At 35.8% G+C, this 144,179-nt stretch overlaps 1 protein-coding gene across 1 annotated transcript; it reads left to right on the top strand.

Moving 5' to 3' along the window:
- The first annotated feature begins 13,354 nt into the window (after nt 1-13,354).
- On the top strand, nt 13,355-92,814 carry LOC142098464 (olfactory receptor 1G1-like). Its single transcript, XM_075181309.1, has 4 exons — nt 13,355-13,483; nt 14,197-14,283; nt 84,736-84,787; nt 92,036-92,814. Exons 1-4 carry the CDS (start codon nt 13,355-13,357, stop codon nt 92,812-92,814), a joined length of 1,047 nt encoding a protein of 348 aa, XP_075037410.1.
- Nucleotides 92,815-144,179: the final 51,365 nt, after the last annotated feature.

Raw genomic sequence — 144,179 nt, forward strand, 5'->3', positions numbered from 1 at the left:
CCTTTATCAGTTGGAGTACCACAAGGCTCAGTCCTAAGTCCTCAGCTATTCTCTATCTACACCACTTCTCTTGGAAAACTAAAAAGCTCCTTTGGATTACAGTACCATCTTTATGTGGATGATACACAAATTTATCTCTTCTCTCCTGATCTTTCATATGTGTTTGCTCGATATTACTGACTGTCTTTCTGCCATTTCATCTTGGATCTCTTCTCGCCAACTCAAACTGTCAAAAACTGAATTACTAATATTCCCACCCAAAAACAGAAGCTGCCTGCCTGACATTTAATTTCTGTTGATAACATGACCATAAACCCCACCCCACAAGCTCGCTGCCTCAATGTAATCCTTGACTCACAACTATCATTTATTCCCCACATCTACTCTATAACTAAATCATGTTCCATACATCTAAAGAACATTTCCAGATTACGCACATATCTCACACAAGACACTGCAAAAACCTTAATTCATACACTCATCATCTCCCACATCGACTATTGCAATTCCCTCCTCACTGGTCTTCCCAAAGTCAGACTTGAACCTCTACAATCTATTTTTCATGCAGCAGCTAGATTGAGTTTCATTGCAAGCCGTTCTTCCTCTGCTGTGTCACTCTGTCAGTCTCTACATTGGTTGCTTGTATTCAACAAATCCAATATAAAATTCTTCTACTAGCATAGAAGGTCGTCAACAAAATTGCACCGACATACATCTCCTCATTTTTCTCAAAATATCTCCCAACTTGACACCTCGGTTCTGCACAAGATCTGCGTCTCCCTTCCACTCTCATCAGATCCTCCATGTGTTATAGGACTTTTTTCGGGCTGCACTCACTTTGTGGAATTCCCTCCCTCGCACAGTAAGACTTTCCTCTAGTCTTAAAACCTTCAAGCGTTCTCTGAAAACCCACCTCTTCAGGCAAGCTTATGATATTCCTCAACCACCATTCTAGCTGGTCCAGTGTGCAATATGATGTAGCATATGCCCTTGTGTTTCAAACTCCCATTGTCCCAAAGATTGTAAGCTTGCCAGCAGGGTTCTCTTACCTCTCTGTCTGTGTGTACTATCCAGTATTGTTTTATTCACGATTGTAAACCGCTATGGAATTTGCTAGTGCTATATAAATAAATGTTGTTGATGATGATGATGATGATGAAGTATTAGATACAATTTTGTACTCACTGCATTCAGACACTCATCTCACTGGTAGTTACAAGGGAAAATAAAGGGGCAGCAAAATTGTAATATTTCCTTGTGCATCTATGTCAGTCATGTGCAAATCAAAATTAATTTGTATGTACAGAATGATAACTCAGCTTTTTATAACATGTATATTTATGAAAACAATGTTAAAGGTTAGGACAAATCCAATTTCTAATGTTTTCATAAAAAGTCTTTATTTAGCAAAATATAATCAGTGTTTTATTGTTTTTATTTTTCTATGTAAAATAATTACAGTGGAGGAGCTGGAAATTTTGGAAGTACAGCTATGAGCATGTAGGATTCAAAATGACTAATTAGGCCATAGTCACTGATAACACCTTGGGTAACACCAACTCAATGGCAAAATCTGTAACCACAAATATAGTAATATTTAGTGTTTCTTTGCAGAATAACCTGAATCTGACATGGAAAACAAGACGTACTTTACTGAATTCCACTTGTTACCATTTTCTGAAAAATCTGATTATGCAGCATTAACTACCTGTGTGTTTTTCTTCCTATATATGTTTGGAGTGCTCATCAATTCTACTATAATTGCAGTGATATATATTGATTATCAGTTACACACCCCCATGTATCTATTTCTCTGTAACCTGGCCTTAGTAGATATCTGTTATACAACCACTACTGTCCCTAAACTGCTGTACATGTTTTTGTCTGAAGATAATACTGTATCCTTCATACAATGTTACACCCAAATGTTCTTTTATATTTTGGTTAGCCTCACAGAAGATACTCTAATATTTATTATGGCATATGACCGATATGTTGCTATTTGTAATCCTTTACACTATCACTATATCTTAAATTGGAAAAACTGTATTTTATTTGCATCTGGCACTTGGTTATCAGGATCCCTAAATTCAATTGTGATTATAGTTCCAGTTTTAAACATGTCCTTCTGTCATTCAAACACTGTACACCATTTTTTCTGTGACACTAAAGCTCTGATTCACATTGCATGTGCTGGCACTGAAGAGGTTTATATTGTCCTATATTTGGAATTGTTATTATATGGATTTCTCATAGTTGTGCTCACTTTGACATCCTATATAAAAATTATTAGGGTTATCTTGCAGATAAAATCTAAGGATGGAAGAAAGAAAGCCTTCTCCACCTGCTCATCCCACCTCACCATTTTGACTATATATTATACCACAGGTTTATTTGTGTACATGATACCACCATCAAAATATTCCAATGTCCTAGAACAGGTATTTACTGTACTGTATGCAGTTGTCACACCCATGATAAACCCTTTAATCTACAGTCTAAGGAACAAAGATGTGAAAAGATCTCTGCAGAGATTACTGTGTGTAAGACCAAGTTTTAACAAAAAGTTGGGGTTATAGGGCCTGATTCATTAAGGATCTTAACTTAAAAAACTTCTTATTTCACTCTCCTGGACAAAACCATGTTACAATGCAAGGGGTGCAAATGTGTATTCTGTTTTGCACATAAGTTAAATACTGACTGACTACAGTTCCCACCTACAGAAAGAAAGAGGTGATGATCTAGCATCCAGAAGACTAAGAGAAGACACACATTCTTAATCAGACAACTAGAATACAACAGGGACCTGTCTCATGAACTGTCAAGTGGGCAGGTAAGTTGAGTTGCCCACCTGTAACTTGAAATACATCTAACATTTAGCATCACACCTAAAAAGTCTAAGCCCAGTGAAAATATGAAAAGGACTCACAACTTCTCACTAAACATCTAGTACATGTTAAGAGGGATCTTAAACATTCTCAAAGAATATGTACCTTAACCTCATACCTCAAAGGACATAGAGACTGCTAATCATATTAAGCCAGAGACTGCAATGGCGAACTCATTGAAAACATTGTTTTTACAGACTCAATTTTCTTACAGATAAAGATTTTAAGCAAATAACATATCAACAATTTAAGGTACATACTCTCTTTATATACTAGAAAAGGCCTCTGTGGTCTGAAAGCTAGCAAATATAATAATAATTATTTTTGGTTAGCCAATAAAGGTATCACTCCTATAATACTTCTGTCTTGTTTGACACGAAAGTATTTAACATCACATATATACTAGAAGGGTAAAATACGAATTTAACTGAATTCAAGATATGACTAATACAGAGAGCACATATACATGCAAGGTACTTAGAGTTAAACTTAAATCACATTTCAGGCTAAGGACCACTCACTGCAAATACACTATTCTCCCTTGTACATATTATACTTTATTACATCATAATGTGTATGAATATGTTAATGCTACTTTTGCATAACTAACTCTGTAAACACACACTTTTCACTTGCCTTTAATTTAATTTTAATGCTACATAAGAGTGTGATCGATGGTAAAAATATCTCCTCATTTTCTCATTTTTTGAGGAGCACCCTGACTACACATAATATTTGCACTAATTTGCTCAGTGCAAGTAAGTACAATAGAGTAGATCTCAATATCAGGAAACTTTGATATATGTATAAACATTCCAAGATATCATGGTTATTATATTTACACCAGCACTAGATCAGAGACAAGCACAGGATTTCACAGGTACAAAATCACATAAAATAAGTAATAGATATGGGATCATATGGATTTCAGGAGATGAAGAATAATCACAAAATGTGCTCCACATCAACAGACACCTTCACAAAAATCAGCTCCAGTAAGGGAAAAGAAAAGACTGAGGTATGTTGACATGTTTAAGTCTGCTCCCTTAAACTATTTATGTAATGGCTTTATAGGTTTTTGCATAAGATTTGCTAAAAGAAGGGGTCAGGGAACTTTTTTAACTTTTACCCCCAAATATATTTAGATACGCTGACGTTACCCCTTTGATTTGAAAGGATGGTAATCATATATTATTAACTATTGGAATTTCAAATTTATTGAATCTATTCAAAATTTCTTTGAAAGCTTCAACTGCAAAACTTCAGGTTTCGGAGAAATGATGTTGCTTCATTTTTGATACGAGAGCATCAATATTGGGGCATTTTGATGTCAGAGCAATTTGGATACAGTCTTCAGCGTCCAATCGATTTCTCTGCTTTGTTTTTATGTTCGTTAGAGTGGAAAATCATTGTTCGCAAAGGTAGGTTGTTGCAAAAGGCAGCAACTTTTTGACTGCCTCTTCATGTACAATTTTGAATGCCTTTGCAGCTGCTGACATCCAAAAATATGACAGATCTGCTTTGTTTTCAAATGTAATACATGCTTCATTATTGCATCGAAGCTCAAGAAGTGCCTCTGCCAACCTTTGAGGCTCTTCTGGTACAACAGCAATTTCCCATTTACAGGGGTCTGCAATCCAACTGACAGCATGTGAATCGGCAGCATTGCCCCCAGGAATTTAAATTTTACCACATTTGGAGTAATTTACCCCTGTTCCCTGACCACTGGCCTAAAGTATATTATATGCTTTTAATGTAGGATATGCTTTCAGTGTATCTTTCACACACGTATTCTGTTTATGTGTAGGAGTTTAGCATAGGCACGGCAGGTGTGTTAAGGGTTACCACCCCAGGTCATAGCCCCCCCCTGACGACCCACTCCTGTAGGAGGGGAAAGGCGCCACTGTCGTTAACAGAGGAGACCACTTCTAAAATATTGTCAGCTCATGGGCCCGATCCAAAATGAAAGAGTGCATCCCTACCACCTGCCCCAGGAACGCATATTACCATGCTTAAAGAAATACTCTGAAATTGCAGCCCCCATGTTTTTAACTAGTACGCTTGTTGATACCCAATAGTTCTCTGCATGTAACTATATCCAAATTCTGTGTGGCTTTGAAAATAAGTCTAAAATTCAACATGCATTGTCTTGAACACTTTACTACCCCGGTAGCTTCATACACGGAGCACTGCTTAATCACATGCACCCAGTGGTGCCATGCATACCCCGCCTGTATCTGTATCATCATACCCTACATGTATCCGTATCCAATCATCATATCTGTATCCGTATCTTGTCTCTGCATATGTATCTGTATCTGTACCTATCTGTGTCAATGCCAAAATATTCACTTAACAGTAAAATAGAAAAATTAAATAAAAATCCTGTCCCCACAGATGCAGATAGAACAGAAGATACAGACTTTGTGTAATATAAAACTGAGTGATGTTGCCCTTTCACATTGCAGTTAAAACAAGTTTGTTCCACCGTGTTAGTAGTGCAATCCACCTACACAGCCCTGCTCACAAATAAAATTAATATGCCATAGTGTCCTTGACAATTCCTGAGAATATTCGGCCAGTGTAGCTAAAGAAAATCTTAGATTGGACGAATAGCACCGTGGCGCCTTAGGTGATATATCGAATTACACTATCTTTAATAAAGGATAACCTGTTACCTCGTGGACCATTGAACACCTAGCAAATATATTAAATCTCACTGAGAATTACTGTAAGGGTGTCCTTGATAATTCCTGAGAATATTCGACCAGTGTAGCTGAAGAAAAACTTAGGGAATGTATTACAAAGATAATCTTCCTTCTTTATCAACACAGATGACACAAACTGGTCCTGTCTTTCTCCAGTTCATTGAGGTGTTGCTCCAGTAATTGGCCCTCAGTGTGTGAAATCATTTCACCGGTCACTCACTTAAACAGAATGTCCTGAGAGTAACATAGTTCAAGTGTAGATCTGTATCCACAACAGATGGATACCTGATCACCCTCAAAATGTCCCTCAAATTAACAATGACCCTGGTTGGCACACTAAGCCCGTATGGCCCCTGCTGGTAGAGTATTACAGAATAGTGTACTACCTATGTACATGCAAGAAAAATCGCACATATACCTAATAAGTGAACCAGGAGGAGTCTGGGGTGGCGCTACCCACAATCAACTGAATGCTTTAGGTATAATTATCATGTGATAACTGCTATACCCAGGAAGAGCCTGTGTACTTAATAAGTGTGCACACACCGTGTCAACTGAGAGAATAGAGGGAACTTGCTAAGGGCACACTCCACACCAAACCTGCAAGCTATGTCACATAACTGGCAGCTCCTCCATAACATCAAGTGTACTCACTGCCCTTCCATATAGCAGATCCCATCCGTATGAACTACATCTGTTAACAGGACAAAATGAAGTGTAATAAAATGTGCATGCATATACTGATATACTTACAGTACACAGAGATGTGCCAGTAAAAAAAATATATCTCACAATTATATTATGGACAGTCAAACCTTTAACCATCACATAATATTCCATATAAGTTCAGCAGATATTCTGCTACACAACTTGCAAATCCACTCACAAAGGCATTAATGAGCAGTCTATTGATACAATCCCTAATGGGCACGTCTCTACATGTTATATAAGCAATTGGCTTGTGTAAACTGATATATGGTAATGAGAATAGTATAGGTTACACATCAGGGGCCCTAACACTGCAGACACCAAGCAGAAGTAAAGAATTATAAGAAATGTACACCTGTGGTAGGGGGGGACTGTTGGCAGAAAAACTGCGATGGGCCCTGCATGTTGAAGCTGTGGGCAGACACCCCTCTCCCCGCATGCAGGTAGTGGGTGCACTTATAACCGTGGGCATTGCTGCCAGTGAGGGGGGACACAACCTTATTCAATATTTGCAAATCAGTAACCCAATTTAAATAAAATAGGTGGGGACAGCATGTAAGGATCATACCAAAGTAGAGCTATAAGGCAGCACCTTAAACGCACAGGTCAGTGAAATTAAACCCCTTTTTTATATTAAGTTGACATTTGAAGTAAATGCATAAGACGGTTCACATGCCCCCTTATTACCATGAGCTATGTGTTTGCCTAGATGGACAAATAAGATGTGGCAAGTAGTAAAAAGCAAGCACATGTGCAACAGAAACTTCTGTGTATACTGCATATGTCTGTGACCTGCATTATCATAAGTGGCTAAAGAAGAGCTGGGGGAAAGGGAATCCTTGCAACATGATGAGTGCAGAGATTGATATCACATCAAATCTTAATTAACCTGAAAATTACCACACATGTATTCTATAACCACTGACCCACATACCATCGAGTGGCTGGCAGTGGGAAGTGAAAAAGCACAGAGAACAATGATGGAGACTAGAATAGGTGTTATCAAGATTAGCTGCAGGCAAAACCCTCTTGGAATACAATGGCTATCATAACTATTACAGCCATAATAGTACACTTAGCTCTGTGTCTCCTGCAGGTCAACATGCTAAACTCAAGAGGAAAAGTACAATCTAGTGTGGAAACTCTAGGGGAGGGGAGGCTGAATTGAAAGGGGTTTAGAAAGTACGGTTATGTGGAACTGAACAGGAAGGAAAAAACAGTAAAGTACAGGAGAGTTATAGAATAGGTAAAGGGAAAGAACTAGACAAAAGGAGAAAGTCCCAGGATGGGAAATACAATGAAAAATGCAGCAGAGTACAGCAGAGGGCATGTACTCCTCCACCAATGTCCAGAACTGAGGAGACTGCTTAATTATCTGCCAATCCAACTTATAGGCCCTTTCTACCTCTGCCCTATGACACCACATGGGCGTACTCCCATAGTTAACTATTAAATCACAGAGAATAATCCAGTTTGGAGATACAGCCTCAGCTTTTAAATAGCCTTCATGCTTAGTTCATCCCTCAGTTCTTATTTCATTACATCCACACTTTCTCAAAAACTACAATATTACAACAAACCCAATACCAAACTTTTCCTAAAAACATGTACAATGTAAAAAAATGCAGCCAAGTACTGGAAGGACCCATGCCATCTCATTTTCAGCCTGTTAAGGATAAAATCTGGTTTATTACAAAAGAAAGTTGACAAATGTGACCCTATCTGTGACCCTTGGCTCACATTTGCCTCCCCCACTTCAGCCTCTCTGTAATTGTTGTTCATTGTTGTCCATACAGACCCTCCACATGTTCTAGAACTTAATCTGGACCCTTCATATTAGTCTATAGGAGCTTATTGATAGTCCTACTTTCATTTATCTCTCCATCCTTCTGCCCTTTCCTTTCTTTCTCCATTTTCCTCATCAAACTTTCAATTAAGTTCAAAAATTATAAGGACAAACAGATCATTTCTTCCACTTTAGCTTGATTACTTGTTGTGTATTGCATTGCTGCTATCTTGTTGAACATGTCCTACTTATTTATTATGTTTGTACAGGTTGACATTCTAAACTAAAAGTTTAAGAAAAAGATAATACAAGTTTTCTTGCTATAAATCTAAAAACTTTATAATGAAAACACAAGGGCAATATTCTGCCCCTGTGTGATGTAATTCTGCAATTTTGTTCTTCTCCCTATAGAAACCTGTTAATTATTTATACACTATATAGGAATCCACACCCTATAAGTATGATTCATTTCTTTTCTGTTTTCTGTTTCATGCTGATTTAGAGGGGATTTGTGACACTTCTACCGATATCCAATATACAATACAATGTTACTCTAAGTCATCTATGTTTTTATGGGGTGGGATTTTTTATAAAATTATGTATAATTACTGTAACCTTCAATTAGATCATTGGACACAAAATTGTTTTCTGCTTTTTTCTAGATTAAATCACATTGCTTTATCTATAACCTTTAAAATACCACTACACATTAAATACATATTTCTTTATATTAAAGAGGACGCATTTGATAAAACATGTTTGTTAATGATGCAGGTGGTTATAAAAACTATAATTTTACATAAGATTCTGATTGACGGTAAATATAATTCCTCATTTTCTATGTTTTTTGAGGAGCACTGTAGGACTGTACTTGAAGTCTGAAAACTCTGATTAAACATCATTTTTGTTTGCACTAATCTGCTTAGGACAAGTAGATACAATATAGAAGATTTCATTATCAGGAAACTTTTACATATGGGTAAACATTCTAAGATTTTGTGCTGAATACATTTATACCAGTACTATATCAGGGACATGCACAGGATTTCACACGTGCAAAATCACATAAAAGAGGTAATAGATATGGGATCATACGGATTTCAGGAAATAAGAAATGATCATAAAATGTGCTCCACGTCAACATACAAAAAAACTCTACTAAGGGAAATAAAAAGACTGAGGTATATTTAATGAAAAAAGTGTTTATTTTTAAAGAAGACACCACATAAAAACATACAAAATGTATTTTCATCCAAGTAAATTCACTAAACCACTAATAAAGTATAAATGCCTGATACAGCATACATTTAGACATATACTGTGTTTGTGATATTTCACAAACAGTGTGACAATAGCAAAGTGTGTTTTTGCAAACATTTTCCCATATAATCCTAAAATAAAATGACGTGTTCAACTATAGATAGAAAAAAAGTTTCCTTGATTTCCAAAATAAGTTTTAATGCTCATGTATTATTTACAATGCTGCACTCATTGCATTCAGACACTCATCTCACTGGTAGTTACAAGGGAAACTAAAGGGGCAGCAAAATAGTAATATTTTTTTGTGCATCTATGTCAGCCATGTGCAAAGCAAAATTAATTTCTATGTACAGAATGATAACTCAGCTGTTTATAACATATACATTTATGAAAACAATGTTAAAGATTAGGACAAATGCACTTTCAAGTGTTTTCATAAAAAGTCATTATTTAGCAAAATATAATCAGTGTTTTATTGTTTTTATGTTTCCATGCAAACTAATTACAGTGGAAGAGCTGGAAATTTTGGAAGTACGCATATAAGCATTCAGGATTCATAATTACTAATTAGGCCATAGTCAATGAAAATACTTTGGGTAACACCAACTCAATGACTGAAACTGTGATCCCAAATATAGTAATATTTAATGTTTGTTTGCAGAATAACCTGAATCTGACATGGAAAACAAGACGTACTTTACTGAATTTCACTTGTTACCATTTTCTGCAAAATCTGATTATGCAGCATTAACTACCTGTGTGTTTTTATTCCTATATATATTTGGAGTGCTCATCAATTCTTTTATAATTACAGTGATATATATTGATGATCAGTTACACACCCCCATGTATCTATTTCTCTGTAACCTGGCCTTAGTAGATATCTGTTTTACAACCACTACTGTCCCTAAACTGCTGTACATGTTACTATCTGGAGATAATACAGTATCCTTCATACAATGTTTCACCCAGATGTTTTTTTATCTTCTAGTTGGATGCACAGAGGATGTTCTAATATTCATTATGGCATATGACCGATATGTTGCTATATGTAATCCTTTACACTATCACTATATCTTAAATAGGAAAAACTGTCTCTTATTAGCATCTGGCACTTGGATATCAGGATGCTTAAATTCAATTGTGATTACAGTGTCAGTGTTAAACATGTCCTTCTGTCATTCAAACACTATACAACACTTTTTCTGTGACACTAAAGCTCTGATTCATATTGCCTGTACTGGCACTGAAGAGGTTTATATTGTCCTATATTTGGAAATATTGCTCTATGGATTTCTTATAGTTGTGTTCACGCTGACATCCTATATAAAAATTATCAGGGTCATCTTGCTGATAAAATCTAAGGATGGAAGAAAGAAAGCCTTCTCCACCTGTTCATCCCACCTCACCATTGTCATTATATATTATACTACAGCTTTATCTGTGTACATGATTCCACCATCAGAATATCCCAATGTCCTAGAACAGGACTTAACTGTACTGTATTCAGTTGTCACACCCTTGATGAACCCTCTAATCTACAGTCTAAGGAACAAAGATGTAAAAAGATCTCTGCAGAGATTACTGTGTGCAAGTTTTAACAAGAATTTGGGGTTATAGTGCATTTAAAACTTAAGCAGCCAATTGCAATTTTATCACTTTGACTGTGTATCGTTTGTGCTTTGTCTATCATCTGGTTATACATAAATCTTCATCATCATCAACATTTATTTATAGAGTGCTGTGACTGGATCACTTATAAGGTATAAATTTATTTAAAGAAAATAGCGCAGGGCGCTTATTTATATAATTGCCAATGTACTTATTTTCAATATTGTGTATATTTTGATATTGGAAATCCTTATTTTTGAAATCAGAGTAGAAAATTAGTTTTTTCTGTTTTAACATTGCTAAAGGACATGTCATATTTCTTATGTAGATATCTGATACAATGAGCCTTTGTTTAGAAAGTCTTTTGTGTGTTGTGATGTGGGGAAAATACTTGTTTGAGGTTTGTACCTTTCCTTTGAAATGTGTATTCTGCAACTGGTGGAAGAAAGGTTATCCTAAATTCAAGTTAATTAGACCTTTTGAATTGCTAGTAGACTTCCTGGCTCTGAAATAAGATGCAGGAAATCATGTAAATATTGTTAGCTTTGCAATGCATGTAAATCTATGTTTCTGTAAACACATGACATTCTGATTCTAAAAAAAAGCTCAGACTTCAAGGGGGCTGGCTTACCCTTTGAGGCTGTGCCCAAACTGTATAAAAAGCACTGGCTTGAATTGAAAAAGTGTTCTTCTTGTTTCATCTGACCTGATCATTGGTACCTTTAATCAGTGAAGAGCAAATAAACATCAGTTGCTTCAAAGACCTACTTGAAAACATCTTGCATGCTGAAAATCCTGTGACCTACAGATTAGACCCACAATCTAATCTGTTCCCGGCTGTTTCTGAGGTTTGGACCTAGCTTTTCTGGTACCACCAATCTGCCTGCTACCCTGCAGCTCTGGTCAGTGTGATAGGCCAGGGGAGATCCATCTACAGCAACCCTAATCCATAGTAAGAGGTCAGGAGTACCAACCAAGGTACACCAACATGGGGCTACCCCAGCAGTGACAGTGACCTAGAAGACACTCGGTACTGGATACCTGTTAAGGAGTCCAGTGGTGGCAGCATTGGAAGTCCCTCCTATTGCGGCAAGAGGACGCACTTGGGATAACGTACGGAAACCGTGGCAAAGTAAGCCCAGCCGGTTCCCAGCAGCAACAGGCAGGGTGGCATAGGTGGTTCATCCTGTCATAAGCGTAATCAATTCTGAGTATATTTGTCATTAACATAATTTTGTGCCCCATTGGATCTTACAGTATAAATTTCTTAATGTACACACACACACACACACACAGTTTCTCTCTTAGCAGCCTATCACTTTGTTCTTTGACTCGCTCCTGTAAATAAATAAAGTTCCACAATTAAGGTATCAAAATTCAGCAAAGTATAAAGGACCTTTTAAAATGTAACTTTTCCAAGGGGTGTCATGTCCTTTCAGGGGTTACTGTTTGAGAGATATGGAGCTGAAATGTGGCATGTAAACTCACCAGGAGCAGAAAAAATACAAAAATATAAAATTTGGGGCAGTTTAATTCCTTACTTCTCATTGTGAATTTTAACAAATATTTTCATGATTTTGTGGAAACCATAACTTAGTGTACAGATCTTTTTAAGACAAGCATTTTGTTTTGTTATAATGTTAATATTTAATATTCAGTTTCTAATGACTGTGCCAAGTTAAGGTATCACACTGATGAAAATGATATTATAATTACCAAAAAGAAAAATACATCATTGCAGGTCATGGAAATGTATATAGCAAGGAAAGGAAAGGTTTTGCTTGGAACAATATTAATACATTAGTGATTCAGTGATTTGTATGATTATTTAAATGTATACCACATGGAACCAGGCAGGAGAGCTGGTCAGTGGATGATGGTTGTAGCTTCTGACCCTGGCCATTCGGAAAAGACAGCTTGCAGTCACCCCCAAACATTGCCAATCAATCAGAGACCAGCTCCAGCCATGAATGGCTCAAGCTCTCAGAGCTGCAGTTCAAAAGGTGACTCTGTTTACAAAGAATTGGAGTTGCTGATAGAGCCTCAGCACAGCATAAAGAACGGAAAATGAAACTATAAGTATGGTAAGAACTTATTGATAGATAAGGATACTAAACATTAGAGCAGAAATGAAAGAAAGATAAGAAGTGGTATAGAGGATTGTGCTTCTAATGCAACAATAGACAGTGTCTAGTAGTCAGGGACAGAGATCTTAAGAGACAAATTAATGTAAACTAGAAAAATATATATTTTATAATGGAGAAAAAGGGATATAATTTAGAGTGATTAATACGATATAACTTAGGAGCTAGTGAGAGCAGCAGATAGTTGAGAGCAGTGCAGGAGCATAGTGAGAGAAACCTACAGTTGCCACCTACAGAAAGAAAGAGGTGATGACCTCTAGCATCCAGATGACTCAGAGAAGACTTATAGAGGTGAAAATTTGGACCCCAGGAAACTTCATTCTTGATCAGACAATTGAATACAACAGGGACCTCTCTCATGATCTGGCACGTGGGCAGGTAAGTTGAGTTGCCCACCTTTAACTTGAAAGACATATAACATTTTGCATAACACCTATTAAGTCTTTGCCCAGTGAAAATGTGAAAATGACTCACAACTTCTCACAAAACATCTAGTACATGTAAAGAGGGCTCTTAAACATTGAGATTCTCAATGAATGTTTACCTTAACCTCATACTTCAAAGACTAATCTTATTAAGTCAGAGTCATTAAAAACATTGTTTTTATAGACTCAAGTTACTTATACATAAAGATTTTATACAAATAACATATTAACAATTTAAGGTACATACTTTCTCTATATACTAGAAGGGTAAAATACTAATTGAACTGAAGTCTAGATATGGCTAATACAGAGTGCCCATATACATGCAAAGTACTTAGAGTTAAACTTAAATCACATTTCAGGCTGAGGACCACTCACTGGAAATACAATATTCTCCCTGTATATATGATACTTTATTACATTATATTGTGTATGAATTTTTTGAGGAGCACTCTGACTACACATAATATTTGCACTAATTTGCTTAGTGCAAGTAAGTACAATAGAGTAGATCTCAATATCAGGAAACTTTGATATATGTATAAACATTTCAAGATATCATGGTTATTATGTTTATACCAGCACTAGATCAGAGACAAGCACAGGATTTCACAGGTACAAAATCACATAAAATAAGTAATAGATATGGGATCATATGGATTTCAGGAGATGAAGAATAATCACAAAATGGGTTCCACATCAACAGATACCTTCACAAAAATCATCTCCAGTAAGGGAAATGAAAAGACTGAGGTATGTTCAGGATAGTTTATTTTTAAGTAAGAGTCCACATAAAACATACAAAATGTTTTTTATCCAAGTAAGTTTATAAGTTAATAAAGTATAAATGCTTGATGCAGCATACATGTAGAAATATACTGTTTTGTTCAATTTTGCCAAAAGTGTGACAATAACAACGTCTGTCTTTCCATTTTCCCATAAAATCCTAAAACAAAACCTGTTCAACTATGGTAGAAAAAAGTTTTACTGCTTTCCAAAATAAATTTTAATGCTCATATATTATCTTTGTAGTCGTTACATTCAGACATTCATCTTAATGGTAGTTACAAAGGAAAATAAAGGGGCAGCACAATAGTAATATATCCTTGTGCATCGCTGTGAGTTATGTGCAAAGCAAAATTAATTTGTATGTACGGAATGAAAACTCAGCTGTTTATAACATGTATATTTATGACAACAAAGTTAAAGATTGTTAAAGATTAGGACAAGTTCACTTTCAAGTAAGTTGTGTTTCCAGATATTGTGTTTATTGAGCATAGAGGTAATAATAATTAGTGTTTTATTTTTTTTATTTTTCCATGTAAAGTAATGGAAGTGGAGGAGCAGGAAGTGTTGGACATAAGGGCATGAGCATACAGGATTCACAATTACTCATTTAGGCCTGATAACACCTTGGGTGTCACCAACTATGTAACCCTGACACAGTGACTACTAATATAATAATATTTAATGTTTGTTTCCAGAATAACCTGAATCTTATATGAAAAACAAGACTTATTGCCATTTTCTGCAAAACCTGAATATTCATCATTAACTACCATTGTGTTTTTCTTCCTATATATGTTTGGAGTACTTGTCAATTCTATAATAACTGCAGTGATATATAGTGATGATCAGTTACACACCCCCATGTATCTATTTCTCTGTAACCTGGCCTTAGTAGATATCTGTTATACAACCACTACTGTCCTTAAACCGCTGTACATGTTATTATCTGGAGATATTACTGTATCCTTCATACAATGCTTCACCGAGATTTCTTTTATGTTTTGGTTAGCTGCATAGAAGATACTCTAATATTTATTATGGCATATGACAGATATGTTGCTATATGTAATCCTTTACACTATCACTATATCTTAGATAGAAAAAACTGTATTTTATTTGCATCTGGCACTAAATTCAATTGTAATTACAGTTCCAGTATTAAACATGACCTTCTCTCAGTCAAACACTATACACCACTTTCTCTGTAATGCTAAAGTTTTTATTCATATTGCCTGTGATGGCACTGAAGAGGTTTATATTGTCCTATATCTTGTATTATTGGTATATGGATTTCTCATATTTGTGTTCAGTTTGACTTATAAAAATTATCAGGGTCATCTTCTAGATAAAATCTAAGGATGGAAGAAAAAAACCTTCTCTACCTGCTCATCCCACCTCACCATTGTGATTATTTATTATACCATAGGTTTATTTGTGTACGTGATACCATCATCAGAATATTCCAATATCCTAGAACAGATCTTTACTGTACTGTATGCAGTTATCACACCCATGATAAACCCTCTAATCTACAGTCTATGAAAAACAGATGTGAAAAGATCTCTGCAGAGATGACTTGGTATAAGACTAAGCTTTAATAAATGTTGAGGTTATAGTGCATTTAAAACTTAAGGTGCCAATTGCAATTTACTTTAAGTGTGTATTGATTGTGCTTTGCCTATCATCTGGTTATCCATCAATCCTTTTTTTAATGTAACTAAATAAAGTTTCACAGTTAAAGTATCAATACTCAGCAAAGTTTAAGGGACCCTCTAAAATGTTAATTTTCCAAGGGGTCTCTTGCTCTTTCAAGGTTTTACTTTTCATCTTTCAGAGAAAAATTGAATTCGGCAAATAACTCTTTGGAAACAAAAAGATATAAAAATATAATGTGAAATATTTAGCATTTTCCCTATTTCTTATTGAGTATTTTTTAACACAAATTGTTATGATTTTGTGGAAAACGTGCTAAATGTACAGATCATTTTAAAATATGCATTTTGTTGTGTTTCTAATTACTGTCCCTTATTGATGTATCACTGTTTGAAAATAATGTTATAAGCAGCAAAAATAATATTACATTGTTGCAGGTCACAGAACTGTATAAAACAGGGAAAATAAAAGTTTTTCTCTGAAAAATGTTAATACATTTGTGACTCCGTGAATTGTATTATTATTTATGTTTATTGTATGGAACTAAGCAGGTAAGCTGGTCAGTGGCTGGTGCCTGTGGCTTCCGACCCTGCTCACATGGAAGAGTCAGCTTCCAGCCACCCCCCAAATACAATCAAAGACCAGATCCAGCCATAAATGATTCAAGCTCTCAGAATGACAGTTCAACTGTTCACTCTGCTCACAAAGCCTCGGACAAAGAATAGCGAATGAAACAATAAGTATTTTTGATCGATAGGGGTACTAAACATGAGAGTAGAAAGGAGAGAAAGATAAGAAGTGGAAGAGGGGAAGATTAGGTTAGAAGATGTGTTTCTAATGCAAAGATAGACAGTTTCTAGTAGTAGTAGGAGACAGGGATCTTAAGAGACAAATTAGTGTAAACTAGAAAAATATATATTTTAAAATGCCAAGAAAAAGGATATCATTTAGATAATAGGGGGTGATTAAGAAGATAAAATTTAGGAGTTTGTCAGAGTAGCAGATAGTTGAGAGCAGTGTAGGGGCATAGTGAAAGAAGCTTACAGCTACCACCTACAGGGAGAGAGAGGTGATGACCTTTAGCTTCCAGAAGACTCACAGAAGACATACAGAGTTGACATTTTGGACCCCAGGGGGTAAGGCATCGCACCGATTTGCTGACGATTTCCGGCGACTTGCAGATATATCTCTTTCATACATTTACACCCAGGACTCTTTATTCTTGACCAGACAATTGGAACACAACATAGACCTGTAGATTGTACAGCTTGCGAGCAGGACCTTCTCACCTCTTTGTCTGTTTTACCCAGTTTGTTTATTATTTTATTATGTTTGTCACCAATTGTAAAGCACTACAGAATATGTTGGCGCTATATAAATAAATGATGATGATGATGATAGACCTGTCTCAAATCTAGCAAGCTAGACAGTTTAGTTGAGCTGTCCACTTGTAACATGATATACATCTAACATTTTACAGAACATCTAACAAGTCCTAGCCAGGGAAAAATGACTCACAACTTCTCAATAAACATCTAGTACTTATTCAGGAGAAACTTAATCATTGAGATTCACAAAGAATGTTTACCATAGTCTTATACCTCATAGGGCAGAGAGACTGATAAACGTATTAATCCTGGGTCTGTAATTGTTAAATTATAGAAAATTTAGCTTTCACAGACCCAAATAGCTTATAGATAAAGATTTTATGCAAATAAGGTATTAACAATTTAAGGAACACACTGGGTTTATATACTAGAAAGGCAAAATATAAACTGAACTGAAGACCAGATATTGTTGATACAGAGTGCACGTATCCATTGAAGATAATTAGAGCTAAATTCACATTTCATGCTAAGGACTGCTTACTGTAAATACTCTATTGTCCCTTGTTTATATGATATTTTATTACATTCTCACTTGTCTATTAATACATTCACAATGAGGATGACTTGTGTATTGCGATTTTGCTATTAATATCTTAGCCAGTAAACACATTTTTCATGTCTTATCTATTAATACTCAGCATTATATTAACACTGTGTACTACTATAGTGATTTCAGCTTATTATGTTAAACTAAAATTATATACGTGAAAAAACAATGCAACTTTAATAAGAGAATAAAGTAACATATAAAATTAATCTAACAAAACTAAATGTGAAAAGCCTTAGACCCACAGATTTATTTTTTCTTATTGAGTCAAACAATGTCCGATTTGTTTAAATACACTAATTGACTATGATATAGACAGTATAAAAAACAGCATAATACGCAATACTGACTGGGGTGGTGTTAAACTCCTGAGGAAACAATGTCTGATTTGTTTACATACACTAATTAACTATGATACAGCATTATACGTAATGCTGACTGGGGTGGTGTTAAACTCCTGAGGAAACAATTGGCTGATTTGTTGAGACTAAAGTCATTGGGATTCTGGAGGTACATTGTGACAGTTGCGGTGGAAACTAAATAGTTGATGTAGGTAGAGTGTGCTATGTGTCACCCATTAGAGACTTTATGTTGATTCTTTTCATCTACCTCTGTGAGTCTCCAAAAACCAGTTTATCGTTTTTTTATTTTAAAGGGCACTTCACCATATGTGCTTTTCATTAATTGTAGGTAACAATATATTAAAATCCTACATCTGAAGTGCTGATTGATTTCTACTAGGGTGCCTATTAACACACAAAATATGGAAAGATGACATTTCATTGATCTCACACCTAAACAAAAATGTGAGTGGCTCATTTATAATTTCTCAAACCAGTTGTCTCTAATCTACAGCGAACATTATATACCTACTCTCACTCTATTTATGGGATTACCACTTCAGCGCTGGATTACACTTTTGTGCATTTTAATAAGAAAGTGGGGACTTTCTTTATTTTATGGCTTGTACCTATGAATTTATCCCTATTGGACTTTGCATAAAAATCACACATTTCTTGGAATATTTAATTGTTTATTTGTCATGAATTTTATCGAATGCCTTTGAATTTGTGAATATATGCTTTTTCATTGACTGTATTATTTAGAATTTTATATATGCTTACCATCAGAATACTCCAATGTCAAGATAGACCCTTAAATCTACTGTCTACTGAAAGATTAGGGGGAAAGTTCACTGAGAAAATTGGTGGTAAAACTAAAATTTGAAAATAGTTGGAGTTAGAGTGCTTTTATAGCTATGGATATTGAGGTCCTTATTTGAAATGTCACACGGACTGCCATCACCTTGAAGCCTTTTGAATGTGCTGTACTGCAACATATAAAATCACTAGTTGCAATTCGGTAGGCCCTGACTCACTCATCCCCACTGATGAGATGTTTGCACAATTTTGTTCAATCAAATTCACCACAACCATCAGAATTTAAACCATGTATATTTATCAACACTCAGTAGAGAAAGTTAATAGTCTCTTTGCCTTAGTCATGTTTTATACATTGTATTTACCCCAACAGTCCTCACTCACACATATGCACATTAATAGAGGTGATGCTCTGGTAGCAGAACTGAAGCTACACTTCTACAAGTGTCACAGGAGTTAAGGATTTCATACAGGAGCACACTAGAAGGTTTTAAAGCATGCTGAGCAGAGAGTAAGGCAGGAGTAGCTGATGCAAGTAACCAGGCCGAGCAATTGCAGGACTGGGTACTCACTGCAGTAACAGAAATAAAGAATTACATACAGGAGCACAAGGACTGGAGGTATAACGATACAGGATTAACAGAAGTTGAGATTTGCATATAGAAGCACATTAGCTATACTTGGAAATATGGTAAGCAGGACTTAAGGCTGGAGTAACTGTTGGAAGTAACTAGGTTGGGCAATAGCAGGAGTAAAGACACACTGTGGTCACATGAGGTTAGAAATTACATACAGGAACATCAGAGCATTAGACAACAACATTCAGATTTGAGTGTTTAATCCCATTGGAGTGAGGAATTTTTCACCCTTGCATGAATTAAGTGTTGTCACTTTGCTCAGTCACCGCATGGTTCACAAAGATTGACAAACACGTGTTCTCCCTTCTTTTCTCTGTTTGGAGACTTGTGAAATTGAGAAGCTTGGACACACTAATTAGAAATTAGAAATAAGGACATTCTGTCCACACAAGACAAAACAAGTGTCCTGAACATTCTTCAAACATTATGTTCTTGGACACTTTCAAAATTGTTGCTTAATTAAAAATTATATTGTCTACTTATTTCAAACCATCAATAATGTTGTCACCGTCTGAGCTCATCTAATGAAATATTTGAAGTCTTTGTGAAATACTGTACATTCTACATTCATCTGTTTTAAGTTCTGAATATATCCCTGTCAGTGTTAGTTATTTTATGATGCATTAATACATGGTTCTATTACTATAACACATCATATAGTATGGTTACCATTTAGTATGTTTGGTATAAGCACAGTTTCTTCTATTATTTATGCATTTAATTTAGTACACCCATCGAAAAATTCACAAATAACTATATAATGGCGCAGTTAAGTGCACAAAAGTTGCATGAATATTTTTGAAAAAAATGTAAATTTTAAGTTAATGAATGGGGCATACTTAAAGTGGTAGTAGACTTTGTTTTATTATTTTTACACTTCCCATCATGTACATCACCAGCAGACCAATAATGCCACAAAAGTAAATGCATCTCCATTTTCCAGGGAATTTCAGGCCAATCATTGCAACATTAAAGTCAAAATTTAAAGCAGGGCAGGTGTACAACCCCTCCAATTAGATTACATGTGACATTACTTTAACTTGAAACTGTAAACATGAGACATTGTTTAATTCTCAAAACACACTATTTTGTATTTTTTATTATAAATAATATTTATACAGTCTTGAATATTAAAATGATAAAATAAAAATGAAACTACAACAATATTTGCTTCAAAACAGACAAAAAGGTGACAAAACTGACAGTATCTGCATAATAGAAAGTTTAATGTATGTAAACATTTTGTATGATTTTCACTAAATCCATGCTTTTGCAAGAACTGCAACATTACAATAAATACATTACAATTCCTAAAAAATTGAAAATGTAGACGTAATAAAAATGTTGTTGCTATAATACTAAAAATGTTATAATCAAATCCCAAGGGCAGAGCTATGGGTGATGTAATTCCATAATTTTCATCTTCTCCCAATAGTAACATGTTAATTATTTGCACACTATAAGTATGATTCATCCACTGACTTGTGTTGTTTTATGCTGATCTGAAGGTGAGTTGTGCTAATTCTACCAATTTGCACTGTACAATCCAATGTTACTGTTGTCTATAGCTGTGATGATGGGGTATTGTTTTAGAACATTTTGTGTATTTCCCTTTGAAACTGAAATGAGCATATAGAATACATCATTATCCTTTTTTATTTTTTAAGGTTAAGCGAAACTTTAAATCTGCAGTCTTTATAAAGCCACCACACATGGAATGCCAATTATCCTATATAAAAGGGCCAAAAATAACATATAAAAAGTGTTTACAAATGTTTCAGGTACTTATAAAACCTTTCATAGAAGATAAGAATGTGAAATAATTTCATGCTGAATGCATTGATATAATTATGACATAAGGGATAAGCACAGGATTTTAAAAGAGGGAAACTCATTAAATAGGTAAAATATATAGTAGATATTTGTCTAATGCAATATTATTTGTGAATAGAGATGTACCCCTTCTTTATGCCATTTCTTTATTCCACTGATCTTAGATGAATATGAATTTTAATGTATATCTGTAAATAATCAAATTTTATTTGAAAACAAAATCTTGGTCTGATTCCTTGTACTGAACAAAAGATCATAAGAAATAATTCAGCTTTTTTAATTGTTTTAGCACTTTTTGGAGTGCATGTCTTGTCTGAGCCAGACATCTGTAATCCCCCTTTGTCAAGCACACATTAAAAAATAAAATGTATAAAAAATCAGCTAATAGGGGAAAAAATGTGTTTAGTTACAAATGTTTTCATTTTTTATTCTTGTCCTCACTTACACAATAAGGGGCAGCACAGTGGCCTAGTGGTTAGCACTTCTGCCTCACAGCGCTGGGGTCATGAGTTCAATTCCCGACCATGGCCTTATCTGTGTGGAGTTTGTATGTTCTCCCTGTGTTTGCGTGGGTTTCCTCCGGGTGCTCCGGTTTCCTCCCACACTCCAAAAACATACTGGTAGGTTAATTGGCTTCTATCAAAATTGACCCTAATCTCTCCCTCTCTGTCTGTCCTCCTCTCTGTCTGTCTGTCTGTCTGTCTGTGTGTGAGTGTGTGTCTATATTAGGGAATTTAGACTGTAAGCTCCAATGGGGCAGGGACTCTGATGTGAATGTGTTCTCTGTTCAGCGCTGCGGATTTAGTGGCGCTATATAAATAAATGATGATGATGATGATGATGAATAAGGCAAGTGGACAGGACGCTGACTGCCAAAAGATCAGCACACAAATTTGTGCTCCTGTGCACGTTTTGATCATTTTATTATTTGGCTGAATGCTGTTCTACATGAACTGCAAAAAGGAGACACATGGATTTTTAGGAGATGAAAATTTAATTTAAAAGGTGCTCTAAGATGAGCCAACACACGCTTAACAAATGTTTACTAGAAAATTGTTTATTTGTTTGTGAAGAAACCACATAGAAACTTACATAATGTATTATTGTAAGATCACTAAACCACGAATAAAGTATGACTATTTTTAAAAGTATGAATTTAAAAATATGATGCATTTGTGAGGTTTCACTAAAAAGTATGATAGAAAAAGATGTTGCCTATAACAACCAATCAGATTCTACTTCTAATTTATTAAGTACATTCTACAGAATAACAGCTATATTCTGATCGGTTGCTATAGGCAACATCTCCACTTTCTCAAACCCGCAGCTTGATAAATTTACCCCGAGAGTAAGTGTTTACCATTGTTGCTTATATTTTCCATACATTTCCAAAATAAAATGATGCATATTCAACTATATTTCCCTTAGCTTCCAAAGTAACTTTTAATATTCATATATTAGTTTAATCTCTCTACTCATTGGATTTAGACCTTCGCCTCAGTGCTAGTTAATTATAAGGGACATAAGGGAGCAGTGTTTCCTTGTGAAATTACATTTACATATTTGCATATATGTGAATCAAGTGTAAATCAGCATTGACTGGTTTATACAGAATGATAAATAAGCTGCATATGTAAAGAATATTTATAAAAAATATTAAAGATTATTCTAAGCACCATATTAATGTCAACAGCATTTAAAGACACTTTATTTGACACATATCTAAAACAGTCCGTGTTTGATAAAATAATTTGCCCCTTTTAAACACATTTAGGCAGCACAAGATGTGAATAAGACAGATAATCAATACAATAAAAATTAAAATAGGTGTGCAGCCCCTCCCAAACAACTTAACCAACCTTAGTGCTGTTTGAAGGGGAGAAGCACTTTTTTTAAACATTTAATTATTTGTTCAGTTATCTGCTTTACAGGGCCAACGTGACTGATACATTTAAGTATATAATACACTCCAGCCCATAAGGCAGATAAAGAGGTGTGTTTGTGCCATTTGCTTAGTGTTCTAAGTTGCATGGATCTAAAGATCGCAGTGTAAATTACATCCAAATCTACATCAGACCCTGAGTATGTTCATTCTTCCACTGAGTTTACACTTATGTGAATTCAGAAATATGACAATATTTAACAGTTATATTCAACAAAACCTATATTTCGTTTTCCATATTTTTTATGATTTGTTTTAACATGATCACCTAAAGTCTATGAGGCTACAAGTGATGGAAGGCAAAACATTTGCAATTTTAAACTATCCCTGTCTTAAGTAATCACTTATTTTTTCACATAATATAATGGAGGAGGAAGTGATAGAAATAAAAGCATGAGCATGTGGGATTCACAATCATTAAGTTAGTCTATAGTCAATGATAATGCCTTGGGCAGCACCAACTCAAAATACAGCCCTGACACAGCGACCACTACTAAAGTAATATTAATGATTCTTTACAGAATATCAAAAAGTTGAAAAATCGGCTGCCAGTTCAGATACATAGACTCTGCCTTTTGATAAGGAACAATGAATCAAAATCAGGTGATATCGTTAAAGAAAAAATCATATAAAACTATATATTAAAAAATATTTTTCGTTTATATTGATTTGGGCGACTGAACACGAAGATAAATGTCCTTTTTGAAAAAAATATAAATAATTAGGCTTAGAAACATGCATATCTCTGATATAATCTTACAGGATTTTCTGGTATGTATTAAAGATTTGGTATATAATATTCCTAAAGGAGAAATCCTGGAATATGAAAAGAACAAAGTGAATAATGGAAAGCAGAGTTATGAACTTATATTAATGCTTAATATTGAGCAAATATGAGTTCTGAATTAGAGAAATTAAACATTATTTAAATACATAGAATTGGATTTTTATATTTTTTTTAAATGGTATTTGTATTTATATATGTTTTCTTATCTTTGACCTTCATTTATAAAATGGTATTCAACAGTGTTGAGCTGCAATTTAAACCTATATAGCTATTAGCTATTACATTATGCTGTGGGCAGAGAAGAAATACCAAGAAAGGTTAAATTTTCATGCAATGACCCTATATGTGGTCTTATACTAAGATGAATCACGATAGTTTAAGCCTAACGGTTCAACTAATACCACTTTCATACTGCCGCCTGGCAATATCCCGGGATATTGCCGGGGCACAGGGCAGTATAGATAAGAAGATTCCCGGGTCGGGCGGGTTCATACTGCACCTGCCCAACCCGGGTTTTACAAAAAAAAAGTGTAAAAAAAATGATTTTAATTAATAAAAAATACATAACAAATGTTTACTTTACTTATTTTCAGCCAGCGGTGTCTCCGGTGCGTTGCCGGCTGTCAGGGGAACCTCTGGGTACTAAAATTACGTCATTTCTAATGGACTAGAAATTACGTCATTTTAGTACTCAGAGGTCCCCCTGACAGCCGGCAACGCCCCGGAAACACCGCTGGCTGAAAATAAGTAAAGTAAACATTTGTTATGTATTTTTTATTAATTAAAATCATTTTTTTTTACATTGATATTTTTTTTTTTCCAGTATGAATGGTGAGACCCAGGAATTACCCCTCGCAAAATCCCGGGTCTAAGTACCGGGATTTTAGACCCGGGATTTTGGGGTTGGACTATTCATACTGCACCAAGAACCGGGTTTTTCAGCGTACCCCTGCAAAAACCCGGGTTTTTGGTGCAGTATGAATGGGGTATGAGGAGAGAGACAGACTTTTTGTTCTTAATAAGCTCCTATATCAGATATTAAAGACCGTTCTTACAGTGATAAACGGGATTGATGTTTGATTTTGTTGCTTTGTAAACTTTCATTTTAAGGGGTACGTTGGTCACTTAACATGATTAGAGACACCTTCCACTCTTCATTACTACATATGTTTCATTTATCTTTGCTATCAGGAAGGCACACCACAGAAATATGCTAGACAACAACTAAGTGGATAAACCTTCATTCCGGAATTGAATCTAGAGGATCTTAGCCAAGGGTATATCCTATTGGATTTTAGTTCCTAATTTTACATATTGATACTTTGTTATATTTTTGCGTGTTATGCTATTGACTGGTTAATGTTTTTCTATGTAGACACAGTGCATATAAAATTGAATCTCTGAGCTACCGTTTATTATATAATTGTGCTATGCTATCTTTTATCCTTTATAGTTGCATTTGTTTTATGATCACAATTTAATATTTTGTATTCTAAAAAATAATTTGTGATTTCAAAGCCAATTTTATGTTTTTTGGGGGGTTAAGCCATTTATAGAATTTTCATTTATCTATACAACAAATATTGGTTTCTAATGAAGAACCAGAATACGATATGGAGAACCAGACTCACATTAAAGAATTCCACGTGTTGTCATTCCCTGCAAAATCTAATTACACACCTTTAACTATCAGTGCATTTTTCTTCCTATATATATTTGGAGTACTCACCAATTCTATTATAATAACAGTGATATATATTGATGAGCAGTTACACACCCCCATGTATCTATTTCTTTGTAACCTGGCCTTAGTAGATATCTGTTATACAACCACTATTGTCCCTAAACTGCTTTACATGTTACTATCTGGAGATAATACAGTATCCTTCATACAATGCTTCACCCAGATGTACTTTTATGCTTTGGCTGGCTGCACGGAGAATGTTCTAATATTCATTATGGCATATGACCGATATGTTGCTATATGTAATCCTTTACACTATCACTATATCTTAAATAGGAAAAACTGTCTGTTATCTGCATCTGGAACTTGGATATCAGGATGTTTAAATTCATTTGTGATTACAATCCCAGTGTTAAACATGTCCTTCTGTCATTCAAACACCATACACCACTTTTTCTGTAATACTAAAGCTCTGATTCACATTGCCTGTACTGGCACTGAAGTGGTTTATATTGTCCTATATCTGGAATTATTGCTATATGGATTTCTCATGGTTGTGTTCAGTTTGACATCTTATATAAAAATTATCAAGGTCATCTTGCAGATAAAATCTAAGGACGGAAGAAAAAAAACCTTCTCCACCTGCTCATCCCACCTCACCATGGTCATTATTTACTATATGACAGGGATGTCTGCATACATGATGCCACCAACAGAATACTACAATGTCCTAGAACAGGTCTTTACTGCAGTGTACTCAGCTGTTACACCCGTGATCAACCCTTTAATCTACAGTCTACGGAACAAAGATGTGAAAAGGGCTCTGCTGAGAATACTGGGGGTAAAACTGAGACGTAATAAATAATTGGAACAATGAACGTTGTGACTTTTATTTCATATGCCACATTTACTCTCCAATCCTTGAAGCTCATATAAATCTAAAACATTGTTTATATTGCAATGCAGAATGGGCTGGATTGCTGCATTTAATAGTCATTAATAGGGAGCAATGCTCATAATACCTTTCCAGAAATTTGCTGGATATAGCATCACACTGTTCTTTGTATTGTCAAAACAATATTATCTTGCATATAACTGGACTGAAGAGTAAAAGTAACGCTGGAATGAAAGTTTGTTGCTCCCCTAATGCTGCCTAAAGCAAAAGATGCATTTGTAATGTATATAAGGAGAATAAGTGGTGACATGAAGAGGAGAGCAGTCATCTTTATTCTTTTCCTATGTTCAATGAAATACACTAGTGTTGCAAAACAAAATTAAACTTATAATTTTATTATTTTAAAACAGAAAATCTTTGTCTGTCCAGTTTATCATTACAATGTCTCTTACTGCTTGCGGGCCAGTGCAGGGTTCTTCTGCGCATGGCTGAGTCGGCATGCTGACTATGTGCACTGGAGATGGAAAATTTTCATTTTGCCAGATTTAGGGCTCATCTCCCTTTCAAAAAGGTCCCCTCAATCTGTCATTCCTGTCCTCCGTCATTACACCACCCTTACCACAGTTAGTCGTTCCCTTTCTACCACAACCTCACAAGTGGACAGGTCACTACCTATAACAAGATCAGCACATGCATATCTGGAAATACTGTCTACTACAATGAGCATTTTGATATAATTGACTCTATATTCTTCTATCCCCACTCAGGGATAAACCCCTCTCTGGCTACTCCCTGATTTAATATGTTATCATATACTCACACAGTCAAAAAATCTGTCACCTCTATTTTGTCAGGCAATCCAATACTAACTACCTTTAGCAGTCACAAACTGCAGTTTGCGCACTCGTAAGTTGAAAATGATTACAGTATGGAGTTACACACGACAGGGATGTGCAGAGTCACCGAATACACACAAAACAGAGTCTGTTGAACAGACTCTCTGGCTTCACATTTTACTCTTTAGTAGCTCACTTTATCAGTGGATTTATTTGATAAACCATATTTACACTGCAGTTATGATTTAGGCCCTACTGCCCACAATTATGTGATGGGTTAACCCTATAAATACCTGTAAGTTCTCTATGCTCACAACACCCACCCTCTTTGGAACTGAGTGCATCCTGGAGAAACAGGTGCTTGTATCATAAAATTTAATAAAATAAGGTGCTCGGACTCTAGTCAAATGTACCTTACAATGTCTAAGGTATTGTTCCTCACTCCTTGTATAAGGTTGTCAGTCTGTGGAAGTGAGATTAATATTTAAGTCTAAAAAATAACTTTTAGTGTCAAAATCAGTGACAGAATATTTTCTTTGTCTGAATCACAAACTTTTTTTTGTGCATTTGTACTGATGGACAGCAAATATGACACAACTGTTGTGTTATTCTATTTTAACATAGAGAAATTGTGCAGAGAAAAAAAGAAGACATTGCTCACAACTGTGAAAAATGTACATCCATATTAAATAAAATATTTTATGCATTTTTCAAGAATTACATGTATCTGCATATCAATATGGTAACATCTATGGTGATTTAAAAGTTTGAGTTTGATCCTAGAAAACAATTGGAACAGGTCATTACAAGCTAAATGTGGGCTGGTTCCAGGAATAAAAAAAAACAAAATGAAAATGGCAATGGCACTAGAGTCCCAAAATAAAGGGAAAAAAAACAGAAGTAAAAAAGTTCAACAGTCCAAAAATCTATAATGTGTTGTAAGTTCTCAATAATAAGTCACAATTATTTCTTTCTGTGGTAGTCGTGATTGCAATTGCTACAATTCCGACAATTGCAATCGCGACAAAAAAATGCGGATTATAACACCGATATGCAGGAAATCCAGACTTACCCTTAAAAACACACACAGCATCACCGACACGCCTGCCATACATTCCGAGTGCTGAAAATCCCAGCAGATGCAAATGACGTCAATTAAAATGGCGAGAGTGAGATTTCCGTTTTTAAAGCGGCAATGCCAGGACCCACTGCCTCTATAATCTAATGTAAGGTTTAAGGTTAGGGTTAGGGTTAGGATTAGTGTAAGGGTTAGGGCAAGGGTTACATTTAGAATTAGGATAAAGGGTTCTACATTATAGAGGCTTCCTATGCATATCTCCAATGATATGGATAGGAAGAGAAAACAAAAAGAAATCCTCTCATATGTTTTTAAACTGTAAGAACATTTTAATATATTACACTTACAGTATAACAACTTGCATCTTAAACTTCAAAAATGAAAATGAGAAATTAAGTTGTTGAAAACACCCAGGTTTTATTTTTTTAAAGTATTTTATATTGATTTATATTTGAGCTGTGTGATTGCAACTCGGAGATTAGATAGGCTGCTAGTGACACTTAGGAGCTCTCTGTGTCTGGTTGTTTATTATTACAAGGTACCAGGAATGAACCTTGAATTGTGTCCACATGTGAAAATAAGATTTCATTTGCCGGACCAGATGACATGAGATTAAATAGATGGAGAGAGCTCATTTTCATGACATTCCCTGTTAAGAGCAGCATGGTGGCAGCATGGTGGCTTAGTGGTTAGCATTTCTGTCTAACAGCACTGGGGTCATGAGTTCGATTCCTGACCATTGCCTTATTTGTGTAGAGTATGTATGTTCTCCCCGTGTTTGTGTGGGTTTCCAATGGGTTCTCCAGTTTCCTCCCACATCACACAAAAAAACACACTCTTTTCTCTTAGCAAAAACTTTTTTTGTTTTTTGTTTTCAGAGTATATTGATACTGAGATGACATAATTTACTTTCAGTAGAGTGACTTTTGCAATAATCAGATGCATTTAATTTGGGTTGATATAATAGGGGGTGTCCCCTTGGCGCACAAGGTGATGGAAGAAATCAGTTCTGTGTTGTAATCCTTAATATTTATTACTTCATCATCAAATAAATATAGTAGCAATATGCAAAATCAATATAGGTTGCAACCTTTAAAATATGATGAACAGAGTGATTGAACATATTCAAGAGCACATTATTGAAGAACTGATATGTAATATCCATAAAATATTAATAGTAAACAATTCATGGCTCACATAGATACATAAATCAACCTCTTATCTGTATATATGCCACAGAAACAGATAGATAATGAGAATTAAAAACTTGCATACAGAGTCCAATGAATAAGCGAATTAGGCAATGGCAGATGCTTAACCATACAGTAATCAGTCTCTAAACATTTAATTTGGGTATATACATTTAAAAATGCACAAATACCCATATAATGACAAAGCTAAATGCAGAAAAGTTACATGAAATACACTTCTGATATCCACCCACTTTCATTATTAAAGTCATACATGAGGCTTGAATAAACAGTATTTTAGAATAAAAAGCAAAGTTGAAATGAATGAAGGTGGAACACCTAAAGTGGTTGTGGGCTAGACTTTATCGGATATGTTTACACTTTCTACCATGTGCATTACCAGCCAGACCCACAATCCTACAAAATAAGCATAGCCCCATTTTCTCGGGGCAACTCCTGTCAATCACCATCAAAACAATTGGCCAGAAATGAAAGGGTAGGTGTACAATCCCTCCAATTAAATTACATATACCACTAAGTGAACGTCTAAAAATTAAATAATGTTTTATGTTTTAAGTTTAAAGTATACTATTTTGTGTTTTGTAATTTTGTATATGTAATTTTATTAAGCATCATCCAAATAAGGGAATGAAAATTGGGTTAGATTTTAATGTTTTTTTATTAATATAATTGATACAAACTTGAATATTGTTAATAAACATTAGAATGAATAAATAAAAAATAAACTACAATAATTCTGTATAAAAAGTACACACAAAAAGGTGGAAAAGAGGACTGTAAGTACCTATAAAATATTTTAAAGTATTTATTTCTTTCAGTATTTATCTAAATCCACACTTTTTCATAAAACTATAATGTTATAATAAAACTAAAACAATACATTTTCTAATAAATGAAAAATATAAATGCAATAACAAACATAATTAAAATATTTTGCTGCTATTTATTTATATTTTATAATCAAAACTCAAGGGCAGAGTATATGGGTGATGTAATTACTTCATGTTCTTCTACTCCCAATAGTAACATGCTAATTAGTTACACATTGTATGGGGATCCATACACTATAAGTATGAATCTTATGTGAGTTGAGATCATTCTACTAATTTGTAATATATTATGCATCATTTCTGTTACTGATCTATGATTGTCATGGTCTGGTATATTTTTGAACAGTGAGTGCATTTTTGTAAAACTACAATGAGTCCATATAAAGCATCATTATCATTTTCAGCCATGTCTATTCTTTGAGGTAAAGTAAACCATTTTATTTGCATCCTTTATAAGACCACAGCTATGAAATACATGTTACACTGGTAAACAAAGATTTTATTATATACAAATCAGGAGGTATTATAGATGTATTTTCTACATGGATTTCAAAAATAGTTTCTACACGGGTGATATAGTTATATAAAAAAAATATTAAAAGATATATTAAAACATATTTTTTGTTAAAATGTAATTAGGTTTATTGAACAAGGAGATAACAGTCCTTTCCGATAAATGAATAATCATTGAGCTAAGAAGCATGCAGATCACTGATATAATCTAAGGATTTTCTGGTATAAATTAAAGATTTGGTAAATAATAATCCTAAAGGAGAATTCCTGCTATATGAAAAGAAGGAAGAACAAAACTTTATGAATAAAAATGAATAATAGAAAACAGAGTTATGAGCCTCTATTAAGACTTAATATTGAGCAATGTGAGTTCTGAATTAGGGAATTAAAACATGTTATAAATATATAGAATTTGATTTGTATGTTTTTTTTTTAATGATATATGTATCTGTGTATGTTTTCTTATCTTTTACCTTCATTAATGAAATGGAATTCAATAATATTGAGCTGCAATTTAAACCTAGATAGCTATTAGCTAATACATTATCCTGTGGGCAGAGAAGGAATCCCAAGGAAGACTATATGTTCAAGCAATGACCATGTTTATGGTCATCTTTGGTAAGGTCTTATACTAAGATGAAACACGTCAGTTTAAGCCTAAGGGTTTTACTAAGGAGAGAGACAGACTTTGGTTCTTAATGAGCTCCTACATAAATACATCCGACATAAAGAGCCATTCCTACAGTGATGAAAGGAATTGATGTTGGTGCTTTGCAAATTTTCATTATAAGTGGTAAATTGATCACTTAACAGGATTAAAGGCACTTTTCAGTCTTCATTACTACGTATGTTTTATTTACCCTTGCTGTCTGGAGGGCACACCACAGAAATATGGAATACAACAGCTAATTAAATCTAGAGGATCACAGCAAATGGTATATATTACTGGATTTTAGTTCCTAATTTTGCAGACTAATAGTTTTTACATATTTTTACATGCTATACTATTAACTGGTTAATGTGTTTATATGTAGACATAGTGTATACAAAATATTGCCTTTGAGCTACTGTTTATTATGTAATTGTGTTATGTTATCATTTATAGATGAATTAGTCAATGCCAACGCCAATTTTATGTTTTTTGGGGTTAAGCCATTTATAGAATTTTCATTTCTCTAAACATCAAATATTCTATTTAATGAATAGCCAGAATATGACATGGAGAACCAGACTCACATTAAAGAATTCCACGTGTTGTCATTTCCTGATATATCTGATTACGCATCATTAACTACGAGTTTGTTTTTTGTCCTATATATATTTGGAATGCTCACCAATTCTCTTATAATGACAGTGATATATATTGATGATCAGTTACACACCCCCATGTATATATTTCTCTGTAACCTGGCCTTAGTAGATATCTGTTATACATCCTCTACTGTCCCTAAACTGCTGTACATGTTATTATCTGGGGATAATACAGCATCCTTCATACAATGCTTCACCCAGATGTATTTTTATGTGATGGTTGGCTCCACAGAGAATGTTCTAATATTCATTATGGCATATGACCGATATGTTGCTATATGTAATCCTTTACACTATCACTATATCTTAAATAGGAAAAAATGTATCTTATTTGTATCTGGCACTTGGATATCAGGATGCTTAAATTCATTTGTCATTACAATTCCAGTGTTAAACATGTCCTTCTGTCATTCAAATACCATACACCAGTTTTTCTGTGAAACTAAAGCTCTGATTCACATTGCCTGTGCTGACACTGAAGCAGTTTATATTGTCCTATATTTGGAATTATTGCTCTATGGATTTCTCATGGTTGTGTTCAGTTTGACATCGTATATAAACATTATCAGGGTCATCTTGCAGATAAAATCTAAGGAGGGAAGAAAAAAAGCCTTCTCCACCTGCTCATCCCACCTCACCATGGTCCTTATTTACTATATGACAGGTGTGTCTGTGTACATGATGCCACAAACAGAATACTACAATGTCCTAGATCAGGTCTTTACTGCAGTGTACTCGGTTGTTACACCCATGATCAACCCTTTAATCTACAGTCTACGGAATAAAGATGTGAAAAGGGCTCTGTTGAGAATTCCGGGGGTAAAACTAAGAATTAATAAATAATTGTAATAGAGTGCACTAAAAGGTATGATGTTGTGGCCTTTATTTCATATGCCACATTAGCCCTCCGCTTTTTGAAGCTCATATAAATATAAAATATTGCTGGATATTGGAGTGCAGAATGGGGCTGCATTATTGTTTTTTGTGGCCATTAAAAGGGAGCAATGCACATAATACTTTCGAGACTTTTGCTGGATATAGCATTCCACTGTCCTTGGTATTGTCCGAACAATATTATCTTGCATATAAGTGGTCTGAAGATTAAAACTAAAGCTGCATTGAAAGTTTGTTGCTCCTCTATTATTATTATTATTACCAAATTGTTTATATAGTGCCACTAATTCCACAGCACTGTACAGAGAATGCATTCACATCAGTCCCTGCCCCATTGGGGCTTACAGTCTAAATTCCCTAACACATACACACACACACACACACACACACACACACACAGAGAAACAGACAGAGTAGGGTCAATTTTTTTAGCAGCCAATTAACCTACCAGTATGTTTTTGGAGTGTGGGAGGAAACTGGAGCACCTGGAGGAAACCCATGCAAACACGGGGAGAACATACATACATACATACATACATACATACATACATACAAACATACATACTACTCACAGATAAGGCCATGGCCGGGAATTGACCTCATGACCCCAGTGCTGTTAGGCAGAAGTGCTAACCAGCCACCGTGCTCCTAAAAGCAAAAGATGCATTTGTAATATATATAATGAGAATATGAGGAGAGAAGTCATCTGTATTCTCTTCCTATGTGCAATGAAATACACTAGTGCTGTAAAACAAAATTGAACTTATAATTTTAATCTTTAAAAGATAAAATCTTTGTCCATCCAAATTATCACTAAAATGTTGCTGAATGCTTTCCAGGCCAGAGCAGGGTTCCTCTGTGCAAGGATGAGTCGGCATGTTGGCTCATGTATGTGCACTGGAGATGGACAATTTGATTTTGCCAAATTTAGGGCTTATCTCACTTTCAAAAATAGACCCCTCAGCCTGTCACTACCATTCCTCTCCTCCGTCATTACACCACCCTTACCACAGTTAGTTGTTCCCTTTCTACCACAACCTCACAAGTGGACAGGTCACTACCTACAACAAGATCAGCACATGCATATCTGGAAAGACTGTGTAACAATGAACATTTTGATGATATGATTGACTATGTGTTGTTCTATCCCCAGTGAGTGCATCCTGGAGAAACAGGTGCTAGAACTATACAATTTAACAAAATAAGGTGCTCAGACTCTCATCATCATCATCATTTATTTATATAGTGCCAGCAGCTCTGTAGCGCTTTACAATTGGGAACAATAATAATAATTCTTGGTAATACATACAGACAGAGAGGTAAGAGGGCCCTGCTCGCAAGCTTACAATCTATGGGACAATGGTTTGATACACAAGAGTAAGTGCGACATCGTATTGAATATTTGTCCAGCTACAATGCAAAGGTTACAAAGTATTTAGTGGGCTGTATGCTCAGTCACACAACTATGTTGGTGAGAGGGTTGTTGTCTTGTGTTAGCTGTGTAGAGGGTGGTAATAGGGTAACCTAGGGAGATTAAGAGGGTGGTAGAGGAATATTATAAGCTTGCCTGAATAAGTGGGTTTTCAGAGAATGCTTGAAGGATTGAAGCCTAGAGGAAAGTCTTGTGGTGCGAGAAAGAGAATTCCACAAAGTGAGTGTAGCCCGAAAAAAGTCCTGTAACCGAGAATGGGAGGAAGTGATGAGAGTGGAAGAGAGACGCAGATCTTGTGCAGACTCTAGTCAAATGTACTTTAAAATGTCTAAGGGGTTTTTTCCTATCTCCTTGTATAATGTTGTCAGACTGTAGAAGGCAGCATATCATTTTTTATCCATGGCTCTGTTTAAATTAAATGTTGCCTTTCCACAAGATAGAATATTATAGCAGATGTTAAGACCCTAGAAAATGCATGTAATATAAAGTTTGTGGGAGGGTGATTTGGAATGAGGAATGTTTAGTTAGGTCATGGGGCCCATAGTCCAGTTTAGTAATTGAATCTAAAAAATAACTTTTAAGTTTAGTGTCAAAATCAGTGACAGAATATTTTTCTTTGTTTGTTTGTATCAAACTTTCCTTTGTGTATTTTTAAATACTGATGGACAGCAAATATGACACAGCTGTTGTGTTATTCTATTCTAACTAAAAGAAATCATGCAGAGAAAAGAAAAGAAGACAATACTCACAAATATGCAAAAATGTACATCCGTCTTCATGCACTAATTGTTTTTGCAAAAAGTGCAGTTTTACATGAATTACATGTATCTGCATATCAGTATTGAAACAACCAGGGCTGCCAAGAGGAATTCAGTGCCCTGGTACAACAACTTCATGGGGCCCCCCTTATAGTTGAGCATGGAAAAAAAGCAGCGCAAAAGTACTACTGATTATGTTCATACAATTGGGGGCATGGCTATACATCATTGGGCGTGGCTAGTAGGTGAGAAGCGCTAGGCCACGCTCCTACAGAATAAAGACCTGCATTGTTGTGTACACTATAGGCACAAGGGTGCAGTGCCCGCTCGCCGGAGCGTGACATATGTCCCAGCACTCCTGACTTTCAGGACCTCTGACACCATAGTATAGTAGTGTAGTATATAAAGAATGCAGTGTGTACAGTCTTGGCCTGCCACTTACATTGGGCAGAACAGTCACCAAAAATTGGGATTGTCCCACTAGAATCACAACATTTCACAGACTGTCCTGCTCTCTCCTTCCTGTTATTATCCCTTTCACCACCTGTGGCTGCAGGTTTCTTTGGTTGCTGCTTGTCTGGATCCTGGAATGTAGGGGACTCTTTTTGGAAAAGAAAAATGGGTACATTTAAAAAATTCCAACCAGTCCCGGCGTTAAATCAATAGCACCCACGGTTAATAATTAGGCCTTCCTCCAGCCCCAACATTAAAATAATAGTATTCCCATTTAATAAATAAACCTATTTCCCTCCTTCCAAACAGCCCCAGCAATAAATTAATAGTATTTACATTAATATACCTATTTCCCACAAACTGCCATTAAATAATTCATAGTCACATTTAATAAAGAGTCCTCATTCTCCCCAAATTCACCCCCACATTCAATAGCCCCCAAACCATCCCATCTTAAATGAATAGTCCCCACTATTACATTGAGCCATCATCAACCCACAAACACATTTTCACCCATTAATTAGCCACTACCTACCTCACACTACATTGCCACAAGCCCCCTGAGTCATCACACACATTACTGTGCCCCTTCATTGCTCCCCCCTCTCCTTCATCACTGTGCCATGCTGTTCCTACCCTTCATCACTGTGCCATCCTGCCCCCCTCTCCTTCATCACTGTGCTATCCTGCCCTCCCTTCATCACACTGTGCCATCCTGCCCCCTCTCTCCTTCATCACTGTGCTGTGCTGCTCCCCCTCTCCTTCATCACTGTGACATGCTCCCCCCCACTCCTTCATCACTGTGACATGCTGCTCCCCCCTCTCCTTCATCACTGTGACATGCTGCTCCCCCCTCTCCTTCATCACTGTGACATGCTGCTCCCCCCTCTCCTTCATCACACTGTGCCTTTCAGCTTTCCTCCGTTCCTTTACTTACCTTACTTTACTTAAGTGTTTCGGTCACATTGGCTCTGGAAGGCAGATACATCGAACAATATATAAATGTAAACCCCTCTATAAGAACTTACCTGCTCCACACTCCCGATCGCTTGTTTTTTTCCTGCAAGACGCTGCAATCATGTGACTCTGGGTAGGGAGTTTGTAACTCACCGCGCTATATAAGATCCACTCTGACACACTAATTGTGTGCAAAAAAAAATGCAAAGATTGATTCTCATAAGATAACAAAATAAAATAAAAAATACTTTTAGCAGGGCAGCTTTTGTACCAAGCTGCATTTAAATTGTACATACACATTTATAAATGAAAATGCACATTAGTTACATAAAATAAAAATAGTTCTGTTATCCTATCATTTTCATGATTAATTTAAGCCATATATGAGTCTGTAATAGGCAGCATTTTAGAAAAAATGTAGAGCTTAATGTTGAGAGTTAAAATTAATGAAGGGGCACACATAAAGTGGTAATTGCCTAGACTTATTTTATAGTTTTCATCATCATCATCATCAATTTATATAGTACCACTAATTCCGCAGCGCTATATAGAAAACTCACTCACATCATGTACATCATTTCTATCATGTGCATTTCCAGACCCACAATCCCACAAAATAAGCACATCCCATATCCTGGGGGCATTCTTGTGAATCACCATCAAAACAATAGGTCATAATTTAAAGCGGAGTAGGTGTACATGTAACATTACTTGATCTTTGAAACTGACAAATTAAGACATAATTTAATACATACTATTTTATAGTTTATATTTTGCTAAATATATTTTTATTAAGTATTATGCAATTAAATAAAGGAATGTGAATTGGATTACAGAATATTTGGGGAGCAAAGGAAAGGTTACAAAATAAATTGTAATCTTTATTACTAAAAAAAATTATGCAATCTTGAATATTGTTGAATAGACATTTGAATGAATGAATATATAAATAATAAACTACAATATCACTGCATAAATAGCACAGACATATAAAAAAGTATAAATATATTTTGCAGTATTTTTAATAAATATTCTCAAAAATTGCAATGTTACAATAAATCAAATGCAATAAATTTTCTATAGAAATGAAAGTTATAAATAAAAAAAAGAAACATAATTAAAATGTTTTTATGCTCTCGGACTAAAAAAATGTTATAATCAAGCCCCAAGGGCCGTAATCTTCCACTTCTCCCTATAGTAACATGATAATTATTTAAACATTGTATAAAGATCCACACACTATAAGTAACGTTCTCTACTCCTTATCTGTGCTGCTTATGCCAATTCAAAGGTGAGTTGTGATCATTCTACTAATTTACAATATGCAATACATTGTTAGTGTAATTTACCTATGATTGTGATGGTGTGGTACATTTTAGAAAAGTTGGTTAATATTGTTTTTTAAACTGCAATGAGCCCATTAAATATACCATATTCTGTTAGTCAGGCTTTTTTTTTTTTTTTAAGGTAAAGTGAACATTTTACCTGTAACCTTTATAAGACCACTATACATGAAAGAGACAGATTATGTTATAGAAAGGAGTCACTATGCACATTTAAAAATTTATTTGCAAATATTTCAGGTTGCTAAAAAGACTATCATGTAGATTGTCTTTGTGTGGCAAGAACATTTTCAATCTTTTCTAAGCTTTTTTTTAGGAGCAATTTCAAAGCCTAACCTGAAGTCTGTAAAGTCTGATTACACAGAATATTTTTTTGAACTAAAATGCATAGATGGCATAGATGACTAAGCAATAAAAGATGGTATTTCAGGCAGAATGCATCTAAACCATTATGAGATGATTTCACAGGAGGAAAAAAAAATATATCCACAAACAATCATAACGGAGAGATGAAGATTGATACCTAAAAATGCTCTAAACTGAGCTGACACACACTTAACAAAAAAAATCAGCTCTGTTACTGGAAATAAAAATATATGTTCTTTGAATTATTTTTTTTATATGTTTGGTAAGAAGGCACAAAAAACTTTTGAAATGTATAGTGATAGACGCAAGAACACTAAACTACTAATAACATACAAATGTATGATACAGCATGAATTTCAGCATATGGTGTATTTGTGATATGCCACTAACAGAATGATGATAACATAATGTGTAATTATGGCTAAATGTATATGTTTACCAATGTTGCTTATTTTCCCATATATGCTTAAAATAAACTAGTTTTTCAACTATAACAATTTAAACAAAGTTTAGATCCACATTCAGCGCTGGAATACCAATTGCAGCAGATAACGGTTCCTAATACAGCTGCACACAAGCTGTAGATTAGTTAAATAGATACTGATATTAAGGCAGCGGCTGATGTGGTTCAGACGTTATTTCAATCTTCACCTCTCCACATAATTGTAAATAAAATATAAAAAGGAAAGAAAGACATGCTTGTGTAATACGTAAAACACAATTTAATAACACATATTAAAAATCCATTGAACCGGGATTCAATTGCCCGTACCAGAAGGTGAACGGGTCACAAGCTCAATGAATTTACAATTATGTGGAGAGGTGAACATTGAAATAACGTCTGAACCACATCAGCCGCTGCTAATTCTAACACGGGAATCAGCTGTATTGCGGAGGACTGACATAGAACTCTTTGGGAAAAACTGCAGTATATCATCTGATACAAGTAACTGCTACGTGAACATCGTCTACTACTTGACTGTAAGTTTATTTCTTATAGTCTGCAACCTGAAAAGTTTCAATTTGAGTGTGAAGAATACAACTACCGTTTGAAAGTCAGTGATTGCTTAAATGCTCAGTCAAGTCTCCTGCATTATTTTTGATCCCTTACTGTTCTTTATATGAATGGAATAGATTATTGTCTGTAGGATAACAGTTTAAAATATCTCTCTCTCTGTATTTTGGATTCATAGAAAACCCAGTAGCGCTGCAACGACTCCCTTAATATTAGTATCTAGTTTTTCAACTATGATAAAAATCTAATTATTTCATTAGATTCGAAAGTAAATTTTAATAATTGAGTATACGTTTAATCACTGTACTCATTGGATTCACAGATTCATTTTTAAGACATAAAGGAGGATGCACAATATTAATATTTACTTTTGAACCAGCATCTCGCCATCTGTTAGTGATATAAAAATTAGCATAAATTGTTTTATACATAATGATAAGTCAGCTGTTTATAGAAAGTATGATTATGAAACAAAATGTTAAATAGTATTAGTAAGTTCACCTTCAACTCTGCTGTGTTTCCAGATACTTTCGTTATTTGGCATATATGTAAATTAGTCAGTGTTTTATAAAGAAATTAGCTCCTTTTCACACCGAGAATAGTAAGTAGTGTGTGTTTTTTTTAACCCCTCATTAAATTGTCAGGAATTATCAACATAGTCTCAATAATGGACATTGGAGTATCTCATGTCATTCTAAATACTTTTATGCACTGACTTTATACTTAAGTTTACTATGAATTCAATAAAACAGCAATATTAAACAATTATATTAAAAAATATTTTTGACACAGCAGTGAGGAACAGTAATGGATATCATATTTATGCTAAGTTTTGTAAAATTTTTATGATTGTTAACATACTCACAAATTGGGTCATTAAGGAGAACAAAGCATAAAAAAGGAGTAACTTTGCACATTGGCAAAACCGCATTGCATTGGAGGGGGAGGTAAATTAAAAATGTGGGGACAGATTTATAGTTGGGATAGGGCATGTCCTAGATCATCTTTAAATTTCAGTGCAAAAATAAAGCTATCAAGTATTTGTGTGCTAGATGAAAAACAGACAGTATTTTCCTTATGTGCAAAATAATTAACTAATTTGCACCCCTTGCATTGTGACATGATTTGTCCCGGAGAACATTTACTACTTTTTTTGCCTTACTTTCCTTAATGACTCAGGCCCCTGAAATCAATGAGGAGATAAGCAGGGACTGGCTGGGCTGGGGGGCCTCTGCCCTCCCCCGTCCGGTCGCATAGTGAGCTACTTAGTGCTGGGTCACTGGGCCACATGCATTTTGTTTTCTTTACAAAGTTCCTAATAGGATGCTGAGTAAAGTCTTGCCCCCTGGACTAAAATTTGCCAGCCCTCTTGGGGAGATTAGTCACAGAAGTAAAATGAAGAGGCATATACAATTTTACATTGTCTTTGTCTCAATGACTTATTTTTCTGTGTAAAATAATGGGGAAGTAGGTGTTAGAAATAACGGCACGAGCATGCAGGATTCACAATTACTAATTTTGACTATAATCACTGATAATGTCTTGTACAGCACTAACTGAAAATACAGCCGGGACACAGTGGTCACTAAAATAGCAATAAAAATGTTTCTTTAAAGTATACCAGAAATGCAAAACTTCTCATTCAGGCTATTCATTTGTCACACCTATGATAAACTCTTTAAACTACAGTCTACAGAATAACTGTGTGAAACAAAAAAAGTCTATGAAAAATATATATTAGTGTATATGAAATATTAATATGGAAAAAGCAGGTATCAGTTAGGAGTTATATCCACTACCCTCTAATAGTGAGCACAAAAATCAAAACCAAAACTTTATAAAAAAAATACTATATAAACTATATAGTACTATATATAAAATATATTTAAAAAACTTTCTTCTCTCTCTATTTCTCATTTGGATTAGGTTTTTTTTAAGCACAGAGCAAACCATAATTTCCTAAAAATTAATAATCAGTGTGCTAAATAAAATGCATGTCTAATATAATATTAGGATTTTCTGATATTTATTAAATATTTTGTATACAGTTATCCTAAAGGACAATTCCTTCAATATGAAAAGAAGGAAGAACAATTAATTTAAGCAAATAATATAAAGCAGAGCTGTGAGCCTGTATTTGGCTTTACTGTTGACTATTGTGAGTTCTGATTACCAGTAATTACCCACTCATTAAACATTATTTAAAAAGGTTTATGTTGAATTCAAAAAAATGATTTTCGTATATTTTTTGAAAAATGGTATTTGTATTTGACTTTCATTAATAAAATGGTGCACAATAATGTGGAACTACATTTTCAACATCTATAGTTGTTATCTAATTAATTATCCCGTAAGCAGAGAAGGAATGCCGGCAGGGCTTTATATTCAAGCAATGATCCTATATGTGGATATCTTTGCTAAAGTATTATATTAAGAAGAAACATATCAGGGTAAGCTTCAGAGTTCGAATAAGGTGGAGAAACAGACTTTTAGTTCTTCACAAGCTCCTACTGAATGCCATCAGAAATAAAGAGTCGTGTATACTGTAATGAAAAGGATCTTTGTTTGTGCACTACGTTTTTTCTTCATAATTAGTAAGTTGACCACTTAACACAACTAGAGACACTTTTCAGACTTCATTACTACACATCACATTTATCTTTGTTTGCAGTCTGGAGGTCACACCACAGAAATACAAAAGACAAACTAATAAGCAAATGAGCTTCCCATTTGAAATTGAATCTAGTGGATCTCAGCCAATAGTATGGGACTTTAGTTCCTAATTTGGTAGACATATCCTTTTACATATTATATTATATTTTCACATATTAATGTGTTTCTATTTAGACAAAGTGCATAAAATATATAATCTCTGAGCTAAAGTTTTAATATTATTGCATTGTTATTCTTTTTAGTTTTTAGTCAAAGTTTTATAATCTGAGTTTTACTATTTTTTACTCCAATAAATACTGTAATTCCAAAGCCATGTTTTGTTTATATAGCACTGTCACTTGCTTTTGTTTTATTTTTTTTATTTTTTTGTTCTTTAAAGAATAATCATAATCTGACATGGAGGACCAGTCTTATTTTAAGGAATTCCACTTGTTATCATTTTCGGCAAAATCAGATTACACATCATTAACTACCTGTATGATTTTCATCCTATATATGTTTGGAGTCCTTATCAATGCTGTTATAATATCAATGATATATATTGATGATCAGTTACACACCCCCATGTATCTATTTCTCTGTAATCTGGCCTTAGTAGACATCTGTCATACAACCACTATTGTCCCTAAACTGCTGTATATGTTATTATCTGGAGATAACACAGTTTCCTTCATACAATACTTCACCCAGATGTACTTTTATTTTTTGGCTAGTTTTATAAAGGATATTCTAATATTCGTCATGGCACATGACCGATATGTTCCTGTTTATAATCCTTTATACTATCACAATACCTTAAATAGCAGAAACTGTCTATTACTGGCCTCTGGAACTTGGATATCAGGATGCTTAAAGTCAGCTGTGATTATAGTTCCAGTGTTACCTATGTCCTTCTGTCATTCAAATATTCTGCATGACTTTGTTTGTCATACTAAAGCTCTGATTCACGTCTCCTGTGCCGGCACTAAAATTGTTTCTTTTATCATCTGTTTGGAATTATTGGTATATGGATTTCTCATGGTTGTGTTCAGTTTACTATCTTATCTAAAAATTATCAGGGTCATTTTGCAGATAAAATCTAAGAATGGAAGAAGAAAAGCCTTCTCCACCTGCTCATCCCACCTCATCACTCTTATTATTTATTTTATGACAGGTCTGTCTGCATATACGATGCCACCAACCGAATACTCTAATGTCCTAGAACAGGTATTTACTGCACTATATTCATTTGTTACACCCATGATAAACCCTCTGATCTACAGTCTACGAAATAAAGATGTAAAAAGCTCTTTCCAGAGGATACTAGGGGTAAAGCCTATAATTAAAAAATAGTAGGAGCTAGAGTGCATTTAAAGCTATGGATGATTTGCGCAATTTTGTTCAATAAAATTCACCACAACCTTTACTTGCTGAACCATGTGTTATAATACTGTATTTATTCCTACTCAGTAGAAAAAGTAGTCAGTCTCCAAGGTTTAAGCATATTGTACAAGCTGCATTTACCCAACAGTCCCCATCCACACATATGGACATCACAAGAGGTGTTGCTATGGCAGCGGCTTGTTGTTCTGCTATAGAATAAAGTGAAGATGTTCTATAGGCTGCATTTATGTTTATGGAGTATATGGAATGATTTTTACAGCATTTGCTTACACATATAGTGCAATAATAGGAATCTGGGATATAAAAAGTAAATTCATGATCTATTGTAAATGACTGTTATAGGCCGTTAACGGGGGAACACTGTACATAATTGTGGAGACACTTGTCTGTAGTGTCCCAACATGGGTACATTTTGCTCAGGAAAGAATTAGGAAAAATTTAAATGTGCAGTTTATTTGTATAAATACACATGGGATAACATAAGAATAATAGCAATACAATAATATTAGCAATTACAGCCATATGATTACCCTCTAACTTTGCCCTGGTTGGTAGTTACCCTGTGTGGTAACAAAATAATATATATGTTCATGGCGCTGGATAGATTATACAAAAAACACCTCCACATATAACTGATGTGACAGCACCTGCAGCTGTGAAGAACCTGTGAGTTCTAATAGAAAGAACTGTCTGGTGCTTACTCTCCAGCCCGAGACTCTTCACTAATATTGAGTTGTGAAGGTACTCAGTCCTGTTGCAAGTTAACGTCGGCAGCAGTCTTGTGTCTCCTGGGATACAGATTCTCCTCACTGACTAATCAGCAGATCCTGATTACTCACATTTTCTCAACCAATCTTCCTCATAGTTTATAAACTAGTCACAATGTTGACCACATAAAGGGTACCATAAAGTCTGATAAGGATGGTGGTCGTGAGTCATTAAGGAGAGTAAATCATAAAAAAGGAGTAACATTGCACCTTGGCAAAGCCATGTTGCATTGGAAGGGGAGGTAAATTAAAAATGTGGGGACAAATTTTTAGTTGGGGTAGACAGGACATGTCCTAGATCAACTTTAGATTTCAATGCAACAATAAAGCTGGAAAGTACTTGTATGCTACATTAAAAAAGGATCCAGGATTCCCCTTATATGCAAAATAATAAACTAATTTACACCCCTTGCATTGTAACATGGTTTGTCCAGGAACAAACGTACTCCTTTTGTTGCCTTGCTTTCCTTAATGAATTAGGCCCTGTATGTCTAGATGCCTGCACACAATGGGGTTTGTGTGATCAGAGTAACAGCAGCTCTGGAGATAGAATGTTTGTTAATTAATGTTGCAGATATATTAGACGCATAATTTGTGCGCACTTCCGTCCTTACTTAAATACAAGTGGGTAATACATCCAGATGTAAATACGGTAATAAGGCAATTTCGTGACGTAAAATCAATACAAATGTCATTGTGTTTTTATTTGTTTTTCTATGTGATTTTGGAACAATTGCACATTTTATCCAACATCTGTGTTTACTCCTAATTCCCATCTGATTGCACATGTCTGTATTTCCTTAATTACCCTAAATGACCTTATGCTATAATTGTTTCATGACAATTGCATTATATTAACTGTTTCGCTTTGGTCAGCATAGGGTTGGATTCTCTAGGGAACAGGGGTCTGCTAAAAAAAATGCGGGCCACCACCCTAAAGGTACCCAGTCCGGTGCTGACAGCAAAGGGCTCTTTCCACACCCCTGGGCACTGGGTGCGGGGTAATGTGTGAATAAAAGAAAGAAATTAATTAAACACTATTTTACATTGGGGAACTACAAGTCCCAGCAAGTCTGGGCATGCTGGTGCTTATCGTACTACAAGCACCAGCATACTCATGGCTGGCTGGGCATACTGGTACTTGAGCAACCACAAGTGCCAGCATACCCTGACACCAAGGACCCATGTGTCCTGTAGTGTACCTATGTAAAATGTAAATAAAAGACACCCCTTGTTGAAACCATGACATTATATTAAAAAAAATAAAAAATATATTCATACTTACCAACTCAGTACTTCTTTCTTCTGTAAGATCCAGTCTTGTAAGCATTTAATCCAAATTGCGCTATTAAAAAATAAGTACCCCCAAAAAATATTCCAAGTGTTTTATAAAAAAAAAAAATTGTCTGGCTGATTGATCCCCCAAATAATCCAGCCGGAACATGCTTGGCAAAATAATAAAGTGTTCCCAAGATGCCGCAACTGCTTCTGAATACAGAAGCAACTGGATGAATAATGAAATTCTAATAGCCAGCAGGTCTATTTATAACCTGGGTATTGCATCTATTTTTTTGCCAAGCATGTTCATGCTGAATAACTTTGGGGATCAAGCTGCAAGGCAACATTTTATTTGTCAAGACACTTGGAATATTTTTGTGGGTATTTTTTGTTTTTCAAACACAATTGGAAAATTGTTGTTGTTTTTTTTTTTACAAACTCAATTTGGATTAAGAGCTTACAAGAATGGATCCTACATAAGAAAGAAGAACAGAGTTGCTAAGTATGAATGTTTTTTTTATTTTTTAATAAAATATTTTAACGAGGGGTGTCTATTATTTACATTTTACACTCGTGCACTACAGGACACAGTGGGCCTTAGGTGACAGGATATGCTAACACTTGTGGTTCCCAAAATGCCAGCTTGCCCTGGCAGCCTTTGGTATGCTGGTGCTTGTAGTACTACAAGCACCAGCATTCCCAGACTGATCATGGCAGCCAGGGCTGGATGGGACCTGTAGTTTACCAGTGTATTTTACATATTACCCCACACCCACTTCCCAGGGGAGTGGGAAGAGCCCTGTGCTGTCAGCACAGGGCTGGGTACCTCAAAGGAAAGGGGTCACATTTTTTTTCCGGATCTCAACTCCCTAGGGAATCCAGCCCGAGGCTGACCAGTCTGGGGCTGGTTAGCATCATTGGAGATGGGTCCCTTGCTGTGGGTTCACCTGCTATGGTGCCATCATCCTAGACTGGCTAAGACTTGGGCTGGTGGGAGGAAAATAGGGGGGACCCCATGCTGTTTGTCCACCCCTGATCTTTCTCCAACCAGCCCTAGACTGGTAGCATTAGGGTTATTATTTAAACCTTTACTTATCCCACATTCACCACCCAGGGGAGGCGACCTGCACTTTTTCTGCGGACCCCAACTCCCTAGGGAATTCAGCCCTGTGCTGACCAGCCTGGGGCTCATTAGATTCAAAGATTCATCTTCAAGACATAAAGGGGCAGCGCAATATTAACATTAGTAAAATTTGCTTGTGAACCAATATCTCTCCATCTATGTGAGTCATGTGCAAACAAGCATTGATTGATTTATACAAAATTATAAACCAGCTGTTTATAAAAACTATATTTATGACAATTTTTTAAAGTATTATGTAAAGTACACCATTAATTCTGTTGTGATTCCAGATAATTTATTTATTCGGCACAGATGTAGAAATAGTCAGTGTTTCACAACGATATTAGTTTCTTTTCAGAGAACAGAATTTCATATTTTGATCAAAACTTAATTTAATGTTCTAGAATTATCAACACTCTCTCAGTATTTGACATTGGAACCATTCATGCCATACTAGATACTCAGTAAGTAAGTTCATTCTGTCATGCACTGGGTATATACTTAAGCTTAATATAAATTTAAGTATTTGAAGTATTTAACAATTTTATTAAATAAAAAACTTTTTATACACTGAGGTCAGGAACAGTGATGGGTACCATAATTATACTCCGTTTTCTATACTCTAATGATTATTTTTTTTTAACATTCACAATTACTAAGTTAAGCTATAGTCACTGATAATGTCTTAGACAGTACAAACTGAAAATACAACAATGACACCTGCTCATTAAAATAGCAATTATAAGGTTTCTTTACAGATTACAAGAACATAAAAAATGTGATTCCAGCATATTCAGTTTGAGAACTGTGTAAAAAAACTTATATAAAAAAAATGTATTAGTGTACATGATATATTAATATTGAATAGGAAGTTGTGAATTGAGCGATATATACCCTCTAATAATAAGCAGAATACAAACAAGAGATAGCGCTATATTTAAAAAACAAAAAAAACTCTCTTTCTTGTTTAGATTGGGTTATATGAACACAGATCAAACTATTCTTTACAATGAATGAATAATCAGTGTGCTAAAAAAAAACATGCATATCTCGGATAGGATATTAGGATTTTCCGACATGTATTAAAAATTTTGGATATAATTTCCTAAAGAAGAATTCCTCATATATGAAGCAAAAGAGGAACAATACATTTAACTGAAACGTAGAAATCAGAGTTGTGAGCCTCTATTGGGGTTTAAAATTGACTATTGTGAGTTCTGTTTAAGAGCATTTAAACACTATTGATAAAGGCTTAAATTCAATTCATATAACTGCTTTTTACTTTTTTAAATGTTATATTATTTATTTATGTATTTCTTATCTTTGACTTTCATTAATAAAATGGTATTCAATAGTGTAGAGCTGCAATTTCATCATATATAGCTATTAGCTAATGCATTATCTTGTGGGAGTAGAAGGGCTATATTTTCAAGCACTGACATTATATGTGGATGTCTTTGATAAAGTATTATACTAAGAAGAAAAGCTTCAAAGTTAGCCTAAGGATTAATTTAAGAAGGAGAAACTGACATTCTGTTCTTCTCAGGCTCCTACAGAATCCCAACAGATGTAAGAAGCTGTGCATACTGTGATAAAAGGAATCAGTGTTGGTACACAGCATAATTTTATCAAAAAAAGTAAGTTGGCAACTTAACATTATTAGAGACATTTTGCAGACTTCATTACTACTCTACTACATTTAGGGCCAGCGGAATGTGGTTAGTGGGGTAAGCAAGATGAGGGGGGAGCTGCCAAGCTTGAGAGGTGCTCCAATCTGCCTGTCATCTCCGCTTGTCCGCCGGCACAAAAATAAGCAAACAATAAAAAATGGCTGTAGCGCACTCCTCCCCCTCCTCTCTTCTCTATTCTCACTGACAGTGTCGTGTGTGACGTCAACACGTCCCGACACTGTCAGTGAAGATCGGCGCAGAGAGGAGCTGCACACCGGCAGAAGAGGAAGAGAAGAAGAAAATACTGAAGAGATGAAAAGATGAGAAAAGAAGGTCATAGAATGGTAAACAAAGAATGGAGGGGGCAGCAATGTAATGAAGGAGGCAGCAATAGAGAGCGCACAATGTGATGAAGGAGGGGTGGACAGTGATGATGAAGGGGGCACAGTGATCAGAAGAGGGCACAGTGATGATTAGAGGGCACAGTGTGATGAGGAGGGGGAAAAGGGATGAGAAGAAGGCACAATGTGATGCGAATGGGAGACAGTGATGAGGAAAGGATACAGTGTGATGAGAAGAGGGTACAGTGAGATGAGGGGGGCAAAGTGAAGGAGGGGGTACAGTGTAATGAGTAGAGGGCACAGACTGATGATGAGTGGGAACAGTGAAGGAGGACACACAATGCGTGGAAGGGGGGGGACAATGATGATTGAGGAGGCACAGTGATGAGGAGAGGGCACAGTGTGGTGAAAAGTGGACACAGTGAAGGAAGGGGCACAGTGTGGAGGAGGGGGCACAGTGTGATGATAAAGGGGCACAGTGTATGTGATGATGAAAGGGCACAATGTGATGTTGAAGGGGCACAGTGAGATGTTGAAAGGGCACAGTGTGATGTTGAAGGGGAGTAAAGTGTAATGAAGGAGCTGACACAACCAAATGATTTTGCCAAAAATGTAAAACCTTATATAAAAGAATACATATTTTTAATTTATATTATTCATATAGCAATTCATGTTTGCTGTTTAATGTATTTATTTGTATTACTCTCATTTTTAAAGTTTATTATATGATTTGTATTAAAAGAAAAAGCATTATTAAATGAACATATAATTTATAAAAGAGGAGGGTACAAATTTATTTTTTGCAGGGAGGGGCCATACATGCTAGCACCGGCCCTGACTACATTTATCTTTGCAATCTGGAGGACTTAACAAGGTGAATCTAGCTTTTGATTTGAATCTAGAGGATCTTAATTCCTAATTTCGCTGACTGAGTCCTAGTTAAATATTCACACGTTACGCTTTTGATTGGTGAATGTGTTTCTATTTGACACAGTGAATACAATATATTGACTATGGGCTGTAATTTATTATGTTATTGCAATAGTTTATACTTTATAGATGCATTAGTTTTGTGATCATAGTTTTAATATATTTTATTATAATGAATATTTTGACATCTCAAAGTGGATACTATTGATTTGTGGTTCCACCACATATAGAATTTGTATTTATCTAAACACCTACAAGAGAAGATATTATTTAATTTGCTATATTTGTTTTACAGCGCTGTCATATGTTTTTTTAGTTTTTTTTGTTCTGTAAAGAAAAAACAGAATATGAAATGGAGAACCAGACTTATATTAAGGAATTCCTCGTGTTGCCATTTTCAGCAAAATGTGATTACACAACATTAACTATCTGTGTGTTTTTCTTCCTATATATCTTTGGAGTGCTCATCAATTCTATTATAATCACAGTGATATATATCGATCATCAGTTACACTCCCCCATGTATCTATTTCTCTGTAACCTGGCCTTAATAGATATCTGTTATACAACCACTACTGTCCCTAAACTGCTGCATATGTTACTATCTGGAGATAATACAGTCTCTTTCACACAATGCTTCACCCAGATGTACTTTTATGTCATGGTTGGCTGCACAGAGGATTTTCTAATATTCATTATGGCATATGACCGATATGTTGCTATATGTAACCCTTTACATTATCACTATATCTTAAATAGGAGAAACTGTCTCTTACTTGCAATCGGCACTTGGATATTAGGATGCTTAAATTCAGTTGTGATTACAGTTCCAGTGTTACACATGTCCTTCTGTCACTCAAATACTCTGCATCACTTTTTCTGTGATACTAAAGCTCTGATTCACAACGCCTGTGCCGGCACCGAAGAGGTTTATATTGTCGTCTATTTGGAAATATTGTTTTTTGGATTTCTCATGGTTGTGTTCAGTTTAACATCTTATATAAAAATTATCAAGGTCATCTTGCAGATAAAATCTAAGGATGGCAGACAGAAAGCCTTCTCCACCTGCTCATCCCACCTCACCGTCGTCACTATTTATTATACAGCAGCTTTGTCTGCATACATAGTACCTCCATCAGAATACTCTAATGTCCTAGAACAGGTCTTTACAGCAGTGTACTCAGTTGTGACTCCCATAATCAACCCTCTAATCTACAGTCTACGGAATAAAGAAGCAAAAAGGGCGCTGAAGAAATTATTGGGAGTAAAACTAAGGATTTAAAAAGTTGGATGCTAGAACGCTTAAAGCTGAATGAGCTAAAGGCAATATTGTCACTTTAAGTTTGTATCAGTTGTTCTTTGCATGAGAAAATTCCAGAATTAATGTATTGTAAATTCAGTCTATAACAAGGGGTCATGCTGTAGATATTTAAGAGTAGTATTAAACTGAAATTTGGCATGTAAGTCTAATGGGAACAAAATGATACAAAAGTTTCATTTTGAGGAAGTTGAACATTTTTATGCATTTTACCATCTTATTTTTTTTTTTATTTTGTGTATTTTTTGGGAGAACAACTTACTGTACAAAGTATTTTAAAATATGCTGTCAAATCGTGGGACTTGACTCCAGGTTCTGTGCACTTGGAAACAATGTCGATGTAGAGTTACAGGTTGCTGTTTTTATCTAACAAATGTCTGTCCTGTTCTATGAATGAATAGAGAGCAATTGTAATGATTCTACACTAGGATATGGTTATAACTGAAGCTAAAGTAGAGCGCTCCAACAAAAGCTGCCTCAGAAGTGGAATAGGATGTCCCCCATTACATCACATACAGGCGAAAATGGCAAAAGGTTACACTTCAAATAGGCGCTAATGGTAATTACATATATAGAGAGATATAGTATAATGTCCCAACATGCAAAGCAATTGGTGAAAGAGTATCAATAGAATTCAGTTCTTCACAGTATCAGGAAATATTTTTTTTTCTCTCCCGTAAATGATTTTATTCCTCCTCCATATTCTTAGCATCAAAGCATGCATAAAAAAAGAGAGAGAGACATGGAGAGTCCCATAGTGTGTTATCCTGCATAGGTTCTTATAGAAAACATATAAAAAATATATAAAAGCATGGAAAACATGGATCCTTAGAGAGTAAGAAATGGCTGCCTACCAGATAAAGCACATATAATAGGGTCTTTGAGCTGGATCACTTTTGAGTAGATAAAAATCTCCACATCAGATATGGCAGTACAAATCCCCAACTCCAGGTCCCCACCAATTCTACACTAGGAGATAGATTGAGATAATCAGCAGCATCAATAAGAATGTGAGATGATGAATCTCACAGGAGCGAGACTCTCATTCTATCAGTGTACACTGATTAATAAACATCTGCTTTCTAAATTTAATAAATAAATAGCATCCATAACAAATTCAAAATTCAAGGTAGATCAAGATTTTCAGCAGCACCAATATTAAATCAGTTTCGTACAACAATTTTCTGCATCATTAATTATGACACGCTGAAACTTGTAGGAGTATGATTTTCACTCATTCATTATATATCAACCAATTGCAATCTAAAAAAATAGATATGATATAGTTATCTACTGTAGACACTCAACATAATGACGGATACTATCCGCATGAATAGAACAAATGAATAATATGAGAATGACTTTCATAAAATTTTTGTATACTGATAATGTAGCAGGATGTGGACTTAAGTTTGTGTCAATACGAAAAAACAATTTCCCTTATAAAAATTAATGAATAAATAGCATCCGCAACATATCTGAACCCCAAGATAGTCCGAGATTGTCAGCAGTACTAATAATATTACATTAACGTTCAACAACGAATCTCTGTAGCATTGAATATGACACGCTGAAATTTGAAGGAGCGTGACTTTCATCTTTTCACCGTATATAGTACAATCACAGTCTGCAAAATAGATGTGATATAGCGATCTGCTGTACGTACTTAAATTAATGGCAAATACTATCTGCATGAGTAGATCAAATTAATACATTTTAAATTTAAACTAATGAAGAATGACAATGAGTGACAACGTTAATGTAAATATGATATGTTGATTCTGCAGGGAGCCTTCAAAACCACTTGATAACTCAGGTGCAGAGGGCCAAGGCTAATACTAAACAACAATGAGTGTTTTATTAATTTCAAAAATCAGCAAAACAGACTTCAAAAAATAATAATAGGAAATAGAAAAGACAGCTGTCTAAAGGGGCTGCCACCACCCCTCAAAATTAAAAATCCAATAACCAAAAGAAATAGACAGTGCTCTAAATTCCCATGTAGCTGAAAAAACTTTATACAAAGGGCGGAGTACACATGGACACAAGCTGCAATATAATATAATCAAAATATTTATTAAACATAATAAAATGTAACACCTGGATAATAATCTCTAATCAACAGACATGATAAAATGGTTTAAAATACAAAACATATAGTAGACAAAGGGAGCAATAAAAAACAGTTCCTCTCCAGGGATAGTAGTTTAAGAGTTATCTGTGTAAAAAATTCATCAACATATAGTTAACTTTCCAGGAGAGTGAGCATAGAACCTCTCAATGCATATAATTCTCCATTAGGGTTGACAATCCTGGCATATAACAGGAGTCTTGAGAGATACTAAAACAAATCTGCAAATGGTAAAAGACATTGTAAGATGAGTATTCAGTTTACCCAGATCCTGGGATAGTATTTTGAAACAGACTTTATAGATCCGCTCTCTCTGTTGCAATCACAAACCCAGGTGGCCACCTGATCTCTTCTCCTAGACTCTCACTCCATATCTCCTCCTCTCCTCCAAGGCACGCCCCCTCCAAACAACACAATAACTTTTACAACACAGGGCAATCACCATTCTGCTTTACAGGTTGGAAGATATAATATCCGACTCAGCTCTCTCTCAATGAATATAAACGCTCCCACTCATCACCTCTAATAAATCTTCTGACGTGTTTCATTCACACTGAACTATTTCAAAGCATACAAACAATGGAGCCACATTTCCCTATATGTAGAACTCCACCCAGTGAACATCCTTCACCTAATAGATGAATTATGTGACGCATGTTAGCCTCAACTGCCCTAAGCAGTTCTCTCGTAGCATAAGACATACCTTATTATACATAGAAAATAAGAACTTTATCATAAAAAAACAACTTGCAACTTTTTCCATCACACTGGGCCTGATTCATTAAGGATCTTAACTGAAGAACCTTCTTATTTCAGTCTCCTTGACAAAACCATGTTACAATGCAAGGGGTGCAAATTAGTATTCTGTTTTGCACATAAGTTAAATACTGACTGTTTTTTCATGTAGCACACAAATATCTACTTTAAATTTCAGTGTACAAATAAGCTATCAAGTATTTGTGTGCTACATGAAAAACAACCCTCTGACAAACATAGTTGTGTGACTGAGCATACAGCTCACTAAATACCTTGTAACCTTTGCATTCTAAGTGGACAAATATTCAATATGATGTAGCACTTACCCTTCTGTATCAAACCATTGTCCCATAGATTGTAAGCTTGATAGCAGGGCCCTCCTACCTCTCTGTATGTATGTAGTACCCAGAATTGTTTTATTACTGTTTGTAATTGTAAAGTGCTACGGAATCTGCTGACACTATATAAATAAATGTCGATTATGATGAAGGCATACTACAACTGCCAACAACAACTCTTTAATAAGCTTAAAAAATGCAAGGGATCATGTACATGGAATCTCAGAGAGAACACATACTTCTTTAAATGATAATCTCGGAAAGCAGATTAATTATAAGTGAGAGACCCTATTCCCGAAATTATTGGACGTCCAGTTGGATTTTCAAGTGACTTGTGATTTTTAGGAAGGTGATAAAAAATAGGTGTGAAAGACTTTCTTAGAAATCATTCCCTCAGACAGAGCATCTTCTAGTAAATTCTTAAACTGGTTCTTAAAATCCTCACTAGGGTCTTTCTCCAAAACTAGGGAAAATAATCTCATTTGATAATAGTTTATGTGCTTCCACTAAATAATCTTCTCTATTCATAACCACCCCCCTCCCTTATCAGCTTGTTTAATAACAATGGAAACATCATCCTGCAATACCTTGAAGGCCTTCCTCTCTTCCTTGGTAAGATTCTCTTCTCCTAAATTATGATAATTCGAACCAATACAAATCTGCTTAAAATCCTATAGCTGGACTCCTCTCTCCTATTGGATAAAAATTGGACATATTCTTAAAATCCCTTCTAACATAAAAAATCATTTTTTCTGTCTTCTAACTCTCTATATCTAAAACAATGCCTTCAGACTACAGATCCTCTAGCATCTCTAAACATTCTTTTTCATCTCAGTCCAGAACTATCGGATCTAAATCTACTTCATATTTTTTCAACTATTTCGAAGCAAAGTATCTCTTAAGGCACAATGGACACATATATTTATTTAGTCCTACAAAAAAGTCAAAGGGGTTAAGTGTCAATATTTGGTGCATAGCTCAGACCCTTCCTTAAACGTTTTATTTGTGCATTCATCAAAATCTTATTAGAGAGGTTAAACACTCCCTTCCCATCTTCTAATTATTCCTTTGGTTTCTAGGTAAATTTTCTCCCCCCTCTTTTTCCTCTATGTCCCTTGGTCATTTGGGGGTCCTCTGTGTTACAGGATACAAAACCTTGGGACGATTGGCATATATAGGGGTTCTGTGGGAGTCCCTTTTCTCTAAAAAAGCATTCCTATGTGAGGCCCCCCTCATACCTCTTCTTTCCCATCTATTATCTTCATCTCGAATGTCTCTATCTTTGGGTCTAGCTCCCAGGTTTAGTGGTGATGTTGCCTATAGCAACCAATCAGATTCTAGCTTTCATTTATTTAGTACTTTCTGCAAAATTACAGCTAGAATCTGATTGGTGGCAACATCCCCACTTTTTCAAACCCACAGCTTAGTAAATCTAGCACTTGATGTTACAGCAAACCAATTAGTTTACTAAAAACTGAAAAATTATAATGCGCCAAAAGGAGACAATAAAATATGTTGTAATAATTCTAAAAACACTATTATAAAAACCCAAGGGCAGAGTACATGTTTGTTGTATTTCCAGAATGGTCTACTCCCTGTGGTAACAACTTAATTAATAACAAATTGTATAGGGGATCCACTCAGTATAAGTAAAAGTCAGTTCTTTCCTCTGTTCTGTTTTATGCTGATCTAATTGTGAATTTTGAAGAATTGTGTGTCTTCTGTAAGTCAAGCCTATTTCGGAGGTAAGGCAAAACATTTTCTCAACAACTATTATCAGACGATTGATTACACAGGAAGTATAGTTTCCCTTATGCAAAAAAGTTAGTAATAATAAATTTAAAATGTTTTTGTAACTGTTTCAGAAGCTTAATAAAACTTTCATTAAGGATACATTTTTTTGAGGAGCACTGTATAACTTGCCTTGATTTCTGAAAAGATTGATTACATAGAATATTTGTTTTCACTAAGCTGCATAAGGAAAGTAAATACAATGTAGAACATTTCAATATAAGGAAACTGTAACTCAAATAAATAATATAAATATTAGACTTTATGCTGAACATATTTGAATTATTATGAAATCATGGGAAAAGAACATGATTTCACAGGAAAGGAAAAAAAAGTAAAAAATATACAATATATGGACAAAAACAAGATTTTTGGGAACAGTAATCTACACCATTTTTACCAAATGCCAGATCCCCTTTGTGTAATGTGCATAGCACATACATAATGTACACACAACAATGTAATATAACTATTGTCCACATATAGTCTCCAAACTATAATATAGAATAAATATAAGATTTGAATGTACGGCTATTTATTATTATTGTTTTTTTATTTAATGCCAAACATATTACACAGAGAATATATCATTAACATCAGTCCCTACCACACTGGATCTTATAATCTAAATTCCCACCACATAGAGTTGAATTTATATTGTCAGAATTATAATCTATAATTATGTTTTTTAGACTGTGGGAGAAAACCAGAGCACCAGGAGGAAACCCACAAAAACTCTGCACAAATATTGAACTCATTACCCCAGTGATGTGTAACAGCAAAGCTAACCACTGTGTTGCCCCAGTAATTTTGGATATGTAGTTAGTTGTCTTAGTATCTGTTTGCCAATATGTTTTGGCTTAACCAGGCAGCTCTACCCCCCCCCTAAACCTGATCCCCATCTTATTATATGTCTAACTCATTGCACATTATTACCTAAAACTGAGTTTATTGATGCTATGAGAGCCACTGATTTTGTTTACAGACTTGGGAAAGCAGCTGCAATGAAATGGCCTGGGGTCCATATGAGCAGTTTTCAGGTTAAGAACTGAGCATTCTTATTACATCCAGAAGCTCGTGTTTGCTGATAAAATGAGACACAAGCCATAGACTCCACCAAACTGGTTGCAGCGTAAGAACCCACACTTTATTCATGTCAATATTTACTAACATTAAATTGCATTATTTCAAGTTAACACACACTTTAGGAGCAAACATGATAATAAACAAGTCGAATGTATAACATTTACTTCATATAGCGATGTGTTTGAAACCATAATCTGCTGCTTTGGTTTGACAGGATCATCATACCAACATTCAGTGCTGCAGAGAGACCCTGCTCTTTCTCCTGTCTATCAGAGTATGGCTTCCTGCTTCCCTTATTTTCCCCTTTGCATCATAAAACTGTCACAGTAACAAGCAGCTCCATTATCATTTACACAATCACAAACATGGCAGGTAACTGACTGTCACAAGATTACCATTAGTATCTTTTTTAAATTATCTGTGATGATGATCTAATGGCTAAAGGTTGCCCTGTTTCTGTCCACTTCAAATTGGTGATCTATGTATATACCAGAGATGATGGATAATTGCAAAATGTGCTTTGAGTCTTGTCAAGCTCACCTTAAAAATTAAAATGTAGTCAACTTCAGCTCTGCTAATGTAGCTGAATACAATGTATATGTTCACTTAAAAAGGGTTGTTGTTTGTTTAACAAGACACCACAGGAAAACTGACAAATCTGTGTAAGTCCAGCACACCACTAATAAAATTCACATAAAGGAAGAGATATGCTTGTGGGATTTCACTAATAGTGTGACAACAACATAGTGTGTAATGATAGCTGAATGCGTTCTTTTATTTTTTTCTTTTGCATTCTTTTTTTAATAGAAGTTTAAGTAAAATATTTATAAAAATATATTTATGACATTTATTAAAAGATTACCCTAAGACCCCTTCCAGACTGATGTGTTTTCAGAAAGTTTCTTTATTCATTGGTGTAAAATAGTGAGTTTCATATAGAGATTAGCCCATTTTCCGACAGATATAAGCTGTACAAGATGTCAATAAGGCTAGTGATTAATTCACAGTGAGTGTGTGGCTCTTTATATTTTCACATTAATTTGATCAAAATCCTAAAATCAAGAATTGACTTCGCTAGCCTTTGTTTGTTATTGATGGTTTACTCATAAAAATTCAATATATGATAGAATGGTAGGTGTATTGATTATATAGGTATGTAGCATTATTATAATGTGCAGGAATTTAGATATGTATTAACATTAATTACTGATTTATATATGTTGCAGATTTTGTAAGAACGCACTTCTTTTGGTGGTTTTATGTATAAAAGGCTAAACTGTACATAAAACTACATGATTAATATCTTATGTGACATGATTGTATAGTAAAGAATGCAAAGATGCTATAGATATAAGGACTGATAAATGGACAGTTGTGAGGATGTATGTAAAAATGTCACCAGTCAAACCAAATCTAATATATGCGGGTTTTCCCAATTATAGAAGAAGAAGCAGATGATATTCACACAGGAAATAACACAGAAGTGCAAGAAGTTCTAAAAAACCTCCAGTAAATATGTTAGATTTACTAACAACTAACAGTTCCTCCATTTTTTCACATCTTATCCACTACTGCCTTACACTCAAAATATGTTCACGCTTTCATGCAATGAGTTTATTCTCAAGCACTGTATGTATTTGACAATACCATTAAACAATTGTATGCTACACATTTTTTAATTCACATGGCTGTGGAACAGCAATGGGCATCAAGGTTGTGTTGATTTCCTATATCTTTATAACACATCTTTTTATTTTGACATAAACAAATGAGTACCTTAAGTAGAAAAGTAATGCAAGGGAAAGTGATAGGTGGGAATCTAGTTATCTAGGGCCTGATTAACTAAGGAATGCAAAGTGAATGCAATTTCTGTATTTTGTTCTTAAAATGGAATTACCCTGAAGTACATCCATATTCATGCACAAGCAGATCTCAAGAAACATTTCTAGTTGAATAAAGGTGTAAGTACGCTTTGCTATGGAAGTGATATGGTTGACAATCATGTACCTGACAGAGGTGTTCAGAGCTTGAATTGGCTTGAATTGGATGGATGTGCATGCACTCAGCATTGGCAAAAAATTACTGTACTTAACCTATGTGCCTGCACCTCTTCCCTTCCCCATTCCTCCCTTGAAATTACAAACTGTTGGATGTGTCCTTTGCATTCAAAGATGAATTGCATGCACCTGCGCTCACTTTAAGTCCATTTCTGATCATGTGCAGAGCAATTTTACACAAATTACGGCATGTATCGGAATTTGCGTTCCTTAATGAATCACGCCCCTAGAGTATAACTGCAAATATCAACATAACAATCGAATATATATCCATTTTCATGTTCACAATGTTTCACAAAATAAATCACTCCAGCAATGATTATTTTATTTGAGAACGTTTTTATTGTTTTTAAAAGGGGAAAGCATCAAGAATAAGGACCTTGAATATAAAATAAATATTTCATAGGTCAATAAATCACAATACAAATGATATCATCATAACTTAAGTTAAGTTAAACTTATAATGATGTATTGATAATGATATCATAAACAATAGATGCATTAATTTGTGAGGGGAAAACCTGCTTTGAAATTGCTTGAGTATATCAATCAAAATAGGTATGTTATATGTATAATGATGTATACTCAGCGTCGGACTGGGCCGCCGGTGGACCGGGAAATCCACCGGTAGGCCCTGATGGCAGATAGCTCCGCCCTCCTCCGTGGTGGGGCGGGGCTAAAAAAATGATTCTTGTGTCGGTGGGGGCCGGGAGCCAGGTGCCGCGCGGCGGGGTCAGCGTGGCAGTGGGTGGCTGGCCCCTCCTCAGGGACCAGTCACTTTCGCTAAACAGGAAACAGGAAGTAGCGTGCGTTCCACCGTGGAACGCACGTTACTTCCTGTTTTGCTTTTGATCGCACAGCAAGCATGTGAGATGCAGCAATAAGGTAAGTGTGAATGAAAGATGGCCCTGCTATTTGTGTGAGAGACAGGGGAGGGGGGCCTGCTATTTGTGTGAGAGACAGGGGAGGGGGGCCTGCTATTTGTGTGAGAGACAGGGGAGGGGGGCCCTGCTATACTGTGTGAGAGACAGGGGACGGGGGTGCCCTGCTATTTGTGTGAGAGACAGGGGAGGGGGGCCTGCTATTTGTGTGGGAGACAGGGGAGGGGGGCCTGCTATACTGTGTGAGAGACAGGGGAGGGGGGCCCTGCTATACTGTGTGAGAGACAGGGGAGGGGGGGCCTGCTATACTGTGTGAGAGACAGGGGACGGGGGTGCCCTGCTATTTGTGTGAGAGACAGGGGAGGGGGGCCTGCTATACTGTGTGAGAGACAGGGGAGGGGGGGCCTGCTATACTGTGTGAGAGACAGGGGAGGGGGGGCCTGCTATTTGTGTGAGTGACAGGGGAGGGGGGCCCTGCTATACTGTGTGAGAGACAGGGGAGGGGGGGCCTGCTATTTGTGTGAGTGACAGGGGAGGGGGGGCCTGCTATACTGTGTGAATGAAATGGGAGGGGGGGGCCACAATATGGTGTGAATGAAAGGAGTGTGGGCTGCTATAATGAGGGAATGTTTTTTTTAATATAATGTGTGATATGAGGGAAAGGAGTGGGGTTGCCTTAATAGTACATGGGTAGGAGATAGGCTATTAATTTAATGGTGGAGTTTAGGTGGGGGCTAATTATTTAATGGGAGCTATTTTATTTGTGGGGTGATGGTGGGGCAATTTAATTTATTGGTGGGCTATTTAATTTAAGAGTGGGGCCTATTAAATTAAGATGGGGTGACAGACCTTTAATTTAATCCTGGGGTGGTTTAGGTGCTATTGATTGAATGTGGGGCTGAGTTTGAGGAGCACGAGGTCTATTTATTAAATGTGAATATGAATTATTTAATGGCAGTGCCTGTTGTGGGAAATAGGTATATGTATTATATGTAAATGATATTCATTTATTGCTGGGGCTGTTTGGAGGGAGGGAAATAGGTTTATTTATTAAGTGAGAATACTCTATCTTTAATGTTGGGGCTGGAGGAAGGCCTAAGTATTAATTGTGGGTGCTATAGATTTTACGCCGGGGCTGGTTGGAATTTTCTAAATGTACCCATTTTTTTTTCAAAATAGGGCACCCAACATTCCGGGATCCAGACAAGTCGCAACTTAAGAAACCAGCAGCCACAGGTGGTGACAAGAACAGGTAGGACAGTCTGTCAAATGTTCTGATTCTAGTGGGACAATCCAGATTTTTGGTGACTGTTCTACCCAATCTAAGGGGGAGGTCAAGACTGTGTACTCTTTATATACACACTGCATTCTTTATATACTACACTATGATGCTAGCTGTCCTTCATGGGCTGACCACTCCCCCCTCTAGTGTCAGGCCACGCCTCTATGATGCTGGCCACACCCCCTCTGGTGGGCCCCTAGCTTTGCAGTCCCCCGGTGGGCCCTTCATGCCCCAGTCCAACACTGTGTATACTTATAATATTATGATGTATCAGAATAAAGAATATCCGAGAAAAAGAAAAAAGTCCAATAGGGAAACTTGAGACTGAGGGGATATAAATGGGGGACATTGAAGAAATACTAGTTATCTACGTTAAAGAAGAAATAGATTATTCTAATGGTAAGGAAATCTTTAGGTAAAAAGTATATATACATGTGGGGGGATATGAAGGGTGGTAACAAAAGGAGAATCTAATTATAGCATTTATAGATTTTAAGGGGTCGATAAAATGTTGGGGGCAAAGTGTATCTAGCTTTAGTCCAGTTGCCTAAGAAGATACCAAGTAGTAAGTGCAAAAAGTTTGAAAATATTTTGTTGAATAGGAGTTGCTAATGATTCAATGTACAATCCCCATATTTGTGAAGCTTTATTACCCCTTTTTAAATATCAGGGAGTTTAACTTTTCTATCTAGATAAATAATGTCTAATAACGATGCCTGGAGTTCACCCAAGGTTGGAGGGATTGGGGCTGTCCATTGCCTTAGAATCAGTTGTTTAGCTACAGTGACTATGTTTCAGTGGAGGGTAGAGCATCTTTCCAAGCATCAAAATTGGCAAGGAGGAGTGGGTATTTAGTCATAGTCACATGTATTTTGAGACTATGGTGGATGAAATTAATAACCTTATTCCAGTATTTTCTGATTTTTCTGCAATCCCATAAATTATGTGTTAAATCTGCTATTTGCTGTACATTTTGGGCATAGCCCAGTTTTTTCTTCAATAATGAATCAACGTCTGGACTGAGGAATGTAAGCCCTATGAATCATTTTTAGGTGAACCTCCTGAAGACAAGTTGAGGTTAGGAATTTCCATGTGGATTCAAAGTATAAAGTGTTCAAATCATTCAGGTTCGGGATATCTTTTTGCCATGACTCAATTGTTCGTTTCCAATTGGCTGCTTGGTCTGTATGGATGAGATCAGTGTATAGGTATCAAATCCTATAAGGTGTTGATTTTAGAAAGGTGAGTAAAATATCTAAACCGAATTTTCATTTGTTTTTATCAGAAATTGTATTGAGTCTATATAATGGCGCAGTTGCAGATACATATAAAATTGTGTATACCATTTTTTCTGTCAGTTGTTGGAAAGTATAGAGATTGCCTATGATTAGCAATGATTAGTTTAAAATGAGCAATGTTCTGCAGATCTCTACAACAGTTACTACAATAATCAGTGGTAGTCACAAAAACGACTATGGAAAATCCGACAGCACTTTCTCCGATAAGAGAAGTGCAAACCTTCAGTTGATAATGACTGCTTGGAATAACTGCTGGAAACAATTGCGCCTAATTAAAAGTCTGGCGTTTAAAAAGAACATCATGTTAAACTGCGACCTGCCCATTCTTCTTATTAAGGTTGTCATTTAAGTAAGCGCCGCGTGTACAATGTTTAGTCTACATTGTAGACTTGGAGCTGCCTTAAATAACCACCTTAATAAGAAGAATGGCCAGGTCGCAGTTTAACATGAAGTTCTTTTAAACGCCGGACTGTTCATTAGGCGCAATTGTTTCCAGCAGTTATTCCAAGCAGTCGTTATCAACTGAAGGTAGGAATGCTGAAATTCGCACTTCTCCTATCGGAGAAAGTGCTATTGGATTGTCCGTAGTCGTTTATTGGTACCCAACCCACAACCCACAATAATAATCTGTAATATGAACAAAAAAAAGTGATGTAAATGCTTTCAAAAACAGACCATATAAGGTTCTCAATTATATAGAAGCTAAATAATAAAAATGAATATTAAAATTAAGTAATTTTTCAACACACAATGCATATTTTACTCTATATTTTTTATAGGAAACATTAATAACATTCATATTTAAAATAAGATTAAATCTGTCTTAAATACAGTAGTGTGAAATCATGTTCTGCTATTCTAATTTTTTCATATTTTATACGCAGTGCTTGGCTGTGTATACCATGTAGGCAGATAAGACAAATGCCTGGGGCAGAACAGTTCAAGGGGCGGCAAATATGTTGCTTTAAGATACATATTTGCTATTTACCTCTTTATTTTTTCTTCTTTATTTTTTTTAGATTTACCAAAAACTGTGGGAGGAAAGTGAAGCACACTGAGGAAACCCATGCAAGCACAGAAGGAACATACAAACTTCACACAGAATCTCAGAATTAGATCTATGGTCCAACACTGTGATGCACCATATTTTCTACAACACCTAGGACAGCACAAACTACAATACGACCCCGAAACAGTGACTTTTGATATAGTAATGATATTTTTTCTTTACAGGATAGTCTGAATATGACTGAGAACCAGACTTATATTACAGAATTCCATCTGTTGCCATTTTCCGCAAAATATGATGTTAAACTGTTTATTACTTGTGTGTTTTTCTTCCTATATATATTTGCAGTGCTCATCAATTGCATTATAATTACAGTGATATATATTGATGATCAGTTACACACCCCCATGTATCTATTTCTCTGTAACCTGGCCTTAGTAGATATCTGTTTTACAACCAGTTCCATTCCTAAATTGCTGTACATGTTATTATCTGGGGATAACACAGTATCCTTCATACAATGCTTCACCCAGATGTACTTTAATGTTTTTGCAATCTGCACAGAGGATGTTCTAATATTCATCATGGCTTATGATCGATATGTTGCTATTTGTAATCCTTTACACTATCACTATATCTTAAATAGAAATAAATGTCTCCTACTTGTGTCCTGCACTTGGATATCAGGATGCCTAAATGCAGTTATGTTTACACTCCCCGTATCAAACATGTCCTTCTGTTATTCAAATACCATACATCACTTTTTCTGTGATACTAAAGCTCTGATTAGCATCTCATGTTCTGGCACTGAAGGGTTTTATATTGTCATCTATCTAGAATTGTATGTATTTGCATTTTTCCCAGTTGTGTTCAGTTTGACATCTTATATTAAAATTATCAGGGTCATCTTGCAAATAAAATCTAAGGACGGCAGAAAAAAAGCCTTCTCCACCTGCTCATCCCACCTCACCATTGTCACTATTTACTATACAACAGGGATGTCTGCATACATGATGCCATCATCAGAATACTACAATGTCCTAGAACAGGTCTTGACTGCACTGTACTCAGTTGTTACACCCATGATAAACCCCTTAATCTACAGTCTACGGAATAACGATGTGAAAAGGGCTCTGCTGAGAATACTGAGGTTAAACTAAGAATTAATTAAACTTGGGGTTAGTGTGCACTTAAAGCAGAAGGACCTACATGCAATGTTATCACTAAGTTTGTATTGCACTTTGCCTATTATATGTCTATTCTGCAATAATATTTAGCTGTGATTCATTATAGAAACTGAAAATAACACTAAGTCAGCTTTCACAATTTTACTTAATTTTGGAATTGGCTGTATTTTTAAAGTATCTTGGAGTATGGGCCATGCAGCGGGGCAAAAAATCAAACAAACTAATGCAAAACATTAAATAAAATCCTATCAATGCAGATGTATAGCATTTGGCTTTCATTAAATATATTAACAAATTTACAACTTGTCAGTACAACTTTATAGCTTTACAATGAAATGCAGAAGATGAATCACTGCCTGGCACTATAAGCAGTAATTCTGTTTAGAGTGGTTGCTCTAGCTCAAACATTGCTAAGAGAATTTAGAATTGCCTGGATCATATCCTATTATTTCAAATTCTGGTACCGTCTCTTCAACTGTTGGGTCAGCAGAGGATGGATTCAAACAGAAGCTGGTTACTGGTAGCTTGGAAATGATGCCACAGTTGAGAGATAGGACCAGTGAAACTGTCACTCAAGCAATGCATGCTGATAGATGTTGTGTTTTGCTAAAGCCAATCATTGTACACAAAGGTGTGATTTAATTGCACATTGCCGCCTTTCCATCAGAACTGCATTTTGAAAGCCATGAAGCTGTTACTGAGTTTTACTGAAGCACCTTGTAAATGTATTTCTTGTTGAAGCATTAGCGAGTTTACAGATATTAATTGAAGATGGATTTCCCATTTAAACACTGTTGACCTTTCTAGAACTAGATGGCATTAATAACTAGAAAAATAGAACAACAATGGTATTGCATCTCTAAAGCATAGCCTCTTAAGAAGAAAAACAAGAAGCATAGCTTTTACAATTCATTTTCACAATTATCTATCCTGTAAACAAATATTGAAGTTGAAATACAAACCATTCCTTTATTTTTACACTAATGTGCATGTTTTGTCTGACATGCTGTAGAAAGTGTCTACGCACAAATGCTCTTACCATCATGTGGCAGGATTACAGTCAATCAGTGCGATTTTCCCATGCTACAGCCAATCAGAGGCAAGTCTCTCTAATGGCTATTCACAAACAGGCCCTTTGTAATACATTCATATTGCATTTTTTCCAAACTGATCATTTCAGTACAGAAGAAAAAAATATTCCATATTGATTGTGGTGATAGTAAAGGGAAAAAAATTGGAATTTGTTATTGAGTATTTATTTCAAAATAAAGATTACCACATTCTGTGTCTTTGTTTATTTTAGTGTTGTCACATTTGTGGGACTACATGTTCCAGTGGACTCTGTCTGGAGCAGAGTTGACACTTGTAGTTCCACAAGTTTTAGCATGTTCTGGCAGCCACTGGCAGCAATGGGCATTCCAGTGCCAATGACGGTCTGTAGATATCTGTTTTACAACCACTACTGTCCCTTAACTGCTGTACATGTTATTATCTGGAGATAATACAGTATCCTTCATACAATGCTTCACCCAGATATACTTTTATTTTTTGCCTGCTTCCATAGAAGATGTTCTAATACTCAATATGGCATATGACTGATATGTTGCTATTTGTAATCCTTTACACTATTACTGTATTTTAAAAAGGAGAAAGTGTCTCTTATTTGCATGTGGCACTTGGATATCAGGATGCTTAAATGCAATTGTGCTACAATGCTAGTATTGAAAATGTCCTTCTGTTATTCAAATGCCATACACCAATATTTCTGTGATCCTAATGCTCTATATAGCAACTCCTGTTTTGGCAGTGAAGACTTTTATACCTGCTTATCCCACCTCATCATCATCATCATTATTTACTATACATCAAGTATGGCTGTGTACATGATGCCACCATCAGAATAGTCTAATGGCCTTGAAATAGACTGTACTGCACTTTACACATTTGTCATACACATGATGAATCCTCTACAGTCTACAGGAAATGCTGTTTTAAAACTCAGTATTTATATAGGGTCAACTCAAATGTATAGGTGAGACAACAAAATATAACTTTACCACTTTAAACAACCTCAAAGAATACTTCTTGAATAGCAAGTTCGACCCACGTATAACAGAACAACACATAAACAAATTTGTCATAATACGGAGAACAAAACTGCTGTAATACAAACAGAAAACACAAACTTACTGAGTACCACTAATAGAGGTATTAAGAAAAATAAATTGTAAACTGCAAATAGTTTTGCATAAAAACAACAGACCTAAAACAAAATTTCCAGACCCAGGTGCGTTGGACCCAGAGTCTGGTGCTTACTTAATGGATCTGGTGCACTCCAGCTGTGGCAGGTCCTTGTTCCGTGGCTTTAATGCAGCTTCTTCTCCACTGCGGCCTGATCTCCGATAGCGATGGGCATGAAGCAATGTCAGTCATTTGTAATTCCCTATCTGAATTTAGTGCACTATTTCAGCTGACTCTGAGCACAATATGGTACTATAGTATTAGGTCTCCTATGTTCCAGCGCTCTCTTTGCTTGTTCTTGTGGATTCTTAGGTGTACCGGTTTCCCGGTCTGTCTACCATCTTTTACCTTACTAACAACCCTGATCTTGGATTTCCTGGTTCTCTCTTGGCCTGCCAATTTGCACCTGTCTCCTTAAAGACCTGGCTTGTCCTGACACCCCCTACTGTCTATTATGTTTTCGGACCCTTGTCTAGCGCTCCTATCCTTTCTGCTGTGGTACCAGCCTTTCGTGCCTGGAACCAAAGCAGAGGCATGTGTGTCACCTGCTTCTCACCTTGCTGCAAAGACTGAGCTCCCCTGCAGGGGTCTCTGGGAAAGATAGCTGGTACATTAGAATCTGTGCCTCTGTTCCTGGTGGTGCTAATACTGGCAGACACTTTAAGTTCCTTACTTTTCTGCACAAAAGAAGGACAATTTTAAAACTTGGTTTTATGGGGTGATCTGGTGATGTTTTTCTATGTGATGTCTTTAGTCACATGTCAGTCATGCAGGTTGGATGAGAAGTGTACTATGTGCAGTAAAATTTTGCAAACAGACAGCTAGTGAAAGAATAAGGGGTAAATTATCTTACGTATGGTTTTGTGTTTTTCATTGATTTTATTTGCAGCTTTAAAACCATCAGATTTATTAAAAACTGCAACTGTTTGAGCTATGTTGCCTTTCAATAGTGAAAAAAGTACATAAAATAAAGAAATAAAGCAATTTGACCCCACAACAGAAGATGCCTGGTCCAATCTTGAGCAGCACTGGGTCCTCTTGTAACCCTACAAGGTGGGTGATAGGGTTCAAATGTTCAAATTTAGCTCCGCTATTTCTTCTTCTTTTTCTTCTGCTTCTTCTTCTTCTTCTTCTTCTTCTTCTTATTATTATTATTATTATTATTATTATTATTATTTTTATTGTTAACAATTTTTATTTATAGGGTGCACACAGAGTGTCTGCAGCACCGTACAGGAATAAACAGTAGGAAAGTGCAGTACAATAAACAAGTAGCACTATAACGTTCATGATTAATTTAAGTCATAACTTAAAGTGTAATAAGTAATATTTTAGAAGAAAAATGGAAAAGCTGAAGCTTGTTGAGGGGGTGATAAAAGAAGGTGACATTTTTACACTTTCCACCATGTGCAACCAGATCTGCAATCCCACAAATGTCTGTGCCTTCTCATTTTCTGAGGACAGTTCCAGCCAAAAACAGTCAAAACAAGAGGTCAGAATTTAAAATCAAGTGGGTGTGCTATAAAACCCCTTTATTTAAATTGCATAACATATTACTTGAACGTCAAAACTGAAAATTTAAGGCAATGTTTAATTCTCAAAGCAAAATATGTTATATATTTAATCATTAAAATTGATGCAATCGTGGATGTTGGCAAATATTTGCATGACAAAATCAAAACTGAATCTACAAAATTGCATAGAAAACACACAAAAATGTGGCATAAATTACTGTCTGAATGAAAGAGAATAAAAAGTTTTGTTATATTTCAAAAATGTCATATTCAAAGCCCAAAGACAGAATATAAGGGTGATGTAACTCCCTACATTGCTTTACTCCCCATTGTAGCATCTTAATTTATTACACATTCTATAGGGATTCCTATCCTATAAATAATATTCCTTGCGTTCATGTGTTCTGTTGTTATGCTGATCTAATGGTGAGTTGTGATCATTTTACTAAATTATAATGCACTGATCAATGTTACTGTAACTGATCTATGGTTGTGATGGTGTGGTATATTTGTATATTTATAACTTTTATTTTTATTTTATCATTTATATATTAACATATTGTGCAATCGTCAAACTTGCATATAGCTCAAAGGACACAATATACTTGTTTACTACCTGTGGTACCTATTTTTATGTAAAACAATTTATCTAAAACTTTTATTAAACCTCTACATATGACCTACATATTAATTTACATAAAATAACTACTAGTAAGATTTAAAAATGTGTCCCTAAAACTTTCAGAAGCTTAATAACATTTTAATGTGTAATAAGATTGTAATTGTGAGGGGAGTACATTTTTCTGTCTAACCTTGTTTGAGGAGCAATGTAGGACTCACCTTGATGTCTAAAAAGTCTGATTACACTGAATATTTACAAGCACTAAACTGCATAGTGGAGCAGATACAACGTAGAAGATTTCAGTAACAAGGAGCTTAAACATACTGGGCCTGATTCATTAAGAAAAGCAAAGCAAAAAAAAATGGTAACTTTGCACCTTGACAAATCCATGTTGTGTTGGAGGGGGGTGGGGTACATTTAAATGTGAGGGCAGATTTATAGTTAAGGTAGGGCATGTCCTAAATCAACATTAAAAGTCAGTGTAAAAATAAAGCTATAAAGTATTTGTGTGCTACATGAAAAAACAGCCAGTATTTTCCTTTTGTGCAAAATAATAAACTCATTTGCACCTCTTGCTTTGCAACATAGTTTTGCCAAGGTTTAAAATTACTCATTTTTTTTCTTTACATTCCTTAATGAATCAGGCCCACTGTATGTATAAATATTCCAAGAAGGCATTTCATGCTGAACTAAATTAAACAGTTACCATATAAGAGATAAGAACAGATAGGAATGGATCCAAATATATAAAGGTAAACGGTATTGTATATATGAGCAAACTTGTTGTATGCATTATATATTGTAGATATGCAATATAAATCCTATCCTCATATAGTCTCCAAATGACTATATATATATATATATATATATATATATATATATATACATATATATATATATATATATATATATATATATACATACATATATATTGAATTAAAGGTCACAGGAGGCATTTCAGCATTTGTAATAGTCTTAGAACCTTTCTGACACTACTTTTTGTTCTGGTCATGTAGTTGTAATTCTCCCTAAACTGTAAAGCACACATCTTCATGTATATCTGCCTTATCACACATCATAACATAATATACATCCTGGATTTAGCTGGATGGCTGCCTTGAGAGCCACCTGTAGTGTTTCAAGAAAGCAGCCGTTAGTTGTAATTCAATGACTGAGAAACATATGAATAGAACTCTGCATTGTTTCAAGAAAGCAGCCGTTAGTTGTAATTCAATGACTGAGAGTCATATGAGCAGAATTCTGGCTGCAGAATTAAGAACTCTCAATGCAGCCAAAGACTCATGTTTCCTTCTAACATTACCTACACACAATATGCTTCACAAAGTTAGCTGCAGTGCAAGAAGTCTGTATTTTATACATGTTAAGATTACATGTCAATGACATTAACATTTATTATTGCAAGGTAAGACAAAGTTTAGCAGCATCTATGATAATAAACAAGTTGGATGTATAAACTTAATTTCATGTACAGATGTGTTTGAAACTTTTTTCTTCTCAAATTGACTACAAAGAATATTTGTTTGCCCAAACTGCATAATGAAAGTAAGCACAATATTGAATATTTCAATATCTAGGTACTTTAACATGTCTATAATTATTACAATATAGTTAAATAGAGTCAAATTAAACTGTTACTATATAAGGGATAAGTATAGATAGGAAGGAAAACAAAAAAAAAAAAAAAGGTAATCGGTATAGTAGACTGATTGTCACAAGATTAGCACACTTACCTGCTGAGAAACTCTGTGCTGCTGTGAACATTCTCATGATCTCAGTATCTGACCACATGTTATCCTATGCAGGAGATGACAAATTATTCCAAGTGGTAATTTGAGCTTTGTCAGTCTCACTTAAAAAGGTAAAATGTATTCAAATTTAGCTTTCCTAATGAGTATGAATTTTATTTCTTAGTAAGACACCACATCAATTCTGATGTATTCTCTTCCATATTAGTTGTGAAGATACCAGACTTGGTTCTTTATAGTGGGTTACCTAGTCACGCACAGCACCAAAGGAATGAAATAATGGTGGGTTTAATTGAAATTTCATACTGCACATTAGACTTAGCTCCATTATACAGCCAATTATATGACTCAAAATTTGCACTGGAAGCATCGACAATAGCCGCTATAATGTCTGTGTCACAAATTAGCAGAAGTAGTGAGATACAGCAAATTTTAGCAACCAGCGTTGGCAATCATGCAGTCCCCAATGCCACACAGTAAGTAGATGACAAGTCTTTAGTTGTCTCTAGTAGCAAGGAACAGCTCCATGGCTCATGACTTGAGATGCCATCTCACATGGACATCTAAACCAATGATGGAAATCTCAAGCCAACAGAACCTCGATCCTTGCTCAGCTTTCTAAAAAATTACACACCCTTAATGTTTTTGCCTCCCCTCTTTATACCTGTAGCCTAGAGATCTTTCCTATGTGCAAGCTGCATGGTGTCACAGTGTCTAGTCTGACATTGGGCTTTTTTTTAATCAGGTCCTTTTTCCAAGCTGGTCACCCTGCATTCTCCACATTAGTCCACTAAATCATAACTGATGTACACGTTTGGTTCATCATACATTTAGGGATATATTTGTAGGATTTCCTTAACACTGTGGCAACAACAAAGTGTGAGATAATGAGTATAATACTGTATGCTTCTTTTTCCATATGAGCCAAAAATATTATCATGTGCTAACTATGCTTTAAAAAGAAACACATCCTGTTTGTCAAAATAAATCTTTATGTTCATGTATTAGTTTCATGCTCAGGCAGTATTAATGGATTCAAACAGTCAACATTGAGTTACTTAGGATTACAAGGAGCAGCACAACGATTACATTTCTATATTTGTATCGTATATACATTTGCATTTCCATTCATTGCTTTATATATAAAAATAGATGAGTTGTTTGTAAAAAGTATTTATAAATATTGTTTAAAGATTATGGGCCTGATTCCTTAAGTCGCGCTAAACGAACTTAAATTTGGCATATGCATGTCCGTATCTAACTAGGAGCAGATCTAAATATTTGTCTCTTGTTGCATATGGGTCTAGGTGAGCTCTGCTCTAACAGACAATACACTGCAGGATACACCCACTGCATATGTAGAATATAAAGTCCCAATAGAACACACAGAAAAAAAAATATTCAGTGATTGTCACCTGTTAATAATATAATCATTAGTGAAAAAACATTATTTAAAAAAGTTTATTTTAAAATCCCCCCATATAAAATTAATTTATTAAAATATTGTGAGTGCCTACAGAACATAAAATGCATTTTTTACAATTGCTCCTGATTTCAAACACATGTTCTAGCATGTATTTGTGACCGCCATCACTACCGGCGTATGCAGTAAATTTTTCAGCAATTTGTGCTACAGTAGTTTTTTTGTTGCATTGGACCAGACAGGCTAGCCTTCGCTCCCCACGTACATCAATAAGCCCATGACCCTGTCAACGGGTCAACGGTTGTCCTACCTTTGACCACTTTTGATAGGTACTAACCACTACATACATGGAATACTCCACAAGACCTGCCGTTTTGGAGATGCTCTGACCCAGTCATCTAGCCATCACAATTTGGCCCTTGCCCAATGTGCTCAGATCTTTATTCTTGCCCATTTTTTTGCTTCCAGCACATTCATTTCAAGAACTGACTGTTCACTTGCTGACAAATATATCCCACCTCTTGACAGGTGCCATTGTAATAAGATAATCAATGCTACTTACATCACTTCTCAGGGGTTTTAATGCTGTGGCTGAAAGGTGTATATAGGGATGGTTGCAAGCTATGTGGTGTTAGTTTGCAACAAAATTGAAAAGGTGTATTACCACACTCAGCAGCAGCTTTAGTGTCCTGCAGGAGGCAGTAAGGCTGGGACAGTGGTAGATGGACAATAGGTCTGCCTTAGGAAAAAAGGATTCTGCCACACAGGAGCTCTTTGGAGGGAGCTCCTCTACAGTAGAGAATCTATACTGTGTCCTGCTAGAGGCAAAAAAAAAGTTTTTTTCTGAGAGAAAAAAGGGAGAGACCACAGTCACTGTGTATTTTTATGTTAATCCATTAATGTTCAACATGGTAACTGGTCTATCTGCCCTCTGGTTAGAGAGGGTGCAGAAGTGAGATAGTGCCCTGAATGAAGCTAAATGAAGGTTAGGTGTTTATTGTTTTTTTAAACAAGTGTTACTTTGCTGACAATTCAGCATAATCAACATTTATTTATATAGAAACAGCATACGTCATAGCGGATTACAATTGGAAATAAACAGAGAAATATTACAATACTGGACAGTACCAACATACAGAGAAGTAAGAAGGTCCTTTTTGCAAGCTTACAATTTATAAGACAATGAGAGATTGAAGCATAAGTTTAAGTTCTACATATTGCATATTGGTCCAGCCAGATTGAAAAGGTAAAAAGTGCTTAGTGGAAAATATGATCTGGTCACATAGCAATGTTGGGCATTCCACAAAGTGTGTGCCATAAAGTCCTGTAACCGGAAATGTGAGCAGATAATGAGTGTGGATGAGAGATGCAGAATGGAGGTATTGAGTTGGAAGATATTTTGAGACAAGTAAAGAGATATATGGAGGCGCAGTATTGTTGATGCTTTTGTATGTTAATAGAAGTATTTTCTATTGGATTCTGTAATAAAGAGGCAACCAATGTAAAGACTGACAGAGTGGCTTTGTGAATTTGTCACTTTTCCTAATATCCTTATGTATTCTAAGGACATCAAAGAGAAGACTGATCTCCTATGCCTTTGAATTTCATTACAGATGCTGATCATCAACATGGACAAGAAGCAAATTTTATCTGTAGAGGAAATGGCGTGACTGTACTGTGCACAATGTAGAGAAGGGCTAGTTTGTAAAAAACCTTGTTTAGATATTCTAGATTTAACAACACAATCTCAGTTTTTGACATTTGATCCACTCATGCTATATGGTCAATTTTAATTCACTCTTTCATGCACTGAATTTATTTTCCATCATAACATGTAATCAATAATAATACAATATGTAACTACTCTATGAAACTATACTTTGTATACAATAAAGTGAAGGACAGCAATGGGCATCAAAATTGTTCTAAATTTCCCATATTTATTATAGGATTTTCTTTTAGAGAATCAACAGGAGACAATTTTGCCAAGTATAAAATATAAATGAAAATCACGAAAATATGTGAAATTGCTCTATTATAATATGTAAAGTTGCTGTAGTGAAATTAAACAAACTTGTATTTCTGATAAGTACTAAATAATTAATATTACAATAATTTAATCTTATATTAAAGCAACTGTAACAATGAAAATTTTACTCATGTAAATGCAATTGAAACATGATAATGAGGAAAGCTATATATGGAATGTAAAATATCAGCACAATTTCATGTAAGTGTGAGTTGAACACATCATTTTGAGAAATTTTGCGCTTCAACAAATTTTAATATTTCATAGTTGATGAACTTGTTTGTGTAAGTCACTTGAGAAAAGTTTTGTAATTCATAAAAAATATATTTAAGGTCTTGGTTTTTAACAAAATTGTTTTTTAAAGTGTCATTTTTTTATAAAATGTGGTGCTCTGTTCGGGATATTTTTGATGGCGATTTTGTAGAGAGAGAGAGATTAACTAACTCCAAAAAGAGAGACAAGACCCAAATCAGGATGAGACTTCAAGAAACAGGATGTTCACTTGAACTGATTATCATTAGGGGGGGGGGGAGTAGTGGAAAGTGTTCGGAAAGGAAATTGCTAGGGTTTTTGCAGGGTGTTACAACTTAATTTGTAACTTTTATCTATTAATCGCTTTTTTCATCTATAGTTGTTCTTATGCAAGATGCAGTTCTCCTATACAGGACTTGCTGTCTTCTCTAAACTTTTTCTATGACTATTTTGGAAAATTTTCAAATTGTAAGTTAAGTTGGGCAGAACCATTTTAACTTATGTTCCATATCATTGTATGTTAATTATTTATTTTACACTCCCCTCAGTGTACAGTGCAACAAAATATTGTGGTGCTTTGTAAATGAAGGCCAATAATAATAATAATAATAATATACTGACTACCGTATATACTCGAGTATAAGCCGAGTTTTTCAGCACATTTTTTGTGCTGAAAAGGCCCCCCCTCGGCTTATACTCGAGTGATAGTTAAAGACCACAATGCACGGCCGTAAGGAGGGTGGTGTCTGCCTCCATAGCTTCAGCCCGCTTAAGGGCTGAAGAGAAAGAGAAGGAAAATATTAACTGAAGAGTTTGGTGGACAAACAAAATCAACTCACAAGAGTTTGGTGCTTGCCGTTAGTTCCGCAGTGGAACGCATGTGCGTTCCACAGACAGGAAGCTCGGCACTTGCAATGCAAGTGCTGAACTTCCTGTCTGTGGAACGCACATGCGTTCCACTGCGGAGCTTTCGGCAAGCACCAAACTCTTGTGAGTTGGGAGGAGACATTAATATCTCTGAGGATAAGGCAATGGGACCGTGGGTATATATCTTTGCAAGTGTATTTATATTATGGTGAGGTAGCTGAGCATAAAACATTACCTCTGTGTGTGCAATAATGTATTTTTCAGGAAGCGTGGTATTGGCTGGAGCCAGGCTGCCCCCTCTCTCCCTGAATGTCTGTGTAGTTCCCCAGTGGAACGCATGTGCGTTCTGGCACAGTCTTACAGACATTCAGGGAGAGAGGGGGGCAGCCTGGCTCCAGCCAATACCACGCTTCCTGAAAAATACATTATTGCACACACAGAGGTAATGTTTTATGCTCAGCTACCTCACCATAATATAAATACACTTGCAAAGATATATACCCACGGTCCCATTGCCTTATCCCCAGAGATATTAATGTCTATAGCAGTGCAGTCCTAGTCAAAAGTTTATATAAATCACTTATAAGAAGATGAACAGGGAGAGATAAATGTGTATTTCTGTGTCATATAGTATTTGAAAAGATTTGTTGTATTCTTTTTTGGGGGGGGTATTTTTGTAAACTGACAGATATCATCATCATCATCACCATTTACGGTATTTATATAGCACCATTTCCCACCCTAGGCTTATACTCGAGTCAATAAGTTTTCCCAGTTTTTTGTGGTAAAATTAGGTCCCTCGGCTTATATTTGGGTCGACTTATACTCGAGTATATACGGTATATATATACTTCAGGCAGCACTGTTCAAGGGGCAGCATACATGTTGTTTTATGTTGAATGAATTTAATTTTCCCTCTTTATTTTTGCAATTATTCACAGTTTTTCAGTATATTTTCCAATAAAATAATGGATGAAGATATGCTGGACATAATGGCATTAACAGGCTGGATTCACATTTAATAAATTATACCACGATCTCTAGGCCCGTGGCTACTCAACATATGGCCCTAACACAGTGTCCACTTATATAGCTTTTATAATTCTTCTTTACAGAAAAACCTGATTATGACATGGAAAACCAAACTTACATGTTAGAGTTCCACTTGTCATTTTATGCAAAATCTGATTATACATTGCTAATTACCAGTGTGTTTTTCTTCCTATATATATTTGGAGTCCTCATTAATTCTATTATAATTACAGTGATATATATTGATGATCAGTTACACACTCCCATGTATCTATTTCTGTGTAACCTGGCCTTAGTAGATATCTGTTATACAACCACCATCGTCCCTAAACTGCTGTACATGTTATTATCTGGCGATAATACAGTATCCTTCATGCAATGCTTCACCCAGATGTACTTTTATTTTTTTGTTGCTTCCACAGAGGATGTTCTATTATTCATTATGGCATATGACCGATATGTGCTATATGTAATCCTTTACACTATCACTCTATCTTAAATAGGAAAAACTGTCTCTTATTTACATCTGGCACATGGATATCAGGATGCATAAATTCAATTGTGATTACAGTGCTAGCATCAAACATGTCCTTCTGTCATTCAGTTACCATACACCAATTTTTCTGTGATCCTAAAGCTCTGATTAGCATCTCCTGTACTGGTAGTGAAGAATTTAATATTGTGATCTATCTGGAAATATTGCTATTTGGATTGTTCCCAATCATGTTCAGCTTGATATCTTATATAAAAATTATCAGAGTCATCTTGCTGATAAAATCTAAAGACAGCAGAAAAAAAGCTTTCTCCACCTGCTCATCCCACCTCACCATTGTGATTATTTACTATATGACAGGGATGTCTGTGTACATGATGCCACCATCAGAATACTCCAATGTCCTAGAACCAGTCTGTACTGTACTGTATGGAGTTGTTACACTCATGATGAACCCTCTTATCTACAGTCTAAGGAATAAATATGTGAAGAGGGCTCTGCGAAGAATACTTAGGGTAAAACTCGGTACAGGGTTAACTGCTAGATTACAAAAAAATCACAAACTTACCGAGTACTACTAATTGTCACATGACTCAACTATAGATATTGAGAAAAATAACCAAGGGACACCATATGCTGCTTCATAAAGACAACAGACCTAACACAATATTATCACACCTATAATCTTTCCTGGAATACAGACAGCCATCAAATGTAAAGATACTTCTCTTCAATATTGGCTTGACAGAACCATCCTTTTGGAATCATAAGATATGTGCTCACACATTCCATGTGCAGACACAATTCCAATTCTGAACTCCAAGGAGCAGCATAACATTCATGGCAGTTACGATATTACAATGTGGTATATCTAATAAAAGACACAAATTGAGGTATATGCAGAGATGAAAATGGGCAGACTATAATAAAAAAAAAGAATACATGAATGAATCTCAACTGCATTATTGTGGAGCACAAAAAATTTATGCTTCAAATATGCAACGCTCTTGCAGCAAACAAGATATAGACTCAGTGAAATTGTAATGAACAATTTCTTAACTGAAAAGTCATGATAATATTAACTTAACAATACTCAATGTGGGCCTTTGTTTGTCTAAAATAATCAAATACAAAAATTGCACAACAGAAGGAAAACTGGTGTAAGGCGCAAATTTGGAGAAGGGTTTTTTAAAAAATGTTTATGGGTTAATCTGGTTATGTTTTTGCCTTGCATTGTCCTTAGTCATATGTCAGTCATTCAGGTGGAATGAGGAGTGTATTACATGCAGTGGAATTTAATTGACAGGCAGTCAGCCAAAGACTAAGGAAGAAATATACTAAAGTATGGTTTTGTGACACTGCTGGCTTTTCAGACATTTTCTTTGCGATTTTAAAACTGACAGACTTACTAAAAGCCAAACCGCTGAGAAGCTGCCACTTTAGACATTATTGTTTTATTTTTCTTACATGGCAAGAATACAAACTATGAGGTTTATGAAGGTTTGACAAACCACAGAAAAAAATGACTGAAAAATATATCATTGACACTACATGTACCAGTATGCACATGTGCGGAAGTTCATGCTGCCATTTGTAGTGTGACAAGTGTGCATTGCAAGTGTTGACACCCTTCTTAATAAAGTATTGGTATGTGGGTGTGTGTTTGTGACACATAAGTAAGAACGATCAAAAAGATGTTAGGAGTCACAGGAGTGGGGGGCCGGGAAACCTGGAGCTAAAATTCCTAAACGTTAATGTATGTTAAGATTTGGTTACATATTTTGAAGTTTAAGTTTGTTCTCACTATAAAATAGATCTGAAAAGTCCAACGAGGGATCTCTTTGATTGAACCAATCATGGCAAATTTGCATATATTTGTGAGATTTACAATGTAAATATGCAGAGATCGTCTCCAAAATTGACAAGTTCCAAAATATATTGAGGAGTTGTTGCTGTGAGAGTGATTCTGGCCATTTCCAATGTGCTACAACTAGACATCTAGCAACATTGAGGATTTGCAAGGAGAGCTTATTGGAGTTCTTATCCAACTCCTCTTGAGAGGGGCCAAGGAGATAAGATCAGGGATATTTAGATATTGGAACTTTGGTAATATTGCCGATTAGTCTGTCTGCATCATCCCAGAAAGGGGCAATCCTAGGGCAGCACTACCAAATGTAGACAAAAGATTTAGTCTAGTCTCAACCTGTCCAACACTCAGCTGTGATATGAATGCTCTTTAGTCTGGGAGGGACAAAATACCACCTGTATTACACATTATAAGCATTTTCCTTACTCAAAGAGAAGATTGAGGACATGGGGATTATTTCCCTCATGGTGGACCAGTTGTCCTCCTCAGTTGGTCCTCCCAAATTCCCAAATTTGGTTCCCAGTTAATCTTGGGTTTCAGGGGAATGGACTATTTAGTTGTTTCTAGTAAATTATAGAGAATAAAGATTAAGGGCTAGATTTACTAAGCTGCGGGTTTGACAAAGTGGTGATGTTGCCTATAGCAACCAATCAGATTCCAGCTTTCATTTATTTAGTACTTTCTACAAAATGACAGCTAGAATCTGATTGGTTGCTATAGGCAACATCCCCACTTTTTCAAACCCGCAGCTTAGTAAATCTAGCCCTAAGTCTTTTGGGAGGGGATCATATGCACATAAAGATTCAAATGGAGTCAGTGGCCTAGTTATGGCATGTTTAGGGAGGAAATTAACAAAAGTGTTTAACCTGTAGGTAGACAAATGGGCTAACTGTTGGGAAGTCAAATTTTCTTGCATGGAAATCAGAGGAGCACACTGGCCACGTTCCAGGGTATCCCAGAGCATTCTTTTACCTATCTCAAATCAAGTCAGGAAGCGGGTTGTGCATTGGCCTGGATTGAAATAAGGGTTGTACCAGAGGGGCATAATAGGGGAGGGTAGAGATGTAGTCTAAAAAGCTTTAACAGGGTGTGAATGCACCCAATGTAAAATTTGTTTGAAGCTTGTGCACAGGGGTTTGGTTGTTCCCCACAATTTGAATAAACCACCTATCTATTTGAGTCATTGTGAAATTTATGCATATAAAGGATGATATTGGGAGGTGATATAAATCCCTAAGTGAAAAATGATGATGCTTTCCCAATAAAAATTGTAATTGCTCTTCAAGAGCTCAGGCATGATCGGTTGTAAATAAAGGGCTAAAGACCTGTAGGCTGTTAGAGTGTTAAACAGATTTTGGAGGGATATGTGGGTGAAGGTCAATGTAAGGAGTATGTAATCAGAAAATAAACACCCCTAATATTCCTCTCTTTCAAATAATATGCCTCTTATTTGGGGACAGTCGAATACTTGCTGCCAGGGGCTTAATAACCAAACTAAATGACAGGGGTAGAAAAATGTCCTTGTCTGGGATCTCCCCACCCAACACAAGACAGACAATTTAGTTAGACTTCATTGAGAAAGAAAGTCCTGAGTTTTTCTGCAAATTGGGGAGAGAACTCCGTTGTTTCGCAATATTGTTGAGATTGCTATAGAATTTCCTAAGCTCCTCTGTGATTTATTTTATATTGTGTGTGGTTTTACATAATTTAAATTTAGTAATGAGCACATTGCTCTGTGAGAGTTTTGCTCTCAGTCTAGATGCCAACAGCCTGTCCGTTTTATTCTCATTCCCATAAAAGGTCTGGTTAAGTCATTTAAGGGAGTTCTATGCCATGACTGTAAGCAGAAGACCCAGCTCTCCTCTAGATACTGTTGGCCTATGGCAATGATAAATAGAACCAATGGACTTATGAATCTTGTCTAACTGTGCCACATTCTCCTTTCTGAGCAATTTCTGCGACCTAACATTTTTAGCATAGCATGCTGCCCTGATCAAATTACCTCGAACTACAGCCTTATGAGCATCCCACAGTAACATAGGTGTTGAAATAGTTAAGAATCTCTGTGTATAACATAATTTTCATCTAGGGGTTAAGTAAGACTCTTTCATTTAGGCGCCAGGTGTTTTGTCACCTGCTAGACTTAGGTCCTTCTATATATACTGTCACAGGTCCGTGGTCTGACCAAGTTTAAGAGAGCTCAGTGGCACTGAGTAAATGCTGTGCAGGATCAACGTCCATTGCTTGAAAGCGACAAATGAGCAAGGAGCACCGACAGGTAAGTAGGATGCAATCGTGGATTTGGCTCAGGAAATAGCAGACTGTTCTATATAAAGATCTAAAAATAGACAGAAATGGACAAAATGCAAAGAACAAAACATTGACTACTGTTAGCTCTTCTGGATATGCATTGAAGATAGTGCCTTGTTAAGGTCATGTAGGTAGCTATTATATTGCAAAAACAAAAACTAAAGTGTTACAAACATTTTCTCTCTGGGAACAGTGATCAGTCTACATGACCACAGCCTTCAGACCTGAATGACTACACTGGATCCAGAGCGCCTGCGATAAGTAACGGCTGTACTTATTTTATTCTCTATTGTTACTCTGCTGGTTTTGGTTAATAAATCAAATTGTGCTTTGGAACCACATCACTGGAAGTGGACAATCGTTATTGGATAGCAACTAGACACTCATAACAGTAGTAATTTGAATTTGTAGTTGGAGAGGCAATATTGAGTCATGGAATAGCTTTTTCCACCCCTGCATGCACTTTCGATAGATAATGGTGAATGTTAAGTTTGTGATGTGTGTATAAGTCGGTCATTGATGGGGTAAAAAATGTTAAACTGAATGGCATGATGTACAAATTTCAGTGTTAATGAGATAGCAGAAATGCGAAATGTGCAACTTTCCTGTAATTGAATAACCCATTAGTACTAAAACTGAGCTGTAACTAGTTAAAAGTTATAAACTATAATAGACCTATTGTCAATATTTGACACATGGTTTTTTATGACTAAGGTATCATTTTCTGTTGGCTCCAAATTATTCTATTCCCACCCGCAGTCCATCTAAGGGTATTCCATAAGTGTAAAATTAGAAAATGGAAAGCTAATATAGTAAATGCTAAGTTATCAAACTTTACTGAAATGAAACTAAAACTTTTTTTTCTCTTCTTGTGCTGAATCTTTATTATTACAGCTAACATCTATCAGACAACAGGAAAAGGAAAATGTTCATCCCTTGAGAAAGGCAGCACATAATTCTTATTTATGGATTTGGTTAAACTAAGTGCTGTCTGACCCCAAGATAGAAGAAAATTCCTTAGACGATGTGTGTAGCAGTTTGTTGGAGAGGGTGATTTGTGCTGTGTAATTTCCCTTGCTTCATCATGAAGTAGCAGTTCTGTTTCATAAATTAATCTCAAAGCAAATTACTTCTATGTTTAGTTTCAAAATTAGTAAAGAAAAAAAAAAGAAACAGAACATTTTTCTTTGTCTCAAACATTTTACTTTGTAAATTTGTAAATATTTGTAAAAAAAAGCACATATTTGTTTCAAATGGGTTCACAAATTTATGACATATTTTTAATATTTAAAATTAAATAAAAAAATAAGAGAATCTTGTGTATTTCCAATCTTTAGGAAAAAAGTTTGATTTATGAAGTTCATATCAGATCTTGTTAATCTTGTCCTTGAATCAGAAGATAGGCAGTTAGGGTGGTAAGAATATTAAACAGATTACAGATAAATAAGTATTTTCTACATTTAAACACGATCAAAAACCAAAGATAAATAAAAATGAAGCATAAACATAAAAAAATCAATGTGAAAAAATCATACATTCAATATATACCACAGCAAAATGCCAATATTTATCTTGAAGTCCTAAAATCTCATGAGGTATTCTTCAGTACAGGTAGAAAATCTTTCATCAGTGGTACAAAAAGCTTGCGCTGTAATGTGGGCATGGACACATAACATAAAAGGTATTGTATCTCTGCTGCAATCTGCACTAAATCCAGGTGAGTCACAATTATTATCACTAAACGGTTGCACTTTACTATTCTATAACATATTAAAGACCATGAAGGAACATAATCATGGACATCCAAATATATGACACTAATCATACTGTCATCAATATATATACTCCAAATTTCACGCAATGGGAATTCTGTCAGCGATTGTCTCAGACAATGTTACAAAGAGATACACCAAACCTAATTATTGTTGGTGCCTTAATGTCACTAGTACGAGAAACAACTATAAATAACATAGTTATTTCAGACCATGCAATGATAACAGTTACAATTCAGTTGCTTTGCAAGGCAAAAGATCCAGCCTTCGGAGAGTCCCAACATACCTATATAACTCACTTCAATTTTGACAGTATATTAAACATAACTTTTCAGAGTACCTTAATGATAATATTGACTGCTGGGAATAATCCATCCTGTACTGGGAAGCTTCTAAGGTAGTCAAGAGTGGCCATACATAATTACATTTGCAGCCGACCATAACAAAAATTGCTAAAGAAAAATATGAAACTCTCCAAAAAGCACTGATTATGTATTTGACCCAAGTGATAATCTGCTTACTAAATATAGAGAATCGTAACAATTATTAGAAAGCTTTTTGACTTAACAAGCAAAATTGCAGATTGATTTTGCTAAAAACAAGTTCTTCCATTGCAATAATAAGGCTGTAAAATTATTGGCTAACATGATCAAATCATACAAACAGAGATGTCATATAGTAGCCCTCAGATTCGCACACTCCCTCATGCTGATAAAACTATCAGAAGAAATTTGTGAACCAGAAACCAGAGTCGTTAATTTAATAAAATTTAAGACTTGGCGTGAGAGAAGTACACTTTGAGAAGGATGGCACATTTCAACCTAGATACTGTAGGTCTCCTCTTTAGAAATGCACATTTTTACTAGGTAAGGCAGTTGATTTAAACCTTTCTCACATAGCTCTCATCCACACCTTTGTAAGTTAACTGTCCGGCATGACCGATTGATTCCCAGAATGACACAGGGCTTTCCAAGTGAGTTATCTATCCCTGAGGTATGTCTGGCATCTCAGAGGGCATGATTCTCACCTCTGCTCATTCTGCTTGGTTGGTCAGGTCCACATCCTCTGTATACACAATCTCCTCAGAGATGCTTATCTGACCCTCGACCTGGTTAATTTCAAAAGACTCTTTGTCAATAGAACAGGTCACTTAGGTCAGTCATCAAAGCAAGCACACTTTGAATGGTTACATAAAATATACACATTGCCATACATGAATAATTAGGAGAAAATAACAATAATACATAATCGTCACACTAACATTGACTCCATATTTCAAACTTTTATCAGGGGAAACAAGAAACTCAGAATATGCCTTATCAAATGTCAACAATTCAAAGTGTATGGAGGAATGAATGCACCTAATATACCTGAGATTAATCTGTTGCCATATTTTCACAAACAGGTTCAAGAAATAACTGACCACATACAAAATGACCCCCTTCTAATATCCACATGTAAGTTGTGGCATTAGCTGCTTCACAGATTTTGCCTCAACCCAAATGCTTCCATATACTTCCTTTCTTAGTAAACCCAGATATTCAAGACTGCATGGTTTTCTTCCGCTTCACATTATTAGTGCTATTAAACACTTAGGATCTGATTCTTTAATGAACCTAGGCAAGAATTTGAGTAAGTTTTCTTACTTAAGTTTTCTGGACAAGACCATGTTGAAATGCAACGGTTGCAAATTTGTTTATTATTTTGCTCATAAGTTAAATACTGACTGGCTTTGGTTGTGTCCAGAAAACTTGCTCAAATTCTTGCCTACGTTCCTTAATGAATCAGGCCCTTAGTAGGCAAAAACAGCAAAAGACCTTTAACATTCGCTTAAGCGAAAGAAAAGTATGAAATAATTAGACCTTTTAATTTGTTCCCCCTGATTCTCTTCCAACAAGCCCTAGCCTTGGCCTGCTGGGGCTGGTGGCACCAAATCAGTTGAACCTTCAGCAGCGGGTCCCACCTGCCATGATGACAACCAGCCGCAGACCTGTGGACTCCAATTCCCTAGGGTTCCCCTGCTATGGTGCCACCAGCCCTGGCAGGCTAAGCATAGGTCTGGTTAGAAGAGAAACCCCTCTGTTTGACCCCCCCACCCCAATTTTCTTCAAGCCAACCATATGCTGGCAGCACTAGAGTTAATATAACTTGGGAGGGGGGAGATACTTCTAAAAAAATATATATATTTATTTATTTCACTGTTTAGTGTCACTGGACCCGCTTGCACTGCAGTTTTAATGTCGGCAGTGTGACTGTCGGCATTTTCTATTTTGAAAATAGCACTGTCGTTATTTTATCTGTGACGGTATTTTCACCATGTAGGTATTTAGTTTGTCTGGATATTCTCCCTGTCAATATTTACAGTGTTATGATTTTTGTATCAGTATTATTTCCATCGGTATTTTCACTGTCAGAAATATGACTACCACCACTATATATCAGATTGTTATAGCTACAGATCACCTTTGCCCAATGTGTGGGTCTCCTAGTGCAGAACTTTTTCCTGTTGTCTCCAGAATGGGCAATATTTGGAATTTTACCTAAGAAATACAAGGTCCAACATGAATGGAAAAAAAATGACTCCTTGCAATGTTGGCTGCAACAAAGATGATTATACTCAAGTTCTGGGTCCAGAAATCACCTCTTTCTTTTTCATTGCTTAGAGAGATACTCTTTCATGTGTTTCAAATGGCTTGAATTGAGTCATGAGTACAAAAAGAAAGCTTGGGAAAGTTTTATTGATATTTTAACAGAAACAGTGAAGTTACAAGTTTAAAAATTATTTAATCATTCCACATGGTATGAGCTTTGTGAATGTGCTGATTATCCTATAATAGCATAAGGGTCGAGAGAGTATATCTAGTTCATGGATTCAAAAACCCACATGTCTTCTTGATAATTTGTCTGTTGTAGTAAAAGAATAAGATATTGTTATAAAGTGTTAATTGATTTGAGCACTGATTACCTAATTAAATTTATATTTATATATATATATTTACTTATACATTTCATCAATAATTGTAATATGTATTTTACTATGTTCCAATAAAAAGATTTAAAAAAAAAGAAGAAATACACAAAAATGTATCCCTGCGCGGAGCAATTTGTGACATCATATACCTATTTTTGGGCAAAGGTGCCCTTTTCCGTCAGATGTACATGGATCTGCATATCAAGATGGTAACATTGTTGGGGTGTTTAAAAGACACGTCCTTTTAACAAAGAAGCTATAAGGCACATTGCAGAGCATCCACTGAGTAGCTGGTACTGCATTTAAAGAGTCTTGATTTCATTGGGTGCTTTCAGTTGAGTGTTTTTTTCTACCAATCAGCTGCTGGTATGTATATGTGTAATTGTACAAAGACAATGCTTTAAAAGTTAAATACACAAACATAACATGTAATGAACACAGTCCTGATATCCTTTCATTAGTGTGATTAATCTAAAACATAAAAGAGGCAGGAACCAGTAATATTTTAGAAGAAATATTAAAAAGATTACACTCATGAGTGGGGTGGTCCTAAAATGTAGTAGCTGGACATTGAAGGGACATTACGCTTTCCATTGCATGCATTTCCAACCAGATCCACAATCCTGCAATTGTAACTGTATCCCAATTTTTCCAGCCAAGCAATATTAAAATAAAAGTCCAAAATACAGAAGCCAAATATGTAATACAATTCAAATCTGAAAACATAGGGGTAAATTTATCAAGCTGCAGGTTTGAAAGGGGGAGATGTTGCCTATAGCAACCAATCACATTCTAGTTCTCATTTATTTAGTACATTCTACAAAATGACAGCTATAATCTGATTGGTTGCTTTAGTCATCTTCACTTTTCAAATGCACAATTTAACCCATAATGCGTTGTTTCATTCTAAAAATATATTATTTTGCATTTTTATTATTTTTTAAATTAATGCAATATTACATATAGTCAAAACAAACATTACAGTGGGAAAAAAAATCTCTAATCTACTTTAAACACCATTATTTAGAAGCACACAAAACTTTGTCAAAAGAAACTATTTCATATAGTCAAAACCCAAGGCTCAATATGTGGGTGATGTAAGTCCATAACTTTCTTTTACTCCAAAGAGTAAAATCTTAATTAATAAAGCATTCTATAGGGATCTAAGCATTATAAATATGGTTCCTTCCTTTCCTGTGTAATGTTTTTTGCTGATCTAAAGGTGAGTTGCAACCATTCTATTAAATGCACTGTACAACTTTACTGTTACTGATATAATTTTTACTGATGTGGTATATTTTTGGAACTTTTGCATGCTTTTTGGAAACTGCAGTGAATCCATAAGACACAACATTATTGCTTTTTTTGTCAGCTGTGTTGATTTTTTTTTTTTTTTACTTTTTATTAAACATCAATCAAATACATTCAGCAATAAATAGATATAAAAGAATAAATTGCAGTTACACAGAATGTGAAGTTTTATAGCAAATATTCAGAAATAAGTTGTATATCTATGTAGTAATATTAGTACAAATAACAAATATATGTGCAACCAATAAAATAAATGAGATATAGGTAGATAGGAAGGGATGGGGGGATTTGGGGGAAGGGATCTATTATCTTGTAATACTAACAAGTTATACAAGCTTTAAAATATTTATAAGTAAGAACTAACAGTTTGAGATGACACCACTAAGTTAAGAAATCATATTTGTGTGTCAGGGCAGATTCTAAGGGGGAGATTGGTTGGTTAAGGTGGAACAGATAGCTGTGTAATCTGACTTTGATAAAATAATCACGGGGCCCAAACCTGAGTTTTCTGCCTATTGTTCATGTAAAGCAAAAAACATTTATCAACACAGAGTACAACAATATTTCAGCATCTGTGTGTGTTTGTGTAAGAATTCAGGATCTTTTAAAACCTTTATCTAAGATAAGACTGTGATTATGTGCAAAGACTTTTTCTATCTAAGTTTCTTTGAGGAGCACTCTAGTTCTTAAAGTCTGAGAAGGCTGATTACACATAATATTTATTTGCACTAAACGGCATAATGAAAGAAAACGCTATGCAGAATATGTAAAAATCTGTGAATTTTAACAATGTGACATTTGATGCTGAGTACATTAGAACCACTACAAAATCAGAGATAAGCAGAGGATATTAACCCTTCTGCTCCACGGGAGGTTTCTGTCCTCTCTGAGCTCGCCTTAGGACACCTGTATTATGGTTTGAAAGGTGTACCACCCCGGTCAAACTCCCCACCTGCCACTGTCCTCGGAGCAGGTCCTGTTTTTGGCTACTGAGTTCAGACGCCCCGCTCGTGAGGTTGTTCTGGTTCTGGCAAGAGGTCCTGCCCTCCACCTTTTCAAGGTACCAGCAATACTGTCCCGGACGTTGATGCCAAAAGGTCCTTCAAAGACCTCCAGCCATTGAAACCAGGGTAAGACAAATGCCTCAAAGCGATCCGTGATTATCAGTGAAATGTTCTCCATATTCCTGTAAAAGTCAATCCTTAAAAACCTTTTATTGTAGAGTCGGCAAGGGTTCTCCTTCATATAGGAAGGACTGCCTTTGTCACGATGTTTAAATGTTTTAAGACTGATTTCATATACTTAGAAATAAGAATGTTGCTTGCTCTTACTTTGTGTTTTCTAAAAGAGAGAAACCCCTGAAATTTGAATCTGTTTGAATCTATTTGAAGGATTCTTATATGGAAAGTATTCTATAAAGACTGATTGGACCTATTCCCATAAGTCCAGCCGAGTCATAAATTATTATTATTATTATTATTTATTTGTTATGCATCACAAGTTTTCAGCAGCGCCATACACAGAACAAGCAGTAGACTATACAGGGTGAGACAGTACTGAACAATAAACAAAAAATACCAATACTTCAGAAACTCCAGGCAGGCAAATGCAGTAGATGTGGAGCAGAAGAACAGGTGTGGAGACAAGAGGGAAGAGGGCCCTGCTCATACGAGCTTACATCCTAAGGGAGGGTAAACAAAACAGGCACAAGGAGAGACAGTTGAAGCATGGGGGAGAAAAAGGGGGGCTGGGAGGAGAGAGGGGAGAACGAGCGGAGAAGATGAGGGGGATAAGTGGATGGTTGGTAGGTTTTGAGAAACAGCATCAGTTGATGAGAGTAGAGCATGACCAGAAGAGTGTGTTTGATGGTGGGTAAAATCAATGATTTTGGTGGTGATGTCATAGATTCCATGGTCACAATGAGAATGCTAATTTTAAAGACCTGCATCATATGCAGAACAGATATTTATGGTTCAGCATTTGAAGGATGTTATTTTAGCAATTGTCAAAAACTCCATCATGTTCACTTGTCAGAATGTTATAGATTTAAGCTTGGAAAGACTGTCCACTGCAATCTGTGTGTTGCCTTCACAGAGAAAAGGGTGGCTTAAATGTTGCTGAAAAAACAAAAATGGAAAAGTTAAAGATTATGAATGGGGACTGTATTAGAGGCCTAAAAAATGCTCAACTAAAGGTAGCTATGGATTGCATAAATCATGTACAAGAAAATTCATATTATAGCACAGAAGAGACTGGAGAGCTGAAAGGCAGACAGTTTTAAGAACTCCATAACTGGTAACAACCTAACCTATTATGTATTGCTCTCATCTGCAATGCATGTAAGTTCACAGCCTCCTGTAGTTTCATGAAACTGTTATCCACTGTGCTGTCCTTTAGTGAAGAGAGTCAAGTTGCTAAATGAGACAAACCTACTTAAAGAATAGAGACTTATATTCTCACGGTTTCCTTTCATCTATTTTCAAAGTTTTGTTCAATATATAGTGATTATAGATGTTATCGGATTTCACCAAGTTCTTCTTTACTATTAGCTATTGTATGGGGCTCAGGTGCCTCAGAATATAGTTGTACATCTGAAGACATGGAATGACCTGGAAAAAAAAGTGGGGAAGTTTTGCTGTCAGTGTGAGGGACAGAAAATGTAATGTATTTCTGCATATCAGTATGTGGAGATGACTTTCTCGTTTACCCCTAGACTTTCTTTTGTGAATCATGCTTGTCTTCTCCATTATAGCATCAGAGAGTTGTCATAATGCAAGTCCAGTTGGAGTATAAAAAATTGGATATGTCTCTGAGTATATCAAAGCAACATGAGACGCTATCATTGGCCACCCACCCCCATGATTAAGTTACAGGGTCATTTATAACTAGTGAGACATGTATCTATGGACAAGGGTTACAAGTAAAGTAGTTTTCTCCATGCCTGAAGATAATAAATGCAGTCTGGCCATAAATGGAGGACCTATGAGAGTTTTGCTTTAGATATTAGGATCGGATTTTATTTTACTAAGTTGCTTGGCACACTGGAGATACAGGAGTAGGCAAGTTGGAGGACTACTTATGTGAACACACTAATGTGGAGCTGCTCTTTGGGATACTCTTTGCCCTGTTTTGTAGGGTGCATTAATATTGAAGACACATGTAGTGCTTGTGGATTTCACCAACCAAAGTTGTGCCTATCACTGTGCTCTCCAAGAGATCTCATGCCACTGACAGAATTTGGGTGATGTGGGTGTTGTATGAAGATTACTATAGGTTAGTACAGGCCCCTATGAAAAAAGTAAGCAGATCTTGCATATAATTTGTATAAATTGTTCACAAGGACAGAAGAGTTGTAAACCCTCATAGGTGAAGAAGTGTCAATTTCCGAGTCCTTCTTTGTTGGCAAGTAAAGAACTGGCACTTACACTGCTGTACAGGCTTATAACATTGTGCACAATGTGGATGCACAGTAGATATTAAGTAACAAAAGGATAGAACCAATTCTCCTTAATATCTGCACTGACAAACTGCGCTGCAGGCCCTGAAGCTGACCTGAGTATAGGTTGAGATATGATCCATAATTGGGCAGGGAGGGATTAACTACCATGCCATTTTAATATTTTTGAGTTAAGCAGTGCTGGTAGGTAAACACTAAAAATTCACAGAAAAGAAAAGTATTGAGCCAGTATCATGAATTGTCCAGTAAAATTAAGTGCAAAAATGTTATTTCTTCTAAACATATCATGTGGTGTTTGTTGGAACCATCAAAAAGATTCCCATGTAAAATAAGAATAAATGTGTTTTTTATACAATAGGTAAAAATAATCTTTCTGCTTTTCTACTTCTGACATATTTTATACACGTTGCAGAGCTGTATTTACCATATAATTAGACTGGGCTAGTTTCACTAAGCTGCGGGTTTGAAAAAGTGGGGATGTTGCCTATAGCAAACAATCAGATTCTAGTTTTCATTTATTTAGTACTTTCTACAAAATGCCAGCTGGAATCTGATTGGTTGCTATAGGCAACATCCCCCCTTTTTCAAACCCGCAGCTTAGTAAATCTAGCCCTTAGTCTTTAATTATTGGTCTTTATTTAACAGAACATTAAAAAAAAAAGGATGGACGAGGAGATGCTAGACTTAAGGGAAAGAATATTTGGGATGTCCAATCACTAATTTAGGACATATTCATTTAGAATGCCTAGTGCAGTAGCAAATCAAAAATAACACTGACATGGCCACTAATACTATAATAATGTTCCTTTACAGAGTAACCCAGATATGACATGGAGAACCAGACATATATAACGGAATTCCACTTAGTGCTATTTTCAGCAAATTCTTATTATACATCATTAACTACCAGTCTGTTTTTCTTCCTATATATGTTTGGAGTTCTCATCAATTCTATTATAATTACAGTGATATATACTGATGATCAGTTACACACCCCCATGTATCTATTTCTCTGTAACCTGGCCTTAGTAGATATCTGTTATACAACCACTACTGTCCCTAAACTGCTGTACATGTTATTATCTGGAGATAATACTGTATCCTTTACACAATGCTTCACTCAGATGTACTTTTATATTTCAGTTAGTTTTACAGAAGATCTTCTCATATTTGTTATGGCGTATGACCGATATGTTGCTATATGTAATCCTTTACACTATCACTTTATCTTAAATAGGAAAAACTGTCTCTTATTTGTGTCTGGCATTTGGATCTCAGGATATTTAAATGCAATTGCACTTACAATCCAAGCGTCAAACATGTTTTTCTGTCATTCAGATATCATACACCACTTTTTCTGTGATATTAAAGCTCTGATTAATATCTCATGTGCTGGCAGTGAAGACGTTTATATTGTAATCTATTTGGATGCGTTGATATTTGGAGTTTTCCCAGTCATGTTCAGTTTGACATCTTATATAAAAATTATCAGGGTCATCTTGCAGATAAAATCTAAAGGTGGAAGAAAAAAAGCCTTCTCCACCTGCTCATCCCACCTCACCGTTGTCACGATTTACTATGCAATAGGTTCATCTGTGTACATGATGTCACCTTCAGAAAGCTCCAAAATTCTTGAACCAGTCTTTACTGTGGTGTATGCAGTTGTCACTCCCATGATCAACCCTCTGATATACAGTCTACGAAATAAAGAAGTAAAACTGGCTCTGCTGAGAATCCTGAGGTAAGACTAAGGGGCAGATTTATCGAACATTCATCAGAGGAATTTAGCCATAACTTCAACTTACAGGATTTAGAAAAAGGAACATCATTATGGGTGGAGGAGTGAACTTTATGCTTTGCAGCTTAACATCTTCCATCCACCGCTATTCATCAGTGGAATCTTACCTTACCTCAGTCTAAGAGAACTCAGACAATGTTATATCACCACAGGAATCCCCTCAAGTATACATTATTATATTTCCATAGTGAATGTTACCAGAGTTTGGACAGTTTGAATTATTTCATTATGCAGGACATGGTACTCTACATATAGTAGCAGCTATTTGCATTTGTATAAGCTAAATTATAAAAGATTTTAGATTATGTTTGTATTGTATTAATGTTATGCATTATGCTAGTAGTATGTCATTTATGATAGCTACAGTATGTTCTATAGAATTGTAATAAACTACTTTCCATGCTAATTTTATAAATAAATTCTTATTGCACTAGTGGTATAATGAGAGCATTATTATTTCTATTTCTTGCTTGTTTTTCTATTTGTGGAGGATTTCCTTATGATTTTGTGTGCCTAATTTCAAGTGATTTTTCTTTTATCATTACCTGTTAGAAATTCTTATGTAGGAATTAGCTCGATGAGCACCAACAACTGCCTGTTTAGGCTAAATGAAAATCTTTGTCATACAATGGAAAATCAATAGATGATAGTCTCTAATTTACATGACATGTTTCTTATCCAGCAAATAACACCCATTCCACATATATTAGGCAAACTAAATATAATTTTCTATATAAAACTGAAACTCTGGAATTTAATTTAGAATACACCGCGGGCCTGATTCATTAAGGAACGTAAATGCCGGTACCTGCCGTAATTCAAGCAAAATATGTGCATACCCAGATACGGACTTTACACCTGTGAATACAAATGCAAGCAGTTCATTTTTGAATGCAAAGGACACTTCGGACAGCCTACGATATCATGGGAGGGAAGGGGAGTGTGCACGTGGTCAATGTACAGTAAGCGTGTGCCAAGGTTGAGCATAAGCACATCCATCCGATCCAAACTCAGGTACATTATTTTCAGCTGTATCACTTGTACCAGCTGCAGGGCAGGTGTAAGTGCCGAGTGGTAGTGATGACGGTCACATATGCATGTCAGAACACGTGTTTAGAATTAAGAACAACTGTAAAAATGCATTTTATGTACAATAGACATTAATAACCTCATGATAAATGTATTTCATGGGGAAGAACAGTTTTATTTTTCTATGATTTTCATTAATGACTATATTATTAACAGGTTTTAATGTATTTAATAATATTTTTTTAATCTGTGTGTTCCGATGCATTCTGCAAGAGAAGTTTCTTCAGATCAGCATGTGGTTGCATAAGGACATGCGTATGCCCAATTTATGTGCGATTTTGAAAAACACATTTTATGTTTGTTTTGCGTGCCTTAATGAATCAGGCCCAGTATTGTCAGGTACTGGGAAGTAAACTTGTTTAGAATGGTTGCTCTGGGTAACAGTGACTGCTAAGTAAGCATAGAATTCCTTGACCAACCTCATCCTACTATAGATTATGTTACCTTCTCTGCAACTGTTGGAGCTGTGCAGGCTGTTTAGCCCAGTTTGCTACCATCTGGGTAATGATGACATAGGTGATAGTCAGATGGGATCTGATGCTGATGTATATTGCGTTCATTCAAAAAGTATGCAATTATACACATATGATGAATCACATTGTAAGATATGTGCAACTCAACATATGCGCATAATTGCGTGTGAATATGTAAAACATCCTTTTCTAGAATCAACTAGATAATTTTACATAATAATGGCATCAACATTTTATATTTTTTCTTTAGTATTTCTAGATGCAGAGCAACCACCGAACACAGAAGAACAGGAGGAGACACAAGTGAGGCAACTGCCAGAGACGCTAGCCTCCTCTCTGCCTTCTGGTCCTGCCCTTTTACCATCTGTGCGCCTCCTTAAGGCAATACAGCATGATCCAAAAACATACTGGTAGGTTAATTGGCTGCTATCAAAAATTGACCCTTGTCTCTCCCTCTCTGTCTGTCTGTCTGTGTCTGTGTGTGTGTGTGTGTGTGTGTCTATATTAGGGAATTTAGACTGTAAGCTCCAATGGGGCAGGGACTGATGTGAATGAGTTCTCTGTACAGCGCTGTGGAATTAGTGGTGCTATATAAATAAATGATGATGATGATGATGATCCATTTGTATCCAAAGAGGTACTTTCATCCATCGCTTCAAGCCTCCAGGAGATAAAAGGCCAGCAGGATAGGATGATTACAGCAATAGAGTAGGTTGGCTCAGCATTGATGACCCTCATAATTATGTAAAATTTTAATACCAAATGATCATGTTTATGTAATCAATTATTAAGTGTTTTACTCCCAAAGAGAAAATGGGACAATATGCATTATTTGTGATTCAGAATATGTATTTGTAGGTTGCCCTTACATATGAAGTATTGTTGAATTATATGATCTTGCTAGGTGATAAGTTCCTTAAAGAAGAATTTATCAACATTAGCTTTGTCTGCCTCCTGGCCAGCAACCTCAACCACCTCCTCAAAAGACATCCTACTCCTAACTGTGATGTTATGAAAAATAGCACACAGACCATGACACATACAGTATCCGACACATACATGAGGGCTCCTCCAGACCGAACAAGGAAGTAAAGATAGGTTTTTAGAAGCACAGATATTTGTTCAATGACTGACTTGGTGCAGTCATATAAAAAAAAGTACCAATTAATAATGCTGACATTATTGAAAAAAAAAAACATTTTCCATACTGTTAACTAACACAGTAAAAACAAAATAAAAGATTTGCATGGTTATTATAATCAGAGAAAAATAAACCTTATTTAGTCAGTTGGTTTTTGAAAGCAACAACTCTGTGATGGAAAAACATTAAAATACATTTCAAGACAGAAAGTATTTATAGTTCTAAATTTAGACGTGTCTATAGCTACACACTAACCATAAAGTATCACCTAAGCATAGCTAAACATAATTAGAAGCATTTTTAATCACTATTCAGGTCAATAAAAACACAAATAAATGTGCAGAACCTGAATAGACCTGCACCTGCCCTCTAACAGGTGCAAAAAATATGGCTCCTAACACGCATATATATCTCTCCGTGCTGGTCTGCGCAGGCTGCATTTGCCTGTATATACCCTTAGTGCCTCAACTTACATTATAATGCCTTTCCTTCCTGCACCATGCCTCTCTGGACATAGAGAGTTAAATGTCAGAGGTGAGCTAAGGTGTGTGCTCTTTAATAGTGCAAATTTGCGTAATATACACTATGCAAACTGGCGTGTGTCCCATTCTGTATCATTTTTATATTTATATGAGATTTTCCTTTAATTGATTGATAATTAAAATATCTATTTAGGGTTAGCACAAATAAGGTTAAGTTAGGTGCATGAAAATGGAAGTACCTCTAATAAAGGCTGACAATCTCATTGGATACATTATAATATTGTAACTAATTTTCATTCATGCATAGTCAATATGCTGAAAGCTGCTAGTATAGCCAAACCATTATTACTTTTTACTGCAACAACAGCACACAGTGGAGAAGCCAGCATTATTCTCTTCAACTGTGTCAACATAAAATCCTCCAAGACACAGTTTTAGTACACCCTGAACTACTGATATTATGTAATAGAGGAATTGCAACTGACCCACTAATAACTACAACATAGACCCAGATGTTCCTTATGAGTAAGTACAGTGAACTGTACATGTGCAGTGAACTGGAATCATTGTTGATCATATAGACTTCCAGACTTCTCATTTACATTACGTTTATGTTCAATACAAAAAGTTTACTACAGAAAATTTCTTCAAGCCATTTTAAATAAACAATTCCCCTATATGAAGATTACCGGCTACATAGGACAGGTGGTAGTGCACCTTCAACACTGACAAATACACATTCTTTTAATAAGCATGTCATGTATATTTGAACTGTAAAGCGCTTTGAATCCTAATTAGGAGAACGGTGCTATGTAAATAAAATTATTATTATTATTATTATTATTATTATTATTAAGTAGCCTCATCACACCAAGGGCAGGGATGAATAGAAAATCTACTGAAACCATCGCAGTTCAGCTGCTGAACCTATTAAGTTCATTGCTATCTCCATCATTCCTCCTTTTGTTATTTCCACTATCTCTTTGGTGAAAGCAGTTTCTGTCAAACATGAGGAACAAAAATTCTTGCTCTGTCCAGCAGCAAGCATAATGCTAAAGGAAAATTCTGGCCTACACATAGCTACTTCAAACTTCAGTTTCTCCAGAACAAGAACAGAACAGGAAGGAAGTTCATTTAAAAAAAATTTTGAAGGACAATTATGGTTGCCAGCAACTGATTCTTTTAACATTTCAGCAATGACAAGTGGAGAAATGAAATATAGCAAGTCATGTTTCATAACTCTACCTCGTACTGTCTCTCCTCATTACAAGTGTCAACACCATTGGAAGCTACACAAATATATTGATCTTTAATTGCTGCTTTATTTTTAGTGGCTGATAATGCATCTGCCTTACAATAGACACTCGCACCTTCCCCATCAGCATCAAGAAGAAAAACAAGAAGAAGAAGTAGTAGAAGAAGAAGAATTCACTTTTATTGATTGTTGGTTTTTGGGTAGAAAAAGATGTTGAGAAATGCTTAGGAAAGTTCTTTCTCCTTTGTGCATATTTGTAGTCTGCCTAGGATCTTTACTTGCTCAGACCCCATACATTCTATTGGTAAAAAAACAGATCAAGTTCGATTCTCTGGTTTTCTACATCCCAAGTGACTGATCTACAAAGTGACTATCATAAAAGAAAGAATGCATGGAAAAGAAAAGAAAACAATAATCGGTCTTAACAAATATGGAATAATATACCCTCCTGTCACAAATGGCATGTGACATTATGCATCTATGCTTGTACATAGTGTGTGGGTATGCAGTAAATATATAGATGGAAGCGCATGTCAAGATAGTAACTTCTGTGGTAGGTTAAAAATTTTAATTTTGATGGAGGAGCTGGAGAAGATAAAGCATTTTCATCTAAATTTGGGCTGGGAGCAGTAATGTTCCAAATAACTCTTCACTCTCTCTTCAAACACAAAAAAGTAAAAGAGAAGGCATCAAATACTCTCAGTGGGGCAGCTTTTTTTTACCAATCAGCTGAATTTGAAGTGAGTGGCCACATTTAAAAATGCAGAAAAATAATGTAATACAAAAGTTAATCACACAACAGTGTCCTGTAATGTAGACTTTCTCGTTATCCCCTTATCCCAAGATTAATTGCAGATATAAATAATTCTGAAATAATCCATATTTATAAGCAAAATTGAAAAGATGAAGGGCTTGAATCATTAAGGTGACTTGACTACATGAAAAACAGTCAGTATTTAACTTATGTGCAAAACAGAATACCAATTTGCACCCCTTGCATTGTAACATGGTTTTGTCCAGGAGACAGAAATAAGAAGTTTCTCAAGTTAAGATCCCGAAATGAATAATGGGGGTTATCCCAAAGTGTTAGTTGGCTGGATTATGAAGTTATAAGTTAACATTTTTACACCATGTATCGTTCCAGGCAGATCCCACAAATGAGTACATTCTTCAGAGCTAATTCCTTCCATTTATCTTTAAAACAAGATATTTTAACTGTATCTTTAATTAGATTACATGCAACATTGCACATACTTCAAAACCGAAAACATTATCTAAAAACATAATATTTTGTATGTTTTATCATTACTGTATTTGATGCAATCTTGAATATTATAAAAAGAGAAATTAGTATGAAAAATAAAATCAACAACAATGTTATATAAAATCATGCAAGAAAAATTCCCTGCGAAATAGCTTGAGATATGTAAATAGTTTCCAGTTTGTTTTATCAGAAACTAGTTAAAACCAATACATTAAAAAAAACAAAAAACTAAAACTGTTTGTTACAATACTTTTAAAAACTTTCAATTAAAAACTCAAGGGTAAATAAAAGAGTGTAATGATTGCATAATTTTCTTCTACTCCCCATAGTAATGTCTTAGTTAATTGAACATTGTGTATGGATCTCACAATATAAGTATGGTGACTTTCTTTCCAGTGTTCTCTTTTATGCTGATCTAATGGTGAGTTGTGATTCTTAATTGCAATGTACTGTAAGAGGTAAGTGTAACTGATCTATGGTATTGATGGTGTGATATATGAGCAAGCCAACAAGCCACAACGTTTTTGTTTTCTGTCAGTCGCATGTTTTTGAAGAAAGAGCAAAGCCTTTTATCTTCAAACATATTTTCTTATTGTGAAGAATGATTAGTAAGACTTAAAATGTATATAGATATATTTAACATTTTTGCAGATTTAGTACATGCATAACATCTGTTTAATATGCACACAACTGTCTAGTATAAATCCTTTCCTCATAGCGTCTCAAAACTACACCATGTGAAATATATATTGTTTTAATGTGAGGCAATAAGGGGTACTTCAGCTCTTTAAATTGCCGTAGTGGGGAGTACAGCTATGTTCTACAACATTCCTTTGCTTCACCAAACAGCTGTACTCCTCACTAAAATTACAAGTGCAGAAATTAATGTAGATCTACCTCATCATAACTTAAACCTACAGACAGGTCAAATTAGGATGGGAGAGGTTCCACAGAATTGTAATATGTAAATATTATATGTCACTAGCCTCAATAGCCATAATAAGTTACAGCAGAAATTTGTTATTGCAAGAGAAAAGATATTCTAACAACAATAATAATCATAAACAAGATGGTTGTATACATTTTTTTTAATGTAAAGATTAATGTTTAAAATAATTCTCCTGCACCTGCTTCACAGGAACCTCATATCAATGCGCTGTTTCCACTACCTAACTATTAGTGTGTAGCTTCCTGCTTCACATCATAAAACTGATTCCGTCACATGATATCCCACCCTCACTTACACATCAGTGAAGTGGCTACTTTTTTATGAAGTTGCTTTACTGTCTCTTTCTAAGACACCCAGGCCCCAAACTACGATAAAGCTAAACTAACAAAATGTAATAGTACTGTATGTGTGTATTCCAGTGAACACACAAATCTGTGAATTAGCAGCTCGACCATTTTGTGAGTGACTGCAATCTCACTACATGATAGTGCTGAATCTGCAGCTAACCGCAGGATGTGATGGCACCATGTCTGTATTGCGCAAGTAACACGTCCATTAAGGCTTCTGCCTTAATCGTCGTAATTTCATTGCTTTTTGGAGTTTGAGTGAAACAGTTTCAATAGTTTTCTTCCATTTTACATGGTGTGTACGTGTACAAACCTTAATCGGACAGGTTAAAACGTAAGTTTTTTTTGTCTATGGGATTTCATAGCTTTTTGTAAGGTTAACATATTTATGATATCAAATTCAGAAACAGGAATGTAAAAATTTGACAGCAGATAAGAATCACTTGGCCCATCTAGTTTCCACTATATTTTAATCCCTAATAAACAAGAGTGTTTAAATTGCTCTATTATACTAACCTCTACTACGTCTGTTGGATGCCTATCCCACCTATCCTCTACAGTTTTGTTAAAGTAATTTTTCCTCTGTTATTCTCTAAACCTAGCACCCTCCATTTCTATTACATTTCTTTCTCTCTCACACACCCCACATGTCACTGCCAACTGCACCAGATTTTTTTCTGACTTCATCGGCTATGAACCAGTCTCTCTCACATTCTTAAGAGCTCTTCTTTACATGTTACTAAATATGCCCAACAAATTTTCTGCCATGTGCCATCCCATATGCCCACAAGTTTTTCTCTCACATTCTAGCCTGTATGCCCACAACCATATCTTATGTGCTACACCAGGCCTGGCTAACCTGTGTCTCTCAAGGTGCTGTGAATCTACAAGACTCAGCCTGCCCTGCCACCTATCGGCTGGCTATCTACTGACAAAGCATGCTGGGGCCTGCAGTTTTACAGCACCTGGAGAGCCACGGGTAGGCCAGGCTTGTGCTACAATAAATGGTGCAGTATGTATGTATGTAAGTATGTATATTCTAGCAGGCAGTGATGGGGTGCAGTATGTATGCATGTTCTGGCAGACAGTGATGGGGTGCAGTTGGAATGTATGTTCTGGCAGCCAGTGGTGGAGTGCAGTATGTATGTATGTATACAAGTTCTGGCAGACAAAGGTGGGGTGCAGTATTTATGTTCTAGCAGGCAGTATTGGGGTGCAGTATGTATGCATGTCCTGGCAGGCAGTATTGTGGTGCAGTATGTATGTATGCCCTGGCAGGCAGTGGTGGGATGCAGTATGTATGTATGCCCTGGCAGGCAGTGGTGGGGTGCAGCATGTATATATGTATGTTCTGACAGACAGTGGTGGGGTGCAGTATATATGTATGTTCCTAAGTACAAGAAACAAGAAGTGGTTATCACACTAGGAATAGAACTATCCTCATTATAACATACATACAGTCATATGCTGAATGAATTATTGAGGGGGTGCTCTTTCAATATAAAACACAGATATCTTGAACAGACAACCGAAGAAAGGTATAAGTATATGAACAAAAGGCACCCCAGTTCTCTAGTGAGCAACAAATGGTTGAATAATAGTTCATGTGTACATAAGATAACTAAAAATATAAAAATAAAAATAAAAATACTATAGAGAGTCCAATCTTTGGGCAATAAGACTTTATTATTAGGATCACATATCGGCGCTACTGATACTGTCACCACCACTATATGGATGGGTTAGGACTAGATCCTCCAGTATATATAAAAGCCTACTAACTGGCAATTGAGACGAGTATATGCATTATGGAGTATAATATAATAGGATGGCTAGAATGTGTATATAGCCCGGTCTTTTGACAATAATATTCTTATATTTCAACAGTTCTGTAATTTATACATCTTGCAGTAAGAGGTAATAGAGAGGCTGTTTCCCTCACCTTATGATATCTAGGTGGACACCATAATCCTCCAAAGCAATTTGATGTTTATATGGACACCAATACATTATAGTTGAGAAGTTGCTTACAAGGTACTCATAGGGGATTCTCTCTATCCCCACAGTGATTTATTTAGTTTACCCACGAGTTTTTTGAGGCACATTGCAAAACACCATCATGGAGAGGGCTTATATTGTGTGTCACTCTAAATAACAGCAATATTTCCATGCAGAATGAATCATTAGTTGTGTTCTATAATAGCTACAGGCTCCCCCTTCTATGCAATTAGGTGGTATGTCCCTGATGGTCATAATCCCAGGCTTTTATCACATATTTAAAAGATTTGGGATACTCTACTTATGTGAGATATGCATAATTGTAGTATAAATTGTAGCAGAAAGAAATTATAAATGTAAGTTAGTAACTTCATATCTCACTAATCCCTTACACATCGGCGGATGCTTCCATAGGTCTGAATAATTTCAATTTACCCTTTCTTAATCCTTGTTTTTAAATATATCACCTATATGTGATCCTAATAATAAAGGCTTATTGCCCAAAGATTGGAATCTCTATAGTTATTTTTAGTTATCTTATGTATACATGAACAATTATTCAATCATTTGTTGCTCACTAGAGAACTGGAGTGCCTTTTGTTCATATACTTATACCGTTCTTCATTTGTCTGTTCAAGATATCTGTATGTATGTTCTGACAAGCAGCCAGAGGTGGGGTGCAGTGTTTATGTATGTTCTGACAGGCAACGGTGGGGTGCAGTATGTAGATATGCATGTTATGGCAGGCAATGGTTGGGTGCAGTATATATGTTCTGGCAGGCAGTGGTGGGGTGCAGCATGTATGTATGCTCTGGCAGGCAGTGGTGGGTTGCAGTATGTATGTATGTTCTGGCAGGCAGTGATGGGGTGCAGTATGTATGAATGTACTGGCAGGCAGTGATGGGGTGCTGAATGTTCTGAAAATAGTGGGTGTAGTATGTATGTACCAGCATCAGTGATGCACTGTGTATATGTGTATAACTCCTACATGTCAGACAGTTGCTTCTTGCAGTTTAGAAGTCTTCCAGAGTGGCAGTGGCACTGACACAGAGTTGATGTATGTCCAGGCTGGAGGTAATAGACCAAGATCACGTAAAGGCTGGGAATGAAATAGACACCCCCTCCCCCGTTAATCAGGACCACCCCAAATACCAGTGTTACCCCTTCAAAACTTATTCCTAATTTGTCATTTGTTAGTCTTTTCTCTGAAATGTGGCCTGCAGCACTCATAAACAATTTCAACTTACTAATAGCTATAATACATTTTGAAATGTAGCCCCTCAAACACCATGCCCCTTCTCACAAAATTAACATCCCTACACCTTCAGCAATACAGTTCTACTGAATAAAGTGTTTTGCCTGCAAACCATCACCTGTCAGAGACCCAAGGAATAGCAAGCAGGTAGACTGAGGATTGTATCAATGTACAATGCAGGAAAAAAAACGTAAAAAAAAGTAAAGGTAGAAAGTACTCACCCTGGAGACACTGTCAGTGGAATCTCTCATGCTGTGTGCAGTCCCTCTCAGGGATTTCTGTGTCCACCTGACACAGACCCTCAGTCAGGTTGCTCCTCTCTCAGTTATCCCATGGAACATCACCAGAGCTCCACAAAACAATAATAAAAACAAACCAATCACTTATACTCCAAATAATATACATAAATAAAAATGATATTTTCTCTCACGTGTCACATATGCACACTAGATTTTCACTCACGTCATCATGTATATGCCCACCAGCTTCTCTGTCACACACAGACAAGCACAGACTCACACACACAAACACACACAGAGTAAAACACACATACATGTAAACAGTCACACACTTACCTTCTCCTGCCTACTGCATCACACCAATGCTGGCTGTGAGGGTCGAAGGGGCGGGGCCAGACTGCTGTGCAGAGAGATCAAGGGACAGCAAGGTACTGACTGGGAGACTATTGCTGCTGGGAATAAAAAGCTGCCACTTACTGATCATGCTGCGGCCTCTGGAACACACGAGGAATAGAATTCTGCAGTGGTGATTCCCCAACTTTTTGATCCTGCTCCTCTGAGGCCACGGTGACTACTGGGAGTTCTCCTCTGGAGTTCCTGCAGCCGCTACTTACAAATCACTGGGCTGCCTGACGGTGATGTCATTGCCCATATATGGTAAGTGAAGTTCTCTATGCTGCTTTCAGTGACAAAGTGTTTCCCATCTGACTAGAGGGACAAAGTGAGTACCGATCCACTCTGTTTATAGCACTCATTTGATATGTCATACATCCCCAGCAGACACTACTCATCACAATCTATCATACACATCCAGTGCGGGTGCTACTGTCCGGGATATTGCGCTAGGGTCACCAATGTCCTAATCAGGCATGGATCCGGGGGCTGCTATATAAGTATCATTTCCTGCTGTAAGAGATCAGACCAGGGCTGTATATAAGTGTGTACCAGCTGTAAATAAACTCTAAAGCTCCCTTTGATCAGTGCAGCACAAAGCACTTTTAAATCTCCGGCTCCCAACTCAGTGCAGTGAATAAATGAACTGACGTCACTGAGGTGCGGGAGGTTTAAAATGGGCTTTGTAACAAGTGCCTCTGGCACTGCATGGACCTATTAAACTTTATAAGGAGAGCAGTGCCAGGGCTAAAAATGTTACTGTGTGTCCCCTGCAGCCCAAGAACACTTACCATCTTACTTTTATCCGGCACATTTGGCTAATTTCTCCTGCTCATAGGAGAAAATTTATTAGCGAGAGCAGACAGCCATTTTTGTGCTTGCAAGTGAAGTACACCCAGCACAAGCATCTATTTGACATGCGCATCGTTATGAAATTCTGTGAAACCCCCTATTTTTAAAATGGGGCAAGTTTTACCAAATTGATAAAAAATCTGCAACTTTCTCAAAATTTTAAACCTTCAATGGCACTCCTCAGCCCTAAAAGCTTTCTAACAAGACAGACCCCATGTCTTAAAACCTCATCTACACTGAGTTATGCTCTCCCAAAAAAAAATGAAAAATGGGGACTTTTGCAAAACAGGAATTGGAAAAAAACAGTGATATTTTGAACTTTAGATTATTTCTAATTTGTCATTTTTTATTCTTTTTTTCTGAAATTTGGCATATGACACCTGTGGTCAATTCTCCATTGCAAGCCAAATTTCAGCTTAATAGCTTTAATACTTTTTAAAATGTAGCCCCTCAAACACCAAGCCCCGCCTCTCCAGATGTAACATGGTGGAATGCAGCGGAATGCCGTTTAATAGATGCACCCTTAATATATAAATATATGAATTTGTATATATATATATATATATATATATATATATACATATATACACATATTTAGATATAGACAATGCTGGATTGAAGGACATGTGTATATGGGACGCACAGTGACTAATTTATTACATAACCAGTCAAAAGTAAAAAAAAAAGTCTGTGACACAGTGACCACTAAAATTTTTCTTTACAGAACTACCTAAATATAACATGGGGAACCAGACGTATATTAAAGAATTCCACTTGCTTCCATTTTGCTCCAAACATTGCACATCGTTAATTGCAGCTGCGTTTTTCCTCCTATATATCTTTGGAGTTCTCATTAACTTTTTTATAATTACAGTGATATATATTGATGACCAGTTACACACCCCCATGTATCTATTTCTCTGTAACCTGGCCTTAGTAGATATCTGTTATACAACCACTACTGTCCCTAAACTGCTGTACATGTTATTATCTGGAGATAATACAGTATCCTTCATACAATGCTTCACCCAGATGTACTTTTATCTAGTTGTTGGTTCCACAGAGAATCTTCTAATATTCATTATGGCATATGACCGATATGTTGCTATATGTAATCCTTTACACTATCACTATATCTTAAATAGGAAACAGTGTCTCTTATTTGCATCTGCCACTTGGATATCAGGATGCTTAAATTCATTTGTCCTAACAGTTCCAGTGTCCAACATGTTCTTCTGTCATTCAAATACCATACTGCAGTTTTTCTGTGATGCTAAAGCTCTGATTAATATCTCCTGTGCTGGAAGTGAAGATGTTTTTATTGTAATGTATCTGGAAGTATTGGTATTTGCATTTTTCCCAGTCATGTTTAGTTTGACATCTTATATAAAAATCATCAGAGTTATCTTGCAGATAAAATCTAAGGATGGCAGAAAAAAAGCCTTCTCCACCTGCTCATCCCACCTCACCATCCTCATTATTTATTATATGACAGCTGTGTCTGTATACATGATGCCATCTTCAAAATACTGCAATGTTCTAGAACAGATTTTTACAACACTCTACTCAGTTGTCACACCCATGATCAACCCTCTAATCTACAGTCTACGGAATAAAGATGTAAAACGTACTTTGATGAAAATAATGGGAATAAAACAAAGTATTCAACAATAAGGGAGAATTTGCAAAATGGATAAATTACACAATGAAAATTGATAATGTGATTTTGGTAAATGGTTGTCATAAAATAAATGTCAGTTGTCTGTCAAACTTATTTTATTGTCCCTTATATTTCTGAAACTTTTCTCACTCTCTCACTCCTACATTCTATTTTGGCCTGTCTATTAATTTTTCATTATTAAATTGCATGAATTTTTTTGTTGCAGCCCAAAGATTTATTTTAGATAACAATAGCTTGTGAGAGTTATTCAGTCAGATTTAAGCAACTTAAAAAATGATATTTTCATCAATTTTTATTTTTTCAAGAAACTGCAGACTGCTGGCTACTTTGCATTATTTTTTGATTTTTGCTTTTTTCTGGTTTATTGTAATTGGTATTTTGGTTAACAATCATTTTATTTATTGGTATTACATTTTATAGTATTGAAAAAATCTTGTATTCATTAAACAATGGAAACACATTGGTTGATGAACATATTGAATGTACAGTCTTCCACACAATTATTGGTTTGTGAATAAATTAAGCAAATAACATTCAATATGGTCAGGTTAGTTTATAAAAAAATAAATAAAAAAATGTTATATTCTGGTTGCCTAAATTTATAACTAGTATGTTTGTAAGATCTTAATGAGTTGAAAATATCATTTGAGTTTCCATGCATTTGATTGAAGCTTCAGTGACTAAGAAAGCTTAACTTGCAATGCTGTAATTAGCAATGGTGTCTAAGGTGATGCAAGGTCAATGCTAATCACAACTTCTTTCTCTACTGATTGGAAAGATGTTTTCCAGGTTGACAATGCTTTAGCAATACAACATGTGTGGTCTTTCACACATGATGAGCATGAAACGGATGTTATCCATATATTATAATCTTCTCACTAAACAGATCTGAATCAATAAAGTACTTGTGGGATAAATCTGAAATTATGTCTGCTACAGTGTTTTCCTCCATCATCAACCAGGCATCAGTTGAGTGACTTTCCCGTGGGAATGTGGTGCTCCATCCATATTGTACCATTCCAGATATTGGTGCTAAAATAATAATAATAATAATAATTAAAGTAAAAGAATTGGATGAAGGTTGTAAGTAATTCTTTCTGTACACTACTATCAGTTGTGATGCGATGAATACACAACCTAATTACTATCACAATAACATGTAAATAAATGTAAAGTTTGTCTATTGTTTACTATAAAATAAAGTGGTAAAGAGGCTAAAATATGTCTCTAACTTACAATTTACATTGTGTTTGGTATCATTCTGTTTGCAATTGTGTGAGAACGTTTCCAGTACTATTTGTGCAGTGCTCGCACTATGTGAACGCTAGATATAAATAATATCACTTTTTCATAAACTAGAAAGTCAGCTCACAGGGATCATAAAAGCAGCTTATACAAGTCTAGAGGTGGGAATCTGGAGAGGGACAGCTGGCAATCTCAAGGAACATTGACCAGAGGAATCAACCAATGCCACGAGTTCCTGGGAGGTCAAGACCCTTCAACCTATGAATGAAGACCTTAATTCTCTAACTGCATATTTCTGTCATGTCACTGCCTTTCACAACTGTTATGTGAATAAATTGTTGAACCCTGGCTTCGGAACCCAGAGCGTTCTGATATAGGCTTGTGCTAGTACTAGCAGGCGCATGCTTATACATACCAATCTTTGCCTTGTATTCTATTTGCAAATAAAACCTTTGTGCTTTGGAACCACAGCGATCGCATTGGATAATCTTTATTCTTAAGTGATAGATACGGACGTAACAGTGCACAGAGTGCCATAGCGCATAAGGAGTGTACTGTCCACATGTGCTGGCCCAACACCCTATTGATAACCTTTATATTGGTGTTCCAATTTGTTTATACTCTCTATCTTTCATTTTTTCATTATTATTATATTTTATTCATAAAGCACCACAAAATATCTGCAGTACCGTAAATGACATTTACAGCAATATACAAAAAACAGACAGCAACAATCCATAACACATTACATAATACATCAAAAGCAAAACAATACATATACCAGACATGCTGATTAAACAAATTACACACAGATAACTTGGTAATGCAGGTCAAGTTATTTATGGGACAGTTAGCACAATAAACTGCACCAGTGTGATAGAACAAGACAGATTTTAAATGATTTTAAATTTAAATTAGATTTTAAAAGTCTTGGGACATTCACAAAATTTCACTATTTGGTATATTTTACCAAACAAACATGAATTGGAACACATTGGATTTAGTAAATATGTTTTTATAGTTATGATTATGCTGCTATTTTCCTCAACAATGTTTGAGTACAGCCTTAAATCACTGCTCTATTCTTTTGGGTGATCCTGCTCCTTCCACTCTTTAAGCTTCAGTCTGTGGCTTTCATACACTCCTCCCATCATAACACTTCCATTGTCACAGTTAGCTCTTACCTCAATGCCATAATTAAACAAGTATACAGGTTAATGCTTCTCACAATATTATCATATACATGCTGGCATGTAGACAGCAGTATTGGCTGTGCTTTAGATCAGTGCTGTGCTCCCACATAATCATATTCTAACAAATACTGTTAAAAATTATTGAAGGCAGTGGGCAAATGCAAAATGCTGCTGTAACAACTTAGGTACTGGACTCAGTGCTAATCAAGATTGGCACTGACAGGCCAGAAGTGCGAAATCGAAGTCCCCCAGTGTTCACCAAGAACTGCTGCAAAGCGGGATGGACTTAGGTGCCGAAAGTTTGCAGGTCATGGTCCTCTGGTCTGCCCCAAGATGTAGCACTGTGGATAGAGGTAGAGAAGGATATGCAGGATATGCAGATAAGATGTGCGAAATCTGACAGGCCGGTCCAGTACACTATCTGTGTCACACACTGCACCAGCTAACCTTTCTTTCTGGTTACTGTTCTTACCTGTTTCCCTTGGTTCTCACTCCCTGCATTCACCTGCTGGTCTGAACTGAGCATGCGCACACTTGGTCTTTTCAAAACTCCCTGTATTCACTTGATTGGCTAATTGCCTCTCAGCCTTGTCTTTTTAAAGCACCTGCCTCCTTACTAAGGTGTCAGATCTTTAGGTCTCCTCACCTGTGAGTACGCTGTTATCTCTGGCTCCTGTCTGCACACCAGTATCCTGTGTTACCTGTTCCAAGATCAAGACCTGGGGTATTATTGCAGCAACCTTGTGCCTCATCATCAGCCCGTTCTCATCTATTTGCTTCCAGGGATCTCAGTGCATCAGTTCTCTGCAGTTCACCACCTCTCAGTTGGTAGCCTGTGTTACCTATTCCACGATCAAGACCTTTGGTATTATTGCAGGAACCTCCTGCCTCATAATCAGCCCCGTTCTGAGCTATTTGCTTTCAAAGACCTCAGCATTTCGGTTCACTGCTGTGTATTTATGTTCGCCAAGTGCCGGATCCTTTTGGATCCTAGAGGATCAGGAGGCAGAATCAGGGTCTGACTAGCCGGATCTGAAACACATGCATGGAATTACCAGGAAGAAGGTAGCCAAACAAGAGGTTGATACACAGAGTAGGGAGAGCAGAGAGTAGTTAGCTGAGACATATATCTGGTGCACAGGAATCTCCCGAAGATACAGGGAGGCACAGTGACACAGAATGCTGGAATAGGAGTCAGCATGCATAAGAGTTGCTTTGGCACTGAATGTGTGTCAGAGTGGTGCTTAAATACACAGAAGTTCAAATTCCCTCCGCTACATGCAGTCATGTGACTGTCGATACCCGGAAGCGCCATCAGATTCAGAGAAGGAGGACAGTATTGGAGAGAAGTGAGGTGAGTTTGTAACAGCTGCCAAGGAGTGTAATTATATCAAGGAAAGGGTTATGTCAAAGATTTACTAAATTCCATCTCAGCAGCTCCCATAGTCCCTTTGGTGGCAGCAGCTGACAATGAATATGGGAATCAAGTGTCCTGGCTCTGTTTCCATCAGCAAGCATGATACTAAAGAAAATCACAGAGCTATTTTAAACTGGCAGATAACTACAAAAGTTCCTGTGCCAGACAAAAGCCACATACTTCTGCAGAACATGGAGGAGATTCAGTTAAGATAACTGGTGAAGTATAGTTATGTTTACCAGCTGCTGAGTGTTTTAAAATTTCTAAAATGACTATTGGTTATATGAAACAAGACAGGTCATGTTTCCTGTTTCCACCTCGCACTATCTCTCCTAATTCCAAGCTTACCACACCACCAGTTTCTGCACAGATATGTCATTATCCAATGGCTGCTTTATTATTGGCGGCGGATAATGCGTCTGCCTTACAGTATCTATTTGCACCTTTCCCACCAGCAGCTACAAGTGCTCTTCCGCCACTTTACATATCAAGTGTCCCCAATACCTCTTAAGATTGTAAATTCATTTGTGTCTTTACCTGCTGTTTCATTTCATTGTATGTCATTTGTTTGTGTCGTTATCTCCTCAACCTAATAATAATAATGTCTGGAAATCCTCTGCGGTGGTGTTGACACTACGATGGTGTGATTGTACCTACGTTGTGGATAGCAGCTATCAGCTGTAGATATATCTAAGTTACCATCCTTTTAAGGCAAACAGCACATAATTGTATAAAATAAAATGTATCAATGATCTATATAGTCAAGAACAATACTGGCGATGGCAATAAAAAATAATCTAAAAAATAATATATCTTAACATAACTTAATTATATATATATATATATATATATATATATATATATATATATATATATATATATATATATACATATATATATATATACTTTAACTTCGAACTAATGATTTAGCTTTTGTAATTTACAATATCTATACTAAAGATTGAGTTTCGGATAATGAGTAAAAGTATTTCCCTACATAGTAGTTTAATAGATCATGCAGGAATTACTTGATTTTGCCTAAATAGGGGAGTTGACTCAAATAAGAGGATGCAAATAATCTTAGATATATTTGTTATTATACAGATTTCATTATGTGACAGCTTTAAAAATATTGATTATTTTATTTTAACTTCCAAATTAGGTGATATTGATGGACTCACAGAGAGAATTTTGTTGATATGATCAGTGGATTATCTCGACCTAGTACAGAAGAGAGAGTTGAACTGTCTGTGCTGCCCTTTTTGTTGTGTGGGATATGCTGTCTCTTTGTCGGGGTGGTGGGGTTCTGAGGCAAAAAGGGGAAAGCCCATTACCCTTTTACTTGTAACTTTGACACAGTAAGCTTTTCCTTCTCCTGGGTGCAAATTGGAGAAACCTATCAGATTCTAGCTGTCATTTTGTAGAATATACTAAGTGAATGATAACTAGGGCTAGATTTACTAAGCTGCACGTTTGAAAAAGTGGAAATTCTAGCTTTCATTTATTAAGTACCTTCTGCAAAATGACAGCTAGAATCTGATTGGTTGATATGGGCATTATTCCCACTGTTTCAAACCCGCAGCTTAGTAAATCTAGCCCCTAGAATCTAATTGGTTGCTATAAGCAACATCTCCACTTTTTCAAACCTGCAATTTAGTAAATATACCCCCAGATGTTCAAGCCAGCAGTTAAGAACTTAAAAAATGTCTATTGAGATTGGGTGATTTTAGTTTAATACTGTTTGGGCTGTTATTGGGGCAGCTGTTCTGTTTAATAATTTTGTTAAAAATAAAGTAATAAGTAGTTTATAATCAAAATAAATTACTTTTATGATTAAATTCAAAATCATTGAAATACATAGTTTGTATGTCTTTGCTTGGCTGCCTAACATACTTTTAAGAGTGCAGTTGTAGATCTAATGGAAAATTATCATAATGCAGCTCTTATGTGATTCCATCTAAAGAACTACACTGATTGATCATCTTGCATTTTTTTTTGCTATGGTGTATTCAGTGATACCAAAGTAAGTAGAACAGATGAACAAAATCAAAGACAAAGAAAATTTTTGTTTTTCCTCTGCCATAAACCCAACTTCTTCTCTGTCCTCACATTTTTTGAGGGCTGTAGCTAAAGAGAAAGTGAGGAGTGCTTGTAGATGTTCTCTGTCTATTTTGCTCATAATTATATGTTTTAAATATATATTCCTTGGCCTCACCAAACAGCTGCATTCCCCACTAAAATTACAAGTGCAGATCTTAATAGATCTATATCATCACACATCATAACATAGATCTACATTCAGTTCATATCTGAATGACTTGATGGGAGACTCCTGCATTGATTCCAAAATTTGGAATGCAGTGAAATGGCTTAAATCCATTAGAGTAGTTTTAAGACTGCAGATATGGCCAAATACAGGCAGAGACAAGTGTTTGCTTTTAAAATAGCCCACATCATGTCTACAAAATGGTTTCAGTGCAAATGCCTTCATTTATATATGCCAAGATTATAAGTTACCAGCATCAGAGTTTGTATTGCAAGATAACACATGCTTTAGCAAAAATGATCATAGCAATCATGTTGGATGTATGAACTTTATTTCATATAAATATGTTATCTCCTGAAGCAGCTTGAGTCTTGACAGGAGCATCTTATCAATATTCAATGCTGTGCGGAGATGCAGCTCTTTCCGCTATCTACCTATCAGTGTGTAGCTTCCTGCTTATGTCTATCTTCCGCTTCACATCATAAACTGACCCTGTCACATGCAGACCCATTTTTACTTGCATAATCAGAAAAGTTCACTGGCTACAGGTTGCCCTATTCACAAGGTCCATAGCTGTGCGAGGACTGAAGAATGATTACAAAAGTAAAATGTATTCAAATGCAAATAAAAAATAATATGTTCATTTAAACAGATTTTTTTAGTAAGTCACCACATAAAACTGCAATGTTTTATCATGAAGTAAACTAAACTACTAATAAAATACATTTATCATGGAGCATACATTTAGAGATTTATTTTGATTGTTTTATATATAATAATTATTGGGTTGTTTAAATAAACATATCATTATAAAAAAAAAATATAAGTCCACCTTCAATTCTTTTGTATTTCCAAATGTTTTCAGCACAGGTATAAAAATAGTCAGTGTTTCCTTTAGAAATAAAACCTTTCTCTAACAGATTTAAGCTGCACAAAATGTAAATAATGCAGATGATTAATACATACTGAGTGTGTGAATCCTTCTAATTTCATATTAATGTGGTCAATATTCTAAGATCAACAATTGTTATTATATGTCATTGTGTTTTATTGATGGTTTATCCATGACAGAAGAAATAGGTCTGTGATAGAAGTGGAAATATATTGATTAAATGCAGTTAAATAAAATTACCCATATTCCTTCCTCCCCTCCTGTGTTATTGTATCTACAAGTTACAGTATATATGTGTTCCATACTGTAAATTAAATAGACATTAGAAGTTACTAAGGACACAATTTCCTAAATTACACTGAACAATAATAATAATAATAATAATAATATTATTACTAATATTATTATTTATAAGGCATCACAAAAATGCTTATGGTTTATACAGATATTATTTATTTATCAAACATGTGCTATATTTGTTTGTGAATTATACATGTCTAGATATATTTTATAAATTGCTCCTTCTTTAATCCCCCAGTATAAAAACAGGAAAAAATGCCATTATAGCAAGGGTGATTTTAAGTAATTACGTATATTTGTATTACGTAATGTGTTATATAACAGGTGAAATACATTTCATGCAGTTTTGTGTGAAAAATACACCACTTGATAAATGAGCATGGCATTAGAAAAGTAGGTCCATTTACAGGGAACAGTATATATTTAGTTTTCAGAAGTTAAAAAAATAACTTAATAATAAAAAGAACAAAGTTTGCAAAACACATACAGTTTTATAAGCATCGAAAAAAAAGATGAACAATTTATAAACACAATTTATTTTTTTGATTATATGGTTTTAGGGATTGCAACAAAGAAAATGGTTTTCCTTGGCTGATCAAAATATTTGCAGCAGTATTAAAAGTAACATATATAAAATGTAATAAAAAAAAAGAGGTTACTGGTAAGAGAAATGAAAGCAATTAATGTAAATAGTAAAGATTAATTTAAATTATATTTAAGTCATAAGGCGAGATCAGGAAGGACAGAAACCTCTCATGGAAGTGATTGTATAGACTAGAACACAAAGATTCAATAAATATTACAATGTACCAACAGACAAATATAAATAACTTATTGACACCCAAACATGTATGATATATAAAACATTTACTACATATATGTAATTTCCAGAATGTCTCAACTTCTTGAGAATGTGGTCGCACGTATTACTTCCAAATTTCTAAATGATTAATTGAATTCACTCTCCAGCATGGTCTGGAGTAATGATATAAATATTTTTCACCTATGGATTTTTAATCTCCCTAAATGTATATCAAGGAGGCAATATATTATCATTTGATTTACCCTTTATCTTAATGGTATTTGTTTAGGCATTAACTAAGTGATGAATCTGTGGGACCATTATGTATACTATTTGTGATAAAGATTGGGATTATGTGGGTTACATCTCTTTATTATCTATTTCAAAATGTGTTGATCAAAAGGATATTGGATATTGGATATCAAACACAGGCCACCTGTGTGTATGTCTTTGCACTGATTAGCGAACTTATGCATCAACAATATTAAAGGAGGTACTCTCGGTCAAGATTCATGTCAATGGGTCACAGTGTGATCATTCTACATAGTCAGTTTAACCAGCAGACCTATTTTAGCGATTGGGGACCAATAGGTAGTGAGAAATAGAACCCTGTACATGCTCTTTCGCACTAATTAATGACACAATGTTATGGCAGAATCACTACTTGTATGTAGGACATATTATGTGATTGAAAGACCTAATAAAGCAATTCGCAGGGAATTAGAAAGAAATGCTAAGCTGGAAATTTGATCAGCTGCGAGATCTCATTAATCACAACTAGATGTACATGACACAAACAATAGACGGGTATTCTTTGCCCTTTTGCACCAGAATTACCTCTCCAGAGATGTACAATTCTGCCCAATGTTGGTTGAGAGAGGTGCATAAGTGAAGGAAGGATTGTGTAATTTAAATGGAACCAATTACCAAGCATGTGCACTAGGCATATCAGACCCTTGTATAATTTGTTTTGTTCTTATGGCATTAAAATAAGGTACAATATGATATGCATGCATCACAACTGACACCACTCATTAGTGCATCATAGGTTCTAATTGTGATCTTGCTACCTTTGCTTTTGATAACAATGACAGCTGTGCAGATAAGTTAGCTAATGATAAGTGAGAACTGCACATACCTCATTATTTGATCTTGGATATAGGAGTAATTGTATGAGCTAGGTATCAACCAGTGGGTACTGACTCTTATTATTCATTAGCTTTCACGGACGGGTACACTGATTTTAATTCACGCTTTTTTTTGTGTAAATGTGACACTTCACGTTATATGTTTGTTAATGTTTTTTTTAATATTTCACCATCAATCATCCTGGCAGGATATGAAACATAGGACTAAGAGATCCGTAGCGCTTTACAATTGGGAACAAACATTAATAAAACAATACTGGGTAATACAGACAGAGAGGTAAGAAAACCCTGCTCGCAAGCTTACAATCTATGGGACAATGGGAGTTTGAAACACAAGGGCATGTGCTACATTATATTGCACACTTGACCAGCTAGAATGCAAAGGTAAAAGTACTGAGTGGGCTGTGTGTGTACCAATGTTGGTCAGAGGGTTGTTGTCTTGTGTTAGCTGTGTAGAGGGTGGTAATAGGGGAGATTAAGATCACGGTTGAGGAATATCATAAGCTTGTCTGAAGAGGTGGGTTTTCAGAGAATGCTTGAAGGTTTGGAGACCAGAGAAAAGTCTTACTGTGCGAGGGAGGGAATTCCACAAAGTGGGTGCAGCCCGAAAAAAGTCTTGTAACCGAGAATGGGAAGATGTGATGAGACTGGAAGAGAGATGCAGATCTTGTGCAGAACGGAGATGTCGAGTTGGGAGATATTTTGAGACAAGTGAGGAAATGTATGTTGGTGCAATTTTGTTGACAGTCCCGTAATCCTCTGACTCTTAATTTAAGGTATAAATGAAGCTGAAATAAGCCATATTTTTCAGAAAAATAGTAAAGATACAATGAATTGTTCCCAAGTGTTAATAACTTAGAATTGTCATAATTACTCTTTCTACCATGAGCCAGTCATATGCAACAAATGGTTACATTCTCCTGGAGTAATACCAGAAATTCATCTCTAAAACAAGAGGTTAAATATAAAAGCAATGTAAGTGTAGAATCCCTTTAATAAGATTACACCCAACAATTGCTGACACATCAAACTCCAAAACATAATTCTCAAATCATATCATTTTTCATTTTTTATCATTGTTATAATTGGTGAAGTCTTAAATATTATGAAAATGAAAATTAGAATGAAAAAGATAATAAAATCAACAACAATATTGTAAGAACACAGAAACAATCTGCCTGTCTTAAAAAAAAAAGGATCACAAAGAAATAGGCTGTAAACTTTTTTGTTCAGATAATTTGAAAGACTTTATAATCAAAACTCATGGGTAAAACGTAAGGGTGAAATCATTCCATAATTTTCTTCTAATCCCCAAAGTACCATCTTAACTCAATGCACACTCTATAGACATTCACACAATATAAGTAAGATTCCTTCCTTTCCTGTGTTCTGTTTTATGCTGGTCTAATGGTAAGTCAACTACTAAGTTACGTGATGTTTTGCTTAATGTTATTGTAAATGATCTATGGTTATAATTGTGTGGTATGTTTTTTAATTATATTTTGTGTCCTTTTTAAAACAGATATAACTGCAAAGAGCTGATAGAACACAATCTTTTTGTGTTCTGTCAGTCACACATGTTTGAAGAAAAAGCAAAGCCTTTTATATCCAATGTTTGTAAGACTACTAAACATGAAATCCAGATTCTCTTATTTTGAGGAGTGACTAGGAACAAGTAAAAAGATGTTTGAAAATGTTTCAGGAGCTTATAGAAAACTTTAATTCAAAACAATATTGTCATTCTGAGGAAAGAACATTTTCCTAAGTTTTTTGAGGAGCACAGTAGGACTCAGCGTGAAGTCTGAAAAGGCTGATTACACAGAATATTGATTTCTAATAAAACAGTGAACATAAACACAATATAGAAAATGTCAGTATCTTGGAATGTGTATGAATATTGAAGCTGGCATGTCATACTGAATACATTTATACCATTACTACACTAGGTGGATAAGCACAGGATTTCACAGGGTGCAAACCAAATCGAAAAAGGTAATAATAATATATATATATATATATATATATACTTTGGTCAAAGTAAAGAGCGCTACATTAATCCAAATATAGTAATTTTTAGATGCTGCAAATACAAAGATACTTCATGGTCTTGTATGTTGTTTACTGCATCTCGTTTTTCAACCGGTATCAAAGACGACATATAATGATATATTTTTTATGACAGACGTGACCTGGAATAAATATTGGTGGCTGTTGAAGTACTTATTTAATTTTTGGTTGAACAACCATTTTAACTACTTTAACTCTACCAGTCACACTTAAAGCTTATTTTTCCTATATATGTTTTCTTTCCTTAAGATATTACATTAGAGGCTGGATATTTAATGAATTATTGCATTTTTGATTATTAGATAAGAAAATACCTATATACTTAAATGTAGTGGTCATATTGTAAACAATGTTGCTAAGAGACATTTTGAAGAATATTAGACTTTAAACTTCAGATCTGAAAATTTTTCATTTTCATCAACTACTCTTAAAAGTGTAATTAAAGTATCAGCAGCACTCCAAATAACTGCAGTCCACTAGTCCTAAGGAAGTGGCACTACATTTCAAAATCAATATAAATAATAAAAAATATATATTTACAAAAATTATAATAGGTTTTTTTTTATGAACTTAAGACTTTATTGAAGATCTGGTTCTTTTTAGATAAATCTGAGATTCTATCAAAGCACTGGTATTTATTTATAACAGCGCCACACTTTTCATATTTTTTTATTGTTTATATTCTAAGCAGTGTCTTTAAAGAGTCGTCTGTGTCGGCAAGATACAACAACATGTCATCAGCATATAATGCAATTACTTCTCTTATTTCCCCTATTTCTAAACCATATATATCCAAATTGCTGCTTATCAAACATGCAAGAGGCGCTATAGCTAAAGCAAATAGGAAAGGAGACTGTAAAAGCGGAAGTGGACTAAAGTATCTGCATGTCTGTCCATGGTCTAGCCTGCTGTACTACTTGCTCAGCCACTTCCTACCCATGCTACAGCAGTTTCAGTCCTCTATCTCATTATTGAACTTTCAATTCTATGCAACGCTTTGTCTGTCATCACAAGTATGAACAAATGAAACTGAGTTTGAACTACTCTCTTATCTCATGACTCTGCAAGAACTCAGCTACTACATCACCTGTGATTTATTATTCTCTATTCAACACTTCCACCCACTCCCCCGCATCATTATGCCATACTATCCAGACATTCAGGAATTAACTACATCTACTGTAGCCTCACTCTGCACTACTTTGCTGATTGCACAGGACATTGCAATTAGGTAATTTTTTTTATTCCCTCAATTTTTGCTATTTTAATCATAAATCCCAACGTTTGCCAAATTATTTTTATTACTCTCCTTTCATGGCATTATCTTTAGGACTATATCATCCTTCACCCATTCTGAAATACACACCTCTGTCCACATTGCTCTTTCATTACTTCACTCACTTCTAGTGAACACTCATGAATTCTTTTCCTATTTAAATTCAATAATTTTAACAGCCTCACCCTCTTGCCAGAAACTAAAAGGACACACATCTTTCAATCATCTTTCCTATCATTCTTCCTCCCTGCTTCTATTAGCTGGTGATTTATTACCTAATCCAGGTCCCTCTCACTTTTCCCACACACACATATCTGAACGCTACCTAAATCCGGTAAACCTCAAACTCATCATCTGTCTCCCATCTCTTTCAAAGTCCTTTAAATGTGCCACTTCGAATGCATGCTCTTTTTGTAACAAACTTACCTCCATACACGACCTCTTCCACAGCCCCAACTTTCTGCCAATAACAGAAACCTGGCTAACACAATCAGACACTGCCTCAGCTGCAGTCCTTTCACATTGTGGTCTCAATTTCATCCACAGTCCCAGATCTGGAGGCAGACAAGGAGGTGGAGTTGGACTATTTCTCTCCCCACAGTGCACATTCACAGTTCTACCAAATGTCCCATCACTCATGTTCACATCTTTTGAAGTTCATATTGTTAGGATTTTTAACCCATTCTCTATGTGTGTTGCTGCCATTTATCTCCCCCCCCGGACCACACCAACAATTTCTTGAACACTTCTCTGCAAGGCTCCCTCATTTCTTATCTTATGACATCACCACCATCATGGGTGATTTCAACATCCTTATTGCTAATCCACGTTCCAATGCTGCTTCCAAACCACTCTCTCTAACCTCCTCACTTGACCTCTCCCAGTGGATTGAATCCGCTACTCTTCCCCCTCTCAGATCATCTCCTTTTTAGCTACTTCAAGATTAATAGGTAATGTTAAGCGATCACAGGAAAACAACCCTCTGATCAACATTGCTGTGTGACTGATCATACAGCCTACTCAATACTTTTTACCTTTGCTTTCTAGCTGGACCAATATGCCATATAATGTAGCAGGTGCTGTTGTGTATCAAACTCCCATTGTCCGATAGATTGTAAGTTACCTCTTTGTCTGTATGTATTACCCAGTATTGCTTTATTAATGCTTGTTTCCAATTATAAAACACTACGGAAATTGCTAGTGCTATATAAATAAATGTTGATGATGATGATGATTGCGCTCCTTACCTATTAGGGCAATCCTCTTCCTTCAGCTCATACACCACTACAACTGTTCAGCCTTTGCCTGTCCTGTTCAGGCTCTCTTCTGTTGGAAGTTGTGTCCAGATATCTGTGCTGCCTAGCAATAACTGACATTATTTTTTGCGCACGTGCACAAATTTCCATTCGTTTCCAATCAGTCTGAGATTTTTCTGCTGAGGTCATCAAGAAGCGCATATAGGTACTATAAAAGGGACCAGCTGGCATGCAGGCATTGCTAGGTAATTGTTTTATTATCCAGCCTCTGTATCTGATACTTACTTCTATGTTTTGATCTTGATTTTGGTCTTGTTTAGACTAGCTATTGTTTAACCTCTTGGGACCTTTGTTACTGACTTTACTTTACCTTGTACTGTCCTGGCTCTGAATAATTGTACTGCTTCAGTTTGACTCTCTGGAACTTCACTTACTAACTTTTTCTAAAGCGTTCACTGACCTGGCTCTTGACATTTGGACTTATTGCAGCTTAAACCCCTTTGAAGTCTCCTATTTGTCCTTCTGATATATTAGTGTGAAAAGTCAGTTCCGATTGCTTTCCCACATCTGTGTCTGTACCAGAAGCTACTCTCCTAGAACCACCATCTTAGCCACTTCCTGAACAGCTTCATCAGGAACTCCTAACAAAATCCATCTGCTGGAGTTTCTTTACTTATTGTTACCAATAGACAGCTCTGATGTGTGCCTCTTTCCAAATAAAAACTATTGGAAATACATAAATTTGCTGAATTCTTTGCAGGTGGACTAGAATATAACAATTTTACCCACCTTTTAAAATTCGGTGTCAAAGCAAAATGCTGCAGTATCTCTAATAGATATCCACATTTCAAAGAATAAAAGGCTTTGGCGGCATCTAAAGATAGCATCATTGCTCCTTCACCTCTTTCATCTAATTGTAGATGCATAAAGAGTCATTTTAGATTTATGGTAGTAGATTTTCCTGGCATTAAAACTGCCTGATCTGGTTGGATTATATTTGTTATAACTTTATTGAATCGCTGATCCAGAATTTTTGATAAAATGTTTTCATCCTAAGATGGTAATGATATTGGTCTATAACAATCAGAATATGTTAAGCATTTCCCTGGCTTTTGAATCAGTGCTTCAGATAGGATATTGGAAGCCTCCGCAATTCAAACAAGCTATTAAATGTCTGTAGAAGTTTTGGACCAATAAATGCAATATGTTTCTTAAAAATCTCTATCGACAGGCTGTCCAAGCCTGAAACTTTGTCATTTGGAAAGGACATAATTGCCAGGACGACCTCCTGTAGTGTTAGGGGAACTTCTACAAATTTCCATTTCTTAAACAGACAAGCTCTGTAATGTTACAATATACAAATATAAGCAGGCACAGTGTACTTGGCAGTAGACACATACAAATTCTTATAATAACAATTAAAGATTGACAATATCAGAGGTGGAGATGCTTTTACCTCAATCATCTTGCAGTTCAAATATTGTTGTAGTTGTAGTTTCCTGTTTTACCATTCAATCCAAAAACTTCCCCCCCCTCTTATCTTGAGCATAAAGAGTGTGCTTAGCACAGAGTACTCTTCTTTTTGATTTATCTAGCAAGTAATTTGTCAAGGATTTAACCATTGCACGTTTGCCTCTTGAGTGTGCGAAATAAGATAGCTGAGTCCAAATCTTAACACCTCTGCTTTAAATTAGCTAATTTAGTCTAGACTACTTTTTAAGACTCACCACTCTAGATATGAAACTACCTCTTAGGTATGCTTTAAATGCATCCCATATCACAAGTGGACCCACTGACTGCACATTTAAAGATAAAACCCTTCCCAGATACCTTGTAATTCAGAGCTTCCCCCTATCAAATTTAACCAGAATGGGTTGAGTTTTCAGAACCTTCCACCTTGTGCCCTTGTAATATTTAATGTTTATATCAACAGGAAGTCAGTGATAAGTTACACTTCTAGAAAGATTTTCCACCCCAGAGACCAGAATCACCAGCTAACGGGACACGAGAGCCAAATCTATACGAGAGAAGGAAAAATGCTTAGCCGAGAAATAGGAGTATTGCTTAGGGTTCTGATTTCTGAGCCATCACACATCCACTAAACCCATTTCTTGAATAATCATAGCAATAAATGAACTGCCACTGGAAGCGCCATTCAAAGATTCTCATCACCTATCCAGACTTCCATTTAGTCCATTCTTATAATCACCTATGCAAACAATATGTGGCTCTGGTGACTGGGCTATGAAGGCACTATGTTGCTGTTTAAATCAATAATGGGCACAATTCTACATGTGCATTGATAAAAACATACATGCTATATCTGGTTTAAAATTCTTGATCTACTTAAAAACCAAAGCTATTTTAATTTTATAATTTGTTTCTCTCACATTACAGGAGATGATGTTAAAAATACCTGAACTCATATTTATCTACTTAGCCATGGAAATATATTACATAATAATAACAAAAATGTGTTTTGCTATCAGCCAATACCCTCAGTCTTTCTGGAAACACCATAGCATAAAATAGATGTAACTCTCTTAGCTTACTTATAACCTGGCTAAATTGTACATCTAATGAGATAACAGGAGGGACCGCCACTTGTTGATTTTCTTTATTTTTTGCAATCAATTTTTAATGGTTAGATAAGGGTACAGCTTAAGTAAATGATAATGATAAAGTGAACAAATTATTATAGTAATGTCGGATATTTAGTCCATAATATTATCAAGATATCATATGTTCATGGCATAACAGTCTGTTTACAAGATTTAAAAAAGGAATGTTCTTAAACTAAATAGCTGTAAACATATATAAACATATATTAATTAATCAGTTATTGATTTTCTACCTGCTAAAGTCCATGAGCTCTGGTCAATAGCAGGATAGCATCTATATCCTTTAAATTCGAGAATTTAGCAATAATAGCTCATGGTGGAGCACCAGGTGGTGGATCTTAGGATGGTAAACAATGTGCCCTGACCATAATAAAGTGTGGTAAAAATGCTGCATTATCAAAGACTTGTATCATCAAATTTTCTATAAAATCTCCTGGATTGCATCCTTCTACCTTAATATTTTTTTTTCAAACTACATTATAGAATAATGTATACTTATATAGCTATGTAATATGAATGTAAGGTAATAAGAGGCACTTACATTCTTTAGCTTGCCTTAGCAGCTTTGCTCCAAAATTTCTTGGCTTCACTGAATAGTTGTACTCCAAGCTAGAATTACAAAATGCACAAATTAATTTAGATCTACCGCTTTCCTTATTTTCATTATATAAATCTACATCCAGGTCAAATTAGGATGGCTAAAAGAGCCAAATTACTTGTTTCCAGATTTTTGAATTGAGCACTCCTAATGCAACCAAAGACACACTTTTGCTTGTCAAATAACCTACATGGTTTTCACAAAATTGGTTGCAGTGACAGAGCCAGAATTTTATGCTTCTCGAGATTACGTCACTAGCAGCAAAGTTTGGTATTACAAGATAACACATGCTTTAGCAACACCTATAATAATAAACAAGCTAGATGTATACATTGTATTTAATATAATATACTTAATATAAAGATTATTTTTTAAACATAATCCTCTTACACCAGCTTTAAAGAACCCTCATATCAATTGTCAGTGATGTCAGCTTAAACACATCCATTATGACAAGGGTATATTAAATACATACATACATACATACATACATACATAAATATATACATAAATAGATAGATATAAACATAATTATTTTATTACTCTTATTTTTTGTCTTTATGAAAGCAACAGTGATATATTTTCCTGTAAAAACAATGGTTGTGGGCAGAAAGACATGAGCATGTGGGATGTACAATTGATAATTTAGGACATATTCACTCAAAATGCTAGAAATAATAATGTTTCATTACAGAATAACCTAATTGTGACATGGAAAACCAGTCTTACTTTACAGAATTCCAGCTGTTGCCATTTTACTGCACATATGATTACACATCATTAACTACCAGTGTATTTTTGTTCCTATATATATTTGGAGTGCTCATCAATTCTATTATAATTACAGTGATCTATATTGATGATCAGTTACACACCCCCATGTATCTATTTCTCTGTAACCTGGCCTTAGTAGATATCTGTTATACAACCACTACTGTCCCAAAACTGCTGTACATGTTATTATCTGGAGATAATACAGTATCCTTCATACAATGCTTCACCCAGATGTACTTTTATGTTGTGGTTTCGCTCTCAGAGGATCTCCTAATACTCATTATGGCTTATGACCGATATGTTGCTATTTGTTATCCTTTACATTATCACTATATCTTAAATAGGAAAAAGTGTCTCTTATTTGCATCTGGTACTTGGATATCAGGTTGCTTAAATTCTTTTGTGCTTACAATCCCAGTGTCCAACATGTCCTTCTGTCAATCAAATACCATACATCAGTTTTTCTGTGATGCTAAAGCTCTTTTCAACATCTCCTGTGCTGGCAGTGAAGACTTTTACATTGCAATCTTTATGGAAGCATTGATATTTGCATTTTTCCCAGTCATGTTCTGTTTGTCATCTTATATAAAAATTATCAGGGTCATCTTGCAGATAAAATCTAATGACGGCAGAAAAAAAGCCTTCTCCACCTGCTCATCCCACCTCACTATTCTCATTGTTTACTACATGACAGCTTTATCTGTTTACATAATGCCATCATCAGAATACTACAATGTCCTAGAACAAGTCTTTACAGTGCTCTATGCAGTTGTTACACCCATGATCAACCCTCTAATCTACAGTCTGCGGAATAAAGATGTAAAAAGTGCTCTGTTGAAAATAATGGAGATAAAAAAAAGTATTTCATAAAATGGAAGAATTTGCAAAATGGTTAAATAACACAATGTGAATTGATTAACTAATTTCTGTAGACGTTTGTTGTTATGCGATGTAAAATAAATGATAATAGTCTTTGAATCTAATTTTATTGACCCTTATATTTCTGAAGATTTTCTCATTCTGCGTTGAGTTTACTTTGGCCTGTTTATTTGCTTTTCAATATTAAACCTCATTTTCAGGGGATTTTTTTGTTGCATCCCTTATCATTTTTAGTTAATATTAGTTATTGACAAGTGTTATTTAGCAAAATGGAAGTAACTTCTAGAAATGGTGCATCAAAAATATCTGTTTGCTCAAAATGAATGCAACAAAATTGAGATGGCTGTTGCACATTATTTTTTGTTTTTTATTTGTTATGCTTTATTGCAATTGTTATTGTTCTTAATTATCATTTTATTTCTTGATATTACATTTTATAGTATTCTAAAACCTTATTGTATAAGTGAAAAAAATGAAAACATGGATGGACATATTGAATGCACAGATTAACACACAATTGTGGCACATGATATAAATAAGAAAATTACATCTAGCACGGTCAGGGTAGTTTATTTAAAAAAAATGGACTAACCTGGCTGGCTATAATTATGGTTAGATTGGTTGTAAGAGGATATCTCAGTTATTTTGAAAAAAGGGCTTAAATTATGGTGCATTTGGGAAGAGCTTTAGAGACTAAGACAGCATAAGTTGCTAATGTTTCATGAGCAGTGGTGTCTAAGGTGACAACAGCATAGAATTCCATGGAGAAAACTTCATCGGCAAAGGAAAACATTAGGCTAAAGCACATACTACAGGATTTTCATGCATTCGTTTGATGTTATAACATGTGAGTAACTGCAGAACAATTGACTGAAATTTCAGTCTGTGACATAACCTGCCACTCTGATCAATAAAAGTCCACAGATCAAGATTATCAGTCAGGTAGCCGTGCATAATCTAAAGAACTCTACAGCACTGTTTACAGAATTCAAAAACAGGGAAATCTTTTACTCAAAAAGAAAATACACTAAAAAAGTGTAACAAATGTGAACTAAAATCAAACTCTGCAAAATGTACAACCACCCAAAGTTCATGTAGTCCAATTTCTTATTGATCAAAAAGTCCAACGGAATGTCTGTGACATCAATTTTTCTTGAATTCTCCTCCTGTGTGATATAGATAGATGAAAAAAACAACATAGTATAATACTGTAAATAATAATAATTCACATAGATATATTCCCAAAGTAACCTTCTTCTCTTAGGTAATTAATAATAGTAATCAATACCACCACATAAGCAACTCAAGACCCCCCATTGTGAATGCATTCACATAGTATTGATTGTAACATCGCGTTGTATATCAAAGATGTGTCATCTTCTTAAAGCCAAAAACATGCAATATCCCTTTAAGATCAGCTCACTCCATGTATAGGAAAAAAGATTTGCCACTAATACTGCATTATCGTTTACACATTTATTAAAAAGATTAAAAAAAAAAATATTAAAATAGCAATGAACACCAGATGGAGCTAATCTACACAGATAAAAGGTGGACTCTTACCCCCAAACTCATTAGATATATGCATATAGAAATATACTCCCAACAATGGTATCAGGGTGGACGGTTTTCCTTTTTGCAGAATATCAAGTATGGAGGAACAATCCACTGCCACTATGTACTAGTCTCTGTCGCATTTTGATTTTGAAAATCTTTATTAAGGCATATGAAAACCATGTGTTGACAGTTTTCCTCTCTATAGCACTGACTGCTTAATTCCAAAATGAAGGATTTTTATTATCTGTAATTTTGTGGGTTGCATGTTCCAGGCATGGTTTGTGTGCAGTTTTTCCCTTAGAAATCATGGTCAATGCTAACCACAACTTAAGGTTATTGGGTGATCATGTTTAACCCATGTTGAGGAATTTATTTCCTGATGGAAGGGTGTGTTCGAGATTGACAATGCCCCCAACAACAGAGCATGTGTGATCATTCAATGGTTTGACCAGCATGACACTGATGTTATCCATAACTTGTCTTCTCATTAATCATTTCTGAAACCAATTAAGCATTTTGTGGGATGTTTTGGAAGGATGCCTGATACAGGGTTTTCTTCCACCTTTGACAAGGCATCAGTTGAGAGACTTTCTTGGGAAAGAATGACCCTGCATTCCTTTTGTGCGATTCCAGACATTGTTACACACCGTGTCATAGTATATACAAAGCATACTGGCCACACATGGTGGCCCAATCCCCTATTATGTGACTTTAAATATGTCCTTCTATTTGTTTATCCACTACCCTCTTTCCTTCTTATTTCAAATAAAATGTACCAGTGTTATAAAAACAAAACAGATTTTTTTTTTATTTCTTAGAACATTCAATAAACTCCACTATATTCTAGATTTTACCAATAAGAGCATAATTGAAACAAGTTGAATTTTGGAAATCTGTTTTTATTGCGGTATGATTCACACCACAATCTTCCTACACTAGTTTGACCACAGCCTCACATTACTGCTCTGTGATCTTGATTGATACTGCTCCTTCCACTATTTAACTGTATGTCTGTGACTTCCATGCTCCTCCTCCCATCATAAAACTTCCATTGTCACAATTTGCCCTTCACTCAAAACTGTAATCACACAAGGGCACAAGTCACTGTCTCTTATAAGATGTTCATAAGCATGTTCGCATGCAGATAGAAGTGATTGCTACATTTCAGATGAGCTCTGTGCCCTAGCTTCCACATAATTACCTCCTTACAAATATAAAACAGGCAAAATTATTTCAAGGCAGCGAGGAAACTACAAAGTTGTGCCAATGAGTGTAATCACACATAGGACAGGGTTGTTTAGATGATGATCATCATCATCATCATCATTGTTTATTTGTATAGCACCACAGATTCCATACGTCTGACATATTCGTGCAAATATAACTTACATGAAAACTGTAAGCATAATAATAGGTACATGGGTACAGTTGAGCAGGAGAATAAATGCATGGATGCAGTTAAGAAACAAATCACTTGATATGCAGGGAAAAAATAAGACATGACAGGGAAAAAAGAAGACGGAGAGTGGATAAACGACACATAGGGTAGATAATCTACTGAATACCATCTAAGTTCCACTGCTGGACCTAGCAAGTTCATTACTGTCACTAACTCTTTTCCTCCTTTGGTGATCACCAGTGTCTTTTCAGCGGCAGCAGCTTCTCATGAACATGGGCAACAAGTTTCCTGGCTCTGTCCTGAAGCAAACATAATGCATAATAAATACACCAAGCGACACATAACTACGTCAAGTTCCTGCACAAAAACCACAGTATTCGACCAGAATAAGAAAGAGATTCAGTTTTGATAAATGATGAAGGACGGTTACAATTGCCAACTGATGACAAGATTAATTGTTACTGTCATTCCTTCCTCTCCTCCTGTTGTTACTTTGGTTATAAATTGCATATATACTTTTCAGTGCTGCATAACACTGTGGAGCATTAGACATCCTTAATAATCATAATAATAATAATTTTTATATATATATATATATATATATATATATATATATATATATATTTATATAATTCATTACCAACTTCATCATTATAGTTGTTGTAAGAACGTCCAACACTATATAGGGATCTCACATCTTTTACTTCCTCAGAGAGTGAGTTATTCTTAGAGTTCATAATTTTTAGGTTCAAGTTTTCCCATTTCATCCATATTATCTGTAATAGGACATTATTATATGGAAGCACCTTCTCCAGGATGATGATTTTTGTGCATTTATTTGAAGTGCAAGGCAACACAGGTGAGCAACTGCAGATCAATTAATTCATACATTTGTGGTCTTGTTATGGTGATTCAGTCTCGACATATAAAATGAGAGAGGGAGAGACTCACCTAGGGAAATTCCACATGAAATTTATTTAAAAATTATTAGATCACGCTTACAGTGAAGGAATCTAAATCAGGTAAATCTGCATAGTGTTCTCGCTGCCAGAGGTGCAGGGGGGCTACCCTCCATGATGTGTATTCAGCACTGTTGCTGTTTCGGTGAATGCCCGATGGAGCCTGGTGATGTCAGTTCCAGTTGTACACCACTGGATTCCTTCTGTAAACAGCAACCTTATGCATTTAGTGTACAAGACTTCATCAGGGGTTCCACAGACAGCTTAATCAGCTTACTCGGCTTTGTCAAGTCAATACACATAAGAGATATTGTCAAATGAATAATCTTTTACTATGCTGTCAGCTAATGTTCCTGTGTAGTACCAATTTTAAGAAATCTGCAGCATAAATTCCATGTTTCCAAAAATGAAGGATTTTGGTGGTTCTGTAATGTTCTTGCCTGGTTTGGGTGCAGTTTTTCAATTCACATGCGGAGAGTGAAGTTGGAGCCAAGGTAGTCCCAAGATAAGTTACATGGTGGTTTGGACCAACACGAGGAAAAATAATTTTGTACAAAATACAGGGCTCCGATTTGAACTGTGCAGTTTGCAGACGAATAGTCTCGATGGCAAGACGAGAACCGTCAATGGCGGTGATGATTATAGGAAACATCAAAGAAATTCTAGGCAGGGACCACTGGGATAGGTGTAAGAAATAAAATAATCAGCTGCACCAGAATCCAGCAGAACCAAGGTGTTATGAGTGAAAGAAGAATTCTGCAAGGAAACAGGTATGGTGCAAATACACGCAGTAGGAGAGGGTTTAGACATCCCCAGCCTGACCTCTCTGGAGCAGGTTAGGGCTTGCTGTTTCCTGATCTTTTGGGACACAAACTGAGGAAGTGACCAGATCCAGCACAATAAATACAGAAGGTTATTCCTACGCCATCTCTCTCACTCCTCAGGGGTTAAACTTGTCCAACCAAATTTCATTGGCTCATCAGAGGGAGAGGTGTGCTGGAACTGGAGAGCCAATTTGACAGTGGGCAGGTGAGAGGGTACTTTTTTAGCAGATCTTTCTCAGAACCTGTGGTCTACCCAATTGCACAAGGATATCAAGGGTTCCAAGGTGGATGGTAATTACTGGGAAGCTAAGACATCCTTTACTCGGTCGGATAGCCCCTGCAAGAAGGCGGTCGCAAGAGTGTGGTTATTCCAGTGGAGTTCCGATGTAAGCGGGTAAAATTCAATGACATATTGTGCCACAAGACGAGTTCCTTGACAGAGCCCAAGGATACTAATAGTTGCAGAAGAAATGCATCTGGGCTCTTCAAAAATTCTTTGAAACGTGGATATGAAGGCAGCACAGTCTCTAAGCAGAGGGTCATCCTTCTCTCACAGAGAAGAGGCCCAAGCCAGGGCTTGTCCCATTAACAATGATATTATGTAGGTGTCCTTCATCCTTTCTGTGGGAGAATTCTGAGGTTAAAGTTTAAATTCAATTTAACATTGGATGGACCACTTGGGGTCTCCGTCGAATTTGGTAGCTGCTGGAAGTCGGAGCGAAGAATTGGGCACAGGAGTCTGTGAAAAGCTAGGTTCAGGAGCAGCCTTTACCGGTGCTGTAGACTAAGCAGTCTGCAAGCTGTCTAGGCATCCAGCTGGGGCTTGGAGACACTGCAACACTGACACTGCATGACTTCTTGTTGTTCCACTCTTGCTGCCAGGTGTTGAGACATATCTTTTGCTGAACAGAGAGGTGAACTGAAGTGATGTCTGTGGATGAGTAACACTGACCAGCAATTGAGGAATCACTGGAATCACTGGAACAGCGGGCTGAACACAAGGAAGTGATATATGAGGATGAGATGTACTGAACAACAACTGAGGAATCACTGGAGCAGCGGACAGAACACAAAGAAGTGATGGTTGTGGATGAGATGCACTGAACAGCAACCAAGAAATCACTGGAACAGCTAGCTGAAGCAGCAGGAACAAAGGGAGTCACATCTGTGTACTGTCAGGGCATGCCACAAAATACCATGCTAATGAGAAAGGCACCGCTTGGGTTTAAGGGAAGTATAAATATGAAAGTGCGTGTGAAGATGTTTACTTCTATAGTGGGTTATAAGTTTGAGATCTAATGGGTGTAGCGGGATGAAGGCATTCTCAGCTAATCATGGGCAGAATGCAGGAATGGTACAAATAACACTCTAACAGAAAAAATCCTAAGTGCTGCTTGATAAATTGTTGAAAGATACCTGTACAGAATCTGCACATCAAAGGACACTCTATCAATTATGTCATATATGAGATCATAGCTGAATTATCCTTTCATGTGCTGATTCTATATTGAAGCAGTAATGCACCGTGAAATGTATCTACCTGCAAAGACAATATTTTGTTTTGTGACAAGGGGTTTGATGTAGATTTAAACGTATGCCCATGTGCACAACACAAATTACATGATTTCACACTGCACAAAAATATGTTGTTACTTTCATGCGTACGAAAGATGGAAAGTTATATCTGCTGTATTATATGAAGCCTAATAGCAAACACATTTTTTCCTATGAAAAAAAAAGTTTTATTAAGCTGGTTGCTTCTTTGGACTACTGCGAGGAGTGGTCCAGTCAGTGTGAGCAATGGAAATCCCCAACAAACCCTAAGTAGAGGAGTAGAACTCCTGATACCTTTGCAAGGCAGCAACCATGACAAAGGACTCTTCAGCCACAAGCACAGACAGTCCACAAATTCTCTCTCTGTTTTGGTATACGTAGGTGTAGGTACACCTGCTGTAAACCTGGCATATATGCTACAGATGCAGAGCTGCATGCATCTTGAGATCCGTCCTACGCAGCATATGGTCTGAAATATGTAATATTTTGGTGCATACTTTTGGACTGTAAAGTAGGCCCAATTTACGTTCACCTCTGCATGAGGCCCAAGGTTTTGAATGGGTCGCGAATGTTCAATTACTCGACCTTTATTTGCGGGTAACTGCAGAGCCTTTTCTCCCTGTAACTAAGTTAATTATTGCTGGTTCTAAGGAGGAAATCCGGAGTCATCATATACTTTCAATGGGATGAATTTAATAAGGGTATCCACATTTAAAAATGTACAAAAAATAATGCAATATAAAAATTAACCACACAAAAGTGACCTGTAATGTAAGCAGTCCCGTTATCCTCTCATCCCTTAATTTAAGGTATAAACAAAGCTGAAATAAGCCATAATTTTAAGAAAAATTCTAAAGATAAACTAAATAAAGATGTTGTTCCCAAGTGTTAGTAGGCTGAACTGAGAAGTGACTTATTTACACTTTCTACCATGTGCCAGCCATATGCAACAAATGGGTACATTCTCCTGGAGTAATACCAGCTAATCATCTATAAGACAAGAATTTAAAAATAAAAGCATTGCAAGTGTAGAACCCTTTAATTACATTACACCCAACATTGCTGACACATCAAAGCCAAAAACATAATTCTCAAATCATATAATTTTGTATTTTTTATCATTGCTCTAATTGGTGAAATTTTGAATATTGTGAAAATTAAAATTGGAATAGAAAATAAAAGAAAACCAACAACAGTATTATAAGAACATAGAAACATTTTACCTGTCTAAACAAAATTCATAAAGAAATAAGCAGTAAACTTTTTTGGTTAGAAAATTTTGAAAAACTTTATAATAAAACTCATGGGTAAAACATGAGGGTGAAATCATTCCACAGTTTTCTTCTAATCCCCAAAGTACCATCTTAGCTCATTACACATTGTATAGGGATCCACACAAGTGGGTATAAGTAAGGCTCCTTCTATGCTGATCTAATGGTAAGTCATCTACTAAATTTCATGATGTTCTGCTTAATGTTACTGTAACTCATCTATGGTTGTAATTTTGTTGTATATTTCTAATTATATTTTGTGTCCTTATTTAGCAAAAATATAACTGCAATGAGCTGAACTTTTTTTTTTTCTGTAAGTCACATATTTTTGAAGAAAAACCAAAGTCTTTTATATCCAACATTTACCAGACCACTATAAGTGAAATACAGATTCTCTCATTTCAAGGAGTGACTAGAAACATGTAAAAAGATGTTTGTAAATGTTTAAGGAGATTATAGAAAACTTTAATTATAATCAATATTGTGAATCTGAGAAAAGAACATTTTCCTAAGTTTTTTGAGGAGCACTGTAGAACTCAGCGTGAAGTCTGAAATGCTGATTATGCAGAATTTTGATTTCCAATAAAACAGTGAATTTAAATACAATGTAGGAAATTTCAGGATCTTTGAACGTTGTCATGTGTATGAATATTAAAAGTGGCATGTCATGCTGAATACATTTATATTATTTCTCCATCACTACATTAAATGGATAAGCACAGGATTTCACAGGGAGCAAAACAAATTGAAAAAGGTAAGTATACATATATTACATATGGCAGAATCAATATTTTTGCAGGCAGGAACATTCCCTTTCTTTTTGCCAAATGCAAGATAACATTTATTGCATGCATGGCATATATTTAATATGCACACAACTATCTATATCCTCATACCCTGATATTGTTTTCTTTTCCCCCACATTTTCAATAATGCACAAAGTCAAATATTAAAAATTCCTTACTAAACAGTTATCTCGTCAAAAACATTCAGAAACAATATTTGGAAATCAAATACAAGTTTTATACATTATTCTAACAGGATGGTACTATCGATAAACAATATATCTATAGTGACAGTTAATTGGGATAAAATATAGAACACAATTAATAAGTCAAAAGCATTTAAAGTACTAAAAACCCAGGAGAACTCCCAGATTCATCATTACCCCCAAATAATACATAACTTGACAAAATCGATTTGGACCAGACTTTTAAGAATTTTGAGTTACTATTTGTACAAATATATACAAACTACTCATGAGCCAATATTTCGTTGACTAAATCAACCCATCTCTGGAAGTCAGGCTCCTAGGTGCCATTGAAGTTCTGGCTATACATACTTTGGTCAAGGTAAAGAGATTAAACACATAATAGCTACATGTTTTGTCTATGAGGTTTTTCACCATTAATCCAAATATAATTATTTTGGGGGAGTTCAAACATAGCGTTCTGTATGCAGTTTACTACATACAAAATGCCCCATTTGATTTAGAGTCTATAGCATGTTTGATAAGCAGTAATTTGGATATATGTGGCTTAAAAATAGAAGATAGAAGGGAAATTATTGCATTATATGTTGATGACATGTTGTTGTATGTTGCTGACTCACACAATTCCTTAATGACACTTCTAAGAGTATAAACAATAAAAATGTTTGGCTCTGTTATAAATAAATACCTGTGCTTCAATAGAGTATCAGATTCATCGAAAAAATACCAGTGCTTTAATATAGTCTAAAGTTCATAAAAAATTTTTTAAAGAAACATTATTTTTTTCTTTTAGTCATATTTTTATATGACGAATAGGGTCTCTAACCAAGATCTCTGATTCACGGGGAAAGCCCATAATAAAAAAGTATATGACACATTTTGGGCAATTTGTTTCATCCCTTGTACTATATTTGATATATTTTTACTAGTCACTCTAGTGGATAGAATGGCTTTCATATGGGCATCAAATAAAATTAGTCCCATCAGTCCCAAACTGTACTATTAAAACTTGACAAACATTCTTTAAAAAATTTTTCAAAGGATTTTAAGTTATTTTGCACATAATACTGCCCTCCCTTAGTTATCCCAAAGCAGCTCCAGAATTCAACCCACTTCATTTTTAAAAATTTAAAGTATTTTCCATTAGTCCACAGTGGAGTTTCTGAATCAATGCCAGAATAAGGCAAATCAAATGCACATTGTTCCATGTCTTACTGTACTTAACCATGAATAACCTCTGCAGAGGTGTATGTCTAAAGTAAACTTTGTTCACTAAAGCATTATGCAGCAGTATGAGAAGCCAAGTATTATATCTTGAGAATGGTTAAGACTCCCAGACAGTCTAGATCTAAATAAATTATTTAATTTTTTTTGGCTCATTTTTACACTCATAACCATATACTGATCTAATTTTTTTTAAAAATGTGACCTGGAATAAATATTGGTGACTGTTGAAGTACGTATTAATTTTTCATTGAACAACCATTTTAACTAAGTTAACTCTGCCAGTCACACTTAAAGGCTATTTTTCCCCTATATATACTTTACCCTTGAGGTATTAAATTAGAGGCTGGGTATTTAATGAATTATAGCCTTTTTGATTATTAGATAACCAAATACCTAGATACTTACCTTGAGTGCTCATATGATAAGAAATGCTGTAAAGAGACATTTTGAGGAACATTAGACTTTGCCCATTACTGTTCACATCCAAAATTTTCCCATATTCATCAACTAGTCTTAAAAGTGTGAATAAAATAATGACCAGTGCTTCAAATAACTACAGTGCACTAGTCATAAAGAAGTGCCACTACATTTCAAAATCAGCATAAACAATAAAATAAAAATATTTCCGAAAACTGTGCAGCTGTTATAAATAATTACAAGTCTTTACTATGGCCTCAAATTCATATATAAATGTATGACTAAAAGAAAATAAAAAAAAATATTTAATTTTTTTAGATAAACTTGAGACTTTATTGAAGCACTGGTATTTATTTATAACACAGCCAAACATTTCATATATATATATATATATATATATATATTTTATACTCTTAGAAGTTTGTTTAAAGAATGGTGAGTCAGCAAGATACAACAACATGTCATCAGCATATAATGCAATAATGTCCAAATTCAGGCTCAGAATGCGACTGCCCGGTTTAAAGAACTGCCCAGCATACAGCAATGGGAGTTATGACCGGGACCCTAACCACCTAAAATCTGTCCAGGATCCAACTGGACCACCTCGCATTGGTTTCACCCCAATCAGTGCAGGGGTGTACGAATGTAAGCTCAGAAACTTCTCCCATCCGGCTTTCCCTTTCTATACCACTGGTGCTGTGAATAGTTTAGTGACTTTTATCTTAGTTTACGGGGCTTTGGTCTGCATATCAGGTTCACCATCTTTTCTTTTGATTGTGTTCTGCTTTTCGCACTCTAATTTTGCCTTTCAGCCATGAAAAGGGGGCTATTTAAAATTTGTGGCTCTGTAGCTCTGTTGCTATGTCGCGTTGTTGATATGTGGGCTAATAGATTACTTTTTCAATACTAAAAAATTATGGAAGATTCGGCAGCTCTACCTTGAGAGATGTGGAAGATATTCACCAAGAAACTTCCTTTTATATATATATATATATATATATATATATATATACATATATAAAAGATAATAATTTGGTTTAGGAAGAATTTATCTCTCAGCATACCTCAACACAATATTCTAGTTATTTAGCTTCAAACATAGCATAGCATTGTGTGATAGGATACCCAATAAAACAATAATATAAACAAATGAGATTGGCATTGTGCTTTCAATCTTATCGATCTTTCCTAACTTATACCGAAAATTCCATAAAACAGTTTCCACCATGTATATCAAACCCCAAAAAAGGTATACTTGTATCCCTAACATTCATAAACCTCCCAAATCTACAAACTTAAACTAAGAAGAATATTAGAGTAACTCTTTAAAAATTCCTAAGTCAACACAAATTGATTGCGATGAAGGAGGAGGGGCAACAAAATAACAAATAAAGTCCATTTAACCATGGGCCCTCCACTATTGTTTGTGCTAAAATAATTGTAAATAATTAATTATTCTACTTCCCCTAACCTAATCAGCCATAGTATTTTCTACCTATTAATTTTTCATTAACAACCTTTTTAAATTTAACAGACTATAACAGTCTTAACAGCACTACAATATAACAAATATGAGAGTAATAGTACGCTTAAGTTGTAATGTTATTAGCAGTCATCCAGATTTTTCACCTGTGGCCTCTGATCAAGCGAAAATGATACAGTATGTAGAGTACAAAAACAGTGTGTTTTGCTATCAGTCATTACCCTCAGTCTTTCTGGAAACACCATAGCATAAAACAGATGTAACTCTCTTAACTTACTTTTAAACTGGCTAAATTGAGCTCCAACGTTCATCTATTGAGAAATCTGGAGAGGCCGCCACTTGTTGATCTCCTACCTGCAAAAGTCCATGACTTCTGGTCAATAGCAGGATAGCATATCTATCCTTGTAATTCAAGAATTAAGCAATCGCAATTCATGGTGGAGCACCAGGTGGTGGAGCTTAGGATGGTAAACAATGTGCCCTGACCACAACAAAGTTTGGTGAAAATGCTGCCTTATCAAAGACTTGTATCATCCAAAATTCTCAAAAATCCCTTGGATTGCGCCCTTCTACCCTCATATTGTTTTCAAACTACATTATAGAATAAATATATAATTATATAAATATGTAATATGAACATAAGGTAATAAGAGGCACTTACATTCTTTAACTTGCCTTAGCAGCTTTGCTACACAATTCCTTGGCTTAACTGTATAGTTGTACTCCAAACTAAAATTACAAAATGCACAAATTAATTTATATCTACCTCATTCCTTATTTTCATTATAGAAATCTACATCTAGGTCAAATTAGGACGGCTCTACGAGCCAATTTACTTGTTTCCAGACCTTTGAATTGAGCACTCCTAATGCACCCAAGACACACTTTTGCTTGTCAAATAACCTACATGGTTTTCAAAAAAAGTTGGTTGCCGTGAAAGAGCCAGAATTTTATGCTTCTTGAGATTATGTCACTAGCATCAAAAGTTTGGTATTGCAAGATAACACATGCTTTAGCAACATCTATAATAATAAACAAGCTAGATGTATACAATTTATTTAATATAATATATTTAATATAAAGATATTTTTTTAAACATAGTCCTCTTACACCAGCTTTAAAGAACCCTCATATCAATAGTCAGTGCTGTTGGTGGACCATGCATAGTGTGTAGCCTCCTGCTTAATAACATGAAACTAACAGTTGAACGTGTGGCCCTGTCCTCACTTACACATTATTACACAACCAGGCAAGTGGCCGGCTACAGTCTACTTCAAATAGGGGCCAAAGATTTGCAAGAACTGAAGAATGATTACAAAAGGGTGACTTGAGCCTTCTCAGAGCACACTGTTTATATAGATATTACTCATTTATAAGAATACCATTTTATATTTATTCCAATATAAACATTAGCTTAAACACAGCCATTATGGAAAGGGTATATTATATACATACACACATACATACATACATACATACATACATACATACATAAATATATACATAAATACATACATACATATAAACAATGAATTTATTATTCTTTTTTTTGTCTTTATAAAAGCAACAGTGATATATTTTCTGTAAAAACAATGGTTGTGGGCAGAAAAACATGAGCATGTGGGATGTACAATTGATAATTTAGGACACATTCACTCAAAATGCTAGAAATATTAATGTTTCATTACAGAATAACCTAAACGTGACATGGAAAACCAGTCTTACATCACAGAATTCCAGCTGTTACCATTTTTTAGCACATCTGATTATACATCATTAACTACCAGTGTATTTTTCTTCCTATACATATTTGGAGTGCTTATTAATTCTATTATAATTGCAATGATATATATTGATGATCAGTTACACACCCCCATGTATCTATTTCTTTGTAACCTGGCGTTAGTAGATATCTGTTATACAACCACTACTGTCCCTAAACTTCTGTACATGTTATTATCTGGAGATAATACAGTATCATTCATACAATGCTTCACCCAGATGTACTTTTATCTTTTGATTGTACTCACAGAGAATCTTCTAATATTCATTATGGCATATGACCGATATGTTGCTATTTGTAATCCTTTACATTATCACAATATGTTAAATAGGAAAAACTGTCTCTTATTTGCATCTGGTACTTGGATATCAGGATGTTTAAATTCCTTTGTGCTAACAATCCCAGTGTCACACATGTCCTTCTGTCATTCAGGTATCATACACCAGTTTTTCTGTGATGCTAAAGCTCTTTTCAACATCTCCTGTCCTGGCAGTGAAGACTTTTACATTGCAATCTATATGGAAGTATTGCTATTTGCATTTTTCCCAGTCATGTTCTGTTTGTCATCTTACATAAAAATTATAAGGGTCATCTTGCAGATAAAATCTAATGACTGCAGAAAAAAAGCCTTCTCCACCTGCTCATCCCACCTCACTGTCCTCATTGTTTACTTCATGACAGCTTTATCTGTTTACGTAATGCCATCATCAGAGTACTACAATGTCCTAGAACAAGTCTTTACAGTACTATATGCAGTTGTTACACCCATGATCAACCCTCTAATCTACAGTCTACGGAATAAAGATGTAAAAAGTGCACTGTTGAAAATAATGGAGATAAAACAAAGTATTTCACAAAAAAGAAAAATTAGCAAAATGGTTAAATAACACAATGTGAATTGATTAACTAATTTCTGTAGACGGTTGTTGTTATACGATGTAAAATAAATGACAATAGTCTTTGAATCTAATTTTATTGACCCTTATATTTCTGAAAATTTTCTCATTCCACGTTGAGGTTACTTTGGCCTCTTTATTTGCCTTTCATTATTAAACCTCATTTTCAGTGGATTTTTTTAGTTACATTCCTTATCATTTTTAGCTAACATTAGTTATGGACAAGTGTTATTTAGCAAAATGGAAGTAACTTCTAGAAATGTTGCATCAAAAATATTTGTTTGCTCAAAGTGAAGGCAACAAAAGATGGTTGTTGTACATTATTTTTTGCTTTTATTTGTTATGTTTTATAACAATTCTTGTGGTTCTTAATTATCGTTTTTTTTGTTATTACATTTTATAGTATTCTAAAACTTTATTGTATTATTGAAAAAAATGAAAACACCCAATTGGATTTTCATGGATTCATTTGATGTTAAAACATGTGAGTAACAGCAGAACAATTGACTGAAATTTCAATCTATGACATGGGCAGCCACTCTGATCAGTAACAGTCCAAGAAAAAATCTACAGGTCAAGATTATCAGTCAGGTAGCAGTGCATAATCTAAAGAACTCTACAGCACTGTTCACAGAATTTGAAAACAGAGATGGTGCTGCCGATCATCATCATCATCATCATTTATTTATATAGTGCCAACATATTCCGTAGCGCTTTACAATTGGGGACAAACGTAATAAACTAATAAACAAACTGGGTAAAACAGACAAAGAGGTGAGAAGGCCCTGCTCGCAAGCTTACAATCTATGGGACAATGGGAGATTGACACATGAGGTTAAGTATACATTTTGCATCTTGGCCCAGCCAGACTGCAAAGGTAAGGTGACTCATAAGCTAAATGATCCTGTCACACAACAATGTTGGTCCGGGGGTAGTTGTCTTGTGTGAAATTGTGTAACAGGCTAAAGGTAGTGAGGTTAAGATGGTGGTTGAGGAATATTATAAGCTTGTCTGAATAGGTAGGTTTTCAGAGAACGCTTGAAAGTTTGTAGAACAGAGGAGAGTCTTATTGTGCGAGGGAGAGAGTTCCATAGAGTGGGTGCAGCCCGAAAAAAGTCCTGTAACCGGGAATGGGAGGATGTAATGAGGGTGGATGAGAGACGCAGATCATTTGCAGAATGGAGTTGCCGAGTTGGGAGATATTTTGAGACAAGAGAGGAGATGTATGTTGGTGCAGCTTTGTTGATGGCCTTGTAGGTTAGTAAAAGTATTTTATATTGGATTCGGTAGAAGACAGGCAGCCAGTGTAGAGACATACAGAGTGATTCAACAGAGGAATAGCTATTTGCAAGGAAAATCAGTCTTGCCGAAGCATGCAAAATAGATTTTAGGGGTTTGAGTCTGTTTTTGGGAAGACCAGTAAGGAGGGAATTGCAATAGTCAATGCGGGAGATGATTAGTGCATGAATTAAGGTTTTAGCAGTGTCTTGTGTGAGATATGTGCGGATTCTGGAAATGTTCTTTAGATGTATGTAACATGATTTAGATATAGAGTCAATGTGGGGAACAAAGGATAGGCGTGAATCAAGGATTACACCTAGGCAGCGAGCTTGTGGGGTGGGATTTATGGTCATGTTATCAACAGAGATAGAAATGTCAGGTATGCTCTTGTTGGCGGGTGGGAATATTATTAACTCTGTTTTAGAAAGATTAAGTTTGAGTTGACGAGAGGACATCCAAGATGAAATGGCAGAAAGACAGTCAGTTACACGGGACAACACAGATGTCGAGATATCAGGAGAGGATAGATAGATTTGGGTATCATCCGCATAGAGATGATACTGAAAGCCAAAGGAACTTATTAGATTTCCAAGAGAAGCGGTATAGATAGAGAACAGCAGAGGACCTAGCACCGAGCCTTGTGGTACTCCAACTGATAGGGGAAGCGGAGCAGAGGTGGCTCCAGAGAAATTAACAGTGAAAGAGCGATTAGAGAGGTAAGATGAGAACCAGGATAGAACTGTGTCTTGAAGACCTAGGGATTGCAGCGTTTGTATGAGAAGAGAGTGGTCAACGGTGTCAAATGCAGCCGAGAGATCAAGGAGAATTAGGAGAGAGTAATGGCGTTCAGTCTTAGCAGTGATCAGATCATTAACAACCTTGGTCAGCGCAGTCTCTGTGGAGTGTTGAGAACGAAAGCCAGACTGAAGAGGATCCAACAGGTTGTTTGCGGAAAGAAAGCGTGTGAGGCGAGTGTAGGCAAGTCTCTCTAGAAGCTTGGAGGGGCAAGGGAGCTGAGAGATGGGACGGTAATTTGAGAGAGAGTTTGGGTCGGAGTTTTGTTTTTTTAGAATAGGAGTAATCACTGCATGCTTGTATAGTGATGGAAAGATGCCAGTAGAGAGTGAGAGATTACAGATTTGAGTTAGAGGTGAAATGAGCACAGAAGACAGGGATCTACCAATTTGCGAGGGAATAGGATCAAGAGGACAGGAGGTAGAGTAGGAAGATAAGAAGAGCGTAGAAATTTCCTCTTCATTTGTGGGGTCAAATGAAGAAAGGGTGTCAGAGGGTAGTGGGAAGGAAATGAGCTGATGGCTTGTTGAGGAAGAGGATACCATTTCTAGTCTGATCTTGTCAATCTTGTCCTTGAAGTAGGAAGCAAGATCCTGAGCACTGATAGTAGATGGAGGGTTCGGGGTGGGAGGATTGAGAAGATGATTAAATGTATTGAAAAGGCGTTTGGGGTTAGAAGCCTGAGCATAGATAAGAGATTGAAAGTATGTTTGTTTTGCAGTGTCCAGAGCATTTCGATAGGAGTGGTAGACAGAAGTATATGTGAAGAAGTCATTAGAGCTTCGAGATTTACGCCAGTGACGTTCTGCTTTACGGGACAGTTTTTGAAGATTTCGTGTTGCTTTGGTGTGCCACGGTTGACATCGAAGTCGACGTGTAGTATGAAGTGTCGCTGGAGCCACTTGATCAAGGGCCGTTGCTAAGGTTAGGTGAAAATGAGGTACTGCCATCTCAGGGGATGAGAATGTAGAGAAAGGGGAGAGAAGGTGTTGGAGAGAGGTGGAAAATTGTTGAAGATTAATAGAATTAAGATTTCTACGAGTATGAGGAGGCTTGGTTGAGTTAGACAGTAGAGAGGTTAGAGCAGTGGGGGTGAGAGTGTAGCTGATAAGGTGATGATCCGAGAGGGGGAAGGGTGTATTAATAAAATTAGAAACTGAGCATAGTCTAGAGAAAACAAGATCAAGGCAGTGGCCATCCTTATGAGTAGATGATTCAATCCACTGGGAGAGGGCAAGTGAGGATGTTAGAGAGAGTAGTTTGGAAGCGGCTTTGGAAGGTGGGTTATCAATGGGGATGTTGAAGTCACCCATGATGATGGTGGGGATGTCTGAAGATAAGAAGTGAGGGAGCCATGCATAGAAATCCTCAATAAATTGTTGGTGTGCTCCAGGGGGACGATAGATCACCGCAACACGTAGGGAGAATGGATTAAAAATGCGAGTAGCATGTACTTCAAAAGATGTGAACGTGAGTGATGGGACATTTGGTAGAACTGTGTATGTGCACTGTGGGGAGAGAAGTAGTCCAACCCCACCTCCTTGTCTGCCTTCAGGTCTGGAGGTGTGGGTGAGATGGAGGCCACCATGTGAAAGTGCTGCAGGTGAGGCAGTGTCTGATTGCATGAGCCATGTTTCTGTTATTGCCAGAAGGTTGAGGTTTTTTGAGAGGAAGAGATCATGAACGGAGGTAAGTTTGTTACAAACAGAGCGTGCATTCCAAAGGGCACATTTAAAGGACTTGGGAAGAGAGGGGAGACAGGTGATGTGTTTGAGGTTTGCTATAGAACGGTAGTGTTCTGATGTATGCGTGTGTGAGGAGTGTGGGGGACCTGGATTAGGTGATATATCACCAGCTAATAGAAGCAGAGTGAGTGAAAGATAGGCAAGGGGATTGTAAGATGTGTGGCCTTTTATTTTCTGGCGACAGGTGGAGGCTGTACTTGTTAGAGATAATAAATAGGATAACAGTTCATGGGTGTTAAATAGAGGTGAGTGGAGTAATGCAGGTGCAATATGAACAAATTTGTGTGTTGGTGGAGGGGTGAAAGATGACACAGTCCTAAAGATCATGCCATGAAATGAGACTAAGAAAAGCAATTTGTGAAACATTGTGATAAAAGGGGTAAAAGCAAAAAGCAAGGGTATTTTAAGAATTACCTCTTAGCAGTCTTCCATATAAATAGACAAGTAGTGCAGAAATAGGCTGTGGCAGATGCAGCTTATTGCTGGGAGTAAAATGAAGTCAAATGTAGTCCAATGTTTGTCTAACTGTGCATTTTCGTCCACTTTGTGAGAAAATCCCACTTAGTGTAGAAATCACACACGTCTAACCCCACATACGTCTCCCCATAGAATGAAGCTAAGATGTAGTCAGTCTAATTTAGGAATACACTACAGATGTGCTAATTGGTCAGCTAATCAAAGGAAAAGAAAACATTTGTGGGAAAGGATAGAGGAGGCCAGATACCTATCATAAATTAGGCAGCAATAAAAGACTGTGCCAACCTAAGTTTAAACAGATAACAGTTTCCTATGACATACTTTTAAACACAGATTGCAGGGATGAATTTCACAGAATAATGATCAGAGTAGTAGTAGCAGCATGGATGAACATACTTTTAAACACAGATTGCAGGGATGAATTTCACAGAATAATGATCAGAGTAGTAGTAGCAGCATGGATGAACATACTTTTAAACACAGATTGCAGGGATGAATTTC

The sequence above is a fragment of the Mixophyes fleayi genome, chromosome 7, assembly GCF_038048845.1.
Source record: "Mixophyes fleayi isolate aMixFle1 chromosome 7, aMixFle1.hap1, whole genome shotgun sequence".
Lineage (NCBI taxonomy): Eukaryota > Metazoa > Chordata > Amphibia > Anura > Limnodynastidae > Mixophyes > Mixophyes fleayi.

Coding starts and splice junctions, on each gene's coding strand:
- LOC142098464 (XM_075181309.1), top strand. CDS start 13,355: ATGACCTCTAGCATCCAGATGACTCAGAGAAGACTTATAGAGGTGAAA. Junction 13,484..14,196: donor ATGATCTGGCACGTGGGCAG/GTAAGTTGAGTT, acceptor TATGGATTTCAG/GAGATGAAGAATAATCACAA. Junction 14,284..84,735: donor AGGGAAATGAAAAGACTGAG/GTATGTTCAGGA, acceptor TTTCACAAACAG/GTTCAAGAAATAACTGACCA.